The following is a 135,983-nucleotide window of genomic DNA, read 5'->3' on the forward strand; positions in this document are numbered from 1 at the left end:
TCTCAAGGCCTCCCCATCTAGAAGTAGGCAGACTGGGTGAGAATTCATTGTGTGTTGGTGTGAAGTAACCTCCTGTGGCTGTGGAGGAGGCAGCTTGAAAATACAGGCACAAAGAGCTGGATGTAGTTAACATTCAAACTACATGACCAACTCAGTGGCAAAACAGCATCACAGTTTTAACCATCTAGCTCCTGCAAAGGCTTCTGAACAGGAGTTATGAGCTACTGCATCAAAGGCCCCACACTTGACGTTTATTGGCTTTTTGATGAATGCTGGGGTAATTTTCCTGTCAACAGTCTCTCATTAGGAGCCTGGCAATGTTCTTTCTGACCATTATCTTGCTCAGTATCACATTGGGTTGCTACAAAGAGCAGAGATGTTCTGTACATCCCATCTATCTCTGTAGCTGCAAAACCTTCCAATCATTCTGCATTGAAATAATCCCATGGAAATGTGGCTGTCTTCTCGAAGCAATCAGGGGAATGAACACATGGTTAAATGTCCATGCGGGCCTAAAGCTGTAGGACAAATCTCATACTGCAATGAGCAGGACTCATTTGTCTTGATTTCATTGGCACTGCACCTCAATTATACTGTTCCTGAATGTAGCCACCAAATAACACATCCCCATCCTGTAAGCTCTCAAAGGAGAGAAAACCCATCAGAGCTGTACCTTTCACTGTAGGATGTACCATCTCCTGGCTGCTTGCTGTCAATATTACAAGTTACTTTTTCTCAAACCCATAGCTTTTATAAAAACCAAATAACAGAAATATCCCCTTAATACCTCTGTGGATTTGGAAAAGCTAAAATCATTCATTAAACTTTGATGTGGCCAATGGTATTTTCATGATATGACCTTAAAGGAGTTCATACTTATTTCAGTATTAGTATCCTGGATCATGGGAACATCCCAGGGGTATGGTATATTTTATTGATTATGTTCATAATAGAAACAAAATCAAAACCAAAGCCAGATGATAAAATAACAGGTTGAATTTGTACTGCTAAAATCTCAGCCAGATTCCTGGGTTGGATCCATGGCTGTTGTTCATGGCTACTTAATACAAGAGACTTTCATTTTCCCTCCTTAGGTAGGACAGTGTTTTCAGCCTGCTGAAACCAAAACTTGTCATGTGAAGTTAACTGAGAATAAGAAACATTCCCATAGCCTAGATTAAAACAGAACCAACTCTTTACACTTTAACTGCAGCACAAGCTCACCTGCTCATACGAAGTTCAATCCTGATTTTCCAAGAGGTTGCACTTGGTGAAAACCATTGGCTTGAGGAGCTTTGCATGCGCAGGATCTGGGCACTGGGGCACAAAGGAATGAACAACTGTTTGTAGCACCCCAGGCCTGGGTGAGGGTGTGTGATACTTCCTGTTCCCATGGGTTCTAGTACCTGTAGTAAAAGCTGAGGAGCTCTCAGGCTTTGCTCTCAGCTGTTCGTGGAGCTGAAGCTCGTTAGCTGGGGGAGATGTGAGTTTCCAGTAGCAGCTGAGGCAGATCCCTGCAGAGCATTCACATGGGTGCAGGATGAGCACATCCTACCCCCTGTGCAGGCTCATCCCTCCTGGGCTTCCAGCAGAAGCTGGGAACTCCCCCAGAGGCAGCTGGAAGCCAAAGCTCATTTTCCAAAGTCCCTTGTCTAGAACAATGTGTGTACATAGAGGAGAGGTCCCCAAAGGCCTTCTTCAAGCCAGGCACAATACTGTCATCACAGCTTCCCATGACTACCTTCCCTTCTAACTGTACATGTGTTTCCCAGTGGTGAGGCAGTGCATGTGTCCATGTGTGTGCCCAGTTTGCACAGGCACCAGAGACTTTGACCAGAAGTGTATAGCTTTTGAATCATGGAATGGTTTAGGTTGGAAGGGACCTTAAAGCCCATCCAGCTCCAACCCCTGCCACAGGCAGGGACCCCTTCCACTGGAGCAGCTGCTCCAAGCCCCTGTGTCCAACCTGGCCTTGAGCACTGCCAGGGATGGAAGTTTATGCAAACTGTGTTGGAACCTCCCGGCAGTGAAGATGGTTGGGCCCAGTAATACCGGTCATATCTCCTGGTCTGATAAAGCTGAAGAGTTTGGACATTCATCTCATGCACTAGGGGTGGTTTGATAGCTCCGAAAGCATTGCAGTGTTGTGGAATGAGAGGAGTCTCTGTTTTGAGTGACCTCCAATATTTACAAACTTGGTGGTTACGTCGCCAAATTTGTCTATGACATTGAATTTCGTGAGCACAAAGGAAGATTGTCCTGGCTGTTGTGTTGGGAAGCCCCAGTGGGCACAGCTGTGGGTGGCATTCACAAGTTGTTTGTGCTGGGTGCTTGTCCATTGTGAGAAGAGACGTTTCTGGACCAGCATTCACTTGCTGTTGGAAAATGTGTTCAAGTGGCTTTGAATCAGAGCTGGAAAACTCCTGATTCCTTCTGGAGTGGGAAGTATTAGAGATATTAGAGGAAGAACTCCCCTATAAAGGAGGTGAGGTGCTGGCACAGGGTGCCCAGAGAAGCTGTGGCTGCCCCATCCCTGGCAGTGTTCAAGGCCAGGTTGGACACAGGGGCTTGGAGCAAGGGGGAGGTGTCCCTGCCTGTGGCAGGGGCTGGAAGTGGTTGAGCTTTAAGGTCCTTCACCACTCAAACCATTCCATGTGTCTATGATCTGCTTGCAGAGCTTGAGACTACGCCAGACAGGCTCGGGCATCCCATTTTGCCCCCATTTGGGGGTACACGCTGTGCAAGGGGTTGGAATCTGAGAGACATGCCTAAATAACATATCCAAAGGAAAAAAAACAGGATCTGGTGTCCAGAAATCAGCCATTGGGCTGTACTTGAATCATGATTTATCAGTGGCATCACTCTGAGCAGCTCTCAGTGCCATCACTAGAGGTTTACACCATACTCAGCTCCCTACTCAGCCTCAGTGCCTTGGTTTCCCTCCTGCCCCATTGGAGCTGTGCCTGCATGTGGAGCCCAGGACTTTGCAGCTTACTGTGGGTCTTTGGAGTTTTATATCTCTTCCTTTGCTTTTCTATTTTCCAGCCTTACCCATCTTCTGTCTTATTTTTGTCAGCATTTACTAGGAAGGTTTCTTTTCTTAGACCTTCCATTGTGCTGAGCTCTGTCTTACTGCAGGAAGACCCTTGATTTCCTCAATTCTTTGCTATATCTGCTGCAGGAAACAGCTGCCCCATGACAGAGTCCCTCATTTCTGCCAACATTTAAGGCTAAAGTAAGTTGGCTGTCACAGGGGAAGAGTCACAACAAGCTCTTGCATCTACTCAGACCATGCAACGAGGTGTCCCCATGGAGAGGAAGGTCCTGGATGCCAGATTAATGATACTTGATAAATAAGACCATTTGATACTTTTGCAGTGTAATATTGGGCTTTTTGATGCCAGACAGCAGCTCATCCTGCTCTTTTTGGTCCTTTCAAGAACAGGATTTATTTCCCTCTTTCTCTTCCCAAACAGCGATCTCGCCCTGAATCATGCTCAGAAATGACAAGTGATTGTGTTGTCACAAGAGGTTTTGGTGTCATTAAACAGGAGACAAAGTGAAAGCTGTTGTTACAACAACATGTTGGTGTCCTTTGGTTTGTTGGGGTTTCTTTAGCATCAGTTCTCTCTGAAATCCTCCCTGCCAGTTCTCTCTTTCCTAAAGCATCTTCAGCCTCGAGCTCTCACAAGGCAGGTGGATGCACCATGTGCTCCTGCCGACCCCAGCCTGAAAACAGAACATGTCGATGCTTCTCCCTGAAATTCAGTTCCCTAATCCTACCCCATCCCCTTGGTGTTAGGGGAGAGCATTCCATAGGGGAAAGCACTGAGGGGGGTGTGCAGTACAATGTGGGTTCGTGATTCGGGAATGTGGCTCTTGGCTTCTCTGGTTTGGACACCACAAGCAGCCAAACAGCTGCTTGTGAGGAGCTCTTATTCTGTTCTGTTGTGTGGGATGGGGGCTTGACCTCAGAAAGAGCTGCAGGAGCTGCTTGATCTCATAGCAGCTTCCAGTGTCTGAAGGGGCCTGCAGGGATGCTTGAGCCTTTGAACAGACCTTTCTTTCCTTCCTAAAATGAATTGGCCAAAGCACAGGATGGGAGAGTTCAAAGGACTGGGGACTCCTTTGTTTGCGTTCACAGAGTTCCTTCATGTGACACGTGTGCTGTTAATCTTTGATTCATTTCCATCCCTTGCATCACATCCCTCTCTGCCCTTTTAAAGCTCAGGGTATCTGCTGGAACATGACCAAGGAAAGGCATCTGTGCTCACGTAGCTCCCACCAGCTCCTGCCTGGGGTTTTATCTTCAGTTTGGCTCATTTCTCACACTTTCATACTTTACCTTTTATGGTGTGAATCCACAAGAGCATCCTTCCCTGCCTGCCTCCCCAGAAGCTTTGTCACGAGATCAAGGCAGAATTGCACCATCATCCAAGTACGTGCGCTGTCTTTCTTGCTCCGAGGTGCATTGGCAGCATCCACCATCACTGCTCTGATTGAATCCTCCTGTGGGGTTGGGGATGCCCTGGCTGGGTCATGGTTGTCACCCCATTCCCCTCTGGGGCCCCATCCTGCTCCAGCATGGAGCTCACCCTCCTGGTGTTCCAGCTGATGACTGAGTGCCCTGGAAGAACTCAACAGCCTCTAGGGCAAGCCAATGATCAGCAGTAAGAATTCCAGCTCTAAAAGCACTGGGTGCCTTTGGTTTAGTTCAGAGTCATTTCTTCTCATTCCAGCTTTGCAGCCAAGTCATGTTTCATCTCCAGACAGGCAGGAAGTAGGGAAGGAGAACATGATGCACCAAAGGACCCCAGTGATCATTTTCCAGTACCCCACTGTTGTTCTGAGTGTCTTATATCCATCCAGATCCCAGCAAAAGGTGTTTGTGTTCCTCATGTTCTTCTTTCTCTTCATCCTTCCCAGCTTGTACCACTTGGTGCATCCCTTATATGCCCCTCCAAGCATCCCAGCTGAGCCCCAAGGTTGTCTTCATCAGGGGCTGCACTGGGGACTCTTCCCTTCTTCCATGGGCTTTTGCATGGAGCCAGACCATGGACTTGAGGAGCATTAGAGAAAGAGCTTGGGAGCTGGGTGATGATGCAGCATCATCCTCACCAACCAGCGTGCTGGTATTTCACAACAGAGGAGGAAAGGAATGGCTTGGGAGTCAATACCTTCAAGCAGAAGGTCCATGGGCTGCCCTTGAGGATGGGCCTGTGCGAGGAGAGCAAGTTCCTTCCCATTAAGGATGATGGAGATTATGAGATGAAGGCTCCTTAAGGATGATGGAGATAACATCATGAGGCTCCTCTCCCTACGGGATGATGGAGATCACACGATGTGGGATAGCTCAGCAGAGCATCTAGCGTGGAGCACTAACAGTGAATTTGATGTGTGTCCCCCGTCCATCCAGAATGTTTCGTTGGTGTCCACCTGAAGACTGTACATTGAGTTTCTGCTTCAGGCCTTGGGGAAATTGTGCTGAGACTCACCTAGGAACTGATGATACATGATTTTGTGTTGAAATGGAACTAGTTAATATGAAATATTTTATTATTTAACGTGTAATTTAAATGAAATCCTCATTTTGCATGTAAATATTTTCCCTTCTGAACTATAAATATCCCTCCTCTGAATTCTGCTTTTTCAAATAGGTTACTGGGATAGAGAAGAACTTGGGTATTCACTGAAGCTGTTCTGTCGCGTTGGTGGCTTGCAGGTCTCACTGGGTGCACATCACTGGTGTGACATCCCTCATCCTTGGATATTCACCGGTCCAGCCTGGGAGCATCCCTATGAGAGGCCTCTGCTGGTCTGTAATGACCCTGTTGTTAGCGCAGAGCTCAGGCTGTGATGAAGCACTAAAACCATGTCTTGGTCTTGTGTCTTTGGCAGTGGATGAGAAGCCACCTCCCCACCTTTGACTGCGGCCAGAGGGAGCTGAGGGGCTCCCCTGGCTTGGGATGTGCTGGTGCTTGGCCAGGCTGGAGGTTCCTACTGAGCCTCAGGGAGTCCAGCAAGGAGCCATGGGATGGGTCTGCTCTGGAGCACAGGGTGAAGGAGCAGCCACCACACGGGCAGAGCATCCATTGGGAAGGCTCCGGGAGCAGGGGCTTAGGGTAGGTCTGTAACCCCCCCTAAACAAGAGCTTAAGTTGGGCTTTCCTGGCTGGGGTGAAGGTGGGTGCCCTGCGGTGCATTTGAAGCTAAGGCAGCACAATGCTTGTGTTGGAGCAGCCTGGAGACCGCTCGGTCCTCAATGCTGATGGACTCATGGCCAGTTTGCAAACGCTTGGTCACCCCATGGATCTTATCCCAGCATCCATGGAAGTGTTACCTTGTCCCACTGCTTCTGTTTGCCTAAGGACATGAGCAACCCAAGACTTGTGTGCTTGAGCCATGACACAGCAGAGAACAGAAGAGACTTTGTGATTAATGGGATTATTGGGCTTTGAGTCCTAGGATCATGGACTGGTTTGGGTTGGGAAGGACCTTACAGGCATCCAGTTCCAACCCAATTGGAGCAGCTGCTCCAAGCCCCTGTGTCCAACCTGGATCTGTAGCACATCCCCAGCCATGGTGCTGGGAAGATGAAATCCTGGCTCATTCTGGTTTATTCTGGTTTATTCTGGTTTATTCTGGTTGCTGCTTCCCCTGAGGAGTGCTCTCAGCCCTGCAATGGATGTGCTCACAATGTCCCCGTTCAGTGTCTCCCCAGAGAGGCTCATGGTGAAGGAGGCTGCTGGGTGTAACTTGTGCTGCATCCCCTTCTGTCTCTCCTCTTGCAGCCGCCCAGGCAGGGCCGTGGTTGTGGCTGAGCAGCTCCAGCTCAGATGTGGGCTTTTACTGGGAGCTGGGGTTTTCTAAACCTCCTTCACCACAACCCCCTGTCCTGGCCCCAGATCCCGTCCGCACTGCATCCCTCTGGTCCCCAGATGCTTCTTTAAACTCAAACGGAACCAACCTGGTTGTCTCTGTTACAGAACTGGTTATCTGCAGGAGGGCTGGGGGGCTGTGGGCTACAGTGGGGCTGGCTGGAGCCTGGGGACAGGCTGCTGCATCCAGCAGCTCCATTGGGAGCAGAGCTCTGGCTGCAGGGCCCTGCTCTGGGGCTCTGCTCTGTGCTGCAGCCTCTCATGTGGGGATCAGACCATGGGGACCCTGCAGCCCCTGTGTCACAGCAGGGCAGGGCTCAAGGCTGGGCCATGGGGATGTGAGGTGAAACCTTCCTGAGGCCTGGAGCAGGAGACCCCTTGGATCCAGCGGTGCAGGATGGGGAAGGTGCTGCAGTGCAATGGGGGTTGATGCACTGGGATGAGCTGGGTTGTGCAGTGCTGGGTGCCTGACATGATCCCAGCACATGCTCCTTGGCTGCTGTGTCCTGAGGGCCGTTTCCCTGGAAATCTGCCTGTTGGGAACCAGCCAGAGCTTCCCAATGGATCCACTCTGGAGGGGCAGGAACAGCAGCATCAGGTGCTCAGTTGATGCCTTTGCCCAAGCCCAGCACATGTGCAGGTGGCCATGGGGGTGATGACTCTATAGCAGTAAGCACCAGTGACTGTGGCAGTGGCCCTGGGTGGCACTGGGGCTGCTGTGGGGTGGGAAGGGGGCCCTGGGTCCTCCATGGATCCCACTCTGGCCTCATGCAGCCTCTCCTCTGAGCTGGGAAGGGCAGGAGATGGAGTTGGTGATGGAGTGCAATGACATGAGGGGACCTTTACTCTCATGATGCCGACTGCCCCTAACTGCTGAGCTGGGTCCTCATGAGCTCCATCCCTGTGTGTAAATACAAGGGACAGATTTGAGATTACTGCTTTTCCCCCCTTGGTTTTGGTGTAATTCCAGATGTACTCTTAGCCTCTCTCAACTGTTGGAACTTTTCTATTGTCAGTTTGATACTGGTGCCTTTTGGTTATTTTTGGTTTCGTTTTTTTTGTAAAACAGAGGGAAAACAGAAAAGAAAGAAGAAAACCCCAAACTCTGCATCTCGGTGTTGTCAGTTTTAGGCTGTAAATCCCACCTATCAATAAAAGCTCAAAACTCACATGATGGTGATGGAGTCTTCCATAGAGCCACAGCATCAACCACAGGGGAAGAGCCCTTTAAGCTCATCCAGTCCAACCGCTCCCCAGCACTGCCAAGGCCACCGCTGCCCCATGGCACTGAGGCCTCCTCTGCATGGGGTTAGAACACTTCCACCCTGCAGGACACACTCAGCCCTGCCCGTGCCATGCATTGCAATGGCCTCATCCAGCAGCGGGTGCGGGCAGAGCACATCAGTGCTGTGAGCCCCATGGCTGCGGTGCTGCTGTGGGGTTGCTGGTGCTGGATGCACCCCCAGTGCCTGCAGCTGATGGGTGAGGGGCTGCAGGGCTCATTCTCCCCCCACCTTCAAGGGGCTGTCACTGACCCCATTGGGTCAGCAGCAGCTTTGGCACTTGCTGGCTCTGCACATCCCAGTCCCTTGTGCTGGCTCCACTGAAGCAGAGCAGTCCCAGGAGCCTTGTGCCCAAAGCCCCACTCTTCACCCCACAGAGGGGCTGGCTGAGGCCACAAGAGCAGAGCAGGGCTGGCCCCAGGCACTCATCCCCTTGGCTCAGGCCTGGGCATCTTTCCTTTGTGGTGGCAATGAGTCCTCCTCTTGTGCCCATCCTGGGGGCTGTAGCCAGCAGCAGGTTTGCCATTAGAGCTCCTGGAGCCACTGGGCTGCATTTACTGAAGCAGTTGGGGTGATTGGTCAAGGGAAAGCAAATGGTGCCTCCTGTGCTGGACTCACAGAGCCCAATGTCATCCATCCCCCCCCAGTACCAGTGATAAGGGGAGCATCAACTGGTACCAGGGTTTGGGCTCCTTTCCAGCTTTCCTTCCACATCAATTCCCATCCCCTGCTCTGCAGTGAGGTGATTTCCAGTGTCCCAGCCCCATGTTCCCTGTGTCCTGGTGGTGCTCCTGGTCCCTGGGACCAGCACTTTGCTCAGCAGGGACACACTGGCTCTCAGGATCACCCCCCATGGCACAGCCTGAGCTGTAACCCCCCTTTTACCACAGAAGAGGTTGTGCTGTACACCCTGACACTGGGCAAACCAGCCCAGCTGAGCCTGGGTGGCACTGGGTAAAACTGGGTGGGCACTGGGTAACACTGGGTAACACTGGGTAACACTGGGTGGCACTGGGTGGGCACTGGGTAACAATAGGTGGGCACTGGGTGGGCACTGGGTGACATTAGGTGGCACTGGATGGACACTGTGTGGGCACTGGGTAACACTGGGTTTGCCCTGGGTGGGCACTGGGTAACCCTGGGTGGCAGTGGGCAGGACACAGGTCCCTGGCACAGCGGTGCAGGACAGACCCATCCATCCCCAGTGCAGTGCAGCCTCCCGGTGTCACCGGGCAGCCCCATCCTCCCCATGCCCCCCCATGCAGTGGGGCCGCTCACTCTGTGCCTTTTTTTATTAAACGGTTATTTGCTCTGTGGGGCAGGCGCCGGGGCCAGGCCCCATGGACACAAACCTCAATCATGTACACCTGCTGCGGCTCCGGCTCCGGCCCCGGCGCGGCCGCGACTGTACAAGGGGGGGGTAGGACTGTACAAAGAGCTCTGCACTGAAATAAAACATTGTACTCCATAAAAACAGACAAGAACGAGCTGGGGGGACACACACAACATGAGCCCCCTCCAGCGGTCACAGCGGTGCTGGGGGGAGAGATGCTGCAGGAGCCGCTTGTACCGATTCCCCTTTGCACCGGCATGGGGCACGCAGGGAGGGGGGGTGAGACCTGCAGCCACCCCCGGGGCACCCCCGCTCTGCTCAGAGCCCCCCAACAGCACAAACAGGGGGGACAAGAGGAAGGGCCCTGAGGTGGTGGTGGGGACATGGGGCAGCACTGAGTGGTGCCACCCGGGGTGGGGGGGGGTTTGACCTGTGCAAAGAGCCTGGGTGGCACCAGCCGGTGGCAAAGGGACTGGAGTGATCGTCCCAGCACAGGGACCCCAGGGCCAGGGCTGATCCCCCTCTTCCATGGGGAATGTGCCCCCCCCACGACAGCAAACCTGACCGTGGAGGTAGAGCCTGTGCCCAGCAGGGACACGGAGCCACAGCCACATCCCTGAGCCCAGTGCCCAGAGCTCCAACCACCACCAGCCATGGGCAGCGGCTCCTGTGCAAGACTGGGACCCTCTGCCCGCAGCACCCAGAGGACACCGGATGGGCACAACGCGTCACCCCCACCAACACCAGCACCTGAGCCGCAGGTCCCTGGGTCCAGCAAGGTGGGAGCGGGGTGGGTGCTGCACTATGAGACATGGGGAGCAGGGCTGGTCCCCTGGGTGCTCGGTGGACATGCAAGCCATGGGGAGGGTGAGGAGGGCAGCTCCTGCCTCCTCCAGCAGTGCAGGGGCTGCAGTGGGGTGCGCAGGGGACACAATAATTACAGGGCTCAGACAGGCCTGGGGGGACAGAGCAGGAGCAGCTCCTGATCATCCCAGCTCGTCCCAACGCATCCTGGGCCCGCTTCAACGCGACGGGATCCTCCACCAGCGCCTCCCAGCGCGGAGCCACAGCTCCAGCCCCGCGGCCACCCGAGGCCAGGGCCTCACCCGCAGCCGATCCCGGCCCCGGCTCCAGCGCTGCCGCTGCTCCGCGGGCCCGGACCCTGCACCCGGACAGGGGCTCACGCGTCCGACAAACAGCTCTGGATGCGGTCGATCCATTGCTGTGCCCCCGGCACGTCCTGGGCACAGAAGTTGTAAACGCGCTTCGTGGTCTTCAGCTGCAAAGGAGGAGGAGGGAGGTGAGGGGAGATGGGGCACCGCACGCTGCAGCCCAGCACAGCCCAGCACCACACTCACATCGAAGAAGGCTTTCTCATCCACCGTCTTGGGAGCCCCCATGGTGGGGGTCCCTGGGGTGATGGACTCCACCTCGGCCAGGTCAATGACTCCTTTGCACTCCGTGTCCATCCGGCTGTCGTAGTACCGCAGCTGCAGGGAGATGGTCCGAGGGGTCAGAGCACACGGGAGGGATGGAAGGAGGGACAGGATGGATGGATGGATGGATGGACGGGTGGGTGGATGGGTAGATGGATGGATGGGTGGATGGATGGATGGATGGGTGGGTGGATGGATGGGTGGGTGGATGGGTGGATGGATGGATGGATGGATGGATGGATGGATGGATGGATGGGTGGATGGATGGATGGATGGACAGGTGGATGGATGGATGGACGGGTGGATGGGTGGGTGGATGGATGGATGGATGGGTGGATGGATGGACAGGTGGATGGATGGATGGACGGAGGGACAGAGAGAGGGAGGGAGGAATGAAGAGAGGGAGGGAAGAATGAGTGGACAGATGGAGGACTGGAGAGATGGATGGATGGATGGATGGATGGATGGAAGGAGGGGTGTAGAGGGATAGATGGAGGAGGGAAGAATGGAGGGAGGAAGGGATGTGTGGATGGATGGATGGAGGGAGGGAGGGATGGAAGGATGGAAGGAACAATGGAATGATGGAAGGATGGAAGGACAGAGGGATGGAGGGATAGAGGAATGGAAGCACAGACAGACCCCAGGCCTCCCCACTCCTCCGTACCTGATGTTTGGTTTTATCCAGCACAAACCAACGAGGCTTCCAGGGTTTCATGAAGGCTCCTTTCTTGTACAGAGACCCCTCATAGGACCTGCAGGGAGGGGGCAGCATCTTAGGGTGGGAGGGAGAGGAGGGATGGAGCACAGCTCGGCCTGTGGCATCACTGGGGACAGGAGGTGACCATGGTCCCACAGAGCACCCACAGAGCATCCCCCAACACCCCGGGCCCTGCTCCTGCCTGTTCTCGCTCTCGGACGTGTGGAACTGGCTGTAGAGGGTGCTGGTGCTCCTGCGCCCACCCGGCTTCCCACTGGACGGGGTGGACGTGCTGCTGGTGTCACTGTCCAGGCTGAGGTTGAGTGTGGAGCCCACACCGCTCTCCTGCAGGTACACCCCGAGCGAGCGGCGGTGGTGGGACAGCCCCGAGGACATCAGCAGGGAGCTGGGGGTCTGCGGGAGCAGAGACCACAGCGTGAGGACAGTGCCCAAACACCAGCACCGGTGCGTGGGGCACAGCTGCCCCTTCAGCCCCTCCATGCACCTACCCTGCTGCCCTCCTGCCGCGCCTCGGTGCGCTGGGAAGCTTTCACCTTGTCCCATGTGTCCTTCCAGCGCTCTGGAATCTGCCCCAGCTCCATCTCCAGGTTGTGCAGCTCCTGAGGGAGGGTTCAGGCTCAGACCAGGAGGGGACAAGACCCCTGGGACCCCCATCAGTGTCCTGGGGCTCAACCAACACCAACCCCACCACAACCCCACTGCTGGGACACCAATGGTGCTACCCCAGGGGCTGTGCTCACCTCCAGCAGTTTGGAGATGGCATCGGGCTCCACGCGGCTCCGGTTGTCGTAGCAGGGCCAGATGATCTTGCGCTTGGTCTGTGGGGCTCCAGTGTCCTGTCGATCCGCGTCCTCCACCGGCTCCGGCTGCCCCTGTGCCAGCTCCCAGTCATAGGAGGGGCCCTCGGAAAGCGTCTCCTCCGTGTAGTAATCCCACACTTTGAGGTTGGAGATGTTGCTGTACGGCCTCAGCACCTGCAGGAGCACAGGGTGATGCTCAGGGAGGGCAGGACATGGCACTGGCCATGCTGCTGGGACACAGCCTGGAGAAGGCTCCTGAAGGGGAGACCTGAGAGCAGCTCCAGTGCCTAAAGGGGCTGCAGGAAAGCTGGAGAGGGGCTTGGGACAAGGACCTGTAGGGACAGGCCAAGGGGAATGGTTTGAACCTGCCCAAGAGAGGGGAGACTGAGCTGAGCTCTGAGGCAGAAGCTGTTCCCTGTGAGGGTGCTGAGGCGCTGGCACAGGGTGCCCAGAGAAGCTGTGGCTGCCCCATCCCTGGCAGTGCTCAAGGCCAGGTTGGACACAGGGGCTTGGAGCAGCTGCTCCAGTGGAAGGGGTCCCTGCCCGTGGCAGGGGTTGGAGCTGGAGGAGCTTTAAGGTCCCTTCAATCCAAACCATTTTACGACTCTCAGTGGCCTGATTCTGCTCATGCTTCCCAGGGTGGCAGACAGCCCCTTGATGGGCAAACACCTTGGTCCATCCAACAGGGGACTGCTCCCTCAGCTCCATGTAGGTGCTGGGGTGTACAGAGCAGGACTGAGTTCTCACCTCCCCATCCTCGGGAGCATACATGTAGTTGAAGAAGATGGGGGCCTTCTTGTTCAGGCGGTCGATGTAGTCCCAGATGGACTTGTAGACCTGCTGGCTCTTCCTCTCCCCCTTCTCCTCATACAGGAGGCCTGAGGGGAGCAGAGAGGGGATGAGGTGTTCTGTGAGGACACGGCTCTGTGCTGCCATCCCTGTGTGCCCACACACTGCCCTCACCCAGCTCGATGCGCTCGTAGTCCGAGTCCAGCAGGAATGTCCGGAAGCGGTTGGAAATGTAGTGGTAGCTCAGGAACTTCAGGTAGTACTGGCTGAACTCGAACTCCATGGGGAACTGCAGGTGGATCTGCAAGGAGAACATGGGTGAGACCCCCAGGACACAGGATGCTCTAGGACCATTTCCTGCTGCAGGAGGAGCTCCTGCCCCCAGTGCTCCCAAGATCCCAGTGCTCGGAGCTCACCTGGTGCACACAGTCCAGGAACTGCAGGAAGATGGGAGCAAAGCCACTGCTCTGCCCGGCCAGGGTCTGAGCCCCGCGGTGGCTGAAGCGGTGCCCGAAGCTCAACCACTCCTTCTCCACCAGCAGGCGGAAGCCTTCCAGCGTCCGGTAGTAGGGGTCGGACAGGAGCTGCACCAAGGACACGACCTGCAGGGACAGGAGGGGCTTGAGATGCTCCATGGAGGGGTGATGGCCACATACTGTGTTCAGCATCTGGAGGGCTCCTACCTGCGTGGTGATGTCCCAGCCGTCCTCCAGGCTGACCAGCACTGAGGAGCCCGTGTCCAGGAGCTCCACCACCAGCACCGAAATCTGCAGGATCTTGTGGATCTGCAACATGAGGGACAAGAGTCACCAGAGTGCAGGAAGTTCCTCTGCTGGTCCCTGTGCAAATGGAATGTTCCTCCTAGAAGGGACTGAGCCAAACGGAGCAGAGCCCAGGGGTTATACAGGGCTGTGACACAGAACCTGATAGAGCGAGGCCAGAGGAGGCCATGGAGCTGCTGCGAGGGCTGGAGCAGCTCTGCTCTGGAGCCAGGCTGAGAGAGCTGGGCTGGGGCAGCCTGGACAAGAGAAGGCTCCTGAAGGGGAGACCCCAGAGCAGCTCCAGTGCCAAAAGGGGCTGCAGGAAAGCTGGAGAGGGGCTTGGGACAAGGGATGTAGGGACAGGCCAAGGGGAATGGCTTGAACCTGCCCAAGAGAGGGGAGACTGAGCTGAGCTCTTAGGCAGAAGTTGTTCCCTGTGAGGGTGCTGAGGCGCTGGCACAGGGTGCCCAGAGAAGCTGTGGCTGCCCCATCCCTGGCAGTGCTCAAGGCCAGGTTGGACACAGGGGCTTGGAGCAGCTGCTCCAGTGGAAGGGGTCCCTGCCTGTGGCAGGGGTTGGAGCTGGAGGAGCTTTAAGGTCCCTTCAACCCAAATCATTCCATGATCCTATGATTCTGTGACAACTGACCTGTGACAGCCACTCGGACTCCTCCAGGGAGCGCAGGTAGGCGATGCTGGGGTCCGTGGAGGGGCAGCCGGGCACACAGGCCTTCATCAGCTTCTTGAAGCTGGCCTTGACCTGCCGCACGTCGAACACCTCAATGGGAACCACCTCCCAGTGCTGCAGTGGGTCCGGCTTCACGCCCTGAACAAGGAGACAATCCGTGCTGTCCTGATACCACAGCAGACCCAGCACCCCAAATACAACACTAGAGCAGTGTGCTCAGTTGTGGGCCCCTCACTACAAGAGAGATCTTGAGGGGCTGGATGGGGCCAAAGAAGGGCAATGGAGCTGGTACAGGGCCTGGAGCACAAGAGAGATGGGGAACGGCTGAGGGTCCTGGGAGGTTCAGATGGAGAAGAGAAGGCTCAGGGGGGACCTGATGGCTCCCTCCAAGTGCCTGCAGGAGGATGGAGCCAGGAGGGGCTGGGCTCTGCTCCCAAGGAACAAGGGATGGGACAAGAGGAAACGGCCTCAAGCTGCACCAGGGCAGGTTTAGATGGAGCTGAGGAACAATTCCTGCCCCACAGGGTGCTCAGGCATTGGAACAGGCTGCCCAGGGCAGGGCTGCAGGCACCGGCCCTGCAAGTGTTCACACAGCGTGGAGACGAGGCCTCAGTGCCATGGGTTAGGGGTGGCCTTGGCAGGGCTGGGAATGGTTGGACTGGATGAGCTTAAAGGGCTTTTCCACCCTGACTGGTTCCATGCTCCTATCAACCGGTGCTGCCGCTGGGGTCACCTTGAGCTGGGACTTGTCCCCAATGATGTAGAGCGAGGCTCGGTGCGGGCGCAGGAACCCAGTCTCAGCAGTGCCGTTGTGGTGTGTTCCCAGCAGCTCCTTCCCCGCCAGCCGTGAGCCGATCTCCACGTTCAGCCCATAGCTGCTCATGCGCCCGCTGGCGCGGATGCTGCCCCACTTGCCTGCGGGACAGCAGCATCAGGAGGGGTTCTGGGGGTCCTGGCAGTGTTGGTGTCCGTGTCCCCCCCCCGGGCTGGCGCGGGGGGCAGCAGCCTGTGGCACCACAGCATCCAGCTGTGGCCAAGCCGCTGCCCCCCTGCCACCCGCAGCACATGCAGGAGGCGCTGGAGCCAGGTTTGCTTTGCTCCTGTGTCCTTGCTGGGTGCTGTGGGTGTCCTGCCTGGTGCAACCCAACCCAACCCAGCCCTGGCACCCATGGCCCAGCCCCACCACCACCACCCGGCACCAGCAGCGTGCAAGGAGCCCAAAGCAAACCTGAGCAGAGCAGTGGGACGGGCTGGGATGGGCTCAGTACTTACCCCAGCGCCGGGAGCCAGCGGCATGCTCAGTGAGGTGTTAGCGGCCCAAGGGGGGGACTGGGGTGTTAGTGGGTGGGGGTCAGTGATGGGATCAATGTGGTTAGCACTGGTGTGCAGTGTGGAGGGGGTCAGCATTGTGGTCAGCCCCAGTGAGGGGGGTGTGTATGGGGTGAGTATTGTGGTTAGCACCGTGAGGGGTGTTTATGGGGGTCAGTGACTGGGTCAGTGTCATGGTTAGCACTGGTGAGGGGTGACAGGGGGTGCATGGGGGTCAGTGTTGTGGTTAGCACTGGTGAGGGGTGTGCATGAGGGTCAGTGTCATGGGTAGCACTGGTGACGAGTGACAAGGGGTGCATGGAGGTCAGTGATACGGTCAGCACCAGTGTGGGGTCTGTGGATGTCAGTGGTGCGGTCAGTGTCACGGTTAGAACCAGTGAGGGGCAACAGGGGATGCATGGGTGTCAGTGCTGTGGTTAGCACCAGTGAGGGCTGCATGGGGGTCAGTGCTGTGGTTAGCACCAGTGTTGGGTGCATGGGGGTCAGTGCTGTGGTTAGCACCAGTGAGGGGTGCATGGGGGTCAGTGCTGTGGTTAGCACCAGTGAGATGCGCATGGGGGTCAGTGCTGTGGTTAGCACCAGTAAGGGGTGCATGGGTGTCAGTGTTGTGGTTAGCACCAGTGAGGGGTGTATGGGGGTCAGTGCTGTGGTTAGCACCGGTGAGGGGTGTATGGGGGTCAGTGCTGTGGTTAGCACCAGTGAGGGGTGCATGGAGGTCAGTGCTGTGGTTAGCACCGGTGAGACATGCATGGGGGTCAGTGCTGTGGTTATCACCGGTGAGACGTGCATGGGGGTCAGTGCTGTGGTTAGCACCAGTGCAGGGGTGCATGGGGGTCAGTGCTGTGGTTATCACCGGTGAGACGTGCATGGGGGTCAGTGCTGTGGTTAGCACCAGTGAGGGGTGCATGGGGGTCAGTGCTGTGGTTAGCACCAGTGAGACGTGCATGGGGGTCAGTGCTGTGGTTAGCACCGGTGCAGGGGCTGTCGGTTCCGTACCTCGAGGGGTGTCGCGGCCCTTCGCCGACGCGCACTTTGGGGTGGACAGGGTGATGACTTTAGCTCGGTGACCGAGCCCTGGCAGCACAGACAAAGCGATTCAGCGAGGGGACCCACACTGCCCGGATATGGGGCAGCCGGGGCCCCAGGCACAGCGGCTGCAGCGGTGATGGGGATGAAGGAGATGGTGGCTCCGGGTGCTCAGAGGGTCCCTCCCTCCCTCCCTGCAGCTCAGAGCTGGGGTGAAGGAAGCAGCTACTCTACACCATTGCCCCGAGGCAATGTGTGAGGCCCTAGAGGCAGTTCCCTCACACATCCTCACCTCCACGGCTAATAGAACCAGGCCCTTCGTCCTTCCCTCCCATCACCTGCTTCATGAGCGATCCCAGCTTAGGCTGCCTCTTGTCGGCGTGATCTGTAGCACCAACAGAACGTCAGCTCTCGTCTCACTGGGCTGCTCTGGGGTCCTCCCACCTCACCCCCCAGCACTGCTCAGGATGGAGGACAAGGGACCAGGGGAAGCAGCACAAGCAGGAGCGCTGGGGTTGGGACCCAGCATGCAGGGACACCTTCCAGTGGGAGCCACACCACGGCACCCACTGCAGCAGCACAAAGGGGGGCTCAACCCTCCTGCAGCTCTGCTTCAGCATTGGGATCACCCAGGCACTGCCACAGCGCTGCAGCCCCTGCTCAGCTCCACCACCACCATGTCAGGTCTGCCACCCCAATGCTGGCCCCACAACCCCTCCTTTAGCCACAGCTCTGGGTATGTCCCCAGCATGTGCCAGAAGGGGCTTTTGGCACATCCTCTCCTCCCCGGGCTGCAATGAGCACCTAGCTGGGTCTCCACAGTCCCTCTGGCCCCCAGTGAGCTCTGCAGCAGTGATGGAGTGGAATGGTTGGGACAGAGGATGAATGACAGTGGAGTGGGACAGTGATGGCAGCTCTGCCATAGCTGGAATGGGCAGGATGCTCACAGAGCAAAGGAGACACAGACTTACCGAGGCTTCCCATGACAGCACCGGGTGCCAACGGTGCTGAGAGCTCAGCTGGCAGGGCCTGTCCCACCAGGTCCTCAGCAAGCACCCAGATCCAGTGCTCACAGATCCCAGGCCATTGGGGTTCCCAAAACCAATCCCAACCTCATCCACGGAGGCCCAGGTGGAGTTGGGAGCTGTGGAGCAGCCTCTGCTGCTCCTCTGAGGTGAGCCATGGGGACCAGCAGCTCACCCACTGCCCAGGGCGTGGGATGGACACCGTGACCCATGGCTGCAGCCCTCCTGTATCCCTGTCCCCAGGCTCCTCACCTGAGCTGCTCATGTGAGCCGAGGTGAAGCCACTGAGCGTGTTGCGCCCGCTGGCATCAGCATAGTGCGGCATGGAGTTAATGACAGCCTGCAGGTACTTCTCCTGCTCCAGGCTTGTGGAGTCTGCCTGCGAGGGGCCTGGTGGAGAGCACCAAAACCACCGTGAGACATGGGGAGAGCTCTGCAGCACGGCCCCGGCACAGGCAATGCCCTGGAGATGGAGGGGATGGACAGAGGGAACGGAGGGCACAGAGGGGATGGAAGGCACAGAGGATACAGGCACCTGCAGTGGGAGCATTCTGGGACTTGAAGAGGCCCACGACGCCCTTGCCATGCAGCCCCCCTGAGCGCAGCAGCACGGCTTTGGTGCGGGAGTTCCTCCAGCACACCACGGGGAAGCGGTTCTGGCGGTAGCAGCGGGAGATGCGCTGGATCGTGTTGTCCTGGATGCTCTGCGGCACGATGAGCAGCCCGGGGTAGCTGCAGGGGAGAGCAGAGGTGCTGTGGAGCTCGGTGGGGTGCAGGATGAGCCCCCCCAGCGCCCACAGCCCAGCTCTGAGCCCGCTGCCCTCCCTGCCCTGCACTCACCTCCGGCATATGGCGTACATGCGGTTGACGGTGGAGATGCGGAAGGGCTCGCTCTTGGAGCGGGTGAGGCTGCTGCTGAGGGTGCCCAGCCCCAGGCGCTGGTAGTCCCGGCAGCAGGCCCGCTCCACCAGGTGGTTGATGGTCATCTTGTCCGAAGGTTTCATGGTGGTGGTGGGGGTCAAAGTGCTTCTGTCCATCTCTTCAGACACTGCGGAGACAAAGGGGTCAGGGTCCAGCACTGGCAGTGTCCCATGTGCTGCTGGTGGAGGTGAATGGGCTGGAGGCACCTCCCAACCCACCACAGACAGGGCAGGGCAGGAGCTCCATCCCACCACCTCCACCTGAAGTGGTGAAGCTCAGCTGCCCCAGAGGGCTGGGCATTGGACTCTGGGGCAAGAGCCTTCACTTGTGAGGTTAAAAGCACAGAGAAAAGTCAGCTGCTGCCTGGGGGCTGGTGTTAGAGCAGGTTTCTTTGGTATCAGTGAGAGATGAGGAACAGCCCAACACTGACCGGCCAGAGCTGCCCCACCAATGGGTCTCATCTCCTCCCTTAGAGGGGAGCAGCTCCAGAGAAGCTGTGGCTGCCCCATCCCTGGCAGTGCTCAAGGCCAGGTTGGACACAGGGGCTTGGAGCAGCTGCTCCAGTGGAAGGGGTCCCTGCCCATGGCAGGGGTTGGAACTGGAGGAGCTTTAAGGTTCCTTCCAACCCAATCCAACCATTGTAGAATTCTATGATCTCCACGGCATACAAACTATCTCCATGAACAGAAGGGAAGATCCCAAATCAGCCGTGTCCAGTCTGCTGGACAAGCCCCACAGCGGCAGGAGGGACAGGTCCCTGCAGGCACCATTCCCAACTGAACCCCTAAATCCCATCCACCACATCTCTGACCAGCCTTTCCCCCCAGGAAGGTTGTCACCTTCCACAGAGGACTCCTTCCTGCCCCTTCTCAAACCAATCACACTCTTCTCATGTCTAACCTAACCTGACTGCAGCTGAAAGCTGGGAATTCTCATCTGAAGAGCTGGGACCAAAGAACTCCCTCCTCTCCACAGGGCTTGCTGGGTACTGGAAGAGTGTCCCACAGCAGATGAGAGCTGGTGGACCATTGACAACTGGGAGAGGTGACCACGGTGGCACCGCAGGGCAGCACCTGTGCCTGCTGCCCTGCGGAGTGAGGGCCATGGCCTGGGAGAAGCTCCTGCCCCATTCACCAGCCAGGTCCCAACCTGAGATCTCATCCTCGTTGTCCTCGGGGAAGTGCTGGCTGCCCCTCTGCTCCCACATGGGGGGGGTGTACTTCTTCCGTGTCACGTACTGCCGTCCGATGGTCTTCTTGGCGTTTTTCACCAGGTTTTTGGAGAGCGTCCTGGGAGCAGAGAACAGGCTGAGACCCCAACACCACCTCCATGGCCACAGCCCCGGCACGAGTGGCCCCCAAGGGTTGAAGACACCAAACCTCGGTCACACCGAGAGCGAAGCAGCAGAGACAGGAGCATCCCACACCACTGCCTGCAGGCACCCCAGGAGGGGAGATGTCACCCCACGGCTCCCTGGCAGGAGGAGCCGGTGCCTTGGATGGGGGGCACAGAGCAGGGGCAGAGCTCCAAGGTTTGCCTGTTCATTGATGGAGCTGCGAGGCTGGGCAGGAGCCCCAGGCTCCCATCCCAAGGGAAGCCTTGTCCTGGCTCTAACCCTCACCTCCACACTGGAGCTCCGGCAGACACCAATCCAGCTTGTCCCTGGAGGCTCTAGCTTATGGCAAAGGCCAGAGCCACCACAGGGAGGTTTCCAGCCCATCCTGGACATGGGGTGGCTTGTGGAAGGTGACTTGTTCCACACCAGGTAGGACAGGGAGAGCATGGCTGGGTTCAGCCATTTCTTAGGGCATCCCATGGAAAGCAGGAAGGGAGACCTTCCAAAACCCTCGGAGATAAGGCTGCATGGTCAGAATAGACTCCACTGCTGATGTGGGACTATTCATTAGGGACTGTAGTGATAGGACAAGGGGTAATGGGTTAAAACTGAAACAGGAGAGGTTTAGATTGGATATAAGGAAGAAATTCTTTACTGTGAGGGTGCTGAGGCACTGGAATGGGTTGCCCAGGGAGGTTGTGAATGCTCCATCCCTGGCAGTGTTCAAGGCCAGGTTGGATGAAGCCTTGGGTGCCATGGTTTAGTGTGAGGTGTCCCTGCCCATGGCAGGAGGTTGGAACTGGATGATCTTAAGGTCCTTTCCAACCCTAACTATTATATGATTCTATGATGGAGCTCCAGAAGGCAGGAATTCCTGAACACAGGAATGTGTCCTGCCCACACACAGGACCTCATGCTCATCACCTCTTCACTGAGCTTATGGGCTCAAAGGGGAACAAATGAAGGAGACATGGGATATACATCCCATAGGGAATGGCCACAGCCAACCCAGGACAAAGCTACACTGATGAATGATTTCTCAACATCCACCTGATCAAGACAGGGCTCAAACTGAGACCTTCAGGTGCCTTGTTTGGCTTTGTAAAGTGGGTGGTGAAGGGCTCCAACTGCTCCCTGCACGGACCAAGGGAGGGAGAGCCTCAGGACAGAGGAAAAACGTTGTCCTGGGAATGAATGCTTAAAACATGGAGACTCGGAACAGAGAACCAAGGTTTGTAGATAATGTGGGGCACTGGAAGCAGCCTTGGGGAGAGGTGACAAAGCCCATCTCTCAAGTTCAGACACTGGACACTGTGCCCAGGCCTGGCAGCTCTAGAGGTCTCTAGAGGTAGAGGCACAGCTCCATGTCGTGGGGCCACCACAATGGCATGGAGCACAAGGGAGGCTGCTCAATGGATCAGCCACCTCTGAGCATGGTGCTGCTGTGGGGAGAGCACACCCTCAGACCTGGAAAAGGGCATTCCCAAGAGACAAGCCCCAGGCCACCACATGCAGAGCAGTGAGAGGAAACCCTGGGAGCAGCCAGAGCCAATGCCACCTCGCAAGCTCCCACCCAAGCTGAAGGCATCTTACGTGCTGGAATGGCCAAGGTGCCCGAGGGACATGACCCCCACTGCCAGGCCCTGGAACATATCGGTGACCTGCTGGGAGCTGAGTCACAAACACACGGGAGAGGGGCTTAGAGCAGGGCACAGCAAGCGAGCAGAGCAGCACCGAGCCCAGCCGGGCCTGCCCCTGCCACCGAGCGCAGGGTAGGGGCTGGCTGTAGGGCAGCACCTCCAGAGCTCCACCACCCCCAGTGCTCCTGTCCTGCAGCACAGCACAGCCTGGGCCCTCACACCCCTGCAGCCTCTCCCTTGGACACCTCCTCAGGGCTTGTGGGCTGGGAATGGGGCAGGGATGACCGGGTCTCTGCTGGGTGTGCAGCACGTCCCCCCCACAGGGACAAGGGGAGACCCTGCGCCAGGAGAGGCCCAAAGCAGAGGTCCCAGGGACCTTCACCCCCAGCCTGGGGGTTGTGCCCCTCTCCCGAGCGAGCCCCACTCAGCAGCTCCCTGCAGGTGTACAGAGGAGGGAGAGGAGGAGCCCTGCAGCTGTGCCCACCATGGTACCTGAGTGAGGGGTTCTTCTCCTTGGCCTTGGGCTGCATGGCCTGCTTGGGGGACTGGCCCACGGTGAAGGCGAAGGTGCCACGCACGTGCTGGGGGTAGCGCAGCTTGTGCAGGTGCTTCCGGAAGATCTCGGCGCTGTCTGAAGCCACCTCCTCGTCGAAGGCGATCTTCAGCAGCTGCAGGACACAGGCACTGCGTCAGCCTGGGACAGGGCTCTGGAGAGGGCTCGTCCCACAGTGCAGGGCACAGCTCAGGTCCCAGCTGGGAACAGATGTGAGGCTGCTCTGCTGTCCCCCTGCGCCAGTTCCTCTGTCCCATGCTCCTTCCTGCTGGAGACAACTCCAGAGCCAGCACTGCTGCTCCTCAGCATCCCCAGTGTCAGTCACTGGCTGACAGCACAGAAGATGGGCAGGAAGGAACAGGCAGTGTGGTTTAGGTGCTTCCCTCCAAGCACAAGTCCCTCCTCGTGTTGTTACACCTCTCCCTGGTGTATTTCTCTCCCCCCATAACCTGCTGCAAGGGTTGCAGAACCACCTCCTAGAGCACTGTGCTGGGGATGTCTCAGCCCTTCTCAGAGCTCCAGCAGACACTGGAGCAGTTGGAAAGAAGTTTACAAGCAAGAAGTTGCTCCTTCTTACAAGAGGATTGTGACTGGAGCAGCTCTGGAGCCAGGCTGAGAGAGCTGGGCTGGGGCAGCCTGGACAAGAGAAGGCTCCTCAAGGGGAGACCCCAGAGCAGCTCCAGTGCCTAAAGGGGCTGCAGGAAACCTGGAGAGGGGCTTGGGACAAGGGATGTAGGGACAGGCCAAGGGGAATGGCTTGAACCTGCCCAAGAGAGGGGAGACTGAGCTGAGCTCTTAGGCAGAAGCTGTTCCCTGTGAGGGTGCTGAGGCGCTGGCACAGGGTGCCCAGAGAAGCTGTGGCTGCCCCATCCCTGGCAGTGCTCAAGGCCAGGTTGGACACAGGGGCTTGGAGCAGCTGCTCCAGTGGAAGGGGTCTCTGCCTGTGGCAGGGGTTGGAACTGGAGGAGCTTTAAGGTCCCTTCAACCCAACCCATTCCATGATTCCATGGTGCTAGGGAACAACCACAGCTGGGTAGTGCCTTGTCCCAGTGATGGTGGAGTCATGGCCACACACCAGTTCCATGCACAGGAGCACCCAGAGCCCCTCATGGCCTCACCTGGAATGTGCACGAGCGCAGCTGCAAACCCTCCTGGATGAACTGATCCACCTGGGCCTGGACATTGATCTTCTTCTCTTTGGTCAGCGAGGCGATGGGGAAGGACCTGATCACCACCTGCTCCCCCACTGGGCACAAGCATGGAACAGGTTAGACACAGCCTCAGCCCTGTGCAAGCCCAGACTACACCAGACCCTTGGTGCCATCGCCCCAGGGAGGATGAAGTGGCCAGAAGCAGGCTGGACGTTCAACAGCCAGCCCACGGTGACTTGTACATGATGCCTTGGATGGGCATGAGCAATCATCATCTACCACACGTGGAGAGCTACAGCAACCACCTCCTTTGTAGCAGTGGGGCACAACCATCAAGCCTGTGGTGGTTGCAGAAGCCCCCAGCAAGGCCAGTGTTGGCTGGGAACCCACTCCAGGGAACCACTGCAGTCCTGAGCTGCAGCCCTGCTCCAGGACTGCTCCAGCCACCTCCTCCCCAGGCACCACCAAGCCCAGGAGGCAGAGGACACAGGACCTTACCCAGGGGGTCGGTGGGAGTGCCTTTGAAGATGATGCGGTACGTGGTGAGGAAGATGGCTCCTTCTGCAGGGAGCAGAGGGGGGCCACCAATACTGCCTCCAGCAGCCTCCTCCCGCCCATCAGGCATGAGGTACACGCGGAGCCCTTCCATCACACACTCCTCTCCCACCAGCAGGTTGGGGCGCAGCAGCTTTGGCTACAAGGATGTACAACAGTAAGTTCAGGTCCATGTGTACTGTGAAAGGGGACTTGAAGGTTCCCACAGCACCAGAACCTTACACAGCAGCAGGCTGGGTCCATACCTTCTGTATGGGAGGAAGCCTCTTGCTCTCCCTGTGCACGGCATCCAGTGTCTCTATGTGCATCTGCACGATGTCTGTGGACAAACGTGATGTTAAGAGATGGAGAGCGAAGTCCTGTCCTACACAGCACTCAAGCACGCTGCCAATCCACCCTGTAGCACCTTCTCTTGCCCTTCCTACTGCTTGTTGCAGAACCATCTCCTACGCAGCCCCCTGGGGTGATGTGGAAGGATTCCCAGTGCTACCACGGAGTTACCCATCCCCAGCACTGCTGCAGAGTGTATTACCAGGGATCATGACGTGCAGCCCCTTGAGGTGCTCGTTGGTGACTCCACTCTCGGTGCAGACTTTGTCCACGAAGCGGTTGATGAACCTCACCACATAGTTGGCCACATCCGAACTCTCTGCATCCTCAAAGCCACTTTCTGTGTCATAGCTCTCGGCCACGCTGCCAGCAATGCTGCCATTCAGAGCAGGGAAGAGTCAACCCTCAACATCTCCTCTGCTGTGTCCTCACACCACACAGAGCCCAGGAGAGCTCCTGCTCTTGGTACGAACCCAGGAGAGCTTCCATCATTGACATGAAGCCAGGAGAGCTTCCAGTCTTGATATGAACCCAAGAGAGCTCCGACTCTTGATACAAACCCAAGAGAGCTTCCACTCTTGATATGAACCCAAGAGAGCTCCAACTCTTGATATGAACCCAAGAGAGCTTCCACCCTTGATATCAACCTAGGAGAGCTTTCACCCGATATGAACCCAGGAGACTTCCCACCCCTGATATGAACCTGTTACAAACCCAGGTGAGCTCCCACCCTTGATATGAACCCAGGAGAGCTCCCACCCCTGATATGAACCTGTTATGAACCCAGGAGAGCTTCCACCCTTGATATGAACCCAGGAGGGCTCCCACTCCTGATATCAACACAGGAGAGCTTCCACCCTTGATATGAACACAGGACAACTCCTACTCTTGACGTGAAACACCCTTGGGCTCTGCAAGCTGCTTGCATCCTGCTAGCCACTGAATGATCCCAATGCCCTGAGTGCTGTGTCCCAACCCACTTCCCAGCCCTGCTGACCTGTTGGTGACGAAGCTGTTGCTGACGCTCTCCATGTCTCCCAGGCCAGAGCTGCGGAGCAGGCGGTTCTTGCTGGTGTCCAGGGGCAGCAGCAGGTAGCTCATGCGGTTGGCATAGTGGATGGCCTGGCTGAAGACAGTGCTCTCCTCCTTCTGGATCAGCTCCTGCTGCTTCTCTCTGCTCATGGTGGGCCAGAGCCTCAGCTGCTCTGATGCTATCTCCAAGGCAGACTTGGCTTCCTGTGGCTCCTCTGGGCTCTCCTGAAGGAGATGGAAGAAGATCAGTCACCTTCATGGACAGAGCTATCAGCCTTCCCCCAGTGTTCCATAGAAACCTCGCAGAACCTCAAGCCTGTTCACCCTCCTCAGCCCATGGACCACAGTGACCCTGTGTCAATGCTGTCACCTCCTCACCTCATCCGTGTGGTTCTCCTCACTGTTGTCCAGGTACAAGGCTCGGATGTGGTTCTGCACATCACAGTAGAACATGGCCTCCCAGAACTGGATGTTGGTCCACACCACGTGCTCCTGCACACAGCTGTAGGCGAACTGTGTGATACCCGGGCTCAGCTTCTGAGGAAGCACAAGGTGGAACAGAACCTCAGTACAACCTGCCCTCAGTCCCCACTCCTGCAGCCTTCAGGGACCCCAGAGCCTGTGGGGGCTGTGCAGGGTCAGGACATGAGGACACTGCAGATACTCACTCGGCAGAAAGCAGTGACCAGTGGCAGGAGAGCAGCTGCAATCCCATGTTCATCCATGGCAGTGCAGTCCTGGAGTGAAGAGAGCAGAGCTTACAAAGGCTTCACCACAAGACCCCCAGACCCCTGTGATCCCTGTGCTGTGCTGTCCCATAGAATCATGGAATGGGTTGGGTGGAAAGGAGCCCTAAAGCCAGTTCCAACCCCTGCCACGGGCAGGGACCCCTTCCACTGAAGCAGCTGCTCCAAGCCCGTGTCCAACCTGGCCTTGAGCACTGCCAGGGATGGGGCAGCCACAGCTTCTCACGTGGCTGGTGTAGAGTGCAGAGGGAAAAATCACTTTTTAATGCCATTTCCCTTGTCCTGTCCCTACATCCCTTGTCCCAAGCCCCTCTCCAGTTTTCCTGCAGCCCCTTTAGGCACTGGAGCTGCTCTCAGGTCTCCCCTTCAGGAGCCTTCTCTTGTCCAGGCTGCCCCAGCCCAGCTCTCACCCTGTCTGCACGGGCAGACAAGCTCTCCCCGCCCTGCCCTACCTGCAGGCAGCAGTTCATCATGCGGATGATGAAGTCAAACTGCTGGTGGTCCAGCACTGCCCTGTTCTGCTGCACGTGCAGGTTCAGCTCCTGGGTCAGGCAGTGTCGTGCTGCTCGGCCCTTCATGGCACGCAGCACTGCGGGGAAGAGCTGCAGAGAAAGAAGTCATGGAGGAGAAAGAGGGGTTCAGTGGAGCTCTGGTCACAGAGTGAGCTCAAGGACAGCCCACAGTGAGGGGGCTTCACATTCTGGCTGTTGGCTGGCACCAGGGTGCTGCAGGCAGCTCACTGCACTTGCATGGGGAGGCAAAGCCACAAACCCACACAGAGCAAGGTGAGGAGGACCCAGCCTGTTATTTCCCCAGGTCAGACCCTGCAGAGCAACCTCTGTCTCTCCTCTCCTCCCCCACCAGCTCCTCAGGACCCCCCTCACCTTTTTGGCTTCCAACATCTTGTTCTCAAAGACGTAGGAGATGCAGTTCCTGACCACCTCCAGGCGCCGGGCGCTGTTGGCCAGGGCATTGCCATTGCGTTCCATGATGGCAGCTGGGGGGAGAATCACCCATTAGTGCAAGCAGGGGAGGACCTTCACCCATGGTGGGGAGAGAACATGGAATTGTGGAATGGTTTCGGTCCAACCTGGCCTTGAGCACTGCCAGGGATGGGGCAGCCACAGCTTCTCTGGGCACCCTGTGCCAGCGCCTCAGCACCCTCACAGGGAAGCACTGCCTTATGTCCAAAGTTAACCTCTCCTCTTTCAGTTTAAACCCATTCTCTCTCATTTTATCACAACTTGCCCTTGTTGAAAGCCCCTCTCCAGCTTCTTCCCCTGTTCCGCACAGGCAGGAACTCATCCTGAAAGAATACTATGGGGTCTTCAACCATCCCCTCATGCTGGCTTATAGAGCCCAGGGAGCTCTAAGCACCCCAAGGGGGCAGAAGCAAATGTGGACAGTGCTGCTGCTTCTTCAAAGCACATTTTACCCCTCACATGGGACCCTCAGACACACCACAGTGTGCCAAGGAGCTGGTACACCCCAGCAAAGCTCCTGCTGGGCAGGGAGGTCCCTCTGCACACACGCACCGATGGGGGGCCCCGATGGCACCATGCATTTCTTCTCCGCCTTCACAGCAGGAGGAGCTGTCTGCAGCTTGGCGGTGGCCTGGTCGATGATCCACTGCACTGTGCCCTCATCCAGCCGGGGGAACGGCTTCTGGTGCAGGCGCAAGTGACAGCCCTCCGTGGGCTTCTGTACCTTGTGCATGGTCACTGCGGGGTACGGGTTCTCCTGGAACACCAAACACAGCCTCTGGTCAGGTCTGTGGACACCACGGGTCCTGTTGCAGGGCAGGAGCCCCAGGAGATGCCCCCATCCTTCCGCAACCTCCAGCGCTCCCCCAGCTGGTATCTACAGTCCCTGGACACCCCCCAGGCCTGAGGGCAGGTGCCCGGGCAGTGATGTTGGAAAGGAGCCTCAAGGACAGGTCACTTTGATCCTGAACACAGCAGGGAGCTAAGTACTGTTCAGAAGCTCCATCAGGAGATGGCTAAAGGCCCCACAGGTGCTGCTCTGCTTTCAGAAGACCTTTACTGGCCAGCCCTGGATCAGACAACAAGGAAATGGCTGCTCCAGAGCAAAGGCATGGAGTGCTGGATGCCCATGTAATCCAAAAGTGAGGAATCCTGCTCCTGGGAGTAGCTCACACCAGGCCAGACACTGCTGGGTACATCACAGAACAACAGAATGTGTGGGGTTGGAAGGGACCTTAAAGCTCCTCCAGTCCCAACCTCCTGCCATGGGCAGGGACACCTTCCTCTAGAGCAGCTCTGTCCAACCTGGCCTTGAGCACTGCCAGGGATGGGGCAGCCACAGCTTCTCTGGGCACCCTGTGCCAGCGCCTCAGCACCCTCACAGGGAACAGCTCTCTTATCTCCAGCCTGAACTTCCCCTGTTTCAGTTTGAACCCATCACCCCTTGTTCTATCACTACAGTCCCTAATGAACAGTCCCTCCCCAGCATCCCTGTAGGCCCCCTTCAGATACTGGAAGGCTGCTATGAGGTCTCCACGCAGCCTTCTCTTCTCCAGGCTGCACAGCCCCAATGTTCTCAGCCTGTCTTTGTGTGGGAGATGCTCAAGCCCCTGATCATCCTCGTGGTCTCCTCATGACAGGTCCCTCCCTCCACAGCATCACACACTGTGAGCATCACTTCCAGCAAGACCTTATGGAGGAAGCACAGAGCAATGGGGCTCAGGCCTGAGCAGCTCCCCCTGCACTGGGACCTCCAGGACTCACGTTCTTGTAAAGCTTCTCTGCCAGCTCCTTGATGTGCCTCAGGATCTTCTGCTTGTTCCCCTCCTCTGCACGCATGCGCTTCACTTCGTAAGCCACGAGCTGGGGGAGGAGGACACAGGTGAGAGGAGCAGCTCCCGCAGGATCCGGACACCATTCCCACATCCCAGTGCAATGCTGCAGCCGGAGCACCACGGCACATGCCCAGCTCAGGCCACTGGGACAGGGAGAGCAGAGCAAGCCCAGGCAGGGCAGGCAGGAGGCAGCTCCCGAGCTGCCCCTCTCACCTCATCAAACAGGTCGATGGAGCGGTATGGAGCTCCTCGCTCCGTGACGAAGCCGGCGAAGGCCATTCCCTCCAGCACCTTGGTGAGGAAGTCATCCTCCGTCAGCCCCCTCTGCCCAAGGAATGCTGCCTGCAACAGGGGAGAGCACTGTCAGCAGCGTGTCTGAGCAATGGGTGCCCATCCCACATCATCCCCAGCATGGCTCTGAAGGAGCCTCTGGCCGGCACCACTAAGGGAGAAGTACCAGGTCTGCTGTGTCTGTTGAATGCTACTTGGACCCTTGGCAGCTGAATGGGGGACCTCATCCCACCCCAGAACCACCCACTACAGCTCACCACATGCCTTCAAGCCACACGGAGGGCTCCAGAACATTTGCCCTCCTCACCTCTATGGAGCAGCCCCTTGCCATGGGATGGAGCTGAGAGGTGCAGGACTTGGTGCCAGAGCCAGAGCACTGCACCACGGTGGGTGCCGAGTCCTGTGGTCCTGAACCCGCAGTGGGCAGCACAGATGTTGCAGTGAGCAAAGCAGCTAAATGAGAACTACAGAATCCCAGACTGGTTTGGATTGGAAGGGACCTTACAACTCCAGCTCCAACCCCTGCCATGGGCAGGGACCCCTTCCACTGGAGCAGCTGCTCCAAGCCCCTGTGTCCAACCTGGCCTTGAGCACTGCCAGGGATGGGGCAGCCACAGCTTCTCTGGGCACCCTGTGCCAGCGCCTCAGCACCCTCCCAGGGAACAGCTTCTGCCGCAGAGCTCAGCTCAGTCTCCCCTCTCTTGGGCAGGTTCAAGCCATTCCCCTTGGCCTGTCCCTACAGGCCCTTGTCCCAAGCCCCTCTCCAGCTTTCCTGCAGCCCCTTTAGGCACTGGAGCTGCTCTCAGGTCTCCCCTTCAGGAGCCTTCTCTTGTCCAGGCTGCCCCAGCCCAGCTCTCTCAGCCTGGCTCCAGAGCAGAGCTGCTCCAGCCCTCGCAGCAGCTCCATGGACTCCTCTGGACCCACTCCAACAGCTCCAGGTCCCTCTGGTGCTGCTGCCCCAGAGCTGGATCAGGGCTGCAGGGGGGGTCTCACAGAGCACAGCAGAGAACACAACCCCCTCCCTGACCTGCCTGTTATGACCTGGAAGTTCATCATTATCTTTCACTCACTTTATGGCATTTTATGACAGGCATTTTCAGTTTATTGCAGGTTTATGATTTCATGGAACCAGTGAATCTTTGCTGGGCACCTGCTGGGAAAAGTACAGCTCACAGCCCTTATGAATGTGCTGGCAGGGACCAGGAGATGTTTTGAAGCTATTTCCTGCTCTCCCTGCCCTGCCAGCCCTTCTGGTAGAGCTGCCACAAGAGAAGCAATAGGGAAGGCAGCTCCTTCCTCCTTCCTCTCCCCAGATGTAGGGAAAATCCTCAGCCAGGACATGAGGGACACATTCCAGGAGGCTGTAATGCATCAATATGCTGGCAGCAGTGCACTGACCACACATGGGTATAAACCAGGAAGCGCCACCTGATCCTCAAGACCTTGGGATGGCCAAGGACAAACAAGGGATGCAGGTGGAGCTGGGAGTGATGCAGAGGTCACTGTGCAAACACAGCACTGTTTCTAGATAGAGCTGTATTTGTGCAAAACTCCTCCCCAATGTACCTGGAAAGGTGTTATTCCAGAGGACAGTTTGGAACAATAATTCTGTGGACAGGTTGGATGGGGCTTGGAGCAAGCTGCTCTAGTGAAAGGTGTCCGTGCCCATGGCAGGGGTTTGGGACTGGATGAGCTTTAAGGTCCCTTCCAACACAAACCATTCCATAATTCCATGGTTCTATGGTAGGAGACCACAGAGGAGATGGAGCTGAATTACGCCCAAACCAGGCTCCCTGATGGGCTCCAAAGGATTCCTCCCTTTCCCATCCCAATGCTCCCAGCTCAGCCCGGATCCAGTTGCAACACCCAGAGTGCCAGTGCTCACCTTATGGAACCTGATGACGGGCTCGGGATGGATGCGGATGATGTGCAGGCACCAGCGGTAGCCCTGCAGCAGCTGTGCAAACAGGCGGAGGAAGACAGCACGGATCTCCTTGTCCTGTGAACAGGGAAGGACAGCATGGTCACAGCGCGGTCACAGCACAGTCACAGTGCGGTCACAGCGTGGTCAGGCTGAGGGTGCACATGATCCAGCTCATAGGGGTGGGAGTTTACAGCAGCACAGAGGTGAAGGGATCAAACCTCGTGTTAGGGTCAGTGTCTGCTGAGCAGGGCAGGAAGCTCAGCAGATTACAGGGAAAAATGGACCCAGCAGGACGGGTTCACTGCTCTTTTGACTCCCTATGGAGCCAGGCTGAGAGAGCTGGGCTGGGGCAGCCTGGACAAGAGAAGGCTCCTGAAGGGGAGACCCCAGAGCAGCTCCAGTGCCTAAAGGGGCTGCAGGAAAGCTGGAGAGGGGCTTGGGACAAGGGCCTGTAGGGACAGGCCAAGGGGAATGGCTTGAACCTGCCCAAGAGAGGGGAGACTGAGCTGAGCTCTTAGGCAGAAGCTGTTCCCTGGGAGGGTGCTGAGGCGCTGGCACAGGGTGCCCAGAGAAGCTGTGGCTGCCCCATCCCTGGCAGTGCTCAAGGCCAGGTTGGACACAGGGGCTTGGAGCAGCTGCTCCAGTGGAAGGGGTCCCTGCCTGTGGCAGGGGTTGGAGCTGGATCAGCTTTAAAGGTCCCGTCAACACAAACCAGTCTGGTATCCCATGATTGTGTCCTCTTCCCAGCCCCCCTGACACTGTACAGAGAGCCCAGGGTTTGCTGAAACACCCAAATATTCAGTGTCTGTCTCCAGTAAACCCAGCAGCTACTGAAATGGCACCACTAGTTCCAGGCTCAGAGCTGTGGCCTCAGTGCCCTGCAGTCCTGTGCTCTCTTTGCCTCTTAACCTCAACAGCACTGAGATGGAGCAGGCTGAACTGCCTGCCCACTCCATGCCCAGAAACGAGGTGTCCCTCAGGAATGACAGCCCTGCCAGCTCCACTCACCTGCATTTTGAGAGAAGAGACAGAAATTGTTGAAGGGGGGAATGCAAGATCTGCCACCTCCAGCTCCGGGTCCAGGACCTGCACAGACAAGGCACAAACCACCCTCAGGGACCTTTACCTTCACAGCTGGAAAAAGCAAAGCAGCATTGGGGAGACCTTCTAAGAGTCTTCTAGTACATAAAGCGTCCTACAGGAAAGCTGGAGAGGGGCTTTGGACAAGGGCCTGTAGGGACAGGCCAAGGGGAATGGCTTGAACCTGCCCAAGAGAGGGGAGACTGAGATGAGCTCTTAGGCAGAAGCTCTTCCCAGTGAGTCTAGTGAAAGGTGTCCCTGCCTGTGCAGGGGTTAGAGCTGGATGAGCTTTAAGATCCCTTCCACCCAAACCAGTCTGGGATTCTGTGATTCCTCAGGGACCCAAGAGCACTCACAGGACAGGTCTGTGGGTGTGGAAATGACCAGGGCTGGAAGCAGCAGACAGCAGCACCACTGGTGCTCTGCTTTTGGGGGCAGTGGGAAGGGGGCACCTCTCCAGCTCTGGGATGATCCCTGTGGAGGGCTGGGGCTGGAGCTGAGCAGCAGGAGCTGCGGATGCAGCACGTGTGTGGTGCAGCTGCCCTGGGCACGCTCCGATGGCCACAGGGCTCTGGGAACACAGCAGCAGCAGGAAAGCTCCAGGGCTGCAGCTGCTTCCTCCCATCCATGGGCTGGGAGCCAGCACCCCATTCCCAGAAACCTTTGGCAGCAGAACCTTCCTCCGGCACTGCCACGCAGCAGAGGCTGTCAGCACGGGGACAGGTCTGCTGTGAGATGCTCACTGGGACCCCGAGGTGCGGAATTATGCTGTCAAAGGAGTTCCTGCTGCTCCATTCCCAGCTCCTCCTGGAAATACGTGTCATTCCCAAGGTCTGGCACCCTGCCGATGGGACAAAGGGACACACTCACCATGGAAAGGGCTTCCCGGGTCTGCTGGAGCAGAGGCTCAGGGAGCAGGGAGATGTGCACACACTCGGGGACATTCACTGTCCCACCATCCAGGTCCGCAATGACAACATCCAGCTGGAAGAGGCAGGACAAGGCATGAGACAAGGCCAGGCTTCACTGCACCCTCCGCACCACCTCCAGTGGGCTATGGAGAGCTGGGGGGGGAGCCCCATTGAGGAGGAGGGCTTGGGAATGCTGTGTGTCCCCTCTCCATCTCCTGTGGGCACTCTAAGCCTTCAGTAGTTATGTTCTTTATCCACTGCCACCAAACCCAAGCGTTTGCCACCACACACCCTAGAGATCACCACCTCCTGGGGTAGTGACGGGGAGGAGAACCTGGCCGGGGAGGGGACACAGCTCTGCTCAGCAGGCACCAGACTGTGGCTCGGTGCCTGTTATCAGCCCCTGCCCTGCTCCATCACAGCAGCCCTGGGATGGGGGTGCTCCGGAGGCTGCACAGAAGCTGCTCCCGTTGGGACTGGCCCCGGTACATTTTGGTTTCACTCAGCTCCTGCAGCCTCAAGTGCCAGCACAGCCTCTTGGAGCAGCGCTCAGCTCCCAAAGCAATTCCCTGGCTGATCCCAAGCTTGGCACAGCCCAGCTGGAGCACAGCCCGGGATCAGCAAGGCAGGCCTGAGCAAGCTCAGCCTAAGGACAGTGCCTGCTGCCAGCTGAGAGCTGGAGCTCGACCCCTGCTCCTCCCTCCCAATCCCGATCCTGGTGCAAGGAACGGGGGTCCTGGCGTCTCACCAGCTCCTGTGTCTCTGACTGGAAGATGGAGTGCACTCCGATAATGAAGGGTGTTGGTGTGCTCAGCACCTCCAGGAGCTGCGCGGGCAGGATGGGCACGTACGTGAAGCTGCAACCAAAGGAGAGCATCACTGCAGGCAGTGAAACCCTGCTCTGAACCCATCCTCAGCATTGCTAAGCCCCCCTCTGGAGGTGGGGGTGACCGCAGGCCTTCCCCCAGCACGCTCAGCCATGGAACCCCAGACTGGTTTGTGTTAGAAGGGACCTTAAGGCTCATCCAGTTCCAACCTCCTGCCACGGGCAGGGACCCCTTCCACTGGAGCAGCTGCTCCAAGCCCCTGTGTCCAACCTGGCCTTGAGCACTGCCAGGGATGGGGCAGCCACAGCTTCTCTGGGCACCCTGTGCCAGCGCCTCAGCACCCTCACAGGGAACAGCTTCTGCCTCAGAGCTCAGCTCAGTCTCCCCTCTCTTGGGCAGGTTCAAGCCATTCCCCTTGGCCTGTCCCTGAGCACCTCCAGAGCAGAGCTGCTCCAGCTCTCGCAGCAGCTCCGTGGCCTTAATGATGGGTAAATAACTGTGTTTTGGGCCCTGCTGGCAAAGGGGCAAGGAGGTGAGTGCCCACAGGTCCTGGCTGTGCTGACATCTCCTTTCCTGACACCTCTGGTGTGCAGAGCAGTGTAATTCCAGTGTCCACAGCACTGAAGAGGTGTGAACCCTCCACCCCTTCCTCCCTATGGCAAGCTGGAGCTCTGTTAGTGGAAGCAGGGACCAGAGCATCACCAGCAGCGTCTGTAGCTCCAGGACCTGCTGCCACGTGCTTTCCCAGGCTGTGGCAATCGCTGACAGAGAGAAGCAGCCCACCAGGCTCTTGAACTGGTCCAGCAGTGTGTTATCACCCCATGGAGCTTACCTCCCCAGAATCCATCCCATTCCCCTTCTCTGAGCTGCATTACAGAGCACGGAGCCCCAGTGCATCACTTCCACTGGCACCCATCCATCCCAGCCCTGGGCATGACACTGGGAAACTTCCAGAAAGCCTGGTGCAACCTCTGCCCACCCTAGATGGGGCCAGGCACATAACAGGGCTCTTGTTAAGGTGGTGGCAGTGGTGGCCAAGCCACTGTGGTGGCTCCTGTGGACACTGGCACCCCACTCACTAGGCCATGGACTGGCCACTACCGGGGCTGTCTGCACGTCCCCCAGGTAGGACAGCTGAGATAGATGGGCCATTGTGCTGCAGCTCCTGCTGTGCTGTATCCATGCTGGCCTGCAGTACCCCCACCTGCAGAAAGGCTGATTGTATCCCAAAGAAAGCTTCCTTTGGGAGTTCCACTGCTCTGCTGGAAACCTTTCCCTTGGTTGGACTGAGATTATAACTCCAGGGCCAGAGAATGACCATGGTCAGCGTCTATGAGCTTTCAGGAACCTTGTGAGGCTGTAGAACATGTTCTGCCTGAAGGGCTCAGAGAGCTGGGCTGGGGCAGCCTGGACAAGAGAAGGCCCCTGAAGGGGAGACCCCAGAGCAGCTCCAGTGCCTAAAGGGGCTGCAGGAAAGCTGGAGAGGGGCTTGGGACAAGGGCCTGTAGGGACAGGCCAAGGGGAATGGCTTGAACCTGCCCAAGAGAGGGGAGACTGAGCTGAGCTCTTAGGCAGAAGCTGTTCCCTGTGAGGGTGCTGAGGCGCTGGCACAGGGTGCCCAGAGAAGCTGTGGCTGCCCCATCCCTGGCAGGGCTCAAGGCCAGGTTGGACACAGGGGCTTGGAGCAGCTGTTCCAGTGGAAGGGGTCCCTGCCTGTGGCAGGGGCTGGAAATGGATGAGCTTTAAGGTCCCTTCCAACACAAACCTGCCTGGGATTCATCCCATGATGCTGTGACTATGGCCTGGCAGCAGCTCTTGGTGGCTGTGGAGGGCTGAGGGCTCGGGGTGCTCTGGGTGCCCTCACCTGTACTTGAGGGGGAACATGAGTGCGAGCAGAGCCCGGCAGGCGTCCGTCAGCCGCTGGTAACTGCTGGACAGAAACAGGATCTTGTGCTCGGTCAGCGCAGCGCAGAACAGGTACAGCACATTGGTGATGCCTGGCAGAAAGCAGAGGAGAGCTCAGAAATGAGGGTCACCTCCTGCACCCACCAGAGAGCAATGACCCCACACGGATCCCACCCCTCATCTCCACCTCTGCAGCATAGAGGAGCTCAGCATCACCCAAAGAGCCACTTCTGGGATGTGCTTCCAATGAAAGCCCCTGTCCTGGGAGAGAGGTGTCTTCCTGAGGTGCTGGTGTCATCAATCACAGGCATAAGGCCAATGGCAGCACACTCTGGGCACCCCTTTTTGCCACCCAGCCCAGTTCCCATGGGATCTGGGCACACATCTTTATGTGGAGCATTCTGTGCAGTTCTGGTGTCCTCAACATAAAAAGGACATGGAACTGCTGGAACAAGTCCAGAGGAGGCCACGAGGATGATCAGGGACTGGAGCAGCTCCTGTATGGAGACAGGCTGAGAAAGTTGGGGCTGTTCAGCCTGGAGAAGAGAAGGCTGCGTGGAGACCTCAGAGCAGCTTCCAGTACCTGAAGGGGGCTACAAGGATGCTTGAGAGGGGCTCTTCATCAGGGACTGCAGTGATAGGACAAGGGGTGATGGGTTCAAACTGAAACAGGGGAAGTTCAGGTTGAAGATAAGAAAGTTCCTCCCTGTGAGGGTGCTGAGGCGCTGGCACAGGGTGCCCAGAGAAGCTGTGGCTGCCCCATCCCTGGCAGTGTTCAAGGCCAGGTTGGACACAGGGGCTTGGAGCAGCTGCTCCAGTGGAAGGGGTCCCTGCCCATGGCAGGGGTTGAGGCTGGATGAGCTTTAAGGTCCCTTCCCACCAAAACCATTCCATTGTTCCATGATCCAGTCCCTGCCCTGCTGGGGAAGGGGAGAAAAAGCAGGATCAATAGGGCTCCACCTGTGGCTGGAGGAGCCCAGTGTGACACACGGAGCTGGGCAGCAGGGCGGCATCTCCAGCCAGGCTGATGCAGGCAGCTCTGTCCCAGCCTGGGCAATAGGGCACCCAGTGGAAGGGGCCCTACAGGCACTGGTGCAGGGGTGCGGGGTGTGCTGGTGTGGGGGCTCCGGGGTACATGAGTCTCACCGAGCTGGCGGAAGAGCAGTGCCACGCTGCAGCTGCTGACAGGGAGCGAGTCACTGATGGGTGTCTGGATCACCTGCCGGTCCCCAGCGCCCAGCGAGATGGTTCTCTGCAAGGGAGCACACGCACGTCACCGGGCACAGCCACGCTCCGAGGGCAGAGCCACAGCCTGAGTGCCCCCCAGAGCAGGGCTGACACCACTGCGCCCTCAGCACCATCCTGACGGGGTGCAGCATGTCCCACCACAGCACCATGGCTGCTGCAGGAAGAGGGAGGAGAGCCCCACAACACCACACGCTGTGTTTGACTGGGGACATGGGCTACAGGGGGGAATGGGAGCTCCCGAAACAGCCGGCACTCCTGGACAGCACGAGCAACACTGTGATGGCAGCAAGCCCTGGAACTGCACAGTGACAGCACATGAGGACCTTCAGTAGATCTTGGAGCAACCTGCTCCCAGGGAACGTGTCCCTGCTTGTGGCAGGGGAATGGAAGTGGGTGAGCTTCAAGGTCCCTTCCCACACACACCACTCTGGGATTCCATGAGAAGCAGATGGGAAGAGCTCACCTGTGCCATGGCCACCAGTGCTGCCTGGCAAGGGAGCAGCACTGGCCTCTCCAACCAGCCAGGGTGCTGATGGCTCCTGGGCTGGGGACGGACACCGGACACACTGGACACACTGGACACACTCTCACTGCTTCTCCCCCAGTACAACTTTTTCCCCAGTGGCACAGGGAAGCCTTCATGTGCCCCAGGCTGCAGCTCACTGCCCTCTCCTCCTCTTTCTACATCTCTCCAGGGAGGACACGCCTGCAAGAGCAGCTTTCACCACACAACCCACTGCGACAGCCACGGATCTGCTTTCCACATCCCTGGCAGTGTCCAAGGCCAGGCTGGACAGGGCTCGGAGCAAGCTGCTCCAGTGGAAGGTGTCCCTGCCTGTGGAACTGGATCTTTAAGGTCCTTCAACCCAAACACCTCAATGACTCCATGATTCCGAAGCTGCAGCCCTGGAAGAGCTGATCAAACACCCCTGACCTCATCCTCCAGAGCAGCTGAGGGTGTCTACACCACCCCAGCTCACAGGGTGGCTGCTGCAGAGCAGGACTGAACCGCCCAGAGCCCACTCACAGCAGTGCTGCACCAGTGCAACACACACAGACACATACACCAGAGGCACTAGCAGTGCCCAGGCCTCCAGCTCTGCCCCAGCCACAGAGTGGGTCACCCTCACAGACAGTTAGAGAGGTTGTTAAGCAGGAGACAGACCCCAGGAAGGAAAAGGTGTGCGTACCGCTGCTTCGTCCTCCGCGTCAGGCTGGGACAGAGACAGAGATGGCACAGTCAGTTAGAGACAGCACAGGAGATGGGAGGAAGGGAGGACACAGGCAGGGCTGACAGCAAGCTGGGAATGATCCCGGAGTGAGGAGAGGCACAAACACACACATGGAGCCAAAGCAACAGGGACCACAGAGGGATGGAGCACTGGGATGAAGCAGGAGAACAGGAAAGTGCCCCACGAGCTTGTTCCCACAGCACAGAGACCTGCAGGAACTGGTGGTGGCAGTAACTGTGCCAAGGAATGCCACACAGCGAGGCACAGCAGCTCCAGTGCTGCTGCTGGTGCACTGGGAGGAACCAGACAGAGTCAGACGGAGCTGGGCAGATCCCGCAGGAACGCCACAGTGCAGAGCCTATGGTGCCTGGCACACAGCCTGCGACAGGCAGCACCCTGCTCCTTCTGCAGAGGCACCCATCCTCTCCTGAGACACCTGCACCAGGGTCCAGCTCCAGGCAGCAGCACAAGAGGGACATGGAGCTGTTGGAGCGAGTGCACAGGAGGCCATGGAGCTGCTGCGAGGGCTGGAGCAGCTCTGCTCTGGAGCCAGGCTGAGAGAGCTGGGCTGGGGCAGCCTGGACAAGAGAAGGCTCCTGAAGGGGAGACCCCAGAGCAGCTCCAGTGCCTAAAGGGGCTACAAGGACGCTGGAGAGGGGCTCTTCATCAGGGACTGTAGTGACAGAACAAGGGGTGATGGGGTCAAACTGAAACAGGGCAAGTTCAGGTTGGATCTCAGGCAGAAGCTGTTCCCTGTGAGGGTGCTGAGGCGCTGGCACAGGGTGCCCAGAGAAGCTGTGGCTGCCCCATCCCTGGCAGTGCTCAAGGCCAGGTTGGACACAGGGGCTTGGAGCAGCTGCTCCAGTGGAAGGGGTCCCTGCCTGTGGCAGGGGTTGGAGCTTTAAGGTCCCTTCCAACCCAAACCAGGCTGTGGTTCATTAAGCACCAGGACCACTGGTGTTCTCCCAGTTGCTCTGGATGATTAGAGGGACCTCCAAGCCTGTGCCAGGCAGTTACAGCAGCTCAAGGGGCATCAACCCTGCCCAGCAGAAAGCACCAACCCAAGAAGCCTTCACAGATACCAGGGTCCAAGAGAGCAGCTTCTCCCCAGGGTCACGGGCTGCAGCAAGGGAAGAAAGCTCTGTCTGTGGGCCCCAGGGAGCTGAGGTGCTGCCCCAGCCCTGTGAAGGCTCCTCCATGGGGTAGGGGGGAATTTAATGGTGGTTTTTTGCTGGGGGAAGTGGAGCTCAGCTGGAAGTGAAGCCACCACAGCAAACAACACGTCTATGGCTACGTCTGAGGTGCTGGCATGGCACAAGAGCCGCAGGGCATTAGGCTGCTGCTTCCAAACACCTCCTGCCAGAGGGCCCAGCTGGGCTCTCTCCATTCCTGCCACCTCCATCCTCCTCCTCACCCATCTGCTGAGCAAGGCTGAGCCCATCTGGCCCTGCCCCAGCAGGAGGGGGACACATGGCTTGGAGGGGACAACAGGAGGTTGTCTGTGATGGCCTCACCTCTGGGCACAAGCAAAGCTGCTGCTTCCCAAGCCCTGTCCATCAGAGCTGCTGCCTGCACAGGCACAGGCCAGTGGGTTAAGGAGAGAGCCCCAAGCTGCTCATTTGGCCAATGCTGGCCTTGCTTGGCCCGTCCCCCTGCTCTCACAGATGGCCCGTGACCACTTGGCTCTGAAGCAGCTCTCCAGGCACTCAGATGGGGCTGAGTGGAGCAGCAGGACCTCCCCGGTGCAGGAATGAGCATGGACCATGGCAACTGCGTGCACAGACCCATCAGTGACTATGCAAGTGGAGAGAGCAAGGAGCCAGGGCCAAGCTGCCCAGCCATGGCAAGCTAAAAGGCAGCAAAGCAGCAGGATCTCAGCTGCTGGAGGAGCTGAGCTCGGAACCACAGAGCTCTGTTGTTTCTGCTCTCAAGAGCTTGGGAAAGCATCAGCCAAGCACTTCAGCAGCTCCTGGTTGCCAGCACACGTCAGCCTCGCTCAGCTCCCCCAGCACAGCACCAGATAGAGCTGAGGAATCCCTCTGCCTCTCCCAGAGCTGCTCAGGGGGCAGAGGCATGAAGAGCATGAGGAAGGGGCTGAGCACCCACCTGAGCTCCACCAGTGATGGGGATGGTGCAGGTCAGCAGGTTCCCAATGACATTCTCCAGGGACACGCTCAGTCCGTCCACATAGATGGTGTAGATCAAGCCCAGGCTGTTCTGCAGAGGGAAGCACAGCACACTTGAGCAGCACAGCACCACGGAGCATGGATCCCAGCGGGGGGAGACCTCAGGGATCATCTGCTCCAACTCTTCCAGGCAAAGCATCATCTAAACCAGATGTTTGAATACCCTATCCAGCACAATATTAACAGTGTCCAGTGCTGGGGAGTCACCACTTCCCCAGGGAGATAATTCCAATGGCTGGTGGTCCTCAGTGGGAACATTTTTTGTCATATCTATCTAGTCAGAACTGGGACATGGGACTCCTGGTACAATGGGAGTCTCCATCTTCTTTGTAGCCACCCTCAAGTAGTGCGACATGGAGATAAGGTCTCCCCGGAGCCATCTTTTATCCAGGCTGAACATTCCCAATTTTCAGCCTTTCCTCATAGGCTGCCCAGCCCTCTGGTCTTCAAACCTCAACTGGAAGCAGTTCTTCCCTGTGAGGGTGCTGAGGCACTGGCACAGGGTGCCCAGAGAAGCTGTGGCTGCCCCATCCCTGGCAGTGCTCAAGGCCAGGTTGGACACAGGGGCTTGGAGCAGCTGCTCCAGTGGAAGGGGTCCCTGCCTGTGGCAGGGGTTGGAACTGGAGGAGCTTTAAGGTCCATCCCAACACAAACCATTCCATGGCTCTATGACCCCCTGGACAACCTGCTCCAGCCAACCCTGCTCAAGCAGGAGTTGGACCAGGGACCTCCAGAGGTGCCTCCAGCCTCGGCTGTGTGTGTTTTCAGGGCTGTGAGTCTGCAGAGCTCAGGTTTTGTGCTCTCTGCAGCAGCTGCAGCCAGAGCTGGGAGTGATTCTTTACCCCTGTCAGTAATTAATGCCCTGAGCACTGCGTGTCCCACGGGAACAGCTTGTGCTCCATTCACAGAGCTGGTGTGAACAAGATGTGCAGGAACAGGGCAGAGCCCAGCGCTGGGATCCCACAGCGGGAGGGGAGAGCAGGCCTGGAGCACACTGCCCTCCTCTGAGCCACCATCAGTCCTGGGTGGGCTCCTCCTCTGCAGCATGAGGAGGGCTCAGTGTGAGGGCTCTGGGGAGGTGACCACCCCCTGTCCAGCCATGGAGCTGACACAACACAGAGCCCAGCCTGCACCCATTCTCACACCCCTTCCCCAAGCACAGAAAGCAGCAGGGCTGGGGAACATTCCCATGGAAGGAGCGATGTTCCCACAGGAATGGGCTGCCAGTTATGCTGCTTCTGCTGACAAACCAGGTCAAGGCTGCCAGCTGCCTGGTGAGGCCGAGTCCTTGGGTTGATGTTCAGGTGCGGCTGCTGGACCAGGATGCAAGGGGCAGGTTGGGAACAGGCTGCTCTCCCATAGGCACTGTGCCAGGATGCTCCATCACCTCCTGCTCCAGCAGCGACCACATGGCTCCAGGTTGCTCCCAGAGCCAGAAACCCTTCACCACCATTGTTCTCCTCTCCACACCCTTCTCCCCCTGCCCAGAGCACTTCAGACTTACCCTGAACACCTCCGCATGGTCCAGCCGTGACACCAGCACCAAGCTTTTGGGAGCAAAGAGCTGCGCAGGTTGAATGGGAGATGATGGCTCTTCCTCCTCCCCCCCATCACCATTCCTGGGGTGACTCTGAGGCTACGAGACAAGGACCCAGGTGAGGAAAAGGAGCTCTTCCCTCTCCCAGGATCTACCACCGGGGCCTGGCTTCCCCTGGCACAGGCACAGCCGAAGCCAGAGGCTGCCTTCATCCCTTCCCACCCGCAGTACCTGGGCGCTGTCGATGGGCTCCCAGAAGGTGAAGCAGGCGCAGTAGTGCCGCTCTGAGTTGATGTCTGTCAGCACAGCCACGAAGAAGGTCGGGGGGTTCCTCTCTGTGAAGAGCTGCCAACCACTGGGCTGGCAGAACTGCAAGAGAGGGCAGGGGCTGTGTCAGGAAGAGGTCAAACAATAGGATCCTGCCCCTCTGCTCTGCTCTGCCAGACCCCACTTGCAGCACTGTGTGCAGTGCTCGTGTCCCCATCATAAGGACGTGGAGCTGTTGGAGCAAGGCCAGAGGAGAGCACGAGGATGATCAGGGGCTGGAGCACCTCCCATATGAAGACAGGCTGAGAAGATTGGGGCTGTTCATCCTGGAGAAGAGAAGGCTGTGTGGAGACCTCAGAGCAGCCTTCCAGTATCTGAAGGGGGCTATAGGGATGCTGGTGAGGGACTCTTCATTAGGGACTGTAGTGACAGGACAAGGGGTAACGGGTTGAAACTTAAACAGCAGAGGTTTAGACTTGATATAAGGAAGAAATTCTTTACTGTGAGGGTGGTGAGGCACTGGAATGGGTTGCCCAGGGAGGCTGTGAATGCTCCATCCCTGGCAGTGTCCAAGGCCAGGTTGGATGAAGCCTTGGGTGCCATGGTTTAGTGTGAGGTGTCCCTGCCCATGGCAGGGGGGTTGGAACTGGATGATCTTAAGGTCCTTTCCAACCCTAACTATTCTATGATTCTATGAAACAGGGGAAGCTCAGGTTAGATATAAGGCAGAAGCTGTTCCCTGTGAGGGTGCTGAGGCGCTGGCACAGGGTGCCCAGAGAAGCTGTGGCTGCCCCATCCCTGGCAGTGCTCAAGGCCAGGTTGGACACAGGGGCTTGGAGCAGCTGTTCCAGTGGAAGGGGTCCCTGCCTGTGGCAGGGGTTGGAGCTGGAGGAGCTTTAAGCTCCCTTCCCACCAAAACCATTCCATTGTTCCATGCCCCACTGGCCGAGATGAGCACCCCCCACACCTGCAGCCTTCATAAAGCCTCAGGAGCTCCCAGCACAGGGCTGGGATGGGCTGGGCTCTGCTCTGCCCTTGCAGCCATGGAGGTGCTGGTGGTCACACCCAGACGCTGGAATAGCACCAGGAATGATGGAGGGTGACCCCCATGCAGCCAGGGCTGTGTCCCAGCCCCATGTCTGCTCCAAGAGGTGGCACCGCTCCCTTGGGAGCAGCAGCTGGAGAACACCTGCACCAGCTCCACAGTTCAAGCAGCTCCAGACACAGCTCTGTGGCACTTTCCACACACCAGGGCTGGGGGGGGGGGCTAATTCCAGCATCAGCCCAGGACTCCTTGGGGGGGTTCAAGGTCTCAAGGGGTTTTCCTCTGTTTCCTCAGCATTTGGCTGCTGAGGACTGTGGAAAATTCCCATCACTGGAGGAGTCGCCAAGAGTGGGACAGCCCCAGGACAGAGCTGCTCCTTCTGATGGATGTGTCCTCAGGACATGGAGACCTGGGCAGCACTGAGGACGGGAATAAGGTGGTGATGAGGCTAGAAAGGGCTGACAGGAGCTGAAGGCATCACTGCAGAACCTGAACCATTGTGAATCACGGAACCTCACACTGATGAGGGTTGGAAGGGACCTTAAAGCTCCTCCAGCTCCAACCCCTGCCACAAGCAGGGACCCCTTCCACTGGAGCAGCTGCTCCAAGCCCCTGTGTCCAACCTGGCCTTGAGCACTGCCAGGGATGGGGCAGCCACAGCTTCTCTGGGCACCCTGTGCCAGCGCCTCACGAAATCCCCCCAGTTTTAGCAGGATTCCCTGTCCCCATCCTGCTCACCCGCTCAGCACCACCCCTGGGGGCTGTCAACACCCCATGGCCTGGCTCCTGCTCTCCCAGTGATCCAGCACCCGCCCTGGGCTCAGGGCTGCCAGTGGAGGGGAGGACACTGCACGGGGACACGGTCACATCCTGTGTCTGTCTCCAGAGCAACTTCCACCCGTTGCAATGGGACAGCTCTGGTTGGAGCTGCTGTCAGAGCGACGCCAGGGCAAGAGCTCTGGGGTCAAGCTCCCTCCATGCACCAGAGAACCTTCACCCCACACAGCGCTGGCTGCACCACAAGGATGTGGTTATGGTACCAAACACCACAGTGGGCTCCATCCGGCTCTGGGGAGCTGCTCTGTCGCATCCCTACATCCCGCTCCCCCAACCACCTTCCAATGCTGCGGAAGCCTCAGAGCCCTCCAGGCTCCCAACAGGACCGGGCTCCAATTGTTTAAATTCCAGGGATGTTTTGGCTGGACAGTCTGACCCTTGGGGTGGGGGGAGCAGCTTTCCTCTTGCTTGGGACGGTTCCCAAGTGCCCTGCAGACAGCCGGGAAACACAGCCCAGAACATGAATACAGAGTCTGCCTCGGGACAGAACAGTACAGAAAGTCCAAGACTGTGATGGAATTCTGGCAACAGGATGAGGAGATAACAAGGGTGATGATCCCCGTGGCTGCAGCGGGAACTGCCAGAGCCAAGAGCCCAGGACAGGGCAGAGGAATGAGGATGAGGATCGGAGCCACGCTCTCACGGCTGATCCCAAAGGCACCACTCACGTGGAAGTTCTCCAGCACCAGCACAAAGATGGAGATGACCACCAAGTCTGGATGGGGGGGCAGCCAAAACTGGCTCCCAAGGGCAAGGGCATTCCCTCAGTGAGGCCCAGGAGAAGCACAGGGAGCTGGAGTGGAAAGCCGGCAGGTCACCCTTCACCACACCATGGAATCATGGAACCCCAGGGTTGGGTTGGGTTGGAAGGGACCAAAGAGCTCATCCAGTGCCACCAGCCCAAAGAGGAGATCAGCTTGCAAGGCAAAGCACTTGGGAGAGGCTTAACTGTGGCAGAATTATGCTATCTGTGATGAGGCTGTTCATACTGGTACTGCATCCATTCAGCTCCTCTAGGATGCTCTGGATGTTCAGGATGTTCCAGCATCCCAGCCAGCTGATCCCAGAGCAGGATGGGGAGCACAGCAGCCAGGACAGAGCCAGCCCCAGGCAGGGCATACAGCATCCTCTGCATGGCTCAGCACACTGGATCTGTGGCTTTCCAGAGCTGGAGCTGTGTCATGGGGCAGGAGGGACCCCAGTGTGGTGGCTGCCCTGCTCAGACCCTGCAGTGCCCATTGAGGGGGGTGCACACAGTGCCACGTGTCCCCCGCCCCACACTTCCCAGTGTCCGGATCCCGAAGGATGACACATCACCAGCTGTGATGGATGGCACTCACCAGCTCGATGCCCTGGGGAAAGGGGTTGTCCTCCCAGTCCTTCTCCGGGAAGCGCTGCAGTATCTGTCCCTGCCCATCCCTGCTGCCTGCGGAGACAAGGGCAGGGTTAGAGCGCAGGTTCCCAACAGCTTCAGTGCCTGGGAGCAGCACAGGGAGCTCCAGCACTGTGCCAGCCCCCCATGGACATGGGAAGCACAGAGTAGACCCCAGTCCCTCCACAAACCCACTGCACAGCCCCTGCCACAGGGAAAAGCAGCGATTTCCATAGATGTGGAAGCAAACAGCAAAAAACCTCATCATCTAATGGTGTGCAACAGGCAAAGCACAAGTGCAGCACATCTCTGGACAAGTTCACGTTACAGTTCCCTTCCTTGGGTCACTAACACAAGATCAGACACACAGATCACACATACAGCTCTGTGGAGAAGGACCTGGAGTGCTGGTCCATGAGAAGCTCCCCGTTACCCAGCTTCAGTGTGTGCCTGAGCCCAGAACCCCCCCGTGTGCTGGGGGCACCCCCAGAGCATGAGCAGCAGTGCAGGGAGGGGATCCTGCCCCTCTGCTGCTTGAAGGGGAGACCTGAGAGCAGCTCCAGTGCCTAAAGGGGCTGCAGGAAAGCTGGAGAGGGGCTTGGGACAAGGGCCTGTAGGGACAGGCCAAGGGGAATGGCATTAAACAATGATTTTCCCTCTACACCAGCCACGTGTAATGTGCTGCTTCAGTGGATGACGCTGGAATTGGGGACATGGAAACCCTGAGGAGCACTTTGCTCCTACCCCCGGCTGGGCACAGGTAGAGACAACACACGGAAAGGGGGATGCCCCATCCCCATATGGAACTACTGTGTGGTTACTGCAGCCACAGCATCATCCCAGGGGATGACTGTGTCTGCCCCTACAGCAATGCCACATTGGTTTGGGAGCTGGGTTTGGCTCCAGTCCTGCTGTTGGGGCCAGGTAGCAGGAGGAGCCTCCCCAGGGGATGTGCACCACAAAGCACTATTCTGAGCACCCAACCTGTCTCCACCACCCCTCACCACAGCTGCATTTAGCTGAACACGGCATCAGGAACACCACCAACAGTCTGGGGACCAGAATGGAAAGGTCAGGGGAGGAAACAGCATCAGTGTCCCGTTGACCAGATGTGCCTGTGCTCAGACACCTCCTCACACAGCCAGGTCCTGGCATCACCAGCAGCACCAGTGCTGGCTGCATCAGGTCCTGCCCCCTCTGAGCACCATCGGCCTGGCTCCCGCTGCTCCAGGCAGGATTCCCAGGCACACACGTGTCCCTCTGCTCCCCTCTTCCTTCCTGCTGCTCCTGCACTGTGGAGGGACCACAACACAGGCTGACCCGAGGCAGCGGTGATGGCCCCAGCAGCACCAGGATATATTTGGAAGCTGAGGAGATGTTATCAGGAGACAGGAAATTCTGAATAAGCCAGAAGTTAAACACTCACTGACACGACACAAGAGCTGAGTTGGGCACTGGGGCAGCGGGAATGCCGGGAACGCTCACCGGGAACAGCCGGGTCCCAGTGTCATGGACAATGGAGAGGATCCCCATCATGGCCCTCACATTGCTGTCTCTGACCTGGTGCCTTGCCCAGAGAAGCTGTGGCTGCCCCATCCCTGGCAGTGCTCAAGGCCAGGTTGGACACAGGGGCTTGGAGCAGCTGCTCCAGTGGAAGGGGTCCCTGCCTGTGGCAGGGGTTGGAACTGGAGGAGCTTTAAGGTCCCTTCAATCCAAACCATTCCATGTCCTGTGACAACTCAGCCACCACCTCACAGGGAAACAGGCCAATGAGGAACCCAAGCATGCAGCAGCTCCTCCAGCCTCATGGACCTTCTCCATGGCTCCTGCTGTGCTGTCACAGTGAGGGGAGATGCAGAAGGGAGTTTTCCTGAGGTTTGCAGGGAAAAGGTCTTGTTTGGAGCAAGCCCTTCTCCACCACTCACTCCCAGAGCCTCTGCTCATGGGTTGCTGAGAGCACGGGACCATGTTTCACCTTGGTACAACCAGTCCAGGCAGTCCCAGGGGATCAGACCTTCTGCAGGCCCAGACACGGCTCCCACACCCCCAGACCTCAAACATTCCATGGGATATGGCACAGGAAACACAGAGCTCACAGCTCCCAAAGCCAGGATGGACACAGGGGCTTGGAGCAGCTGCTCCAGTGGAAGGGGTCCCTGCCTGTGACAGGGGTTGGAGCTGGAGGAGCTTTAAGGACCCTTCAACCCAACCCATTCTATAATGCCCTGATTCTGTTCCAAGTGCTGAGCCCATGAGGAAGCACTGCTCCAGCATTCCCCCTCTCCCAGCGTCTCCCTCTGCCAGGACAGAGCAGGGCTCACTGCAAGCCCTGAGTGTTTCACCAGCTCCCCCAGTACAGGAGCTGGAAGCTCCGAGGTGTCACTGGAGGCTTCCAGGAGCTGCTGGAGGTCTCAGAGCCAGGATCCCGTCAGGAGCTGTTGTAAATCACAAACCACTGCGTGCTCCCGAGCACCGACTGTAGCTGTGGCGGTGCCTGCAGAGCAGAGCAGCACCAACCCCAGGGCACCAAGCCACGAGGCCCTGGTGCTGCTGCCAAGAGCTCTCAGTGCCGGGCTCTGCGGTGAGGCAGTGATGCAAGGAGCCCAGACCGTGCCGAGAGCCTCATCCCTGTGCCGCACACCATTCCCAGGCCAGCGAGCAGGTCAGGGCTGGAAGGAGCAGGGATCCACGTCACCCTCATGGATCACCTCCAGCCCCGCAACAGGTAGGAGCTGTTGCATCAACCAGAGCTGTGGCACAACCAAGCTGGCAGCAGGGCCTGGAGCAGTGCAGTGCCCATCAGGGCAAGGAGCTGGCTCCTGGCAGAGACACAGTGGGGCACAGGGAACATGGCATGGGGCTGGGGGGAGAACAAGGGCTCTCCAGAGACACCCCATGCATGGGAAAAGCAGGAAGGGATGGGGAGGAAGGGTTCCCAAGAAGCTGTGGCTGCCCCATCCCTGGCAGTGCTCAAGGCCAGGTTGGACACAGGGGCTTGGAGCAGCTGCTCCAGTGGAAGGGGTCCCTGCCTGTGGCAGGAGCTTTAAGGTCTTTTCAACACAAAGCTCCTGGATTCTCCCTGGGTGTGAGACCCTCACATCCAGGCTGCTGCCTTCATCCCACTGCTCTCAACGTTTCCTACAACAAGACTCATCCATCAGACTGTGCTGATGAGAAAGGCAGGACCACCACATACACTGCTGGTACCCAGAGTCAGCACTCACAGGAGTGGGATGTTGTAGCCCATGGACATCAGCTCCTCCTTCCCGGGGAGCAGGAAAAACCTTTGGGTGATTTATAACAACAGAGAGGGAGAATCAGGCAGAAACAGGGATTGAGACAGAGCCCAACCCCATCCATGAGACTCACGTCCTTCCCCGTCCCACCAACTGCAGCGCACCGGCGGGCACAGCGGCCCCGGACAACAGAGTTGTGTCTGCGGGGGGACAATGACAGCTCTGTTCCTCCTTGTGTCCCTCTGCAAGCAGCACAAAGAATGGCCTTTCTATGGAGGAGAACAAAAGGGCTGTGTGTGGGGCTGGGATGCCCCCCCCTCCCTGGTCACTGCACAGCCCATCCCTGAGCCCACCCTGGCCCAGTGTGAGCAGCAGCTCAGGGAGGGGATCCTGCCCCTCTGCTGTGCTCTGAGACCCCCCCTGCAGCCCTGATCCAGCTCTGGGGCAGCAGCACAAGAGGGACCTGGAGCTGTTGGAGTGCAGAGGAGGCCATGGAGCTGCTGCGAGGGCTGGAGCAGCTCTGCTCTGGAGCCAGGCTGAGAGAGCTGGGCTGGGGCAGCCTGGACAAGAGAAGGGGAGACCTGAGAGCAGCTCCAGTGCCTAAAGGGGCTGCAGGAAAGCTGGAGAGGGACTTGGGACAAGGGATGTAGGGACAGGCCAAGGGGAATGGCTTGAACCTGGCACAGGACATGCAGCCGGATGCTGCAGGACCAGAGCAGGACACAGACACCCTGGGATCTTACAAAGGTCTTTTCACAGAATCATGGAATGGTTTGGATTGGAAGGGACCAATCCCAACCCCTGGCCCAGGCAGGGACACCTTCCACTAGAGCAGAGATTTAAGGCAAAAGCCTCTCCTATGAGGCACAGCCGCACCCAAGCACAACTCCTGTCCTGCGTGCACGTAAGAACAGAACTTAGGGGAAGATGACCTCAGTGTGTGCTTAGTGATGGCTGGGAGATGTCTGAGGACGTGGCTGCTCTCTGTCAACACGGGACGATAGTGATCAGAGGGACACACACTTGGGATGGACCCAAGGCAGGAGTGGGTGGTGAAGGAAATCGTCTACATGTGACTCCCATCAAAACCTGACCAGCTCATAGCTGGGAAAGCTCCATCCAGCAATGGAACATCTCCCAAAGGCAGGCGAAAGCCTCCACTTCAGGATCCCTCATGCCCATCCCTGAGCAGATCCTGCAGGAATGCAGCTGCCAGCGGGACCAGCTCGTGTTTCCCAGCACAGAACCTCACTGACTCCTGGGGGCACCTCTGGATGAGCCTCTTAGGGATGAGCTGTTCACAGGAGAGCTAAAATTAACGCTCCTGGATGGAAGTGGATGGTGGTGATCCTCACCTGCTATTTTCACACCATCCCTTCCCCGGGCCCTGCTCCCAGCCCTGAGCTCTCATTACCCTCCTTAAATCTGCTCCTATTCGCTCTCAAATTAAGGCTGACAAGTGCTGGTGAGATCCCATAGTGAGATCCCATCCCTCCGGCCAGTGGGTACATGGCACCAGGCAGTAGGTGAGCAGAGCTCCTCAGCAGCACCTCACTGCAGGCAGCAGCAGGACCTGTGAGCTGCAAACCAACAGGGTTGGATGTGCTGCAGGGCAAGGGCTTGGGGCTGGAAAACACCAGGAGCCCCCATGGACCTGCAGGGATGTGGAGCTGGTTCCTCTCTCACTCCCCTGGATCCCCATGAAGAGGTCCACTTGGATCTCCCTCTAAGGCAGAAACTGCCGTGCTTCCCAAGCATGATGCTTCCAGGATGACCCTCGGCTGCCTTGCTGCATGTCCAGGGCAAACATGTGAATGGGTCAGGAGGGATCAGAGTCATGGAATGGTTTTTGTGGAAGGGGCCTTAAAGCTCCTCCAGCTCCAACCCCTGCCACAAGCAGGGACCCCTTCCACTGGAGCAGCTGCTCCAAGCCCCTGTGTCCAACCTGGCCTTGAGCACTGCCAGGGATGGGGCAGCCACAGCTTCTCTGGGCACCCTGTGCCAGCGCCTCAGCACCCTCACAGGGAACAGCTTCTGCCTAAGAGCTCAGCTCAGTCTCCCCTCTCTTGGGCAGGTTCAAGCCATTCCCCTTGGCCTGTCCCTGCAGGAATCCCCTCCTGTACCAGCTGCTCCCACTCTGGAGTGCAGCCCAGGATGGTTCCTGGGGGTCCAGCTGGTCCCGCTCAGCACCTCCCATTCAGCCTGGAAGAGCCCATGCAGGTCAGGAGCTGCAGGGAGAGGTTCACCCCTGTCTCTGCAGGCATCCCCAGAGCCGGAGCCCAGGCTGGACCAGGGCCAGGCTCTGCTGTCCTGGCACGGCCGCAGGAGCCTGTTTATCTTTAGAAACACAAGAGGAAGTCATTAAATGAAAAACTCCTCCTGCTTCCGAGAGCTGCTCCCGGGAAGCACAGCCCGGCCCGGGGGGCAGGAACTGGGGCAGGAGCAGGAGCAAGGGTACGAGCAGGGGTAGGAGCAGGGACAGGGGCAGGAGCAGGGGTAGGAGCAAGGGCAGGGATCACAGGGAGTTCACAGCTCCTGCCCTTGCCCTGCCATGGCCGTGCTGGGAACCTGCTCCCTGCCAGCGCCCAATGGCCCTTCCCAAACCCCTCCCATCATAAATACCTGGGGCCTGACACAGCATCCGAGCCACAGCCACCCAGAGCATCACAGGCACCATGCCATGGAGAGCTCCGGATGCTCCAGCCCGCACTGGGGCTGCATCCCTTTGGATCAGCCTCCAAACACCAGCCCCAAATGCCAACAGCACAGGAACTGCATCAGACTGAGTGTAAGTCACTGGAGAATCCCGTTTGCCACAAAGCAGAACAAAACTCTCTCGGGGCTGCAGAGGGAATCTCCCCACAATGGGAACTCCTCAACCCCAAGTGTCTGCAAATGTTGCTTGAGAAGGTCCCAGAGCAGCAGCAAAGCATCAAACCTCACCCAGGGACCTGCAGAGGACTCATGGTCCCCAACTGCCCCACTCCAGCACTCTCCATCCACTGTGCCCTTCCTGAGGTGACAACAGTGCTGCAAAGGATGAGACCACCCCACACAGGACACCTACACATTCACATTCACACAGCCCTGGTTCTCAGTGACCCACAGCTGTCATGGGAAGACTGCACAAATGACACTTCTATAACAGCATCCTCAGATGGGCTCAGGGGGGACCTGATGGCTCCCTCCAAGTGCCTGCCAGGAGGATGGAGCCAGGAGGGGCTGGGCTCTGCTCCCAAGGAACAAGGGATGGGACAAGAGGAAACAGCCTCAAGCTGCACCAGGGCAGGTTTAGATGGAGCTGAGGAACAATTCCTGCCCCACAGGGTGCTCAGGCATTGGAACAGGCTGCCCAGGGCAGGGCTGCAGGCACCGTCACTGCAAGTGTTCACACAGCGTGGAGACGAGGCCTCAGTGCCATGGGTTAGGGGTGGCCTTGGCAGGGCTGGGGAATGGTTGGACTGGATGAGCTTAAAGGGCTTTTCCAACCTCTTTGGTTCTATGATTCCATGACTCCGTCTCCTCCCAACTGGAGGGGGCTGGTGCCTTTACCAGACCAGGCTCAAGCCAGGAGTTAATACCACTGAGCACACCAGAGCTGGGCCAGGCTGAGGCTGAGGTACCGGACACTGGGAGCAGCTGAGGGACAGGGCAGGGCAGCTCCATGCTGCTGATGTCTGACAGACACAAACCTCATCATTTGTGTTAAGGAGATTAAAAAGGACGTGGAGCTGTTGGAGTGAGGCCAGAGGAGGCCATGGAGCTGCTGTGAGGGCTGGAGCAGCTCTGCTCTGGAGCCAGGCTCAGAGAGCTGGGCTGGGGCAGCCTGGACAAGGGAAGGCTCCTGAAGGGGAGACCCCAGAGCAGCTCCAGTGCCTACAGGGGCTGCAGGAAAGCTGGAGAGGGGCTTGGGACAAGGGCCTGTAGGGACAGGCCAAGGGGAATGGCTTGAACCTGCCCAAGAGAGGGGAGACTGAGCTGAGCTCTTAGGCAGAAGTACATAAATATGCTCAGGAAGAACATGTAACTTCAGTCCTTCACCTCCACAGTGACACTCAGTGCATGAAGCCCCATGAAGTGCCACCATATTCCATAACCTCCCAGAGGATTCCCTGAGGAGCTGCACGGATGCCAGGACACAGCTGGGTCTCATCCCGCACCAGCAGCACCCCAAGATGCTCCCAGCTCCCGGCTCATCCAGGCCAGGCTCAGGGCTCAGGATGTGCCCATCTGCAGCCTCACAGCCCGGATATGTTCCCCCAGCACAAACCACCCTGGAGAGCTGGATGGGAGGGGATGGCAGTGAGAACCACAGCCGGTGCAGCCATGGGGCAGGAACGCTGCCCATAGCCCTGGGGAGCGACCCGGCTCCCATTGGGAGCACTGGAGAGCCGCGTGTCTGGGTGCAGGGATGGAGCTGGATTATCCTGCTCCCATTTCATCCCACTCCGTGCCACGGCAGGGCCAGGAGGAGGCTCCCACCATCGGCACTGTCACAGTGCCCATGTCCCTATGGCACAGCGCACACGGCACAGCTCACACACGCATGGCGGGTGTGTGGCGAGGGCTATAAGCGGTACTGGGAGGAACCGGCTCTATTTTTACCCACTGCCACATTCCAGCAGCTGCCCTGGGAGCCGGCACCGGCCCCACTGCCCCCGGGCCTGTAATTACAGAGCCAGGGCACTAAAAACAGCACGAGGAGCCCCACGGGGCTGCCGCAGCCCCACCATGCACGGGGCATTAGGGAGCATGGAGAGAGGCACACACACCTCGGGTGCTGTGAGCATCCCAGTATGAGGGGATGGAGCCAGGAGGGGCTGGGCTCTGCTCCCAAGGAACAAGGGATGGGACAAGAGGAAACGGCCTCAAGCTGCACCAGGGCAGCTTTAGATGGAGCTGAGGAACAATTCCTGCCCCACAGGGTGCTCAGGCATTGGAACAGGCTGCCCAGGGCAGGGCTGCAGGCACCGGCCCTGCAAGTGTTCACACAGCGTGGAGACGAGGCCTCAGTGCCATGGGTTAGGGGTGGCCTTGGCAGGGCTGGGAATGGTTGGACTGGATGAGCTTAAAGGGCTTTTCCAGCGTGGTTGGTTCCACATTTCTGAGTGTGGAAACAGGAGGAAACATTCTCTCAAACACACTGCTAACCCTGCAGGGAAGCTCTGCTGTTATCATACTCACTCTGCTGGCCCCATGTGTGCCCAAGTGCTGCTCATCAGCCATCAGTCACGGCACAAGCTGCCATCAGCAGGCAGAGCTCCACAGGGCACTGGAAGGTTCTTCCAGAGACCACCATGCTCAGCCCAACCATCAGCATTCCATCCACCCTGGAGCCACAGTGCAAAGCGGCCGTGGATGCGGTGCCAGGCTCCAGCTGCAGCACCAGCACCAGTGGAGGTCACTCACAGGACTCAAACAGGAAGCTCAGGTTAGATATAAGGCAGAAGCTGTTCCCTGTGAGGGTGCTGAGGCGCTGGCACAGGGTGCCCAGAGAAGCTGTGGCTGCCCCATCCCTGGCAGTGCTCAAGGCCAGGTTGGACACAGGGGCTTGGAGCAGCTGCTCCAGTGGAAGGGGTCCCTGCCTGTGGCAGGGGTTGGAGCTGGAGAAGCTTTGAGCTCAGTTCCAGCACAAACCAGTCTGGACTGTGTGATTCTAAGGGTGGTAACTCTGGTGGAGGGGGGGCAGGTGGAGGGCTAAGGAGAAGCGAAGCAGCTCGGTTCCTGCAGGAACCTCTCCATATGAGGAATACAGCCAGCCCCGAGCAGGAAGCGCCTGATGCTGAACAGAACTGAGAACACCCCCGTTCCAGACTGCTCTGGGATGCAGAACCAACACCCGCCCTCGAGCTTCAGCTCTGCACCCACAGCTCCTCACTGGACTGGGCTTTCTGCTGTGGGTCCGGCGCTCACAGGGCTCATGTCCCACAGAGCCACAGCAGCCCCAGCCCTGGAGCTGACACAGGGACCCCGGGAAAGGAACCAGCTCCTGCTTGGTGCTAAGGATCAACCAGGCTGGAAAACACCTTCAGGATCATCTCGTCGAGCCGTTCCCCAGCACTTAGAAGAAGCCTGCTCTAGTGGGAGGTGTCCCTGTCCATGGCAGGGGCTGGAGCTGGATGAGCTTTAAGGCCCCTTCCAATCCAACCCATTCCATGACTCTGATTCACACACATGGGTATCCATGTTCCAGGCGCTGGCTGCAGGCACCAGCTGGGCTGTGAGGGTACTCCAGCTCTGGAGGATGCACAGAGGGGTCATGAGCAGGCAGCACGCAGGGATGCTCCTCCTGCTCCTCCAGACCCTCTCCTTGCCCTGGGCACTGCAATCACCATCAGTAAGTGCATGGTTGTGGCTATATAAGGTAAAAAGGAGATGTGCTGCCCGTCAAACCCAGCTTCCTGTGGGGCACCTCCAGCCCTCAACAATGAACACCCTTTGTCTTCAGAGTGACAAGAGCACCAGGAGCAGAACTTGAGGCAGCAGAGCACCGAGATGGGCAAGGAGCAGTGTGTGCGCTCACCAGGACCCAACAGTGGGTACAGGAGCAGGCACAGGCTCCTCTGCACAGCCAGCACCCAGAGAACCTGCTCCTGTGGCACCTTCCCACTTCCTGACACTTCACCACCACACCCAGGAGTGGCGAGGGCCATAAATCCATAGGAACACTCCAGCGAGGTGGTGGCACCGCTGCTCAAAAGCTGTTGTTGGATAGCACAAGGGAAGGAGCTGCTCTGACTGACACAAGTTCCTGGGGAGATTTCAGCTGGAGCCAAGAGGAAAATCAGTCCCAATGAGAACCACCAGCCATTGGAATGATGTCCTCAGGGAAGTGCCAACTCTCCAGCATCAGACACTGTTAAGACTGGGCTTGACAGAGCGCCAGGACATCTACTCTAGGTCATGCTGTGCCTGCAGAGGTTGGAGCAGATGATCTTTGAGGTCCCTCCCAACCTGGGATTCATGATTCCACGATGGACATTCACATCCTGCCAATAAAGGATCCCCTCAAGCAGGTTCAAGCCATTCCCCTTGGCCTGTCCCTACAGGCCCTTGTCCCAAGCCCCTCTCCAGCTTTCCTGCAGCCCCTTTCTGTGAACACGATGACTCCGCGGTGGCAGCAGGCCAGGGGGATAACCATGGGCTGTCATGGGGCTCAGGCTGCAGTGAGACAGCTCTGCTCAGTGGCTGCGGGTCTGCTGCGAGGTGCAGTCACGGGATGAGTGTTCCATGGAAGCTCAGGGCTTTGGTCTGTGAATCATCAGCTGTGGGATGCAGCAGGACACGTGCACAGAGCCAGGGCTGTTCAGTCTCTGAGCAGCAAAGAGGGTGAATCCCTGCACGCCACACAGGGAGGGATGATGCTGCCTGGCTCCAACCAGGAGCATCCGTTACAGCCTTCACCAGAACATGGCTCATGGTTCATTGTTTGTGAGTCTACATCCAGGGGAAGGTGAGAAGTTCCCTGTTGCCCAGAGAAGCTGTGGCTGCCCCATCCCTGGCAGTGCTCAAGGCCAGGTTGGACACAGGGGCTTGGAGCAGCTGCTCCAGTGGAAGGGGTCCCTGCCCGTGGCAGGGGTTGGAGCTGGAGGAGCTCTGAGGTACCTTCAACACAAACCAGTCTGGGGTTCCATGATTCCAGTGGGGCGGCAGCACCTCACCAGGCCTTCCCAACATCACCACAGGTTTTCTCATCCACATAAAGACCTAACACATCACTAGAGGTAATGTCTGAGCCCTTTGCTTCACTGATAACCCACAGGAGTCACTCCTGCAGGTAACTACTGCACACACCAGCACAGGCCTCCTTCTTCTCCGTAGGAAGCTGAGCTGGAGCAGGCTCTCCCTGGTACACCACACTCCCCACACCCAGTCTGACCTCTTTCCTAAACAGGTCTGCTAAGGTCACATCCATGTCACCCGCAGCTTGGCTCTCATTTCATATCACCACCTTCCCAAAGGAACCCCAGTCGTCCCAGTCCAAATCCAAAGTGCTACCCAAGGTGCTGCTTCTCCACCAGCAACACTCACCCATGTGTCTTGGGTGGTGCTCCTGTCTAAACCCACCCCACGACACATCCCTGGGGTCCTCCCACTGCCACCACAGCCAGCAGCATCCTCCAGCCTCAGCAGGGCAGAACTGAATGGAGCAGACATGGTCCCACTCTGTGCTCACCAGGCAGGGATGTCCCAGCCAACGCTCCCACCGCAGAGACATGGCACAGCACCCCTTGGACAGACCCATTTCCAGTTCTCAAGCCTCAGACCACCCCAACCCATGTGCAGGACCTTGCCCTTGGTGTGTTGCACAACATGAGGTTCACACAGTCCCACCTCTCCAGCCTGGCCAGGTCCCTCTGGATCCCATCCCTTCCCACCAGTGTGTCACTCCACCACACAGCTCCATGTCATCACAAACGTGCTGAGAGTGCTTGATCCCAGTGTCCATGTCACCAACAAAGATGCTGAACAGGATCGGTCCCAACACCAATGCCTGAGGGACATCACTGGTCTCACTTGGGCATTGAACCATTGACCACAACTCTCTGAGTGCAACCATCCAACCAATTCCTTATCCAGCAAGTAGTCCATCCATCAAATCCATGCCTCTCCACCCTAGAGACAAGGATATTGTGCAGGACAGTACCGAACACCTTCCACAAGGCCAGGCAGATGACATCAGTTGTTCTTCCCTTATCCACCAACACGATGGCCCCAGCACAGAGGGGGTGACCAGGTACGATCTGTCCCTGGTGAAGCTGTGCTGGTGTCCCCACTTTGCTGTCCCTGTGCCTCAGCAGATACCTGTGTAATCAGCAGGGAGGCCCCAGCCTGGGGAGGAAGATGCGTGCAGAGCACAGGCAGTGGGACCAGGTTTCTGCTGCGCTTCCCCCAGCTGCCCACAAGACAGGAACAGGGCCAGGGAGCTCAGACACAGACAGACCTGGGGGTTTCCTCCTCACAGAGCTTCCTGCTGCTCACAAACACACAGTGAACATGCAGGGACCTGAACGGCAGCTGTGGGGCAGCAGCTGCCCAAGAGGTTGGGCTGCTCCTGCAAACCCACCTCGGCACTTGAGAGCCACAGCAGAACACCCACTGCAACCAAAGGCCTTTGCTCTGGGAGAGGAGAGGTTGGACAGGGCATGGAGCAGCTGCTTGAGTGTGAGGTGTCCCTGCCCATGGCAGGGGACTGGAACTGCAGGAGCTTTAAGGGCCCTTCCAACACAAACCCAATCCATTCCAGATGGCCTGCATCGCCTGCCCTTCTGCTCACTAACTGCTACCACCACTGCCAAACCCTCCGTGCCTCCTGTTACCAGTTGCTGAACTGGAAGAGGGAGAAACAGGACTGCAACACGGCATAGGCACATTCCCAGGAGCAGGAGGATCCTGCCGCAAGGTGCCTGCAGGCTCTGCTTTGACATCACCAGAGCATTTAGTGGTCAAGAAGAGCTGTAGCCACATAGAGGAAAGCCAAGCACCCAGTGCCGGAGGGCTCCACACCACAACCATGGTGAGAGGTGGAGGAGAAGCTCTCAGGGTAAGGAACCAAAGGGGTTTGAGGGTTAACTCCTCCTGCCTGGAGCACAGGGAACTCCAGGGCATGCTCCTACCTGGGGTTCTGTTTGTGGTTCTGGATCCCTAAAACCGCTGCTGCTTTTCCAGCCTGGCACATGCCAGCACTGGGAATAGGAAAAGGGAATGTGGTGCAGTCAAACCTCAGGATTCCGTCTCCCATGGAAGGAAAAGAGGGAGAAATGTGACAGATCCCAACTGGCAGCCGAGTGACAGTAAGAGCTGAGGAACGTGGTTACAGCATCTCTGCAGACAGGAGCTGCCTCCTCCTGCTCCCCACAGCCCCACACTGTGACCAATGTGTCTCACACACACCAACACCACCCACAACAGCCACACCAACACCAGTTCCTGCTGAAGCCAGCCCGGGGGGGGACACCCTGCTCACAATGGGGGGGGAACAACTCAACCAGAGCATTCAACCATTGCAGGCTGTTCATCCAGCACAGGTAATGCTGCAGTGACCCAGCCCACATGGACACCAAACACAGCTGTGGTGCATTACCCAACATGGGGCAGAGAGAACTATCCATTTGTCTGAAGCAACGTCATCGAATCAGGGAACTGTTCAGGTCGAAGCGACCTTAAAGCTCCTCCAGCTCCAACCCCTGCCACAGGCAGGGACCCCTTCCACTGGAGCAGCTGCTCCAAGCCCCTGTGTCCAACCTGGCCTCGAGCACTGCCAGGGATGGGGCAGCCACAGCTTCTCTGGGCACCCTGTGCCAGCGCCTCAGCACCCTCCCAGGGAACAGCTTCTGCCTAAGAGCTCAGCTCAGTCTCCCCTCTCTTGGGCAGGTTCAAGCCATTCCCCTTGGCCTGTCCCTACATCCCTTGTCCCAAGCCCCTCTCCAGCTTTCCTGCAGCCCCTTTAGGCACTGGAGCTGCTCTCAGCTCTCCCCTTCAGGAGCCTTCTCTTGTCCAGGCTGCCCCAGCCCAGCTCTCTCAGCCTGGCTCCAGAGCAGAGCTGCTCCAGCCCCTGCAGCAGCTCCATGGCCTCCTCTGCACTCACTCCAACAGCTCCAGGTCCCTCTTGTGTTGCTGGCCCAGACCCGGGGCTGCAGCTGCTCTGGGGACTGCCCCAGCCCATGCCCAGGACACTGCAGATTCACCACTTGCAGCAATGAGCCCATGGAAACCTTTACACCAAGGTGCTCCTGGTGCCTTCTTCAGAGCGTTTCAAAGCCTCAGCCCCCTCAGTGACCTTTGGGAAGGGACCTGCCGGTGCACAACCCCCACAGCGAGCACAGGAAGCGGGCGCAGGAGGAGACCCATGGGAGGAGATGTGGGGAGGGGAGAGCAGACACCCCAGTGCTCCTGTGCACACCACAGCCCATCCGTGGTGGCAGGTGCACAACAGGGAGATGATCCCTGCTGTGTGCACACAGCACCAACTGTGCCTTTCAGGAGTGGTTGTCTCATACAGGGACCCCAGGATTGATCCCTGCTGATGTCCCTCAAGGAAACTGGCAGTGATGGGACCTGTCAACCAGGCCCTGCAGGACCAACCCCAGCTCCCAGTCCATCCAGCAGGATCTAATCCCATCTGCAATGTCACCCTGAGTCTGGCTCTGCAGCACATAGAGCTGCTCCTGAGCAGGAGTTCAGGAGAGTAAGACAAGCATTGAGTTGTCAGAGAAGCTGTGGCTGCCCCATCCCTGGCAGTGCTCAAGGCCAGGTTGGACACAGGGGCTTGGAGCAGCTGCTCCAGTGGAAGGGGTCCCTGCCCGTGGCAGGGGTTGGAGCTGGAGGAGCTTTAAGGTCCCTTCCAACCCAAACCATTCCATGGTTCTATGATTAACAGAGGATGTGGGACCAGACCTGCAGTTCCCAGATGAGCCAGCACCACTGGGATGCTGTGCTGTGGGGTGACCCCCTTTGACAGGATCCACACTGATTGCTCTAACACCCTCATGTTCCACACCACCAGTAACTGCCACGCGCAGTGCTGCACATGGGATGCACAGGGATTCATCCCCTTTTCCCAACGTCCCCCCACAAGTACTTATCCAGCAAACAGAGCTCCCCAGCAGCAACCGCTCCAGACACCTCAGCGTGGGGTCTGGGTTTATGTGCTGGATGTGAGCATCACAAGAACCGGTTTGAGTCAAAGCCATGAGTCACTTGCTCAGGCCACACATGACAGAGCGATGGGTATTTTTACTACCAGTTGGAAACGCCTCCCACCAGCGCGAGCAGCACAGACACCCGGAGCAGCACAGCCAGGGCTGCAGCACAGGGACTGGCACCAGGGCAGAGCAGGATGGGACCGAGAGCTCTGCTCCACCTGGGGTTAGTGCAGCACCGGCCCCAGCCATGGAGGTGCAGGAGCTGGGAGCACCTCAGGGAGCGCAGGATGGATCCTGCTGAACCTGTGCACCCAGACGGAGGGAGCACAGGGACAGAACCTGCATCACACACATCTCAGGACCAGACACCGAGCACGGGGCTGGCTTCCTATGAGCAGCAGCCCCCACGTCCACCCCAGCTCAGGAGCAGAGCCCACGTGCCCAGAGCACAGCCCCAGCGTGGGAACAGCACTGAGCTCTGCAGGAGCCACTGAGGGCAGAGGATGCAGAATGCGCTGGATGCTCCGGGATGCACAACTGCAGCGGGACACGGGACACTGCAGCCACTCTGCTGAGCTCCATGGGCAGCCAGAGCAGCCCCAAACCCCCCCAGCTCTCTCTGCCTGGCTCCAGAGCAGAGCTGCTCCAGCCCTCGCAGCAGCTCCATGGCCTCTTCTGGCCTTGCTCCAGCAGCTCCACGTCCCTCCTGCGCTGGGAGCAGCAGAACCGCACGTCTCCAAATCCACACATTTGATTTCCCTGTGTTTGTAATTCCCCACAGGAGGGGGCTGAGCCTCATCCTGCTCCATAAACCCCTCCCAGATGAGCCCTCCATCCACACTGAACGTGTTTGAGGTTGAGCTGTTTGGGGCTCTCAGGCCATGGGGGACACACACAGAGGCAAAGAGCAGGCACAGGCCCTGGCTTTGCAAAGCATCATTTGTGTGCAGCTGGATGAGAGCCAGGAGATGGAACCCATCCATTTACACAGAATATGTGGGCAATCATCACACAACACAGCCAACCCTCACCTGTGAAATACCCACTGCGGGGCACACTCAGCTCCACACATGTACCCAGAAGCAGCCCCTCTCATCAGACACATGGATGTAGATGCAGGAGCTGATCGAGGTGCAGTGACACCAAGCAGAACACAGGGACAGCGCGGTCACATCCTGCAGCATCTCTACTTTCGGTTTTGGATTCATAAAACTGCACTGAGCAACATTAACACCTCCTGAGGGCACAGAGAGAGCTGGGCTGGGGCAGCCTGGACAAGAGAAGGCTCCTGAAGGGGAGACCCCAGAGCAGCTCCAGTGCCTAAAGGGGCTGCAGGAAAGCTGGAGAGGGGCTTGGGACAAGGGTCTGTAGGGACAGGCCAAGGGGAATGGCTTGAACCTGCCCAAGGGGAGACTGAGCTGAGCTCTGAGGCAGAAGCTGTTCCCTGTGAGGGTGCTGAGGCGCTGGCACAGGGTGCCCAGAGAAGCTGTGGCTGCCCCATCCCTGGCAGTGCTCAAGGGCAGGTTGGACACAGGGGCTTGGAGCAGCTGCTCCAGTGGAAGGGGTCCCTGCCTGTGGCAGGGGTTGGAGCTGGAGGAGCTTTAAGGTCCCTTCCAATGCAAACCATCCCATGATTCTCTCTCTGAAAACAACACAGAGCTACCTCAGATCCCACCCCCTGCAGACCCTCCCCACTCCCCATCCCCAGCTCCAACCCTATGCCTCCCAGGCCATTAACCCTATTGACACAGGAACTCCACAGCACCTCATCACATGCAAACCCATCACTGCTGCTGCACACATCCAGCTGTGGGCAGAACTGAGCCCCTTCCCCACTGCTGCAGAGGGTCCCATCCAGCCCTCACACAGCTGACACCCCCAGTGTCATGTGGGACCCCACAGCCCTGGTGTGTTTACAGCCAGCAGAGCACAGCACAGCCTGTGCCCAAGCTCCAGCTCTAAGGGACCAACCCAACCTGTACAGCAGTTAGTCACTGCCAGAGGAGCAGCCTGTCCTTCCTGCAAATACCATCTGAGCTGCAGCAGGGAGGAGATGTGACAGCAGGAGCGCAGAGCAAGATATACATAGACTCATGGGGTGGTTTGGGTTGGAAGGAGCTTAAAGCTCCTCCAGCTCCAACCCCTGCCACAGGCAGGGACCCCTTCCACTGGAGCAGCTGCTCCAAGCCCCTGTGTCCAACCTGGCCTTGAGCACTGCCAGGGATGGGGCAGCCACAGCTTCTCTGGGCACCCTGTGCCAGCACCTCAGCACCCTCACAGGGCAGAACTGCCTGAGATCTAACCTGAACTTCCCCTGTTTGAACCCATCACCCCTTGTCCTATCACTGCAGTCCCTGATGAAGAGCCCCTCTCCAGCATCCTTGTAGCCCCCTTTAGGCACTGGAGCTGCTCTGGGGTCTCCCCTTCAGGAGCCTTCTCTTGTCCAGGCTGCCCCAGCCCAGCTCTCTCAGCCTGGCTCCAGAGCAGAGCTGCTCCAGCCCTCGCAGCAGCTCCATGGCCTCCTCTGGCCTCTCTCCAACAGCTCCACGTCCCTCTTGTTTTAGGCAAACACAAGATGCAATCCAAAATATCCCCAAAAGCAATAACCAGTATCAGTGTTCACATCACCGCAGGCAGATCGGGGCGGGAGGTGTCAGAGCATCACTCTGACACACAACTTGATCCACAGCACCCCTCACACAGCTCAGACACCTGCAGATGGGGATGGGAAAGGGTCTGGCTTTAGCTGTCAGTGCCCAGAACATGCACTGGTGGTTCTCTGGAGGGGATGCCCCAGTCATGGGTTCCTCACTCCATGACAGTGCCTCAGGCTCTGCAGCAGAAGCTCCCCACAGTTTACAGGACACCTCTCCTCACCTCAAGGCTTTCCTGCCTGTATTCTGCTGCCAGCCATGGCAGAGCTGCCCTGTTCTCTGCTGTGCAGCAGCACGGGCAAAGCACCCACTCAAGACGTATCAGAGCAGCTCTGACCATGGGCAGACACCTCTGGCTGCAGGTAACCCCCGAGGCTGTGCCCATGTCTCCATCCATGGCACCAGGAAGCCCCACAGACCTCACTGCTCAGTCAGAGCAGCCTGGGGAAAGGCTCAGAGCCCTGGTTCCAACAGGGCTCATGAGATGAGATCGATGAGCAACCTGCTCCAGTGGAGGTGTCCGTGGCAGGGGCTGGAGGAGCTTTAAGGTCCCTTCCAACACAAACCATCCCATGGTCCCATGACTCCCTCTCAGCCGGTGCCTGCACTGAGCTCAGTTCAAACCCACACACATACTAGCTTTACTGGGACAGGCATCACCAGACACGTGCTGTGGTTTTCCACTCCCAATGCCTGGATATGGGCTCCCAGCTGAGGCTGATGTCCTGCCAGGTCTGTGACCAGCACCAGCCCAGCCCCTGTTCTGTATGTGACAGGCGAGATCTGAAGTCAGAAAATGAATACTCAGTCAGAGGAACACAATTCATTACGGGTCAGCTCTTCCCTTCCTCATGTCCCGTTCAATGAACCACATCACCGAGGAGCAACATTCTTCTGCCCCAAACCACTCCTAGACAGCACTGGGAGGATGTGGGCAGTGACTGATGCCTCCTCAGCCCCAGGAGCCTCAGGACAAGGAACACAGGTGAAGTGTTCACCTTGTGAAGGCCAGCACAGCCTCAGGCAGCCCATGTCCTGCAGCAGCCCCAGGCTGGATCCGAGCGAGGGCAGCGGGAATGCGGCTCCTTCCCACCCCGGTGCTGTGGGATGCTGTGACACAGGGAAAACACCTGCAATAGTAACAGCATCACACCCACCACAGGACCAGAGAGTGCAGGGTGCACCAAACCTCTGAGCTGGCTGCCTGGGCCTTGGCCTGCCTGCTGTGGGCCTGCAGAGGAGCTGCACTGTGCTTCCCAGAGCTCCCGGCCCCATGCAAGAGCCCCCGGAGCTGGGATCTGCACCCACACAACGGTGCAGCCGCTCCGGGTGGGAACTGAGCTCCCAGCCACAACTCCTGTCACCACCGACCCACGGGTGGGTGGGGAAGGATTCCCCATCCCTGGCTCCAGCGCAGGCTCAGAACCACCCAGGCACCAGCATCTGTGAATGAGCATGTTGGGAACCGAGTCCAGCTCTGGGGCAGCAGCACAACAGGGATGTGGAGGTGATGGAACGAGTGCAGAGGAGGCCATGGAGCTGCTGCGAGGGCTGGAGCAGCTCTGCTCTGGAGCCAGGCTGAGAGAGCTGGGCTGGGGCAGCCTGGACAAGAGAAGGCTCCTGAAGGGGAGACCCCAGAGCAGCTCCAGTGCCTAAAGGGGCTGCAGGAAAGCTGGAGAGGGGCTTGGGACAAGGGCCTGGAGGGACAGGCCAAGGGGAATGGCTTGAACCTGCCCAAGAGAGGGGAGACTGAGCTGAGCTCTTAGGCAGAAGCTGTTCCCTGTGAGGGTGCTGAGGCGCTGGCACAGGGTGCCCAGAGAAGCTGTGGCTGCCCCATCCCTGGCAGTGCTCAAGGCCAGGTTGGACACAGGGGCTTGGAGCAGCTGCTCCAGTGGAAGGGGTCCCTGCCTGTGACAGGGGTTGGAGCTGGAGGAGCTTTAAGGTCCCTTCAACCCAAACCCCTCTGCGGTTCCAGCCTGGATGCTCCCGGTGGGATCCATCAGGATACCCCTGCTCCAGGCGCACTCCCCCTCTCTCACTGACACCACCGCTGTGCCCCAACCGCGGGGCAGGGGAAACATCACGGACACAGCCCCGAGACCCACACAAACCCGGTCCCACACAACCGAACCGAGGCCTGCAGGACCCGTGCGGCGCTTCCCGGTGAGGGGGGGGCCGGTGCCGCGGCCTGCGCCCTGCCCGGTGCCTGCCGAGCCGCGTTCGGGGCAGGCCGCGGGGCCAGCTCGGCCGCTGCCGGTCTCCATCCCCCTCGCTGCCGCCGCCGGTCCCGGCTGCGGTCCCTGCTCCGGAGCGCGGCCCCCGGGCTGTGCCGTGCCCGGTGCGGGTGCCCATGCTCCGTACCCCATGCTCCGTACCCCATGCTCCGTACCCCATCCCGGCCCCATCCCGGCCCCATCCCGGCCCCATCCCGGGCTCACCGCGCTTGCCGGGGTCGTATCCCACGAGGACGAAGTAGTCGGCCAGGCGGGCCATGACGGGATCACCTTCGGGGTCAGCGGGGGTCACCGCGGGGTCACCCGGGAGGGGGTCACCGGGGGTCACGGCCCCGCCGCCACCGCCCCGCGCCCCGCCCGCCCGTGTACCCCGCCGACCGCCGCCATCTTGGCCCCTCTCACGGCCGGGCCCGGCCCGATCCGCCGCGCATGCGTCAGCGCCGCGGGGAGGGGCGGGGCGAGGCTGCTGATTGGGCGAGAGGGGAAGGGGCGGGGCCACGGCGGCACCGGTGCCCGGGACCCCATCGGTGTGCGGGGACCCCCTCCGGGAGCACAACCGGATGTGAGCGGGACCCGCACCGGGGGGGGGGGGGAACCCCCGTGCTCAGCCCGAGCCTGTTTGTGACCCCCCCTTTGCACACGGCCCCACCCGCGGGGGGAGCACTCACCGGGGCCGTGGGCACCCGTCCCGTTCGGTGCCCGGTCACGTGGGGTGCCCGGTCACATGCACCCCACTGGTGGTGGGAGATGCTGTGGGGTTGGGGGGCCCCATGAGGAAATGGTGTCAATCCCACATAGATCACTTGCAGTGGGATCACCCCATCCCGTGCCATCCCTATCCCAACACCATCCCATCCCATCCCTGTCCCAACACCATCCTATCCCATCCCTATCCCAACACCATCCTATCCCATCCCTATCCCAACACCATCCTATCCCATCCCTGTACCCATCCCCATCCCATCCTCATCCCTATCCCAACACCATCCTATCCCATCCCTATCCCAACACCATCCCATCCTCATCCCTATCCCAACACCGTCCTATCCCATCCCTATCCCAACACCATCCCATCCCTGTCCCTATCCCATCCCTGTTCCCATCCCCATCCTCATCCCTATCCCCATCCCAATCCCATCCCTACCCCATCCCACGCTGCCTTTCCCCACCTCATCCCGCACCTCACACCAGAGCACCGCGGTCCATGGCGTGCCCATGCCTGGTCCCGGTGCAGGCCCAGCAGCCATTGGCACCCATTCCATGTTGGCTCAGCTAGAGCCAGGAATGGTTCATGACAGGAACTCCTTGTTCACACTCCCACATGGGACTGGGACTTGGAGCAGGGGGAGAGGTGGGAGCACCTCAAGTCACCGGACAAGGCCCCTGATGCGTAAACCGGGATCTACACTGGTTTATGGTGGGGGCTCCCATGGGCACCCTTGCCTCTCTTTCCCAGTGTCACCAGTTCACGCCTGTGTCTGCACTGGGGACACTGGTCCCACGGAGCTGGGGCAGTGGGTGCCCAGTGTCCTGTTCCCCATCCCCAGGTGTCAGTGCTGTGTCCTTGTGTCCGTGTATCCCTGCATCCCTGCTTCTCTGTGTCCCCCTATCCCTGCATCCTTGTGTCCCTGCAACCCTGCATTCCTGAGTCTTTGAATCCCTGTTTCCCTGAATCCCTGTGTCCCTTCCTCCCTGCATCCCTGGGGCTCCAGGTCCATCCTTGACACTGGGGACCCTGGGGATACTGGGGCCATGAGGACAGTGCAGATGCTGGGGACACTGGGCGTACTGGAGACGCTGGAGATACTGGGGATACTGGAAACACAGGGAATGCTGCAGATTTTGGGAACACGGGGGACCCTGTGGATGTTGAGAACACTGGGAAGCCTGAGTCCACTGGGGATGCTGGAAACTGTGGGATATCTGGGAACACTGGGGACCCTGAGGACACTGTGCCCCTCTCCTCCCCCTGTGCTTGCAGGGATGGAGGACACATCCCTCCCATCTCCCTGCTGTTCCCTGCTGTTTTCCATGCCAATGGCACAGTGCAGAGTGTAACCCAACGGCTCCACCACCGTGTTCCTATGGGCTGGGAGCTGATGACCCCGAGTGTCCCCATGGGTGCCACAGCAGAAGGGAGAGCTCTGGGAGTGCTGCAGGGACACAGCGATGGGCACAGGGATGGACACCCTGGGGGTGAAAGCACCTACACCTGGGTGGGAGCAATCCCAGGCACAGCTACAGGTTGGGCAGAGAAGAGATTCAGAGCAGCCCAAGGAGAAGAACTTGGGGGTGTTGGTCAATGAGAAAATGAACATGAGCCGGCTGCAGTGTGAGCTTACAGCCCAGAAAGCAACCGTATCCTGGGCTGCATCAAAAGGAGCGTGACCAGCAGGTCAAAGGAGGTGATCCTGCCCCTCTACTCTGCTCTCGTGAGACCTCACCTGGAGCATTGTGTGCAGTTCTGGTGTCCTCAACATAAAAAGGACATGGAACTGTTGGAACAAGTCCAGAGGAGGCCACGAGGATGATCAGGGACTGGAGCATCTCCTGTATGGAGACAGGCTGAGAAAGTTGGGGCTGTTCAGCCTGGAGAAGAGAAGCTGCGTGGAGACCTCATAGCAGCCTTCTAGTATCTGAAGGGGGCCTACAGGGATGCTGGGGAGGGACTCTTCCTTAGGGACTGTAGTGATAGGACAAGGGGTAATGGGTTGAAACTTAAACAGGAGAGGTTTAGACTGGTTATAAGGAAGAAATTCTTTCCCATTAGGGTGGTGAGGCACTGGAATGGGTTGCCCAGGGAGGTTGTGAATGCTCCATCCCTGGCAGTGTTCAAGGCCAGGTTGGATGAAGCCTTGGGTGCCATGGTTTAGTGTGAGGTGTCCCTGCCCATGGCAGGGGGTTGGAACTAGATGATCTTAAGGTCCTTTCCAACCCTAACTATTCTATGATTCTATGGCAGCTCCCAGTGCTGCTCCTCTTCCTGCTCCTGCAACTATTCCTGCTCCTGCTCCTGCTCCTGTTCTTGCTCCTATTCCTGCTCAGCCCGTTGGGTTTGTGCCGGTTTCTCTCTCTCTTTGGGAATAATCCAGCAACAACCAAGCGGAAGCACCGGGAATGCCGCAGAAATTCCCTCTGGGAAGAGGTCGGAAGAGCCAGAACCCGCGTCCCACACAGGGGTCAGTGCCCCCGACCCCATCAGGGGCTGCCCCAAACCCGTGCCCGCAGCTTTCGTGTCGGGATCAAGCGGAAGATCCCGGCGATTCCAAGAGCCGGAGCCCGGAGGGGGCGGGCGCCTTCCCGGGCACCCTGCGGTGCTGGGGGGGCCTCGTCCCGTCCTTGCGGCGCAGGCATCACCCGGATAGCTCCCTCCTCCCATCCCTGCTCCATCCCAGCTCCCCAGGACGTGTCCCGGCCCCATCCCAACCCATTCCGCCTCCCCGACCACTCCCCATCCCCATTCCATCCCAGCTCCACCCCATTTAAGCCCCCGGACATGCTCCAGCTCATCCCAGTCCTCCCCAGGACGTGTCCCAAACACATCCCAGCTCCCCCAGGACATGTCCCTGTCCTGTTCTATCCCGCTCTAGACCTCCAGGACAGTTCCCCCATCCCATCCCAGTTCCATCCTATTCAACCTCCCAGGGCCTGTCCCAGTCCAATCCTATCCCATTTCCCCCTCCCAGAACAGCACCGCCAGTCCCATCCCAATCCCCTTTCCCAGGATATGTCCAGACCATATCCCATCTCCTCCCGGACATGTCCCGGCTCCATCCCATCCCCATCCCATCCGTCCCTCCTAGGACAGCTCCCCCAGTCCCGTCCCACCCCAGCGCCCGATGCCATGTCCCGGTCCCTTCCATCCTATCCCAGCCCCATCCCATCCCGTTCCTGCCGGGCCGGGGCCGGTGCCGGGTTCCGGTGCGGGTCTCTGGGGCTGCCCCCGCCCGTGGCTCCTCCCGCGCCGGCGGCTCCTCCTCGCCCGTGGCCCGGTGATATTTAACCTGGGCCGGGGAGCGCCGGCCCCAGCGCCGGCCTCGGACCCCGGCACCCCCCGGACCCACCGGAGCCCCTCGGAGCCCCCAGAGCCTCCGGTCCCCAGCGCCGGGACCCGCACAGGTACGGACGGAACCCCCCGGAGCCCTCCGGGAGCCCGCATCGCCCCACGGGCTGCGGGACCGCACGGGACGGGACGGGCGGAGAACAGCGGAGGGCACCGGGAGGCGACGGGCGGGTACCGGGAAGCATCGGGAAGCAGCAGGGAGACACCAGGAGACACCGGGGAGCAAGCGGGGCCAGCGGGGGGTGCCGGAGCCGGGTCCAGCCGCTCACCGCTCTCCTCTTCCCGCAGCCCCGGAGCCGCCGCCGGGCCGGCCCCGCCATGAGAGCCCCGGTGCCGGTGGCGCTGGGTTGCATCAGCTTAGTGCTGTGTGTGCTGGAGCTGCCCGCCGGCCTGCCCCGGCCCCACGGCAGAGCGCACAGGCGCAGGTGAGACCGGACCCCCCCACCCCGCATCCCCTCCCCATACAGTGGCTCTGTGCCCCCTGCCCGTCCCCTGTGTGGGGCGGCTCTGGGACCCCCCTGCTCATACCGCTGCCTGCCCCCATGCACAGGTATGAGCATGGGGCAGCTCTGAGCCCCCCTGCCTGCCCCCCCCCCAGGTAGGTGTAGCGAGGATCCCCCTGTGTGGAGCATCCCTGTAGCCCCTGTTCACCCCCTCCCACACGGGGTGTTTCTGTGTCCCCTCTACCCACCCTCCTGCCTGCCCCCTGTATGGGGCATCTCTGTATCCTCCTGCTCACCCTCCCTGCCCTCTCCCTTATGCAGGTATGAGCAGGGGCCCTTGGCTTGGGGCAGCCCCGTGCCCCCCTGTCTGGGATGCCTCTGTGCCCCCCTCTCGATCCCCAAGAGCCCAGCTCCTGCCCCAGCCCATGTCTGCCTGTCCTGCCAGCCACGGGGCTTGGGCAGGGCCCAGTCTGCCCATTGTCTGCGTGTCCCGTGTCTGTGTGTCCTGTGTCTGCGTGTCCCATGTCTGCATGTCCCGTGCCTGTGTCCCGCTGCCCATCACCCCCAGAGAGATGGACACTGGGGGGTCCCCGGACCCCAACCTGCTGTTACTACCTGCCCCATGCCTGTCCCTATGGGGACACGGGGCTGACAGGAGTGGGGAGGGGGGGTACCATGAGCTAGGGGGGTCCCTGAGACTGTGTGTGCACGGGGCATGCAGGGAACACGCATGTGCGGGGTGATGAGGACCGTGTGTGTGGGTATGTATGTGTGTGTATGTGTATGTATGTGTGAGGCATGTGGGGTGATGAGGACCGTGTGTGTGTGTGTATGTGTATGTATGTATGTGTGTGTATATGCATATGTGCGAGGCATGTGCCAGGCAGAGCCTGGGCTCCAGCCGCAGGAGGTACATGCATGTACATGTGTGTGTGGGGTGATGAGGACCATGTGTGTGTGTATGTGTGTGTGTGCATGTGTATGTGTGTGGGTATGTATGTGTGTATGTATGTGTGTGTGCGTGTGTATGTGTGTGTGCGTGTGTATGTATGTATGTGCGTGTGTATGTATGTATGTGTGTATATGTGTACGTGCCAGGCAGGGTCTGGTCTCCGTCCGCAGGAGGTACATGTGTGTACACGCGTGTTCCGGGCTGCGTGCGTGTGTGCGTGCACGGCTGCGTGTCGCTGCCTGAGGAGCAGGCTGGGGTTGGGATGCGCCTGCTCCATGCCCAGATCTGCAGGGATCGGCCCAGCCGATGCGGGGGGGGGGCGGAGGGGGACCCATTCCAGTGCCGCAGCATCCGGGGGTGCGGGGCGGACCCATCCCACAGTGGGGATGGATGGGGGGACCACGGGCACCCCAAATCCTGGGCATGGGCTGGGAGGTCAGGGTGGTGTGGGCACAGCTCCATGTGCTGGGGATGGGGGTCCCCAAGACAAGGGTGCCTGAGACATTGGGTGCCTGAGGACATGGGAGTCTGAGAGACACAGGGACACTGTTTAGGGGACACGGGGACCCTGTTGTGGGGACCCCAGCAGCAGGTACCAGCAGTGGGGATCGTGAGTCCAGCTCTGTGCTGGTGCTGAGCCCATGGGAATGCTGCGAGCAGCAGTGGGAATGGGGCAGGAGCCACATGTGGGAGCTGTGGGGTCCCGGGGTTGCTAGGTGCCCCACAGTGTGTCCAGTGACACCCATGAAGTGCTGGGATGTGGCCCGGGAAAGGGAGCAGGAGCAATCCCATGTGCCAGGGCAGATCCCGTGTGCTGGGGCAGGAGGGGAACCCCGCAGCCAGCGGCGATCCCATGGGATGCTGGCACTGATCCCATGGGATGCTGGCACTGATCCCATGAGATGCTGGCAATGGGGCTTGGCTCCAGGACACGGGGAGGCTGCTGGAGCTTCCAGAATGGGAGCGGGACGGGAATAGAACTGGAATGGGCAGCAGGAGCTGGGAATGACCTCGGGAGTTTCCTGAGCTGCAGCACCAAAGGAATGTGGCCTCTGGCCCTACGGAAGGCGGCGTCCGGCCCTGACATGTGTGTGCTGCGTGTGCGCTGGGGTCATGGGATGTGTGTGTGTGTGTGTGTGCTGGGACATGTGTGTGTGTGCTGGGACATGTGTGTACTGTGTGTGTAGGGGCCCACAGAACGGGTGTGTGGAGGGAGGAGCAGCTCCTGCCATGCTGCTGTGACATGGGGCATGGACACGTGTGTTGGTGCCTGCAGCAGCTCCTGTGCCCCGGTGCTGCTCCGTCCTCTCCTCCTGCTCCTGCCCAGGGCAAGGGGGGGATCTGGGCCTATGGCCCCATAGATCATGGGATCAGCCCAGTGGGAAAAGCCCTTTAAGCTCAGGCAGCCCAACCATTCCCAGCCCTGCCAAGGCCACCACCTAACCCATGGCACTGAGGCCTCATCTCCACGCTGTGTGAACACTTGCAGGGACGGTGCCTGCAGCCCTGCCCTGGGCAGCCTGTTCCAATACCTGAGCACCCTGTGGGGCAGGAATTGTTCCTCAGCTCCATCTAAACCTGCCCTGGTGCAGCTTGAGGCCGTTTCCTCTTGTCCCATCCCTTGTTCCTTGGGAGCAGAGCCCAGCCCCTCCTGGCTCCATCCTCCTGGCAGGCACTTGGAGGGAGCCATCAGGTCCCCCCTGAGCCTCCTCTTCTCCATCTGAACCCCCCAGGTCCCTCAGCCATTCCCCATCTCTCTTGTGCTCCAGGCCCTGCACCAGCTCCATTGCCCTTCTCTGGCCCCATCCAGCCCCTCAAGGTCTCTCTTGTAGTGAGGGGCCCAGACCTGAGCACAGGATTCAGGTGCAGCCTCCCCAGTGCCCAGGGCAGAGGCACAGTCCCTGCCCTGGCCCTGCTGCTGCACTGGTGCTGATCCAGCCCAGGATGCTGGAGGCTGCCTGGGCACGAGCCGCTCACCTCCCCCCATTGACCACCCCTGTCCTCAGTCCCCTCTCCATGAGCATCTTCCCCCCCCATCACCCCCTCCATGCCCCCCCCACCTCACTGACGCTGTCTCTCTCTTGCAGGGACCCCCCGGACCACATCCCATCCCTGCTGCCCCCCTTTATGGACCCTGCATTGCCGCACGCTGCGGGCACTGCCCGGCACCGGCTGCCTGCACCATGGCTCCCGCAGGCACATGTACCACAGCACCGGCTGCCTGCACCATGGCTCCCGCAGGCACATGTACCACAGCACCGGTACAGGCACACACGTGGCCGGCGGCACACGCAGCTCCTGCGCGTGGGCTGTGTGCTCGGCACCTGCCAGGTGCAGAACCTGAGCCACCGGCTGTGGCAGCTGCGGGGGCAGCTGGGGCGCCAGGACTCGTCCCCCATGAACCCCCACAGCCCCCACAGCTACGGGTGATGGGGACCCCCAGCCCTCGCCCGCAGCCCCCCCGCGTCCCCACTAAAGCACTTCCAGAGTCAAGTGTGGCTGAGCTGCCTCTGCACACCTGTGGGGCCATGGAGCATCCCCATGCGGGCTCCCACCCCATAGCCAACAGCGACCCCATGGAGCGGACATGACATGAAGTTGGTGGCCCATGGTGACAGCAATGGCCCATGGTGGCCCATCTGGGGCTGGCGACATCCGGTCCAAGGGGCACCAAGGATCCTGCTGACCACAGCAGCCTTGTGCAAGAGCAGCAGCTGCTGACTCAGCACCTCAGCACCCTGCCATGGGGGGGACACAGCCTGCTGCAGCACCCCATGGCACTCCTATGGCACCCTATGGAATCCCTATGGCACCCCATGACATCCCTATGGCACCCCATGGCACTTCTATGGCACCCTATGGAATCCCTATGGTACCCTATGGAATCCCTATGGCACCCCATGACATCCCTATGGCACCCCACAGCACCCCCTTCACCCAGACCTGAGCACAGCACATGGGTCCTGCACGGGGGACCTCATCCTCAGGGATGGTGCCAGTCCAGGCTCAGCACCATGCAGGTCCCTTCCTGTGTTGGGTGCTGTGAGGAGCAGCAGTGGGTCCTGTCCTTGGAAAGGTGCTGTCCCCTTCCCCAGCACCCTGTGCCCCACACGGTGACACTGGGGCCAGGTGCTGTGGGTGTCACCCCATCTCCATCCCCATCCCTGGTGCCATGGTGTGGACATGGGATATGGTCCCAGCCCCACTGCTGACACATTGGGCCCCCACGGGCTCAGTGGTGTCCCTGTCACCCCATGCTGTGACACCCCATGAGCACCCCACTCCCACTGAGCATCCCCCCCCCCCCAGCCCTCAGCACCCACCCATGGGTGCCTCTGATGCTGTGCAGAATAAAGGGTGTGAGGAGGGGTCCTGGCTTGGGAATCCCATGGGAATGGGGCATGGAGAGGGGTGGGGGACACGACTGTTCCCAGGCAGTGGGACAGCCAACAGCGTGCGTCAACCCATGCATATGGTGTGTGTGTCACCCCATGCACACAGCATGTCACCCCATGTATATGGTGTGTGTCACCCCATGCACCACCCACATGCCCATGGCCTGGCACGTCCGTGTGTCCCCAGAGGGGCCGTGTCCCCCACACCACCCCCAGCCCCATTGGCAGCTCCCTGCTGGGTCCTGCCTCCACCCTGCTGCGTGCAGCCCCCCCAGCACCCCCTGCCTGCTGCCCCCCCCCCGAGCCCCTCACTGCACCCCAAGTCCTGCTCCCACATCCCCATCAGGGTCACACCGCAGCCCATTTGCTCCCCATAGGCAGCCCCAGGGTCACCCACTGCAGGGGGTTCCTAACCTGGGGGTCAGGGGTTGGGGCTTGGGGTCTCCGCTCGGGGCTGCCCAGCCCAGGCCCGGCCCCTGCCCCAGTTGAACCATTAACACGGGTTAACCGGTGACCCATTGTCCTGTGGGGATAAAGCTGGGGGAGGTCGGGCAGGGCCAGAGCCCAGCACCCACAGCCCCGCCGCCATGAGCAGCCAACGGGTGGTGAGTACGGACCCACATCACCCCATGCATGGGGGGCAGACCCCCCCCGCACTGCCCCACACATGGGGGACAGAACTCCCCCTGCACTGCCCCACACATGGGCGACAGAGCCCCCCCGCACTGCCCCACACGTGGGGGACAGAGCCCCCCCGCACTGCCCCACACGTGGGCGACAGAACACCCCCTGCACTGCCCCACACGTGGGAGACAGAGCCCCCCTTCACTGCCCCACACACGGGGGACAGAGCCCCCCCCTGCACTGCCCCACACGTGGGCGACAGAGCGCCCCCTTCACTGCTCCACACATGGGGGACAGAGCCCCCCCTGCACTGCCCGACACACCGGGGCAGACCCCCCTGCACTCCCCCTCTCGGAGGCTCAGCCCCACAAGTGTCACCCCCATGGGACCCGTGCCACAGGCAGCAGCCCCAGGGACCCCCACCCCAGGGCTGGTGCCTTTTGGGGGGTGGAGGAGCCGCCGGGACCCACGGCTGTATCCTGCCTGCCATGGGGTGAGAACCCCCAAGTGGGTTCCAGCCAAGTGACTTGTCGGGGGGAATGGGGGTCCCACAGTCCTGGGGGGTGCAGCACATGGGGGGTGCTGGGCAGCACCCTGGGGTTCAGCTGTACCTTGCAATGCTGTGACACACGGGGCAGGGCTGCACAGCCCCATGGGTCCTCCTGCTCCCACCATGTCACCGGCAGCACAGGAAGGGCCCCCCCACACTGAGCAGCCCTTTCCCCCCCCCCCAGGAATCCAACTGCCCCACGGAGCTGCCCCACGGCACAGCCGAGCCCCAGCACCAGTACCGCAACTACACGGTGAGGGGGGGGCTGAACTGGGGAGGGGGGGGGGGGGGTGTTCTCCTGCACCAGTTGGGCTGTTTGGGGGGTCCCTGCACCAGGTCTGTCATTATGGGGGTCCCTGCACAAGCAGGGGGGGTCCAGCAGCACCCAAGCATCCAAGCTGGAGGGGGGGGGGGTCCCATCCAGTGCTGTGGGGGTCGAGGGGTGCTCTGCCGTGTGGGGGGTGTCCCTACACCCTACCCCCCCCCATCGCACACAGGAGGGGAAGCTGCTGGAGCGGGTGTACCACACGTACCGGCTCATGCACACACACCAGACCGTGGACTTCGTGCGCAAGAAGGTGCGACCCCCCCCCAGCCCCAGTACCCCCAGTCCAGCCCATGCACTGGGGCACCCACTCCCTGCACACTGCAATGGAGGCCGGGGCTGAAGGTCCCCCCCAAACCCCATTGCATCCCCCCCACACCAGTGTGCCCAGTACGGGCCGTGCTCCCAGCGCCGCATGACGGTGATGGAGGCCCTGGAGCTGCTGGATGAGCTGGTGGACGAGTCCGACCCGGACGTGGACTTCCCCAACTCCTTCCATGCCTACCAGACAGCCGAGGGCATCCGCAGGGCCCACCCCGATAAAGGTAATGCTGGGGGGGGTCCTGCACCCCCAAACCCCCCCCCGGGTCACATCCATTGGGGGTGACGGCCCCGCTCACCCCCAGACTGGTTCCACCTCGTGGGGCTGCTGCACGACCTGGGCAAGGTGCTGGCGCTGTTTGGGGAGCCCCAGGTGAGTGGGGGGACGCTGGGGGGCAGGAGGGGATGCAGGGGGTCCCGGTGGTCAGTGACCCCCATGCACCCCCACAGTGGGCTGTGGTGGGGGACACCTTCCCCGTGGGCTGCAAAGTGCAGAAGTCAGTGGTGTTTGGAGACTCGACCTTCCATGACAACCCCGACACCAAGGACCCCCGGTACAGGTGAGGGGCTGCACCCCACGTTACAGCCCTCATTGCACCCCACATCACCCCCGGGGTGGGGGGGTGCAGGCACCAACCCTGAGCCCCCCAACCCGGCTCCATCCCCAGCACTGAGTATGGGATGTACCAGCCCCGCTGCGGCCTGGAGAATGTCCTCATGTCCTGGGGGCACGATGGTAAGGGATGAGGAGGGAATGAGGGGGGTCCCTGACCCACAAACAGGGCACACGGACCCCCCTCTTTCCCAGAGATTCAGGCCTGGAGCACCTTTGTTGGGGGGTGCAGCTCTTGGGGTGCTCGGCCCCATTGCTGCACCCCACTGCTCCCCAGAGTACATGTACCGGGTCATGAAGTTCAACAACTTCGCCCTGCCCAAGGAGGTGAGGGATGCGGCTGCAGGGATGGGGATGGGGGGGCAGTAATGGGGTGACACATGGGCCCCCCCCATGCCCATCCCCGTGCCCTCAGGCCTTCTACATGGTGCGGTTCCACTCCTTCTACCCCTGGCATGCACACGGGGACTATGAGCACCTGTGCAGTGAGGAGGACCTGCGCATGCTGCCCTGGGTGCGCGAGCTCAAGTGCGTGAGCGGGGGGGACACATGGGGCTCCAGGGGGGGCTCAGCCCCAGGTGACCCCCGGGTACCAATCACACTGACTCCTCCACAGCAAGTTTGACCTGTACACGAAGCAGGAGGAGCTGCCTGACGTGCAGCAGCTCCGGGGCTACTACCAGTCACTCATTGACAAGTACTGCCCTGGGGAGCTGTGCTGGTGAAGGGGGGGCACTCGGACCCCCCCCAACCCTGGGACAGCGCTGGGATCACACCAGGAGACCCACAGCACCGGAACTGTCACTGCACCAAAATGGGACCTCCAGTACCACACTGCATCGGGATGCCCACCACCATACCCCACCGAGACCCCCAGGGCAAGGCACCGGGACCCCTACCACAAGATACAACCCACTGGGACCCCCAATGTAGTACACCAGAACTACCACTGGGACCCACGGTACCACACTGGGACCCCACTGCACCACCCTGACTCTCAGCACACCCCAGCCCCTTCGCCATGGGGGACACTGGGGCCATACAATAAACCTGCTTGTCGCACACACCCAGTGGCACCTGCACTATAGGGGGGACATGGAGCAGCCCCCCCCAGGCAGGACCCCCATGGGGGCACACGGGGGACTCCTCCCCAGGCAGGAATCCCAGCAAGAGCCATGGGGCTGGAATGTCAAAGGCTTTATTTAGAAAACATAGCAACCTGCTGAGCAAACTGGTGGAGCATGGGGCAGCCCAGTGACGGGGGGCAGCACCCAAACTGGTCTGGTGGTGGCTAAGGGCTGTAAATGATAACTGGACAGGCTGGCGCTGCCCAAAGCTGCTCCCACCAGCACTGAGCATGACCCCACCAGTGCCAATACCCACCCCACCAGTGCCAGCATCACCCCACAGCTGCAGCACAGGGGTCAGAGGCAATGGAACCACCCGGGGTTGCTGGCACGAGTGCAGCACCCTGGGGTGCCTTCAGTCCAGCGGTGGAAGACGAGACCCAGGCCAGCGGCTCCGGGTGCTACTTCTTCCTCTTGGTGCCATGGCGGCCACCCCCGCCGGGCTCGGGGCCGCTGCAGGCCTGGCTCTCAGCCCTCTCCTGGGGCTCCCTCCTCCGCATGTGCCCGTTCTTCTCTGCACCCCCCCTGTCTGCAGGGTCCCCGCGCCGAGGCCCTTTGGGGCAGGTGGGGGGAGCCCCCGGCCGGCACCGGCGGCGCAGGGCTCGCAGGAGGCAGGCGGTGGCCACCACCAGGTAGAGGGACCAGAGGATGGTGGGGCCGGGCACCGGGCGGCAGAGCTGGCGCAGCCACCGGAGCGCCTGCGGCAGCACCGTGGTCAATGGGCGCCTTGCCGGGGTCGTGTCCTGCTGGGGTGAGGAGGGGGTCAGGGGAGCACTGGGTGATTGTAGGGTGACCATGGGGTGACTGTGGGGTAGGGTCCTACCTTCAGCCCATGCTGGTTGAGCAGGTTCTCCAGCACGGGATCACCCAGGGACACGGTGGGGAAGAACTCCTGCACCCACTGCCGCCGCCACCATGACTGGCTGTGGGGTGGGAGAGCTCAGCACCTTGCCTGGCCCCCCCCACAGCCGTGGGCAGCTCCTGACACCCCCAGGCAGAGCCCAGGGTGCTGAGGAGCTACAGGGCAAGTTAATGATCCCAAATCCAGCCTGTGCCACCCCCTGGGCACTCACGTAACTGTACCATCTGCAAGCAGATGTGGTGTCACATCAGATCTGGGGTGCACAGGGGTGCAGAGGGGTCCAGTGCCACTCACCTGCCCTCGGCGCTGTGGGTAAACCAGTACTTGTAGAGCTGAGCACGGATGTAGACAGGGGGCCGGCCGCTGAAGGGATACTGGGACTCATGGACCTGCACCAGGCGGATCACTGTGGGAGACGTGGTGTTAGCTGCGGCTGGGAGCCTGCACCCATGGGTGCAGGGGCACCCCGAGGCACTGCCATAGCCCCACTCACCGTCCTCCTGGCCCTGCAGCAGGCGGTGCACGAAGCTGCTGAACCAGGGGCTGCTGCTGTGGTGTCCCAGGGCCGCAAACCACATCTGCCAGTCAAGCCGGGGCTGGTGCGGGGCCACCACGGGGGGGGCCCTGCTCACGTTCCCTGGCTTGTACATGAACTCGATCTCCTGGGGGGCAAAGAGAGGGATTGGGGATGTCAGCGGGGGTGAGGAGGTGGCCCTGGAGCTCCCCCAGCTCTGCTGGCATGAGGCTGAGTGCACCCAGAGTCACTTCTGGGGTTACCATGTGCTTCCAGAGGGACAACCCCCCCCCCCCATGGGACAGGCCAGTGAGACACAGATGCTTGGATCCAGTGGAGTTGATTCCTCAGCCATCCCCCACCTGCCTGTGGCACTAAACACAAGTGTGAGACACCCAAGCTCAGTGCGTTCAGCTCACAACAAACACAGCAGCACTCCAGGCGTGGGGAGGGCCTGGAAAGCTGCCCAGGAGAAAGGACCTGGGCAGGGGTGGTTGACAGTGGCTGAATGAGCCAACAGCAGGCCCGGGTGGCCAAGGAGGAACAGCACAGCAGTATGTGCCACCACCAGTGCAGCAGCAGGGCCAGGGCAGGGACTGTGCCCCTGCACTGGGCACTGGTGAGGCTGCACCTGAATCCTGTGCTCAGGTCTGGGCCCCTCACTACAGGAGAGACCTTGAGGGGCTGGAGCGGGGCCAGAGAAGGGCAATGGAGCTGGAGCAGGGCCTGGAGCACAAGAGAGATGGGGAACGGCTGAGGGAGCTGGGGGGTTCAGATGGAGAAGGGAAGGCTCAGGGGGACCTGATGGCTCCCTCCAAATGCCTGCAGGAGGATGGAGCCAGGAGGGGCTGGGCTCTGCTCCCAAGGAACAAGGGATGGGACAAGAGGAACCAGCCTCAAGCTGCACCAGGGCAGGTTTAGATGGAGCTGAGGAACAATTCCTGCCCCACAGGGTGCTCAGGCATTGGAACAGGCTGCCCAGGGCAGGGCTGCAGGCACCGGCCCTGCAAGTGTTCACACAGCCTGGAGACGAGGCCTCAGTGCCATGGGTTAGGGATGGCCTTGGCAGGGCTGGGAATGGTTGCACTGGACGATCCTGAAAATCCTTTCCCACCCAAGGGCCCTGTGACTGGGGACCAGTGCTCACCGTCCAGTTCTTCCCATTATAGCTGCCTTCCAGCACCACCTCGGGCCGTCCCCCGACGCCTGTCATCCTGCGGAACAGCCCATAGGAGTTCACAAGCTGGAGACGCTGCACCGCACCAAACGCCTCGTGGATGCCAGGCCACAGCTTCCTATGGGACTCAGACTCTATGTAGGTGAAGGGCACCTGGGGAGGGGCAGAGAAAGGCTCCAGCACCACAGCATAGGGGGCCCAGACCATGTCCTTCTCCCCAAACCCCATCCCTGCACTTACCAGGCTGATGGCAAATAACCCCACGGCCGCAGTGGTGAAGATGACCCATTGCAGCGTGGCCCACAGCTTCCAGAAGCAGCCACGGACACAGGCACAGCTACAGAGGGCAAGAGATGTGTCAGACTCATTTGGGTTGGAAGGGTCCCTAAAGCTCAGGTCCCTCTCCTCAGGCTGCTCCATCCAGTCTCCCCCCAGCCTGTAGTTGTGCTTGGGTTTAGTCCCCCTCTAATGCTCCCAGCACCCATGACAAGGCTCCCACTCCACACAGCCCCAGGGTCCAGCCTTCCCACCCAGCTCCACCAGACCCCAGTGTCCCTCCCTGCAGCAATCCCATCCCCAAGGACCCCAGAGCAGCCCCAAGTGTCCCCCGTCACACACCGGTACATGGCAGCCAGGATCTCCCAGGACAGCGACAGGAAGGCCAGTCCCACCAGTGGCAGCGTCACTGCCTGCAGCCACGTCGTGAACTCGTGGAAGGTGAAGTCTGGAGCGAAGGAAAACCCATGGAGGGTCAGGGAAGAGCCTCTTCCACCGTGGGGACACTGGGACCCTGCAGCCCCTGCTGCAACGTACCCACTTGGGACTCCAGCAGCCTATTCTCCCAGTTGATCTCCAGGCCGAAGTACTGAATGCTCCAGTAGAGCAGGAGGCTGTAGGTGCTCAGCTCCAGCAGCATGGACAGGAAGGACCCGAGGCTGGGGGGCCAGGCTGTGGCATGACACAGTAGCTCAGTGCCACAGCAGCCAGAGGCAAAACACATCCCTGCAGCAGCAGCCAAGCCACCACCCCTCGCGGTCACAGCGGGGCAGGGCAGACATGGGAGCCCACCCCACACTCACAGCGTGTGTTCCTCCTCTTGCTGCACCCTGCTGAGCGCCCCACATGCTCCTCATCCAGCAGGGAGAAGGCCAGGACGATGGTGAGCATGTTGAAGAAGTTGTAGTTGCCCGTGAGGATAATGAGGACCTGCAGCAGGACCTGGTGAGAAGGGAAGGGTTGGGGTGTCGCAGTGGTAGGGGGCAGAGGGCATCAGGCACCCCATCACCACCATGGCCACCCCAGCTCCCACAGGGGCCCTGTTCTGCCCACGGCCTGAGCTGGGCTCCCCATCCTGCGGAGCCCCATGGCACATGGGGTTACAAGGAGCAGGATTGGACCCGTCCCTGTCCCCCACCCCCCAACCTGGCTGTAGAAGGCGAAGAGCCGGAGCCGGCGGATGGGAGCGAAGAAGAGGACGGGGACAGCGATCTCGATGATGTAGGTGGCCACCACACTGAGCTTCTGGAACCACACTGGGAGCTGGTGCGCGAACCACGCGGCTGGTGTGGGGATGCACTGGGTCTCGTAGTGGTGGGTGAGAGCTGGGGGGGGACATGGGGGCCACACGGATGCAGCATGGAGCGGGCAGAGCCAGCACACAGCTATGCCAACACAGGAGAGGGGCCCATAGCGGCTCCCTATGGGCATGGGGAGCCCCAGAGCCACAGCCCCCCCTCACCTGTGAGCCCCCACCATGTGGGGCAGCGGCTGGTGAGCTTCACCACCCCCGAGGCGAACATGAGGCGGAAGAGCAGCCAGCGCACGAGCCAGAAGGTGATGCTGTCGTGGGGGTGCCAGGCCGGGCCCCCCCACGAGAGGAGGCGCAGGGGGGCCACCAGCACGGCCAGGAACCCCGCTTCCAGCAGCAGACTGTCCCTGGGGGAGCATCAGCACTGTGGCCCCCCTTGCCACCCAGGCAGGCTGGGCCCCCCAAAGGGAGGGATGAGGTGGGGGTGACTTACCACTGGAAGTAGAGGAAGACCTGTCCCACCTGCAGGAGAGAGGGAGGCTGGTGAGCAGGGAATGGGGGCAGGATTGGGCCTTAGTTTATCCCCCATGGCCCTGGGGTGGCCACAGACCCCCACATGGACCCCAGTGGTGCTGGGAGAGAAGAGTCCATGGTGTGTGCAGGAACACAGCCAAGCCCTGTTCAGCTCCAGCACAGCAGCATCACTCATGGAATCATGGAATAGTTTGTGTTGGAAGGGACCTTAAAGCTTCTCAGCTCCAACCCCTGCCACAGGCAGGGACTTCTTCCACTGGAGCAGCTGCTCCAAGCCCCTGTGTCCAACCTGGCCTTGAGCACTGCCAGGGATGGGGCAGCCACAGCTTCTCTGGGCACCCTGTGCCAGCGCCTCAGCACCCTCACAGGGAACAGCTTCTGCCTAAGAGCTCAGCTCAGTCTCTCCTCGGGCAGGTTCAAGCCATGAGGAGCAGCAGGAGGAGGAGTAGGGCAGTGGTCGGGAGCAGCTCTCACAGCAGCCCAGGCTCGGGGCTGAGCCTGCTCCAAGCAGGAACAGGGACTTTCTCTCCAGCATACCCTTAAAAGGGAGTGAGAAGAAGGAATTCTGGCGCACATGGGCTGGAGGAGGCAGAGCCACACACGGCACAGGAGCCACGCAGGGACAGAGCCCCCATGGGTGGGGGTCCCCCAGAGCCCCCTCCCACCCCAGAGGTGCTGCTCCCTCCCTTGCCAGGGCACTGAGCTGCTCCGAGCCCCAGCTCCCACCGTGGCTCTCCTGGGACACACGGATACAGCTCAACAGCACTGCCTGTGCCATGCAACAGCTCCCCATGGGGTGCAACTGGGTGCCGGGGAGACTGTGGGGTGACAGCACTGCAGGGGAGCCCCCCCCACACAGAGGAGCCCCCTTCCTACAGCCAGCTCTTCACCTTCCCAGCTTCCCAACGGCATTCCTTGCAGTGCCAGACACAGCCCATACCCCAGCAGGAGGGAGCAGTGAGGGCTGGGGGGGTCTGTAAACAGAGGTGGGATTTCCTCCATTCATTCCCTGGTGTCAGAGGAAAGAGGATCCTTCAATCCCTCCTATTGCTGCCTGCACAGCGGGATCTGACTCACCAGCAGGAAGCGGCTCAGGAGGGTGCATTCATGGCTGGGGGACACAGATCTTGTGGGATAAAGGGATAGGGCCTGGAGCTTGGGATAAAGGCCCTGGCAAAGCTTGCAGGGAATCAGCTCTGCAGGCAAGTCCAGGGGGGTTTATCCTAAGAAAGCACCAAGAACTGGCACAAGGATGGGGCTGTATCCACCAACATGAGCCAAGGAGGTATCAGCACCTTCCCCACAGCAACAAGGGGGAGGCTGAGAATGCCAGGAGTTCATGGGATGGCATTAATGGAACAATGTCACCTCCCTGCCCTCCTAGATCCCATTCCAACCCCTCCAGGGCTCCACAAACCCCTTCCCATTGGATCTCATACCTGGTAGAGCGAGAAATAAAGCACCCAGAGGAAGGCAAAGACCAGGCTGTCCCTCAGGGGCTCCAGCAGCAAGGCACCGAAGGAGCAGAGCACTCCAAGGAGGCAGAGCAGCTCCATTCCCAGCTCTGTATCCAAACCCAGCTTGGGCCCGAGCCACAGTAGGGTGGGAAAATCCCGGAATTGCTCCCATAGACTTTGTCCACTGAGGCGCAGCACTCTGCGAGCAGGCAGGATTCCATCTCTTCCATAGAGACCTAGAAAAGGGATGGTGGGAAGTGGGATAAAGGCACTTTGAGGCTGGTAAAAGCGGGGCAGAACATTGGGATCCCACCGTGTCAGTACCTGGAAGAGCTGAGGGCTGCTTGACCCCATTCAACACTGGCTTCCCAGTTTCATAGGCTCATTGAATGGGTTGTGTTGGAAGGGACCTTAAAGCTCCTCCAGCTCCAACCCCTGCCACAGGCAGGGACCCCTTCCACTGGAGCAGCTGCTCCAAGCCCCTGTGTCCAACCTGACCTTGAACACTGCCAGAAGAGCTTCAGCCTTATCTCCAACCTGAACTCCCCCTGTTTCAGTCCGAACCCATCACCCCTTGTCCCATCACTACAGTCCCTGATGCGGCTCCCTCCCCAGCACCCATCCTCAGCATCCTCCCGGTGTCCCCTCCACCTCATCACACCCGGTGTCACCAGCACACCCGCTCACAGCACACACTGCCGCACTCTCCACAGCTTTAACACCAAGCATTAAAGATCGCTGCCCGCAGCACAGAGCCCCGAGGGCCGCCGCTGGTGTCCCTCAGACACGGAGCCGTTATTCCCTCTTGGAAAACCCATTTCCTCTCGGGCTGGGCACGGAACAGCCCTGGGATGAACCCAAACAGCGGCCGGACCAGGGTGAGCCACGTCGGAGGCCGGAGGGGCCGCGGCCACCACAGCGTGCAGCGGGCCCGGAGCCCGACGGGGATCCCGGGACAGGGCTGCGGGAGGGGAGAGAGCCCCGCACCCCCCACCCGAGCCGCGCCGTACCGGGGACCTGCACGTAGAGCGAGGTGAAGGCGGCGAGGAAAGCGGCGGCCAGGCCGGTCAGAAACAGCTCCCGCACTCGCCGCGGAGGCTCCGCCATCAGCGGCAACAGCGCTACCAGAGCCCCCCCGCGCACTGCGCCTGCGCGCACTGACGTCAGCACGCTCCTCCCCACGCCGCTTAGGGCGGGAAGTGCAAAATGGCGGCAGGGAGGAGAGGAGGAGACGAGCGGCGGTGAGCGGCGGAGCGGGAGAGGGAATGGGAATGGGAATGGGAATGGGGATTGGGATTGGGATTGGGAATGGGAATGGGAATGCCGGGATCAGAGGCTCCCGGGGAGCTGGGCTGGGATCGGCATGACCGTGACTGGATACTGGAGGTTGCTGGGAGCCGGGTCCCCTGCGCTGCTGCTGCTGCTGCCCCGGGGGCAGTTGGAGATCATTGTCCCGTCGGGGCCTGAGGGCTGCTCCGCGTGTGCGTCTCCTGTGGGGCTGAGGAGAGCTCAAAGCTCAGCCCCGGGCCTCACGGTGCAAGTAACGGGGTGTCCGGAGGGGCTGTGGCTGCCCCATCCCTGGCAGTGCTCAAGGCCAGGTTGGACACAGGGGCTTGGAGCAGCTGCTCCAGTGGAAGGTGTCCCTGACCGTGGCAGGGGTTGGAGCTGGAGGAGCTTTAAGGTCCTTGCCAACACAAACCTGCCTGGGATTTTATGAAACGAGATCTTGAGGGGCTGGATGGGGCCAGAGAAGGGCAATGGAGCTGGTGCAGGGCCTGGAGCACAAGAGAGATGGGGAACGGCTGAGGGAGCTGGGGGGTTCAGATGGAGAAGAGAAGGCTCAGGGGGGACCTGATGGCTCCCTCCAAGTGCCTGCCAGGAGGATGGAGCCAGGAGGGGCTGGGCTCTGCTCCCAAGGAACAAGGGATGGGACAAGAGGAAACGGCCTCAAGCTGCACCAGGGCAGCTTTAGATGGAGCTGAGGAACAATTCCTGCCCCACAGGGTGCTCAGGCATTGGAACAGGCTGCCCAGGGCAGGGCTGCAGGCACCGGCCCTGCAAGTGTTCACACAGCGTGGAGACGAGGCCTCAGTGCCATGGGTTAGGGGTGGCCTTGGCAGGGCTGGGAATGGTTGCACTGGCATCTGAAGCTCATTCTCAACCCCGCTGATTCCATGATGTGTGCTCACTGCAGGGCTCTGTTCAACTCCAGGTTTCCATCAGCTGCTCTCTGTGACCTGCCCTGCTCCGATGCCCCCTGTGGGATCAGCGGCTGGTAACCGGGGGGGGGTTTAACCCCATTCAGAGCTCAAGATGCCCCTCAGCAGGGGGGAGCTGGAGTCCCGCTTCATGCAGCTCCTGCAGCCCATCCGCGACCTCACCAAGAACTGGGAGGTGGATGTGGCCGCGCAGCTCGGCGAGTACCTGGAGGAGGTGAGGTGACGGGGGGGTCCCAGCAGGGTCCATCCCAACCCCGCTCCCCCCTCACCATTCCCATCACTCCTGTTCCCGGCAGCTGCAGCACGTCTGCATTTCCTTCGACAATGGGAAAACCACCATGAACTTCATGGAGGCAGCGCTGCTCATCCAGGGATCCGCCTGTGTCTACAGCAGGAAGGTGAGGAGCTGCTGGTGACGGGGGCTCCGAGAGTCTGCTGGGGGTGTGAGCACTGAGAAGTGTGGGATTGAATGGGATTTCACTGCCAGGTCCACTCCATGATGTACAAAAGAGATGAGGTCAGAATTGGTGATGTTTTGTATCTGGTTGAAGTGACTTATACAGCACTGGACTGGAATGCTGTGTATAGACACCAAAAATCCAAAGGGATAAGGGAGACCCTCCTGTTGAGGATTACAGATGTCATAAAATCACAAATCCCAGACTGGTTTGGGTTGGAGGGACCCATTAAGCTCATGCAGCTCCAACCCCCTGCCATGGGCAGGGACACCAGGTCCCAGCTTGCCCAAACCTGGCCTCAGAAGGGCAGAAACAGGGAAAAGAAGAACAAGATGAGCCAGAATCTGACCCCCAAGCACTGGGATCAGAGGAGGGTGGTAGTTCCCCTCATATCAGCTCTTCTGGGAGCTGCTTCCTCCCTCTCCTGAGCCTGGTTGTTTTCCTCCCCAGGTGGAGTATCTCTACTCCCTGGTGTTCCAGACCCTTGACTACATCTCCAACAAGAAGTAAGTAGAGCTGCAGCACCTGCTGCTCCTGCACTGCTGCCACTCAGCAATCGTTGTGTTACAAACCCAAACATGCCTCTTGCAGCGCTGGTCTTGAGCCCATGCAAAGCACTTTGGGGGGCTGCAGGAAATGTCCCCGGTGGGATGGATTTCAGAGGCTGGGGCCATGGTTGTCCCCATGTGCTCTTCCAGTGGCACCATCCTGTGGTTCTCCTGCCTGCTCTCAGTGCAGGCCAAGGGGAATGGTTTGAACCTGCCAGAGAGGAGACTGAGCTGAGCTCTCAGGCAGAAGCTGTTCTCTGTGAGGGTGCTGAGGCGCTGGCACAGGGTGCCCAGAGAAGCTGTGGCTGCCCCATCCCTGGCAGTATTCAAGGCCAGGTTGGACACAGGGGCTTGGAGCAGCTGCTCCAGTGGAAGGGGTCCCTGGAACTGGAGGAGCTTTAAGGTCTCTTCCAACCCAACGCATTCCAGGATTCCCTGATGCTGATCCTGTTTTCTGCTCCCTGATGCAGGCAGGACAAGCTGCCCAGCTCTCTGGATCCGGATGGGAGAGATGCTGACGCCACTTTTGGGGAGGGGGACATTGATGAGAAGGTGAGAGCTGCAGCTCCAGTGCCTCTGGTGCTGGGTCCATCCCACCCGTGTCCTCATGGCCCCATAGATTGAGCTGGGTGACCACATGTGGGTCTCTCTCTGCAGTTCCTCTCCCTGGATGACATCAAGGACACCAGCCAGGCCAGCGTGGACATGAAGGATCACCAGTCCAGCGTAGGAGCCATTTCCCTCCTTTGCTCTCCCTCCCTCTGCTGGGGTTTCCTGGGATGAATCCCAAGGTGCCCCCATCCCACCTGTTTTTCTCTGCAGCCCGTGCACATCGTTCCCTCGACCCCCATGTCCTTGGTCCCACCAGAAGATGATGAGAAGAGAGAAAACCCCCTGCTCAGGTGAGACCCCTCAGCCACTCCTATGGCTTTCCATATGCCTCAACCAGGGAACTGCTGCCCTCCTGGTTAAACTGGAGGGATGATCCCGGAGGCTGGGAGCTGCCTGTGGTGCAGGCAGGGTACAGGGGGATGGGATGAGCAGGAGTGGGCTGGGAATGACTGTTGGGAATGCCGGGGCTGTCCCCCCCCCCCGCAGCAATGGGGCCATCCCCTCCCGCAGGCTGCTTTGGGGTCCCTGATGGGGCTCTCCTGGCAGCTGCAAGGGGGAGGTCCTGGCAAGCCGCAAAGATTTCCGGATGAACGTGTGCACCCCCCACAAATCCGGAGCGTTCCTGCTGGAGCTGGCAGGGCAGTCCCCAGCCTGGCCCCAGAGCCCCGGCCCTGTCCCAGGTACGGCAATGGGTACAGGGCACGGAGCAGGATGCTCCTGCCCAGGGCAACCCTGTGCTGGTGGCTCTGGTGCCAGGGCCACTGCCGGTGACCTGTGGCTACTGTCACCCACAGCAGCTCCAGCTGGTGTCCCTGGCAGCAGCAGTGACCACAGCAGCAGCCGTGCAGAGGCTCCTGTCCGGGCACTGAGCTTCTCTGAGGAGGGAGGTGAGATCCTGGGGCCCTGTGTCCTGTCCATGTGTCTGTCCCTGTGTCCTGCTGCTGTGTGTGTCCTGCTCACTGTGTCCATGTGCTGTGGTTTAACCATGCTGGTAACTCAGAGCCATACAGTTGCTCACTCACTCCCTCCCACTTCTTCCCCCTCCGTGCTCCTGGAGGCATGGGGAGGAGAATGGAGAGAATGTAACTCCTATGGGTTGAGATAAGAACAGTCCAGTAACTAAGGTATAACACAAACCACTGCTGCCACCAGTAATAATAATGATAAATAACAAGGGAAGAGAATACAACCACTCAGCGCCCTCCAACTGATACCCAGCCTGACCTGAGCAGTGATCTGGGCCTCCCAGGTGATTCCCCCCAGTTTCCATGCCAAGCATGATGTGCTGTGGTATGGAATAGCCCTCTGGCTAGTGTGGGTCAGGTGTCCTGCCCCTGCTTCCTCCCGGCTTCCCATACCCCTCCTCGGTGCAGAGCATGAGAATGAAAAGTCAGGGTAGGTGCTACTGAGCAGCAGCTAAACCCATGGTTGTGTTTTATCAGTGCTGTTCTCAGGCGAAAGCCCAAACCCAGCCCTGCACCAGGTACAGGCTGTCCCTGGGGTTTGCTGGTGTCTGCCTGTCCTGCCCATACATCCATGTGTCACATCTTGTGTGTCTTGTGCACACGTCCGTGTGTCCTGCCTGCGTGTCCATCTGTGCCACAGCTGCTGTGTCTCTGTGAAGCCCCTGGGATGCTCCTTGGGAAACAGGGAATCCCAGAGGCTCTACCCGGCTCATTCCCATGCAGGACTGGAGGATGATGGTGCTGGTGGGGATGATCCCATGCAGGAGGACGCTGCAGTGCTGGCTCCAGGGGATGCCAAACACACGGAATCACAGCGGGTAGGTGAGCACTGAGACAGCGCCTGGCTCCTCACCGGAGCCTTGGCTCATCCGGCTCATCCTGCCCCTCCAGAGCACCCCGAGATATGCGCTGCGGGAGCGAGCCCCTGCCCAGCACCCCCACACCCATGTCAAGGTAGGGGGGACCTGGAGCATCCCAGGGCTGTGGGATACCAGGAAGCTCTGGGATGGCCCAGCCCAGCCCTGTCCCTGGGAGCTGTGGCTGCATCAGCACCTGCTCCCTGCAGGAGCTGCTGGATCCATGGCAAAGTCTTGACCCCTTCGCGGACTCCGAGGACAAACCCCTCAGGAAAGGTACATGATGGGAGCTGGGGATGGGGCTGCTGCCCTGGCTCTGTCTGTGCAGCACCAGCTCATCCTGGTTCCATTCCCCATCCTCTTGTCCTTTGGCATCTCTGGAGCCACAGTGGGTTTATCCTGGCTCCTTTTCCCACCCGCTTGTCCCTTCCCGGCTCCTCGACGGGTCTCTTCTGGCCCCATGGTGCCCAGAGGGGCTGTGCCAAAGGCCGAGGCTGGAGCCACCCTCCGGTCTGACACTTCCTGCTCCCAGGGAGACCGTTCCTGGTGCCGCTGGGCCTGGAGGACATGGTGGGGGGGAAGCGCAAGAGGAAATCCCCCCGGAAGCTCCAGAGCTTCATTAAGTGGTTCGCCATGTCCTGTGAGTACCGCAGCATATCCCATGGGATCCGGCTGGGATCCAACGGGAGGGGTTAGCTGAGCCCCATGGGGGGACCTCAACAAGACACCTCAGAGGTGGCTCTGGAGGTGACAGCCCCGTGTGGGGTGTGTGGTGGTGGCTGAGGGGTGGGTGCTGCTGTCCTGGGGGGTTCTTCCTCTGGGATCCCAGTTCCCTGGTGGGAATGGGCACCTCTGAGAGCTTCAGCCCTCTGGTTCCCCCAGATGACAAAGTCTCGGACGGCAGGAGAGCCAAGAGGAACGGCCTGACCTTCGCTGGTGAGTGGTGGGGCTGGGGGAGACGCTCTGTGCCCTGCCTGCGGCTCCCGGCCCCCCCTGCCCCTGTACTGTCCCCCTGGGGGGGCAAAGCCAGGGCAGAGGGGACCCTGCACCCCAAAACCATGAGTGGAGCCTGGGATGGCACCAACGGCCACCCTGTGGGGTGAGCTGGAGGGGCTGGACCCCCCCGTGGTGCAGGGCCCCCCCTCAGGGTGCAGAGGTGCTGCCCTGCACCCATCCTGCTGCAGACCTCGAGATACTCTACTGGAAGCAGATGAAGGAGCGGGTGGCGGCGCAAAAGAAGCTGCAGCCCAGGGTGAGTGGGGCTGGAGGGGGGGGCACTGGGCTGGGGGGACCCCCCCTTGTACCCCCAGGGTGGGGGCTCAGGCCTGTTCCTTGCAGGAGCCACTGCAGCTCGATGAGGAGCCGGAGCTGATGGAGGCAGAGCGAGGGGCTGAGGACGATGAAGCAGAAGGTGCTGCAGCCCCAGTCCTCATCCCACCCCTATTGGGGGCCCCGTCCCACTGTGACAGGGCCTGGGGAGGTCACTGAGCACATTCCCTCCCCATAGGTGACTTTGGGGAGCATGAGGACATTGAAGTCCTGGAGGAGCAGGAGGAAGGAGCCCCCAGTGAGTGCATGGCCCTGCCGGGAGGGTTTGCACCCCATGTCCCTCTGTCTGTCCATCGTTGGCCATGTCCCTGTCCCTGTGCGTGTCCCCATGTGCCCTCACTGCTGCTGTTCCCCCTGCAGGTCCCCGTCCCTCCAACTCCCTGTGCTACGAGGAGCTGGTGCGCAGGAACGTGGTAGGTGTTGTGTGGAAGGGCCTGGGTGCAGGTGTTGGAGGCTATGGGGTGCCCCCACGCCGGAAGCTGTACCCATGTACCCCAACCCTCCCTGTGCCCCCCAGGAGCTGTTCATGGTGGAGTCGCAGCGCTATGTGCAGGAGACGGAGCTGTCGCAGCGCGTGCGGTGCTGGGAGGAGCGGATGGTGCCACTGCTGCAGGAGCAGGCATGGATACGGGAAGGGCTGGGACCCCTCTTTCCTACCTCCTTTTCTCTCCCCCCTTTCCTAACCTCCTTCTTGTCCCCTTGTTGCTTTTCCTCCCCTGCTATTCCTTCCCCCTTCCCACTCTTTTCCCTTCCTCTCCTTCTCACCTCGCCTTTTTCCCCCCTTATTTCCCCCTTCATTTTCTCTCCCTTCTCCCCCTTTTGCTGTTTCCCTCTCCCCCCCCACTGACCGCCCCCCGCAGGAGTCCCGCCAGGCTCTGGATGTCCGTGGCTATGGGCAGGCACTGGTGCAGGGCTGCAGCAGCGTCGGGCACTGGTGCTCCTTCGCGCGGCTTGTGGCAGGGCAGCCCCCGGCCGAGGTGAGCCGGTACCTGATGGCAACGCTGCAGCTGGTGAGTGATGGGGGGGCTGTGCCATGGGGGGCTGTCAGTGCCCCCCAACCTGCAGTTCCTCAGTGCCAGGGGGGCTGCAGGTGTTCTGGGGCTCTCTGTGCTCCCCAGACCCCAGCGTTCCCTTGTCCCCTGCAGGCCAATGACTACGTGGTGGAGCTGGCACAGGAGCCGGGGCTGGAGGAGGCTCTGGACACGCTGCGGCTCCGGCTGCTCACACACCAGCAGGCACATGAGCGCTTCCAGGCCTTCCGCCTGCCCTCGGCATGCCCGTGAAGGGGGGGACACCTCCCGGGCACCCCAACCCCACCTCCAAGCCCCTTTTGTACCCCCTAAAACCCCCAATGCCCATTTCGTAGCCCCAACATTCCTTTGCACCCCTCTTCATACCCCAGCCCTCCCCCTTCTGTACAATCTTCAGAGCCCCAAGCAGCCCCTTTTGTATCCCTAAAGCCCCTCCTATGTCCTCAACCCCTTCTTACTCACACTCAGTGCCCCTTTTGTACTTCCAAACCCACCCTGTGTATCCCCAACCCCCCCTTCTGTACTCCCCCCCCCCCCCCATGACCTCAGCTCCCTCCATGGGCTCCCAAACCCCCCTTTGTCCCCTCCCCCCGGCAATAAACCCTCTTTTGGTATAATGAACAGCTCTGCTGCTGTGCAGGGACAGACCCCAACCCCTGGGGATGCACTTGGAGGGTTTGGGGGGTATCAGGAGGTGTTGGGGTTCCTACTGCCCATACCCAATGCCAAAGGAAGCATCAAAGGGAGTTGGGGTCCCCCTCACCCCAGGATCTACTGCTTTTGGGGGTTCCCACTACCATGGGAGCCACTGGGGGGGTCGGGGTCCCCCCACCCTGGTCTCTGCCACTGCTGCTGTGGGGGGTGCTGGGGTCACCATGGGGGATGTTGGGTCCCCCTTACCCTGGTTCCCACCACCCCAGAAGCCATTGGGGATGTTGGTGTCCCCCATCCCTATACCTGCCATTGCAGGTGTCAGGCTCTGGGTCTCCATCACTCCCCACTGCCATACGGGTAGTGGGGCTGTTCTGGTCCCCATCCCATAGTTCCTGCCACACTGTGAGGGCTGTCGCGTACTGTGTCCGGTACCCACCACGACAGAAACCATATGGGGTTGTCAGAGTCCATGTTTCCCCCATAACCACCCCCTCGGGGGGTGTCAGCCCCCATGCCCCAGCACTCACACGTGTGCCGCCGGTGCTTTATTCCAGGGGCTGGTACGTGCGCATGTGTTCCCGCACGCTGCGCTCCAGCTCCTCCGCGCTCTTGCCGCTGCCGTAGCAGTCGAGCAGGAGCCCGTCGGGCCCCAGCAGGTAGATGAGCACGCTGTGATCCACGATATAGTCCCCGTCGGCGTCGCGGGGTCCGGCGCTCGCGTACACGCGGAAGGCGGCGGCGGCGGCGCGCACGTCCTCGGCGGAGCCCGTGAGGCCCAGCAGGCGCGGGTGGAAGTCGCGCAGGTAGCGGCGCAGCGCGGCCTCGTCGTCGCGCTCCGGGTCCACGGTGACGAAGAGCGGCTGCAGCGGCGGCAGCGCCGGGTCCCGTTCCAGGGCGGCCGCGGCCCGGCCCATGCGCTCCAGCGCGGCGGGACACACGTCCGGGCAGTGCGTGAATCCGAAGTACAGCAGCACCCACTGCCCCCGGAAGTCGCTCTTGGCCCGGGGCGCCCCCGTCTGGTCCCGCAGCCGGAAGTCGGCGTGCGTCAGGGCCAGGCCCCGCAGCGCCTCCCGGCGCCGCCGCTGCCGCTCCTGCTCCCGGCGCTGCCGCAGCCACAGCCACGCACCCGCCGCGGCCCCCGCCGCCCCCCCCGCCACCAGCGCGCGCTGCCACAGCGGCAGCGGGGCCTGGCGCCGGGGGGGGGGCACCGGGGGGCGGCGGCGCAGGAAGGAGAACAGCGAGCGGAGCATGGCGGGGCTGGGGGGGAACACACACCGGTGACCTCTGACCCACGGGTGACCTCTGACAACATCCCGGCCTCCCTTCACCCCCCTCCCTTACCCTTCTCCCCGCCCCCTCTGACTCCGCTGACCTTTGCCCTCTGTCCCCGCCAAGCCGCTCCCCTCCCGCACCGCTCGCTGCGGGCCGCACCCGGAACCGGAACTCTCGGGGCGGGGCTTGTACGGAGGGCGCGTCCGCCGAGGCCGGTGTCACGCGCGGCAGCGCCCCCTGGCGGCGGGCGGACCCACAGAGCGCCCCCTGCTGCACCGGGTGACACGGGGGGGGGGGGATGGGGGTCACGAGGTCATCCGGGGTCATGGGGACAGGGCAGCTGTGGAGGTCATGGAGGGTCATCGAGGTCATGGGGTCATTGGGGTCATAGGTATGATAGGGTCATGGGTGATTTGGGGTCATCATTGGGGGTCATAGAGGATGGGGCTCATTGGGGCCATGGGGTTATGGGGCTATGGAACCTTGGGCTGTGGGGTTATAGAGCCATGGGGCTGTGGAGCTATGGGGTTATGGGGCTATGGAGTTATGGTGCTGTGGGGCTATGAGGTTATGGGGCCATAACCCTGAGCCAGAGCTCAGCCCCACTTCCCGTGGCCTCTCCAGTTCCTCCTCCTGCAGAGCAGGGCACAGGCTGGGTATGGGAACGGGGCACCCACAGCGTGCGGGAGGCTCTGTCCAGCACAGGGCACGGGCGGCGCAAGGACACAGCTGGAGCCGGGGGTGCCTCTGAACACATCCTGTTCTGTTTGCGACCGGAGCCCCCTCCTGCCTGGAGCCCGTTCCCAGCTCCGGCCCTGCCGCAGGCTCTAGTCGGGCACGTCCACGATGAGCGGCGCCAGGTACTCAGAGTGGCGGATACCAAAGGTCACTCCCTGGGGCCGGCTCTGTGGGGTGGGCACACAGTGAGGGGGGGTTCTGGTCTGTGACCCCCATGGCTCCCCCCGGGGGTCCCTGCTGACCTGTTGGGGGCTGTAGGCGGCGGGGCCTGGTTTGGCGGTTTTGTCCCCCGGCGGCACGTTCCGCGCCACCATGGAGAACCGCGGTGCCCGGTGCTTGTACACGTCTGTGTCCACTGTGCGGTACCGGCCTGGGCCTGGATTCTGCAGGCATGGCAGGGGAGCATGAGGTGGGTATCAGCACCGGCACTGCACCCAGAGCCTGCACCCAGAGCCTGCACCCAGCACCCTGACACCCAGCACCCTGACCCCTGGTACCCAGCCCCCTCACCCTCCAGCCCCACAGCATCCTGACCCCTTGGTTCCCTGACTCCCTTTGACCCCCAGGCCCCCATCCACCTTGCACAGGTCCTCATAGAAGCTGCCGACAGTGCTGCGCCCCGTCATGGAGTAGCTGGGGGCTGAGGTCTTGCTCACAAGATGTGGGCCCAGCATGGGGGGCAGGTGATAGGCAGAGGGGCCTGCGGACGGGGGTCAGTGGGTGACACCGCTCAGGAGGGAGGGACCAGCCCATCCCAGCCTGTGGGGAATATGGGGGGGGGGGGGTCCATCCCATCCTGGGGGGATTATGGGGTCCAGTTCAGGGATGAGGGGGCTCCCATCCCATGGGTGATGGTGGGGGAATCATAAGGGTCCCATCCCATGGGGGATTGTATCCCATCCAATCTTGCCCTAGCCCATCCCATCCCATCCCATGGGGATCATGGGAGTCCAATCTTATCCCATCCCATAGGGAATCCCACCCCATCCATCCCATGGGGGATCATAGGAGCCCTATCCCATCCCATGGGGGATCATATCCCATCCAATCCAATCTTGCCCTAGCCCATCCCATCCCATGGGGATCATGGGGGTCCAATCTTATCCCATAGGGAATCCCACCCCATCCATCCCATGGGGGATCATAGGAGTCCCATCCCATCCGGGATCATGGGGGCCCCATCTCATCCTATGGGGGATTAGGGGGACCCTGTCCCATCCCATCCCATCCCATGGGGGATCATGGGGCCCCCATCCCATCCCAGGGGTAAGGACTGGCTCCCCCCGCTGCGGGTCCCGCTCTCACCCGGTGTGTGCTGCACGGCCTCGTGCCGGGTGCGGGGGCTCAGGGAGCAGGCGGGGGCCGTGGGGAACACGATCCTGGCTGCGCGCTCCACCGAGTACCGGCCTGCGGGGGGCGGTTGGGGGGGGGGGGGCTCAGCGCGGGGCCTCGGCACTGCCCGGCCCGGGGGGGGGGGGGGGTGCGGGGTCGGGGGGGGGGCTCACCTGGCCCGGGGGTGCTGAAGGGCAGCAGGTCCCGGGGCCGGCCGCAGATGGAGAACGCGGGGGCCCCGCCGAGGCCGCGGGCGGTGCTGCCCCAAGGCAGCAGGTACACGGGGCCCGGGCTCCGGTGCTGCGGCAGCTCCGCCGCCCGCAGCCCGAAGCTGAACGCGGGAGCGCGGGTCCGGCACGGGTCGTGCTCGAAGAAGCCTGAGGGGAGGGCACGGGGAGGTGGGACCCGAACACCGCAAACACACAGACCCCAGACCCGGACAGCACAGACCCCAAACCCGGACAGCACAGACCCCCCACAGCCCCCCCCGGACAGCACAGACCCCCCACAGCCCCCCCTGGACAGCACAGACCCCCCACAGCACCCCACATCCCGTTCAGGCCCCACACCGCACTCACCGACGCTGGAGGGGAGCCCATACTTGGGCCCGGGGCTGGTGTAGAGGGCGGCGATGGGGGCCCGAGGGCGGTGGGGCCTCCAGCTGCCCACCCAGGGGCCGTCCGACATGGGGGACACTGCTCAGTGAGCGCCTGCCTCAGCCGCACCTGAGCCTGCGGGACTGGGGGTGTGGGACACGGCACCGGATCCTCCGGGACACGGGACACAGTACCAGACCCTGCAGGACACAGGCGGCTCTCACAGGGAGGTGGCACCAGCACCGTGTCAACTGTTTCACCAGGGAGGAGTTCTAGAATTCTGCAGCCCCTGGAATCCCCCTGCTCAGCACACCCATGGGGTGTGGTGTGCTGGGTGTGCTGGGCACACCCAGCACCCCATGGATACAGGCCCCAGGACACTATGGATACAGGCCCCAGCACCCCATAGATACAGGCCCCAGGACACTATGGATACAGGCCCCAGCACCCCATGGTTACAGGCCCCAGGACACTATGGATACAGGCCCCAGCACCCCATGGTTACAGGCCCCAGGACACTATGGGTACAGCCCCCAGCACCCCATGGACACAGGCCCCAGCACCCCATGGATACAGCCCCCAGCACCCCATGGTTACAGGCCCCAGGACACTATGGATACAGGCCCCAGCACCCCATGGTTACAGGCCCCAGGACCCCATAGTTACAGGCCCCAGGACACTATGGATACAGGCCCCAGCACCCCATAGATACAGGCCCCAGGACACTATAGATACAGGCCCCAGCACCCCATGGTTACAGGCCCCAGGACACTATGGATACAGCCCCCAGCACCCCATGGTTACAGGCCCCAGGACACTATGGATACAGCCCCCAGCACCCCATGGATGCACCCCAATAGCGTCCCCCATCCCGGGTGCAGGTCCCTGTGCAGCCCCTCACCCTGCACAGTGCAGCTCCAGCCTCTCTCCTCCCTCGGTTACCGGGACACCGGCACAACAAAACACTGGGCAGCACGGGGCAGGGTGAGGGGGTACAAGGACATGGGAGCATAGATGGGGACATACAAGGGTGTAGGATCTGGGAATGTACGTGGGGATGAGGAAAAATTCAGGCTGAGAACACTGGGGCTGTTCAGCCTGGAGAAGAGAAGCTGCCTGGAGACCTGAGAGCAGCTTCCAGTGTCTGAAGGGGGCTACAGGGATGCTGGAAAGGGGCTCTTCATTAGGGGTTGCAGTGATAGGACAAGGGGTGATGGGTTCAAACTGAAACAGGGGAAGCTCAGGTTAGATATAAGGCAGAAGCTGTCCCCTGTGAGGGTGCTGAGGCGCTGGCACAGGGTGCCCAGAGAAGCTGTGGCTGCCCCATCCCTGGCAGTGTTCAAGGCCAGGTTGGACACAGGGGCTTGGAGCAGCTGCTCCAGTGGAAGGGGTCCCTGCCTGTGGCAGGGATTGGAGCTGGATGAGCTCTAAGGTCCCTTCCAACACAAACCGTTCCATGATTACCAGCTCCTCCTCCAGCCCATCCTGCTCCATGGCCAGCACCCCCTCCCTCGGGCACCCGACTGGGTGGCACTGGGTGTCTCTCAGCCCTGGCACGTGCCACCGGTGACACAAACGTTACCGCAAGAGTCAGGAACAGTTTGACTGGGCTGGAACCATCCGCAGGGCAGAGCCCTGCTGCTCCAGCCGGGCCTGACACTGCATCCCCCTGCCCAGCATGTCCCTTCCTGCAGTGGGGAATCACAGCATCATGGAATGGCTTGGACTAGAAGTGACCAGAAAGCTCATCGATCCCGATATTGATACTGATATTGATATTGATCCCGATCCCAGTCGCAGCCCCTGTGGCTCAGGGGGCTGGAGCACCTCTGCTATGGAGACAGGTGGAGAGAGTTTGGGTTGTTCAGCCTGGAAAAGAGAAGGCTCCAGTGAGACCTTGTGACAGTCTTCCAGTACCTAAAGGTGCCAGCACTAAGTCTGGAGAGAACAGCAAAGCGGTCCTAATGAGGTAGGCACCAGAAGAAAGCCTCAGCCAGCACAGCAGGACAACTCGAGACGATATAGTAATGCAGCTGCTAATCAGAATTCTAATGCTGCTTCAAATACTAGAAGGGAATTTGTACCTAAGTGGAATAAGCCATCTGATATCAGAATAATTGAAAAGACAATGAAACTTTCTGCAGAAGTGAAAGACAGGCCAGTAAACCAGTCGGTTTCAGGCCCACCACCAAGTCCTGTAGACACACAGCCTTTGAATGTAAAGCAAAAGACGAGGGGTTTGGCTGCTGATGAAGGTAAGCGAGGGTCGAATGCGTCTCAGTATGACAACGTTCTGGAAGCTGAGAATGAGAATCTTGTTGAAGAGGTGCTTGAGAGAGCTCAACCCCAGAGCCTGAGGCATGTAGCATATTCTAATAGTCCAGGAAAGCAAGCTGACAGAAACCCAGCCCCATTAAAAATACCCAATTACACCTTCACTTCACAACCCAGATCTCCAAAATACTCCTTGCAATCCGATGGACCACCTCATAGACTGAATGCAGAACAGCCACTGCCCTGTTACAGGAATCCACCTTCTTACCATGGAAATTCTCGAACACACGTTTCCAGTATAGGCAATATGAGTTCTGTTCCTCTACATTATCATGGGAATCAAAGCAGCCCTTCTGGGAGGCCATATGGTTCTTTTATTTCAGTAGATTATTCTCCAGATAAACTACCAATGAATTCCTATCCTGCCAGTCGCCAAAATCCTCTTCCGACAACCCCTGGGCAGACAGAAGTAGCCCCTGTTGATGCTTATAGCAGCAACTCGAGATCCCCCCCAGGGGTCAGATTCATAACCCCTCCAGTGGATTATTTCCCAGAAGATAGAAAGTGGCCAGATGCTGTTTATATTTACAGACACGAACCCTACAGGCAGCCCTGGAGCCAAGATGTTAACAAAGGCCACTTGGAAGATTTCCAGGTATATCAGCATTTTCAGTCAATGGATTTTCAAGACCATAGTGTTCATCCTGTGTCGGTGGATAGTCCACTAAGATACAGGACTTCCCCAGCCTTTGAAGACCATGGCTCACCATAGGACCAATATTCAAGCCCATCTGCACAAGCCCAACACTCTCAAAATAGAACTGATGGATTGTCTGTGCATGAATCTGTGCCTCTCTGAGAACCTTAACTGTACTCAATAAACCCACAAAGCCCAAGCGCAATCAAACATTACTGTGTTAGCAGTCAGTTCTGTGAAATCCAGACAGTTCACGTGCATCTCAAAAATGACACTATTTCAGAGATGTTTCAGACTTTCACTGAAGGTTAGTTGAGTTCTTAGGCTTGCATTGAAGCTATTGAAGGTGTTAAGATGCACATAGACATAGCAATAAGATTGTATGTGCAGTGCGGCTAATAGTCATTGTTCTTTATGTTTAAATAACTCGTGTAACAATCCTGCCCAAAACCTGTAACACATTGACAAGTTTTATGTTGACCGACAGACATGGTTAATGCACTGTATAATGTGTGTGTGCGTGTGCGAGTGTGCACTTACAACACATCGACATGTAGGGGAAGAGCTAAAGAGTTTAAATGTAGATGCATTTAACTTTGTGCAAAGCTTGTGAAGTACTTTTATTTCATATTAATTTTTCTTTGTAATTTATTCTAGAAGCTGTTCGTTTTGAATGGGATTTTCTGTCATTTATAACACAGCTGCCTCAGCATCCCAGTATCTGTTCTGGGCAGGAGAGATGCTTTGGGATTAGAATCATAGAATAGTTAGGGTTGGAAAGGACCTTAAGATCATCCAGTTCCAACCCCCCTGCCATGGGCAGGGACACCTCACACTAAACCATGGCACCCAAGGCTTCATCCAACCTGTCCTTGAACACTGCCAGGGATGGAGCATTCACAACCTCCCTGGGCAACCCATTCCAGTGCCTCACCACCCTCACAGTAAAGAATTCCTTCCTTATATCCAAACTTCCACTGTTTGAGTTTTAACGCGTTACCCCTTGTCCTATCACTACATAGTCCCTCCCCAGCATCCCTGTAGGCCCCCTTCAGATACTGGAAGGCTGCTATGAGGTCTCCATGCAGCTGTTCTCCCTTTAACCCTGACCCACAAACTCTCTGTTGACTGCTCAGCTGTCCCCAGACAGAGTTCCACTCTCCAGCCTGTCCCTAACATAAAGAGCAACTCCCCCTCCCCTCCTACCAGGCCTGTCTTTCCTAAAAAGCCTGCATCCTTCCATTCCAACACTCCAGTCACAGGAGCCATCCCACCATGTTTCTGTGATGCCCATTATATCATAGCCCCGGAGATGTGCCCCCATCTCCAATTCCTCTTGTTTATTCCCCATGCTACGGGCGTTTGTACAGAGGCGTCTGAGCCGAGCTCCAAATGAAGCCGGCTCAGTGGCTGGAGCGGCTGGAATATCACTACATTGCTCAGAGTATTTATTACAGGTGCTGGCAAGTGCCTGGGTGTGTTGGGATGGAATGATGCTCCCCTCCCCCAACACATCTAGTTTAAAGCATCCTTGACCAGCCTGGCAAGCCTCCCAGCAAAACCACTCTTCCCTTTCTTTATCAGAGCAGTTCCACCAGACCCCAGTAGGCCTGGCCTACAAATGTGGGCCCTATGTCCAAGACACCCAAACCCTTGACTATGACACCACTTTAACCATTTATTGACCTGTCCAATCCTCCTTGCCTTTGGAAGGTCCTCCCCTGTGTCAGGGACAGCCTGAGCTCCACAACCCCTGACCACCTCTGCCAGAGCTCTGTAGTCCTTTATGTTCTCTAGGCCACTACTATCTATATCCCTAGCACCCACATGTATCACTAGAAGTGGGTAATAGTCCGTGGGGCTTACTAGAGCAGGCAGCCTCTCCACAACATCCCTGATCCGTGCCCCAGGTAGGCAACACACCTCCCTTGCGACCGGGTCAGGCCGACACATGAGCGCTTCTGATCCTTTCAAGGCAGAGTCCCCTACTACTACAACCTGCCGCTTTTTCCTGGCGGCACCAGTAGAGATCTTCTGTACCAGTGCCCCAGCCGGGTGTTCTGGTGTGAGTGCGTTTCCTCATCAGCCCCCTGCAGGACAGCAAAGCGGCTCTGGGTGGGTACAGCACACTCAGGAGGAAACCCCTTGCTTTTAACTGCCCTCTTCCTCCTGTTTGTGTTGGTTTTGTTGTTACTAGTTCCCAGCTTCCCTCGTTAACGGCCTCCTTCTTTCCTCCATGAGCTTCAGGGGATGCTTGAAGCCCCTGCACAGCCTGGGCCTGCAGCAAGCAGTCCTGCTCCCTCTCAGCTCCCCTGACACCCTGCAGTCCGTTAATGGCGTCCGCAGCTCAGCCCTGCAGCAGCAGGACCTGCACCAGGGAGCACCGAGTGCAGCCCTGCCCATCGGGCCCCGTTCCCTGCCCAGCCCAGCGCAGGCGCTCTCTACACCCCGAGCTCTGCCCTGCAGCCTCCCCTCTCCTCGGCTCTGTCCGGGTGCCTGCGCTGGGCACCGCCGGGGCCATGAGGGGAGAGCTCCCAGAGCAGGCTGCGGCCATGAGGGGAGAGCTCCCAGAGCAGGCTGCGGCCATGAGGGGAGAGCTCCCAGAGCAGGCTGCGGCCATGAGGGGAGAGCTCCCAGAGCAGGCTGCGGCCATGAGGGGAGAGCTCCCAGAGCAGGCTGCGGCCATGAGGGGAGAGCTCCCAGAGCAGGCTGCGGCCATGAGGGGAGAGCTCCCAGAGCAGGCTGCGGCCATGAGGGGAGAGCTCCCAGAGCAGGCTGCGGCCATGAGGGGAGAGCTCCCAGAGCAGGCTGCGGCCATGAGGGGAGAGCTCCCAGAGCAGGCTGCGGCCATGAGGGGAGAGCTCCCAGAGCAGGCTGCGGCCATGAGGGGAGAGCTCCCAGAGCAGGCTGCGGCCATGAGGGGAGAGCTCCCAGAGCAGGCTGCGGCCATGAGGGGAGAGCTCCCAGAGCAGGCTGCGGCCATGAGGGGAGAGCTCCCAGAGCAGGCTGCGGCCATGAGGGGAGAGCTCCCAGAGCAGGCTGCGGCCATGAGGGGAGAGCTCCCAGAGCAGGCTGCGGCCATGAGGGGAGAGCTCCCAGAGCAGGCTGCGGCCATGAGGGGAGAGCTCCCAGAGCAGGCTGCGGCCATGAGGGGAGAGCTCCCAGAGCAGGCTGCGGCCATGAGGGGAGAGCTCCCAGAGCAGGCTGCGGCCATGAGGGGAGAGCTCCCAGAGCAGGCTGCGGCCATGAGGGGAGAGCTCCCAGAGCAGGCTGCGGCCATGAGGGGAGAGCTCCCAGAGCAGGCTGCGGCCATGAGGGGAGAGCTCCCAGAGCAGGCTGCGGCCATGAGGGGAGAGCTCCCAGAGCAGGCTGCGGCCATGAGGGGAGAGCTCCCAGAGCAGGCTGCGGCCATGAGGGGAGAGCTCCCAGAGCAGGCTGCGGCCATGAGGGGAGAGCTCCCAGAGCAGGCTGCGGCCATGAGGGGAGAGCTCCCAGAGCGGCTGCGGCCATGAGGGGAGAGCTCCCAGAGCGGTTGTGGCCATGAGGGGAGAGCTCCCAGAGTGGCTGCGGCCATGAGGGGAGTGCTGCCCATCCCGCTCGCCTACAAACTGCCTCAACCCTCCCCGTTTGCCCCCCCAGTCTCTCGCTCTCCCTGCGCCGGTTTTCATGCCCTCAGGGCCAGAGCTGCCCCTTCTGGCTCTCCCCCCGTGGGTCCCTGCTCGCCCCAGCGGAGGTGCCGGCTCCTGGGCGAGGCCCGGGGAGGACTTGAGGCTCCCTGGGTGGGTGCTGCCGCTCTGAGCTGAGGCTCCTGGGCGCTGAGCTCCGGTGCTGAAGGCCTCTCTCGAGCTGCTCACCTCAGCAATAGGATGAAAAGCCGGTTCAATCCCTTCTATCCTGGTTAAAGGGACAAGGGCTGACTGCACATTCTGCTATGGCCTTCCAATTATGCATTTGGGAACAAGGAAAGGAAAAACTATGGGATGCTGCTTCTCGAGGGGATAGCAGAGCGGTGCCGTTAATGACAGCTTGGCGTTTAATATATGAGGCGTTGAAGCAGGTGCATTGTCATACCGATGACCCTAATGGAGCGACAGCAGCTCCAGCCACTGCGGGTGCGCTGGCTTCCACTAAAGCCTCTAGGCCTGACCCTCCCATGGAGCCTGTAGAGTCTGCACCGACCGCCAGCACTGCCTCTGTCCTTCCTGCATGGCAAAAGTTCTTGACAGAGACAGGGGACTATGATCCTGCTGCTCGCTGGGGCCTCTTCAATGCCAGTCACAGCTGAAGGGGAGCTGTTGAATTTAACGTTCCCTGTAGTTGTTTGCAGTCAGGCACCTAACACATGGGAGTCAATGTGCTGGGAACTGCTAAAGGAGCTTAGAAAAGCCACAATGCAATATGGCATAGCGTCATCTTTTACAAGAAGCTGATTATAAACAGCCACGAAAGGCAAACTCATGACTCCTTTTGATACATTGGCTCTGGCTGATTTAATGTTTACACTCATACAAAGTGCAATGCACTTCAAGGTGCATTGGCGAGGGGCTTGCAATGCCTCTGCCCTTGAACATTTGGCAGGAACAGGCCTTCCAGAGCTTATGGGGGAAGCACCCATAACAACCCCACAACTGCAAGCCTGTTTGGCTCTGGAAATTCTACGGCATCAGCCCACTTCGCTCTCCAAGCTATGCTGAAGGTCCCGGATACGGGAAAGATGTCAAAAGTGTTCACAAGTATCCGGCAAGGCAGGGAAGAGCCATAAATGCAGTTTGTTTCTTACCTCCAGCATGCAGTAGATAATGAGACAAGGGGGGGCACAAAATTACAAGATGGAATATATAAACCTTTAGAATCAGTTTTAAGTAATGTTAAATCTGATGGCTTTGTAACAGTAGCAATGGAAAATTACTGAGGTGCGTGGTACATAGAAAAAACCAACAGAGTACAGCTGGAGAACATCCTGAGGATTCTTGTACAAGAGACATCGGTAGAGGTGACATAGTTTTAAGAAAACCAGTCTAGAAGAACAGGATGCAGGGATAAGGAGTATCTGGGGATGGTAGGTGTCCAGGATGGGCTACAGTTAAACTAACTGAGAAGTAGGAGGACAGGAGGATTATGATGTCTCTGGTGCTAATGAACCAGTTAAACTGGTATAAGCACCTAGTGCACGTGCTTCAAAGGCTGCCAGAAGTGATGAAGATCGTTGGAAGAAGTAAACGCCCCTCAGAGACCACCACGTTTGTGTACGCATGCAGGGAGCTTTCTGAAAAATGATGTAATCCATACGTAGCCCATGAATATGTATGTGTGCCCAGGAACTAAACAACGATGGCTTGTGTAGCAATAGGGAGACACACGTTAGGAGGAGCTATCCCCCGTGTCTCCTGGAGTTGCAATAAAGAATACCTGCTTGTCAGCTTGAAAACCTTGTTAGTGAGTTTGTTCCTGCAGTTTTCTCTGAATCAAGAGACAAGGATGTCGTGTGGGACAGTGTCGAACGCTTTGCACAAGCCCAGGGAGATGACATCAACTGCTCCACATCCGTCAGTTCCATAGCCCATCATAGAAGGCCACCAGATAGGTCAGGCAGGATTTCCCCCTAGTGAAGCCCTGCTGGCTGTCAGCAAGCACCTGGTTGTTTTTCATGGGCCTTAGTGTGCCCTTCCAGGAGAAGCTGCTCCGAGATTTTGCCAGGCATGGAGGTGAGACTGAGTGCTCTGTAGTTCCCTGGGTCATGCAGGACACAGGACACTTTGGGGAGCAGGTCAGTGCCGTGCAGGGTGAGGCTCCTCTCCAGTCCCCCCCAGGTCTGGGTTTAGCCCTGGGCCGAGCCAAGGAGACTGGAAGAGGAGATGAAGCCCCTGAGGTCCTTACGGTGCCTCTCTGGTGCCTGAGGTGTGGACAGGGTTCCCATCTGTGGGCAGGAGTGGGGAAGGGAGGGATGGAGAGGATGCTGCGGCCAGAGCTCCAGGGCTCCTGTGGAGCCCCGGGGACTCGGGAGAGCCCCTACCTCAGAGCTGCTGCTCTCCATGGCTTCCAGATCCTCAAGCTGCCCCACACCGGCAGCCTCGGCGTCAATTTGGGAGCTGCTGGCGGTGCCTTGCAGCGGGGCTGTCCTGGGCTGCCGCTCGCCTGGCTCCGGGGGCTGCTGCCCCACATGCTGGGCCCAGACCCTGAGCCCCTGGCCAGGCTGTCCCCAGTCTGGGACAGGCAGGTCCCCAAGGCCCAAGAGCCCCAGCACAGCCCGCAGCAGGCTGTGCAGCTCTCTGATATTTACACGTCCTCCATCGGATGGGCTGACAGCAACGTCCAGCAGCTGAAATAGGCTGAGCGGTGCCATGGCTGCTGCGGCGTTTGCCAACGGGAGTCTGCCCTGTGGGCAGCAGAGACAGCGGGCAGCCGGCGGCCTTCCTCCTGCCCCAGCACCCCTCCTGCAGCACCACACCTGCGGCAGCCACTGATGTCAGCTTTTGGGTTCCTGATGGGGAACAGTTGGATGCAGTTGCTTTTCACAGCACTGCCAGGCAGGTGCGGTGTGAACCGGTCCCATCCATGCAGTTAATGGCCAGTGCCAGCAGTCAGAGCCAGGCCGGAGGAGCTGCTGCTCCAGGCTGACCTTTCAGTGCTGTGCCAGGGGCTGAGCCCTCAGCCCGGGGGTGGCAGAGACGCAGAGATCAAGCAGCCCTCGCGTGTTGCCGCTGGCCGGAGCGGTGCGTGCTGCCTGCGGGTGCCCGAGCAGTGCCTGTGCTCTCCGCTGCTCTCCCGTGCCTGTGCCGCCCGCTGCTCTACAGCGCCCATCGCTCACAGCCGCTTGAGGGGCTTCAGGGGGTTCCAAGGACCCCGCGGGGGGGGGGGCGCTGCACGCGCCGGGCTCGTGCCCCCACCTCAGGGGCGGGTGGGCGGGAAGAGGGGGCGCGTGAGGGGTTACCTCAGGAGTGTGAGGGGGGCGCCTGAGGCAGACGGGAGCGGGACCCGCCGGGGGATGGGAGGGAATCGGTGCCGCTGCCTTGGTGGGGAAGGGTCTGGAATTCCGTGAAGTACTTTCATTTCATATTAATTTTTCTTTGTACTTTATTCTAGAAGCTATTAATTTTGAATGGGATTTTCTGTCATTTATAACACAGCTGCCTCAGCATCCCAATATCTGCTCTGGGCAGGAGAGATGCTTTGGGATTAGAATCATAGAATAGTTAGGGTTGGAAAGGACCTTAAGATCATCCAGTTCCAACCCCCCTGCCATGGGCAGGGACACCTCACACTAAACCATGGCACCCAAGGCTTCATCCAACCTGGCCTTGAACACTGCCAGGGATGGAGCATTCACAACCTCCCTGGGCAACCCATTCCAGTGCCTCACCACCCTCACAGTAAAGAATTCCTTCCTTATATCCAAACTTCCACTGTTTGAGTTTTAACGCGTTACCCCTTGTCCTATCACTACATAGTCCCTCCCCAGCATCCCTGTAGGCCCCCTTCAGATACTGGAAGGCTGCTCTGAGGTCTCCATGCAGCTGTTCTCCCTTTAACCCTGACCCACAAACTCTCTGTTGACTGCTCAGCTGTCCCCAGACAGAGTTCCACTCTCCAGCCTGTCCCTAACATAAAGAGCAACTCCCCCTCCCCTCCTACCAGGCCTGTCTTTCCTAAAAAGCCTGTATCCTTCCATTCCAACACTCCAGTCACAGGAGCCATCCCACCATGTTTCTGTAATGCCCATAATATCATAGCTCCATACATGTGCCCACATCCGCCCGCTGCCTGAGGTGATCATAGGCGGTGTGAAGAGCCTCGAACTCAGCCTCCTCGGTATCCATGGACGAGGTAGAGGAACTGCTGGAGACTGAGGATTCCCCCCACCAGGACACCCCCACGGCGCCGGGATTCACACTGGAGCCCGGGGCTATCGGCTGTGTCCCTGCTCCCTGGGGGTCTGCCCAGGAAACCTTTCTTTTGGGACGCATCCATGGGCTCCTGGTCTGGCTGGGAACAGGCCAAGACTTTCTCCGTGGAGTCTCGGCCTTGGCGACAGCAGCTCCAGGCCATTCCTCTGTGCTGCCGGCCTGGGTGGCAGCGGGACAAGACATTCGCTGTACAGCCCTGTCCTCACGGTCAGCACCTCCAGCCCTTCTCTGAGAGATGTTGGCTTGAACATTGTGCCTTGCAGACCTCCTTGTGGAGCTGGAGCACTGAGTGGTAGGGGCTGCACGTTGTGTCCCTGGTTCCTTGAGACTCAGCGCTGAGCTTGCCCCGTGCAGGGTGTCCGTGTCCGAAGTGGAGAGCTCGGTGGAGGCAGAGTGGGCTCTGGTGTCCTCTTGGGAAGAGGCAGCAAAGGGGAGCAGGTTTGTGGACAGAGGTGCAGCAGCAAGGGCAGAGCCAGGGATCCCCGCACTGTCCCCAGCTCTGTCCTCAGCCGCCCCGAGCTGAGCTCTCACACTTCCTGCTTGGGACCCCCTTCCCACTCCTCCCTCGCTGGGCGGCACCCAGGGCCGCAGGGTGATGGACGCAGGGTTACGCAGGGAGGGGGCGAGGGCAGCAGGGACCCCAGCAGCAGCTCAGCAAGTCAAGCCCCTTCCCGACTGCCTCGCTCATGCTGCCGATCCCCTCCGGGAGAGCCTGGGACACAGCCACATCCTAGGAGAGGAGGGCGGTGGGGGTTGAGCCCCAGGGGATGGTCCCTGCACACCAGGTCCTGGGTCCCCAGCCCTGCCCCTTGGGACACCCGGGAAAAGCCTGCGCCTGAGCAGGTCAGTGCCGTGCAGGGTGAGGCTCCTCTCCAGTCCCCCCCAGGTCTGGGTTTAGCCCTGGGCCGAGCCAAGGAGACTGGAAGAGGAGATGAAGCCCCTGAGGTCCTTACGGTGCCTCTCTGGTGCCTGAGGTGTGGACAGGGTTCCCAGCCGCGGGCAGGAGTGAGGAAGGGAGGGATGGAGAGGATGCTGCAGCCAGAGCTCCAGGGCTCCTGTGGAGCCCCGGGGACTCGGAAGAGCCCCTACCTCAGAGCTGCTGCTCTCCATGGCTTCCAGCTCCTCAAGCTGCCCCACACCGGCAGCCTCAGCGTCAATTCGGGAGCTGCTGGCGGTGCCTTGCAGCGGGGCTGTCCTGGGCTGCCGCTCGCCTGGCTCCGGGGGCTGCTGCCCCACATGCTGGGCCCAGGCCCTGAGCCCCTGGCCAGGCTGTCCCCAGTCTGGGACAGGCAGGTCCCCAAGGCCCAAGAGCCCCAGCACAGCCCGCAGCAGGCTGTGCAGCTCTCTGATATTTACACGTCCTCCATCGGATGGGCTGACGGCAACGTCCAGCAGCTGAAATAGGCTGAGCGGTGCCATGGCTGCTGCGGCGTTTGCCAACGGGAGTCTGCCCTGTGGGCAGCAGAGACAGCGGGCAGCCGGCGGCCTTCCTCCTGCCCCAGCACCCCTCCTGCCGCACCACACCTGCGGCAGCCACTGATGTCAGCTTTTGGGTTCCTGATGGGGAACAGTTGGATGCAGTTGCTTTTCACAGCACTGCCAGGCAGGTGCGGTGTGAACCGGTCCCATCCATGCAGTTAATGGCCAGTGCCAGCAGTCAGAGCCAGGCCGGAGGAGCTGCTGCTCCAGGCTGACCTTTCAGTGCTGTGCCAGGGGCTGAGCCCTCAGCCCGGGGGTGGCAGAGACGCAGAGATCAAGCAGCCCTCGCGTGTTGCCGCTGGCCGGAGCGGTGCGTGCTGCCTGCGGGTGCCCGAGCAGTGCCTGTGCTCTCCGCTGCTCTCCCGTGCCTGTGCCGCCCGCTGCTCTACAGCGCCCATCGCTCACAGCCGCTAGAGGGGCTTCAGGGGGTTCCAAGGACCCCGCGGGGGGGGGGGGGGTGGGGGGGGCGCTGCACGCGCCGGGCTCGTGCCCCCACCTCAGGGGCGGGTGGGCGGGAAGAGGGGGCGCGTGAGGGGTTACCTCAGGAGTGTGAGGGGGGCGCCTGAGGCAGACGGGAGCGGGACCCGCCGGGGGATGGGAGGGAATCGGTGCCGCTGCCTTGGTGGGGAAGGGTCTGGAATTGCCTCAAGCCGGGGTGGGGGGGGGGGTCGGTGCCTTCGTTTTGGTGGGGAAGGGTCTGGAATTGCCTCAGGACGCATGGGAGTCGATGCCGTTATCTTGGTGGGGAAAGGTCTGTAATTGCCTCAAGCCGGAGGGGGGGGGGGGGTCGGTGCCGTCGTTTTGGTGGGGAAGGGTCTGGAATTCCGTGAAGTACTTTTATTTCATATTAATTTTTCTTTGTAATTTATTCTAGAAGCTATTAATTTTGAATGGGATTTTCTGTCATTTATAACACAGCTGCCTCAGCATCCCAGTATATGTTCCGGGCAGGGTTAGGGTTAGGGTCTCCATGCAGCTGTTCTCCCTTTAACCCTGACCCACAAACTCTCTGTTGACTGCTCAGCTGTCCCCAGACAGAGTTCCACTCTCCAGCCTGTCCCTAACATAAAGAGCAACTCCCCCTCCCCTCCTACCAGGCCTGTCTTTCCTAAAAAGCCTGTATCCTTCCATTCCAACAATCCAGTCACAGGAGCCATCCCACCATGTTTCTGTGATGCCCATTATATCATAGCCCCGGAGATGTGCCCCCATCTCCAATTCCTCTTGTTTATTCCCCATGCTACGGGCGTTTGTACAGAGGCGTCTGAGCCGAGCTCCAAATGAAGCCGGCTCAGTGGCTGGAGCGGCTGGAATATCACTACATTGCTCAGAGTATTTATTACAGGTGCTGGCAAGTGCCTGGGTGTGTTGGGATGGAATGATGCTCCCCTCCCCCAACACATCTAGTTTAAAGCATTCTTGACCAGCCTGGCAAGCCTCCCAGCAAAACCACTCTTCCCTTTCTTTATCAGAGCAGTTCCACCAGACCCCAGTAGGCCTGGCCTACAAATGTGGGCCCTAAGTCCAAGACACCCAAACCCTTGACTATGACACCACTTTAACCATTTATTGACCTGTCCAATCCTCCTTGCCTTTGGAAGGTCCTCACATGTGTCAGGGACAGCCTGAGCTCCAGAACCCCTGACCACCTCTGCCAGAGCTCTGTAGTCCTTTATGTTCTCTAGGCCACTACTATCTATATCCCTAGCACCCACATGTATCACTAGAAGTGGGTAATAGTCCGTGGGGCTTACTAGAGCAGGCAGCCTCTCCACAACATCCCTGATCCGTGCCCCAGGTAGGCAACACACCTCCCTTGCGACCGGGTCAGGCCGACACATGAGCGCTTCTGTCCCTTTCAAGGCAGAGTCCCCTACTACTACAACCTGCCGCTTTTTCCTGGCGGCACCAGTAGAGATCTTCTGTACCAGTGCCCCAGCCGGGTGTTCTGGTGTGAGTGCGTTTCCTCATCAGCCCCCTGCAGGACAGCAAAGCAGCTCTGGGTGGGTACAGCACACTCAGGAGGAAGCCCCTTGCTTTTAACTGCCCTCTTCCTCCTGTTTGTGTTGGTTTTGTTGTTACTAGTTCCCAGCTTCCCTCGTTAACGGCCTCCTTCTTTCCTCCATGAGCTTCAGGGGATGCTTGAAGCCCCTGCACAGCCTGGGCCTGCAGCAAGCAGTCCTGCTCCCTCTCAGCTCCCCTGACACCCTGCAGTCCGTTAATGGCGTCCGCAGCTCAGCCCTGCAGCAGCAGGACCTGCACCAGGGAGCACCGAGTGCAGCCCTGCCCATCGGGCCCCGTTCCCTGCCCAGCCCAGCGCAGGCGCTCTCTACACCCCGAGCTCTGCCCTGCAGCCTCCCCTCTCCTCGGCTCTGTCCGGGTGCCTGCGCTGGGCACCGCCGGGGCCATGAGGGGAGAGCTCCCAGAGCGGCTGCGGCCATGAGGGGAGAGCTCCCAGAGCGGCTGCGGCCATGAGGGGAGTGGTCCCAGAGCGGCTGCGGCCATGAGGGGAGAGCTCCCAGAGCAGGCTGCGGCCGTGAGGGGAGAGCTCCCAGAGCGGCTGCGGCCGTGAGGGGAGTGGTCCCAGAGCGGCTGCGGCCATGAGGGGAGTGGTCCCAGAGCGGCTGCGGCCATGAGGGGAGTGGTTCCAGAGCGGCTGCGGCCATGAGGGGAGTGGTCCCAGAGCGGCTGCGGCCATGAGGGGAGAGCTCCCAGAGCAGGCTGCGGCCATGAGGGGAGAGCTCCCAGAGCAGGCTGCGGCCATGAGGGGAGAGCTCCCAGAGCAGGCTGCGGCCATGAGGGGAGAGCTCCCAGAGCAGGCTGCGGCCATGAGGGGAGAGCTCCCAGAGCAGGCTGCGGCCATGAGGGGAGAGCTCCCAGAGCAGGCTGCGGCCATGAGGGGAGAGCTCCCAGAGCAGGCTGCGGCCATGAGGGGAGAGCTCCCAGAGCAGGCTGCGGCCATGAGGGGAGAGCTCCCAGAGCAGGCTGCGGCCATGAGGGGAGAGCTCCCAGAGCAGGCTGCGGCCATGAGGGGAGAGCTCCCAGAGCAGGCTGCGGCCATGAGGGGAGAGCTCCCAGAGCAGGCTGCGGCCATGAGGGGAGAGCTCCCAGAGCAGGCTGCGGCCATGAGGGGAGAGCTCCCAGAGCAGGCTGCGGCCATGAGGGGAGTGCTGCCCATCCCGCTTGCCTACAAACTGCCTCAACCCTCCCCGTTTGCCCCCCCAGTCTCTCGCTCTCCCTGCGCCGGTTTTCATGCCCTCAGGGCCAGAGCTGCCCCTTCTGGCTCTCCCCCCGTGGGTCCCTGCTCGCCCCAGCGGAGGTGCCGGCTCCTGGGCGAGGCCCGGGGAGGACTTGAGGCTCCCTGGGTGGGTGCTGCCGCTCTGAGCTGAGGCTCCTGGGCGCTGAGCTCCGGTGCTGAAGGCCTCTCTCGAGCTGCTCACCTCAGCAATAGGATGAAAAGCCGGTTCAATCCCTTCTATCCTGGTTAAAGGGACAAGGGCTGACTGCACATTCTGCTATGGCCTTCCAATTATGCATTTGGGAACAAGGAAAGGAAAAACTATGGGATGCTGCTTCTCGAGGGGATAGCAGAGCGGTGCCGTTAATGACAGCTTGGCATTTAATATATGAGGCGTTGAAGCAGGTGCATTGTCATACCGATGACCCTAATGGAGCGACAGCAGCTCCAGCCACTGCAGGTGCGCTGGCTTCCACTAAAGCCTCTAGGCCTGACCCTCCCATGGAGCCTGTAGAGTCTGCACCGACCGCCAGCACTGCCTCTGTCCTTCCTGCATGGCAAAAGTTCTTGACAGAGACAGGGGACTATGATCCTGCTGCTCGCTGGGGCCTCTTCAATGCCAGTCACAGCTGAAGGGGAGCTGTTGAATTTAACGTTCCCTGTAGTTGTTTGCAGTCAGGCACCTAACACATGGGAGTCAATGTGCTGGGAACTGCTAAAGGAGCTTAGAAAAGCCACAATGCAATATGGCATAGCCTCATCTTTTACAAGAAGCTGATTATAAACAGCCACGAAAGGCAAACTCATGACTCCTTTTGATACATTGGCTCTGGCTGATTTAATGTTTACACTCATACAAAGTGCAATGCACTTCAAGGTGCATTGGCGAGGGGCTTGCGATGCCTCTGCCCTTGAACATTTGGCAGGAACAGGCCTTCCAGAGCTTATGGGGGAAGCACCCATAACAACCCCACAACTGCAAGCCTGTTTGGCTCTGGAAATTCTACGGCATCAGCCCACTTCGCTCTCCAAGCTATGCTGAAGGTCCCGGATACGGGAAAGATGTCAAAAGTGTTCACAAGTATCCGGCAAGGCAGGGAAGAGCCATAAATGCAGTTTGTTTCTTACCTCCAGCATGCAGTAGATAATGAGACAAGGGGGGGCACAAAATTACAAGATGGAATATATAAACCTTTAGAATCAGTTTTAAGTAATGTTAAATCTGATGGCTTTGTAACAGTAGCAATGGAAAATTACTGAGGTGCGTGGTACATAGAAAAAACCAACAGAGTACAGCTGGAGAACATCCTGAGGATTCTTGTACAAGAGACATCGGTAGAGGTGACATAGTTTTAAGAAAACCAGTCTAGAAGAACAGGATGCAGGGATAAGGAGTATCTGGGGATGGTAGGTGTCCAGGATGGGCTACAGTTAAACTAACTGAGAAGTAGGAGGACAGGAGGATTATGATGTCTCTGGTGCTAATGAACCAGTTAAACTGGTATAAGCACCTAGTGCACGTGCTTCAAAGGCTGCCAGAAGTGATGAAGATCGTTGGAAGAAGTAAACGCCCCTCAGAGACCACCACGTTTGTGTACGCATGCAGGGAGCTTTCTGAAAAATGATGTAATCCATACGTAGCCCATGAATATGTATGTGTGCCCAGGGACTATACAACGATGGCTTGTGTAGCAATAGGGAGACACATGTTAGGAGGAGCTATCCCCCGTGTCTCCTGGAGTTGCAATAAAGAATACCTGCTTGTCAGCTTGAAAACCTTGTTAGTGAGTTTGTTCCTGCAGTTTTCTCTGAATCAAGAGACAAGGATGTCGTGTGGGACAGTGTCGAACGCTTTGCACAAGCCCAGGGAGATGACATCAACTGCTCCACATCCGTCAGTTCCATAGCCCATCATAGAAAGCCACCAGATAGGTCAGGCAGGATTTCCCCCTAGTGAAGCCCTGCTGGCTGTCAGCAAGCACCTGGTTGTTTTTCATGGGCCTTAGTGTGCCCTTCCAGGAGAAGCTGCTCCGAGATTTTGCCAGGCATGGAGGTGAGACTGAGTGCTCTGTAGTTCCCTGGGTCATGCAGGACACAGGACACTTTGGGGAGCAGGTCAGTGCCGTGCAGGGTGAGGCTCCTCTCCAGTCCCCCCCAGGTCTGGGTTTAGCCCTGGGCCGAGCCAAGGAGACTGGAAGAGGAGATGAAGCCCCTGAGGTCCTTACGGTGCCTCTCTGGTGCCTGAGGTGTGGACAGGGTTCCCATCTGTGGGCAGGAGTGGGGAAGGGAGGGATGGAGAGGATGCTGCGGCCAGAGCTCCAGGGCTCCTGTGGAGCCCCGGGGACTCGGGAGAGCCCCTACCTCAGAGCTGCTGCTCTCCATGGCTTCCAGATCCTCAAGCTGCCCCACACCGGCAGCCTCGGCGTCAATTTGGGAGCTGCTGGCGGTGCCTTGCAGCGGGGCTGTCCTGGGCTGCCGCTCGCCTGGCTCCGGGGGCTGCTGCCCCACATGCTGGGCCCAGACCCTGAGCCCCTGGCCAGGCTGTCCCCAGTCTGGGACAGGCAGGTCCCCAAGGCCCAAGAGCCCCAGCACAGCCCGCAGCAGGCTGTGCAGCTCTCTGATATTTACACGTCCTCCATCGGATGGGCTGACAGCAACGTCCAGCAGCTGAAATAGGCTGAGCGGTGCCATGGCTGCTGCGGCGTTTGCCAACGGGAGTCTGCCCTGTGGGCAGCAGAGACAGCGGGCAGCCGGCGGCCTTCCTCCTGCCCCAGCACCCCTCCTGCAGCACCACACCTGCGGCAGCCACTGATGTCAGCTTTTGGGTTCCTGATGGGGAACAGTTGGATGCAGTTGCTTTTCACAGCACTGCCAGGCAGGTGCGGTGTGAACCGGTCCCATCCATGCAGTTAATGGCCAGTGCCAGCAGTCAGAGCCAGGCCGGAGGAGCTGCTGCTCCAGGCTGACCTTTCAGTGCTGTGCCAGGGGCTGAGCCCTCAGCCCGGGGGTGGCAGAGACGCAGAGATCAAGCAGCCCTCGCGTGTTGCCGCTGGCCGGAGCGGTGCGTGCTGCCTGCGGGTGCCCGAGCAGTGCCTGTGCTCTCCGCTGCTCTCCCGTGCCTGTGCCGCCCGCTGCTCTACAGCGCCCATCGCTCACAGCCGCTTGAGGGGCTTCAGGGGGTTCCAAGGACCCCGCGGGGGGGGGGGCGCTGCACGCGCCGGGCTCGTGCCCCCACCTCAGGGGCGGGTGGGCGGGAAGAGGGGGCGCGTGAGGGGTTACCTCAGGAGTGTGAGGGGGGCGCCTGAGGCAGACGGGAGCGGGACCCGCCGGGGGATGGGAGGGAATCGGTGCCGCTGCCTTGGTGGGGAAGGGTCTGGAATTCCGTGAAGTACTTTCATTTCATATTAATTTTTCTTTGTACTTTATTCTAGAAGCTATTAATTTTGAATGGGATTTTCTGTCATTTATAACACAGCTGCCTCAGCATCCCAATATCTGCTCTGGGCAGGAGAGATGCTTTGGGATTAGAATCATAGAATAGTTAGGGTTGGAAAGGACCTTAAGATCATCCAGTTCCAACCCCCCTGCCATGGGCAGGGACACCTCACACTAAACCATGGCACCCAAGGCTTCATCCAACCTGGCCTTGAACACTGCCAGGGATGGAGCATTCACAACCTCCCTGGGCAACCCATTCCAGTGCCTCACCACCCTCACAGTAAAGAATTCCTTTCTTATATCCAAACTTCCACTGTTTGAGTTTTAACGCGTTACCCCTTGTCCTATCACTACATAGTCCCTCCCCAGCATCCCTGTAGGCCCCCTTCAGATACTGGAAGGCTGCTCTGAGGTCTCCATGCAGCTGTTCTCCCTTTAACCCTGACCCACAAACTCTCTGTTGACTGCTCAGCTGTCCCCAGACAGAGTTCCACTCTCCAGCCTGTCCCTAACATAAAGAGCAACTCCCCCTCCCCTCCTACCAGGCCTGTCTTTCCTAAAAAGCCTGTATCCTTCCATTCCAACACTCCAGTCACAGGAGCCATCCCACCATGTTTCTGTAATGCCCATAATATCATAGCTCCATACATGTGCCCACATCCGCCCGCTGCCTGAGGTGATCATAGGCGGTGTGAAGAGCCTCGAACTCAGCCTCCTCGGTATCCATGGACGAGGTAGAGGAACTGCTGGAGACTGAGGATTCCCCCCACCAGGACACCCCCACGGCGCCGGGATTCACACTGGAGCCCGGGGCTATCGGCTGTGTCCCTGCTCCCTGGGGGTCTGCCCAGGAAACCTTTCTTTTGGGACGCATCCATGGGCTCCTGGTCTGGCTGGGAACAGGCCAAGACTTTCTCCGTGGAGTCTCGGCCTTGGCGACAGCAGCTCCAGGCCATTCCTCTGTGCTGCCGGCCTGGGTGGCAGCGGGACAAGACATTCGCTGTACAGCCCTGTCCTCACGGTCAGCACCTCCAGCCCTTCTCTGAGAGATGTTGGCTTGAACATTGTGCCTTGCAGACCTCCTTGTGGAGCTGGAGCACTGAGTGGTAGGGGCTGCACGTTGTGTCCCTGGTTCCTTGAGACTCAGCGCTGAGCTTGCCCCGTGCAGGGTGTCCGTGTCCGAAGTGGAGAGCTCGGTGGAGGCAGAGTGGGCTCTGGTGTCCTCTTGGGAAGAGGCAGCAAAGGGGAGCAGGTTTGTGGACAGAGGTGCAGCAGCAAGGGCAGAGCCAGGGATCCCCGCACTGTCCCCAGCTCTGTCCTCAGCCGCCCCGAGCTGAGCTCTCACACTTCCTGCTTGGGACCCCCTTCCCACTCCTCCCTCGCTGGGCGGCACCCGGGGCCGCAGGGTGATGGACGCAGGGTTACGCAGGGAGGGGGCGAGGGCAGCAGGGACCCCAGCAGCAGCTCAGCAAGTCAAGCCCCTTCCCGACTGCCTCGCTCATGCTGCCGATCCCCTCCGGGAGAGCCTGGGACACAGCCACATCCTAGGAGAGGAGGGCGGTGGGGGTTGAGCCCCAGGGGATGGTCCCTGCACACCAGGTCCTGGGTCCCCAGCCCTGCCCCTTGGGACACCCGGGAAAAGCCTGCGCCTGAGCAGGTCAGTGCCGTGCAGGGTGAGGCTCCTCTCCAGTCCCCCCCAGGTCTGGGTTTAGCCCTGGGCCGAGCCAAGGAGACTGGAAGAGGAGATGAAGCCCCTGAGGTCCTTACGGTGCCTCTCTGGTGCCTGAGGTGTGGACAGGGTTCCCAGCCGCGGGCAGGAGTGAGGAAGGGAGGGATGGAGAGGATGCTGCGGCCAGAGCTCCAGGGCTCCTGTGGAGCCCCGGGGACTCGGAAGAGCCCCTACCTCAGAGCTGCTGCTCTCCATGGCTTCCAGCTCCTCAAGCTGCCCCACACCGGCAGCCTCAGCGTCAATTCGGGAGCTGCTGGCGGTGCCTTGCAGCGGGGCTGTCCTGGGCTGCCGCTCGCCTGGCTCCGGGGGCTGCTGCCCCACATGCTGGGCCCAGGCCCTGAGCCCCTGGCCAGGCTGTCCCCAGTCTGGGACAGGCAGGTCCCCAAGGCCCAAGAGCCCCAGCACAGCCCGCAGCAGGCTGTGCAGCTCTCTGATATTTACACGTCCTCCATCGGATGGGCTGACGGCAACGTCCAGCAGCTGAAATAGGCTGAGCGGTGCCATGGCTGCTGCGGCGTTTGCCAACGGGAGTCTGCCCTGTGGGCAGCAGAGACAGCGGGCAGCCGGCGGCCTTCCTCCTGCCCCAGCACCCCTCCTGCCGCACCACACCTGCGGCAGCCACTGATGTCAGCTTTTGGGTTCCTGATGGGGAACAGTTGGATGCAGTTGCTTTTCACAGCACTGCCAGGCAGGTGCGGTGTGAACCGGTCCCATCCATGCAGTTAATGGCCAGTGCCAGCAGTCAGAGCCAGGCCGGAGGAGCTGCTGCTCCAGGCTGACCTTTCAGTGCTGTGCCAGGGGCTGAGCCCTCAGCCCGGGGGTGGCAGAGACGCAGAGATCAAGCAGCCCTCGCGTGTTGCCGCTGGCCGGAGCGGTGCGTGCTGCCTGCGGGTGCCCGAGCAGTGCCTGTGCTCTCCGCTGCTCTACAGCGCCCATCGCTCACAGCCGCTTGAGGGGCTTCAGGGGGTTCCAAGGACCCCGCGGGGGGGGGGGGGGTGGGGGGGGGCGCTGCACGCGCCGGGCTCGTGCCCCCACCTCAGGGGCGGGTGGGCGGGAAGAGGGGGCGCGTGAGGGGTTACCTCAGGAGTGTGAGGGGGGCGCCTGAGGCAGACGGGAGCGGGACCCGCCGGGGGATGGGAGGGAATCGGTGCCGCTGCCTTGGTGGGGAAGGGTCTGGAATTGCCTCAAGCCGGGGTGGGGGGGGGGGTCGGTGCCTTCGTTTTGGTGGGGAAGGGTCTGGAATTGCCTCAGGACGCATGGGAGTCGATGCCGTTATCTTGGTGGGGAAAGGTCTGTAATTGCCTCAAGCCGAGGGGGGGGGGAGGTGTCGGTGCCGTCGTTTTGGTGGGGAAGGGTCTGGAATTCCGTGAAGTACTTTTATTTCATATTAATTTTTCTTTGTAATTTATTCTAGAAGCTATTAATTTTGAATGGGATTTTCTGTCATTTATAACACAGCTGCCTCAGCATCCCAGTATATGTTCCGGGCAGGGTTAGGGTTAGGGTCTCCATGCAGCTGTTCTCCCTTTAACCCTGACCCACAAACTCTCTGTTGACTGCTCAGCTGTCCCCAGACAGAGTTCCACTCTCCAGCCTGTCCCTAACATAAAGAGCAACTCCCCCTCCCCTCCTACCAGGCCTGTCTTTCCTAAAAAGCCTGTATCCTTCCATTCCAACAATCCAGTCACAGGAGCCATCCCACCATGTTTCTGTGATGCCCATTATATCATAGCCCCGGAGATGTGCCCCCATCTCCAATTCCTCTTGTTTATTCCCCATGCTACGGGCGTTTGTACAGAGGCGTCTGAGCCGAGCTCCAAATGAAGCCGGCTCAGTGGCTGGAGCGGCTGGAATATCACTACATTGCTCAGAGTATTTATTACAGGTGCTGGCAAGTGCCTGGGTGTGTTGGGATGGAATGATGCTCCCCTCCCCCAACACATCTAGTTTAAAGCATTCTTGACCAGCCTGGCAAGCCTCCCAGCAAAACCACTCTTCCCTTTCTTTATCAGAGCAGTTCCACCAGACCCCAGTAGGCCTGGCCTACAAATGTGGGCCCTAAGTCCAAGACACCCAAACCCTTGACTATGACACCACTTTAACCATTTATTGACCTGTCCAATCCTCCTTGCCTTTGGAAGGTCCTCACATGTGTCAGGGACAGCCTGAGCTCCAGAACCCCTGACCACCTCTGCCAGAGCTCTGTAGTCCTTTATGTTCTCTAGGCCACTACTATCTATATCCCTAGCACCCACATGTATCACTAGAAGTGGGTAATAGTCCGTGGGGCTTACTAGAGCAGGCAGCCTCTCCACAACATCCCTGATCCGTGCCCCAGGTAGGCAACACACCTCCCTTGCGACCGGGTCAGGCCGACACATGAGCGCTTCTGTCCCTTTCAAGGCAGAGTCCCCTACTACTACAACCTGCCGCTTTTTCCTGGCGGCACCAGTAGAGATCTTCTGTACCAGTGCCCCAGCCGGGTGTTCTGGTGTGAGTGCGTTTCCTCATCAGCCCCCTGCAGGACAGCAAAGCAGCTCTGGGTGGGTACAGCACACTCAGGAGGAAGCCCCTTGCTTTTAACTGCCCTCTTCCTCCTGTTTGTGTTGGTTTTGTTGTTACTAGTTCCCAGCTTCCCTCGTTAACGGCCTCCTTCTTTCCTCCATGAGCTTCAGGGGATGCTTGAAGCCCCTGCACAGCCTGGGCCTGCAGCAAGCAGTCCTGCTCCCTCTCAGCTCCCCTGACACCCTGCAGTCCGTTAATGGCGTCCGCAGCTCAGCCCTGCAGCAGCAGGACCTGCACCAGGGAGCACCGAGTGCAGCCCTGCCCATCGGGCCCCGTTCCCTGCCCAGCCCAGCGCAGGCGCTCTCTACACCCCGAGCTCTGCCCTGCAGCCTCCCCTCTCCTCGGCTCTGTCCGGGTGCCTGCGCTGGGCACCGCCGGGGCCATGAGGGGAGAGCTCCCAGAGCGGCTGCGGCCATGAGGGGAGAGCTCCCAGAGCGGCTGCGGCCATGAGGGGAGTGGTCCCAGAGCGGCTGCGGCCATGAGGGGAGAGCTCCCAGAGCAGGCTGCGGCCATGAGGGGAGAGCTCCCAGAGCGGCTGCGGCCATGAGGGGAGTGGTCCCAGAGCGGCTGCGGCCATGAGGGGAGAGCTCCCAGAGCGGCTGCGGCCATGAGGGGAGTGGTCCCAGAGCGGCTGCGGCCATGAGGGGAGAGCTCCCAGAGCAGGCTGCGGCCGTGAGGGGAGAGCTCCCAGAGCGGCTGCGGCCATGAGGGGAGTGGTCCCAGAGCGGCTGCGGCCATGAGGGGAGTGGTCCCAGAGCGGCTGCGGCCATGAGGGGAGTGGTCCCAGAGCGGCTGCGGCCATGAGGGGAGAGCTCCCAGAGCAGGCTGCGGCCATGAGGGGAGAGCTCCCAGAGCAGGCTGCGGCCATGAGGGGAGAGCTCCCAGAGCAGGCTGCGGCCATGAGGGGAGAGCTCCCAGAGCAGGCTGCGGCCATGAGGGGAGAGCTCCCAGAGCAGGCTGCGGCCATGAGGGGAGAGCTCCCAGAGCAGGCTGCGGCCATGAGGGGAGAGCTCCCAGAGCAGGCTGCGGCCATGAGGGGAGAGCTCCCAGAGCAGGCTGCGGCCATGAGGGGAGAGCTCCCAGAGCAGGCTGCGGCCATGAGGGGAGAGCTCCCAGAGCAGGCTGCGGCCATGAGGGGAGAGCTCCCAGAGCAGGCTGCGGCCATGAGGGGAGAGCTCCCAGAGCAGGCTGCGGCCATGAGGGGAGAGCTCCCAGAGCAGGCTGCGGCCATGAGGGGAGAGCTCCCAGAGCAGGCTGCGGCCATGAGGGGAGTGCTGCCCATCCCGCTTGCCTACAAACTGCCTCAACCCTCCCCGTTTGCCCCCCCAGTCTCTCGCTCTCCCTGCGCCGGTTTTCATGCCCTCAGGGCCAGAGCTGCCCCTTCTGGCTCTCCCCCCGTGGGTCCCTGCTCGCCCCAGCGGAGGTGCCGGCTCCTGGGCGAGGCCCGGGGAGGACTTGAGGCTCCCTGGGTGGGTGCTGCCGCTCTGAGCTGAGGCTCCTGGGCGCTGAGCTCCGGTGCTGAAGGCCTCTCTCGAGCTGCTCACCTCAGCAATAGGATGAAAAGCCGGTTCAATCCCTTCTATCCTGGTTAAAGGGACAAGGGCTGACTGCACATTCTGCTATGGCCTTCCAATTATGCATTTGGGAACAAGGAAAGGAAAAACTATGGGATGCTGCTTCTCGAGGGGATAGCAGAGCGGTGCCGTTAATGACAGCTTGGCATTTAATATATGAGGCGTTGAAGCAGGTGCATTGTCATACCGATGACCCTAATGGAGCGACAGCAGCTCCAGCCACTGCAGGTGCGCTGGCTTCCACTAAAGCCTCTAGGCCTGACCCTCCCATGGAGCCTGTAGAGTCTGCACCGACCGCCAGCACTGCCTCTGTCCTTCCTGCATGGCAAAAGTTCTTGACAGAGACAGGGGACTATGATCCTGCTGCTCGCTGGGGCCTCTTCAATGCCAGTCACAGCTGAAGGGGAGCTGTTGAATTTAACGTTCCCTGTAGTTGTTTGCAGTCAGGCACCTAACACATGGGAGTCAATGTGCTGGGAACTGCTAAAGGAGCTTAGAAAAGCCACAATGCAATATGGCATAGCCTCATCTTTTACAAGAAGCTGATTATAAACAGCCACGAAAGGCAAACTCATGACTCCTTTTGATACATTGGCTCTGGCTGATTTAATGTTTACACTCATACAAAGTGCAATGCACTTCAAGGTGCATTGGCGAGGGGCTTGCGATGCCTCTGCCCTTGAACATTTGGCAGGAACAGGCCTTCCAGAGCTTATGGGGGAAGCACCCATAACAACCCCACAACTGCAAGCCTGTTTGGCTCTGGAAATTCTACGGCATCAGCCCACTTCGCTCTCCAAGCTATGCTGAAGGTCCCGGATACGGGAAAGATGTCAAAAGTGTTCACAAGTATCCGGCAAGGCAGGGAAGAGCCATAAATGCAGTTTGTTTCTTACCTCCAGCATGCAGTAGATAATGAGACAAGGGGGGGCACAAAATTACAAGATGGAATATATAAACCTTTAGAATCAGTTTTAAGTAATGTTAAATCTGATGGCTTTGTAACAGTAGCAATGGAAAATTACTGAGGTGCGTGGTACATAGAAAAAACCAACAGAGTACAGCTGGAGAACATCCTGAGGATTCTTGTACAAGAGACATCGGTAGAGGTGACATAGTTTTAAGAAAACCAGTCTAGAAGAACAGGATGCAGGGATAAGGAGTATCTGGGGATGGTAGGTGTCCAGGATGGGCTACAGTTAAACTAACTGAGAAGTAGGAGGACAGGAGGATTATGATGTCTCTGGTGCTAATGAACCAGTTAAACTGGTATAAGCACCTAGTGCACGTGCTTCAAAGGCTGCCAGAAGTGATGAAGATCGTTGGAAGAAGTAAACGCCCCTCAGAGACCACCACGTTTGTGTACGCATGCAGGGAGCTTTCTGAAAAATGATGTAATCCATACGTAGCCCATGAATATGTATGTGTGCCCAGGGACTATACAACGATGGCTTGTGTAGCAATAGGGAGACACATGTTAGGAGGAGCTATCCCCCGTGTCTCCTGGAGTTGCAATAAAGAATACCTGCTTGTCAGCTTGAAAACCTTGTTAGTGAGTTTGTTCCTGCAGTTTTCTCTGAATCAAGAGACAAGGATGTCGTGTGGGACAGTGTCGAACGCTTTGCACAAGCCCAGGGAGATGACATCAACTGCTCCACATCCGTCAGTTCCATAGCCCATCATAGAAAGCCACCAGATAGGTCAGGCAGGATTTCCCCCTAGTGAAGCCCTGCTGGCTGTCAGCAAGCACCTGGTTGTTTTTCATGGGCCTTAGTGTGCCCTTCCAGGAGAAGCTGCTCCGAGATTTTGCCAGGCATGGAGGTGAGACTGAGTGCTCTGTAGTTCCCTGGGTCATGCAGGACACAGGACACTTTGGGGAGCAGGTCAGTGCCGTGCAGGGTGAGGCTCCTCTCCAGTCCCCCCCAGGTCTGGGTTTAGCCCTGGGCCGAGCCAAGGAGACTGGAAGAGGAGATGAAGCCCCTGAGGTCCTTACGGTGCCTCTCTGGTGCCTGAGGTGTGGACAGGGTTCCCATCTGTGGGCAGGAGTGGGGAAGGGAGGGATGGAGAGGATGCTGCGGCCAGAGCTCCAGGGCTCCTGTGGAGCCCCGGGGACTCGGGAGAGCCCCTACCTCAGAGCTGCTGCTCTCCATGGCTTCCAGATCCTCAAGCTGCCCCACACCGGCAGCCTCGGCGTCAATTTGGGAGCTGCTGGCGGTGCCTTGCAGCGGGGCTGTCCTGGGCTGCCGCTCGCCTGGCTCCGGGGGCTGCTGCCCCACATGCTGGGCCCAGACCCTGAGCCCCTGGCCAGGCTGTCCCCAGTCTGGGACAGGCAGGTCCCCAAGGCCCAAGAGCCCCAGCACAGCCCGCAGCAGGCTGTGCAGCTCTCTGATATTTACACGTCCTCCATCGGATGGGCTGACAGCAACGTCCAGCAGCTGAAATAGGCTGAGCGGTGCCATGGCTGCTGCGGCGTTTGCCAACGGGAGTCTGCCCTGTGGGCAGCAGAGACAGCGGGCAGCCGGCGGCCTTCCTCCTGCCCCAGCACCCCTCCTGCAGCACCACACCTGCGGCAGCCACTGATGTCAGCTTTTGGGTTCCTGATGGGGAACAGTTGGATGCAGTTGCTTTTCACAGCACTGCCAGGCAGGTGCGGTGTGAACCGGTCCCATCCATGCAGTTAATGGCCAGTGCCAGCAGTCAGAGCCAGGCCGGAGGAGCTGCTGCTCCAGGCTGACCTTTCAGTGCTGTGCCAGGGGCTGAGCCCTCAGCCCGGGGGTGGCAGAGACGCAGAGATCAAGCAGCCCTCGCGTGTTGCCGCTGGCCGGAGCGGTGCGTGCTGCCTGCGGGTGCCCGAGCAGTGCCTGTGCTCTCCGCTGCTCTCCCGTGCCTGTGCCGCCCGCTGCTCTACAGCGCCCATCGCTCACAGCCGCTTGAGGGGCTTCAGGGGGTTCCAAGGACCCCGCGGGGGGGGGGGCGCTGCACGCGCCGGGCTCGTGCCCCCACCTCAGGGGCGGGTGGGCGGGAAGAGGGGGCGCGTGAGGGGTTACCTCAGGAGTGTGAGGGGGGCGCCTGAGGCAGACGGGAGCGGGACCCGCCGGGGGATGGGAGGGAATCGGTGCCGCTGCCTTGGTGGGGAAGGGTCTGGAATTCCGTGAAGTACTTTCATTTCATATTAATTTTTCTTTGTACTTTATTCTAGAAGCTATTAATTTTGAATGGGATTTTCTGTCATTTATAACACAGCTGCCTCAGCATCCCAATATCTGCTCTGGGCAGGAGAGATGCTTTGGGATTAGAATCATAGAATAGTTAGGGTTGGAAAGGACCTTAAGATCATCCAGTTCCAACCCCCCTGCCATGGGCAGGGACACCTCACACTAAACCATGGCACCCAAGGCTTCATCCAACCTGGCCTTGAACACTGCCAGGGATGGAGCATTCACAACCTCCCTGGGCAACCCATTCCAGTGCCTCACCACCCTCACAGTAAAGAATTCCTTTCTTATATCCAAACTTCCACTGTTTGAGTTTTAACGCGTTACCCCTTGTCCTATCACTACATAGTCCCTCCCCAGCATCCCTGTAGGCCCCCTTCAGATACTGGAAGGCTGCTCTGAGGTCTCCATGCAGCTGTTCTCCCTTTAACCCTGACCCACAAACTCTCTGTTGACTGCTCAGCTGTCCCCAGACAGAGTTCCACTCTCCAGCCTGTCCCTAACATAAAGAGCAACTCCCCCTCCCCTCCTACCAGGCCTGTCTTTCCTAAAAAGCCTGTATCCTTCCATTCCAACACTCCAGTCACAGGAGCCATCCCACCATGTTTCTGTAATGCCCATAATATCATAGCTCCATACATGTGCCCACATCCGCCCGCTGCCTGAGGTGATCATAGGCGGTGTGAAGAGCCTCGAACTCAGCCTCCTCGGTATCCATGGACGAGGTAGAGGAACTGCTGGAGACTGAGGATTCCCCCCACCAGGACACCCCCACGGCGCCGGGATTCACACTGGAGCCCGGGGCTATCGGCTGTGTCCCTGCTCCCTGGGGGTCTGCCCAGGAAACCTTTCTTTTGGGACGCATCCATGGGCTCCTGGTCTGGCTGGGAACAGGCCAAGACTTTCTCCGTGGAGTCTCGGCCTTGGCGACAGCAGCTCCAGGCCATTCCTCTGTGCTGCCGGCCTGGGTGGCAGCGGGACAAGACATTCGCTGTACAGCCCTGTCCTCACGGTCAGCACCTCCAGCCCTTCTCTGAGAGATGTTGGCTTGAACATTGTGCCTTGCAGACCTCCTTGTGGAGCTGGAGCACTGAGTGGTAGGGGCTGCACGTTGTGTCCCTGGTTCCTTGAGACTCAGCGCTGAGCTTGCCCCGTGCAGGGTGTCCGTGTCCGAAGTGGAGAGCTCGGTGGAGGCAGAGTGGGCTCTGGTGTCCTCTTGGGAAGAGGCAGCAAAGGGGAGCAGGTTTGTGGACAGAGGTGCAGCAGCAAGGGCAGAGCCAGGGATCCCCGCACTGTCCCCAGCTCTGTCCTCAGCCGCCCCGAGCTGAGCTCTCACACTTCCTGCTTGGGACCCCCTTCCCACTCCTCCCTCGCTGGGCGGCACCCGGGGCCGCAGGGTGATGGACGCAGGGTTACGCAGGGAGGGGGCGAGGGCAGCAGGGACCCCAGCAGCAGCTCAGCAAGTCAAGCCCCTTCCCGACTGCCTCGCTCATGCTGCCGATCCCCTCCGGGAGAGCCTGGGACACAGCCACATCCTAGGAGAGGAGGGCGGTGGGGGTTGAGCCCCAGGGGATGGTCCCTGCACACCAGGTCCTGGGTCCCCAGCCCTGCCCCTTGGGACACCCGGGAAAAGCCTGCGCCTGAGCAGGTCAGTGCCGTGCAGGGTGAGGCTCCTCTCCAGTCCCCCCCAGGTCTGGGTTTAGCCCTGGGCCGAGCCAAGGAGACTGGAAGAGGAGATGAAGCCCCTGAGGTCCTTACGGTGCCTCTCTGGTGCCTGAGGTGTGGACAGGGTTCCCAGCCGCGGGCAGGAGTGAGGAAGGGAGGGATGGAGAGGATGCTGCGGCCAGAGCTCCAGGGCTCCTGTGGAGCCCCGGGGACTCGGAAGAGCCCCTACCTCAGAGCTGCTGCTCTCCATGGCTTCCAGCTCCTCAAGCTGCCCCACACCGGCAGCCTCAGCGTCAATTCGGGAGCTGCTGGCGGTGCCTTGCAGCGGGGCTGTCCTGGGCTGCCGCTCGCCTGGCTCCGGGGGCTGCTGCCCCACATGCTGGGCCCAGGCCCTGAGCCCCTGGCCAGGCTGTCCCCAGTCTGGGACAGGCAGGTCCCCAAGGCCCAAGAGCCCCAGCACAGCCCGCAGCAGGCTGTGCAGCTCTCTGATATTTACACGTCCTCCATCGGATGGGCTGACGGCAACGTCCAGCAGCTGAAATAGGCTGAGCGGTGCCATGGCTGCTGCGGCGTTTGCCAACGGGAGTCTGCCCTGTGGGCAGCAGAGACAGCGGGCAGCCGGCGGCCTTCCTCCTGCCCCAGCACCCCTCCTGCCGCACCACACCTGCGGCAGCCACTGATGTCAGCTTTTGGGTTCCTGATGGGGAACAGTTGGATGCAGTTGCTTTTCACAGCACTGCCAGGCAGGTGCGGTGTGAACCGGTCCCATCCATGCAGTTAATGGCCAGTGCCAGCAGTCAGAGCCAGGCCGGAGGAGCTGCTGCTCCAGGCTGACCTTTCAGTGCTGTGCCAGGGGCTGAGCCCTCAGCCCGGGGGTGGCAGAGACGCAGAGATCAAGCAGCCCTCGCGTGTTGCCGCTGGCCGGAGCGGTGCGTGCTGCCTGCGGGTGCCCGAGCAGTGCCTGTGCTCTCCGCTGCTCTACAGCGCCCATCGCTCACAGCCGCTTGAGGGGCTTCAGGGGGTTCCAAGGACCCCGCGGGGGGGGGGGGGTGGGGGGGGCGCTGCACGCGCCGGGCTCGTGCCCCCACCACAGGGGCGGGTGGGCGGGAAGAGGGGGCGCGTGAGGGGTTACCTCAGGAGTGTGAGGGGGGCGCCTGAGGCAGACGGGAGCGGGACCCGCCGGGGGATGGGAGGGAATCGGTGCCGCTGCCTTGGTGGGGAAGGGTCTGGAATTGCCTCAAGCCGGGGTGGGGGGGGGGTCGGTGCCTTCGTTTTGGTGGGGAAGGGTCTGGAATTGCCTCAGGACGCATGGGAGTCGATGCCGTTATCTTGGTGGGGAAAGGTCTGTAATTGCCTCAAGCCGAGGGGGGGGGGAGGTGTCGGTGCCGTCGTTTTGGTGGGGAAGGGTCTGGAATTCCGTGAAGTACTTTTATTTCATATTAATTTTTCTTTGTAATTTATTCTAGAAGCTATTAATTTTGAATGGGATTTTCTGTCATTTATAACACAGCTGCCTCAGCATCCCAGTATATGTTCCGGGCAGGGTTAGGGTTAGGGTCTCCATGCAGCTGTTCTCCCTTTAACCCTGACCCACAAACTCTCTGTTGACTGCTCAGCTGTCCCCAGACAGAGTTCCACTCTCCAGCCTGTCCCTAACATAAAGAGCAACTCCCCCTCCCCTCCTACCAGGCCTGTCTTTCCTAAAAAGCCTGTATCCTTCCATTCCAACAATCCAGTCACAGGAGCCATCCCACCATGTTTCTGTGATGCCCATTATATCATAGCCCCGGAGATGTGCCCCCATCTCCAATTCCTCTTGTTTATTCCCCATGCTACGGGCGTTTGTACAGAGGCGTCTGAGCCGAGCTCCAAATGAAGCCGGCTCAGTGGCTGGAGCGGCTGGAATATCACTACATTGCTCAGAGTATTTATTACAGGTGCTGGCAAGTGCCTGGGTGTGTTGGGATGGAATGATGCTCCCCTCCCCCAACACATCTAGTTTAAAGCATTCTTGACCAGCCTGGCAAGCCTCCCAGCAAAACCACTCTTCCCTTTCTTTATCAGAGCAGTTCCACCAGACCCCAGTAGGCCTGGCCTACAAATGTGGGCCCTAAGTCCAAGACACCCAAACCCTTGACTATGACACCACTTTAACCATTTATTGACCTGTCCAATCCTCCTTGCCTTTGGAAGGTCCTCACATGTGTCAGGGACAGCCTGAGCTCCAGAACCCCTGACCACCTCTGCCAGAGCTCTGTAGTCCTTTATGTTCTCTAGGCCACTACTATCTATATCCCTAGCACCCACATGTATCACTAGAAGTGGGTAATAGTCCGTGGGGCTTACTAGAGCAGGCAGCCTCTCCACAACATCCCTGATCCGTGCCCCAGGTAGGCAACACACCTCCCTTGCGACCGGGTCAGGCCGACACATGAGCGCTTCTGTCCCTTTCAAGGCAGAGTCCCCTACTACTACAACCTGCCGCTTTTTCCTGGCGGCACCAGTAGAGATCTTCTGTACCAGTGCCCCAGCCGGGTGTTCTGGTGTGAGTGCGTTTCCTCATCAGCCCCCTGCAGGACAGCAAAGCAGCTCTGGGTGGGTACAGCACACTCAGGAGGAAACCCCTTGCTTTTAACTGCCCTCTTCCTCCTGTTTGTGTTGGTTTTGTTGTTACTAGTTCCCAGCTTCCCTCGTTAACGGCCTCCTTCTTTCCTCCATGAGCTTCAGGGGATGCTTGAAGCCCCTGCACAGCCTGGGCCTGCAGCAAGCAGTCCTGCTCCCTCTCAGCTCCCCTGACACCCTGCAGTCCGTTAATGGCGTCCGCAGCTCAGCCCTGCAGCAGCAGGACCTGCACCAGGGAGCACCGAGTGCAGCCCTGCCCATCGGGCCCCGTTCCCTGCCCAGCCCAGCGCAGGCGCTCTCTACACCCCGAGCTCTGCCCTGCAGCCTCCCCTCTCCTCGGCTCTGTCCGGGTGCCTGCGCTGGGCACCGCCGGGGCCATGAGGGGAGAGCTCCCAGAGCGGCTGCGGCCATGAGGGGAGAGCTCCCAGAGCGGCTGCGGCCATGAGGGGAGTGGTCCCAGAGCGGCTGCGGCCATGAGGGGAGAGCTCCCAGAGCAGGCTGCGGCCATGAGGGGAGAGCTCCCAGAGCGGCTGCGGCCATGAGGGGAGTGGTCCCAGAGCGGCTGTGGCCATGAGGGGAGAGCTCCCAGAGCGGCTGCGGCCATGAGGGGAGTGGTCCCAGAGCGGCTGCGGCCATGAGGGGAGTGGTCCCAGAGCGGCTGCGGCCATGAGGGGAGTGGTCCCAGAGCGGCTGCGGCCATGAGGGGAGAGCTCCCAGAGCAGGCTGCGGCCGTGAGGGGAGAGCTCCCAGAGCGGCTGCGGCCATGAGGGGAGAGCTCCCAGAGCGGCTGCGGCCATGAGGGGAGTGGTCCCAGAGCGGCTGCGGCCATGAGGGGAGAGCTCCCAGAGCAGGCTGCGGCCATGAGGGGAGAGCTCCCAGAGCAGGCTGCGGCCATGAGGGGAGAGCTCCCAGAGCAGGCTGCGGCCATGAGGGGAGAGCTCCCAGAGCAGGCTGCGGCCATGAGGGGAGAGCTCCCAGAGCAGGCTGCGGCCATGAGGGGAGAGCTCCCAGAGCAGGCTGCGGCCATGAGGGGAGAGCTCCCAGAGCAGGCTGCGGCCATGAGGGGAGAGCTCCCAGAGCAGGCTGCGGCCATGAGGGGAGAGCTCCCAGAGCAGGCTGCGGCCATGAGGGGAGAGCTCCCAGAGCAGGCTGCGGCCATGAGGGGAGAGCTCCCAGAGCAGGCTGCGGCCATGAGGGGAGAGCTCCCAGAGCAGGCTGCGGCCATGAGGGGAGAGCTCCCAGAGCAGGCTGCGGCCATGAGGGGAGAGCTCCCAGAGCAGGCTGCGGCCATGAGGGGAGAGCTCCCAGAGCAGGCTGCGGCCATGAGGGGAGAGCTCCCAGAGCAGGCTGCGGCCATGAGGGGAGAGCTCCCAGAGCAGGCTGCGGCCATGAGGGGAGAGCTCCCAGAGCAGGCTGCGGCCATGAGGGGAGTGCTGCCCATCCCGCTTGCCTACAAACTGCCTCAACCCTCCCCGTTTGCCCCCCCAGTCTCTCGCTCTCCCTGCGCCGGTTTTCATGCCCTCAGGGCCAGAGCTGCCCCTTCTGGCTCTCCCCCCGTGGGTCCCTGCTCGCCCCAGCGGAGGTGCCGGCTCCTGGGCGAGGCCCGGGGAGGACTTGAGGCTCCCTGGGTGGGTGCTGCCGCTCTGAGCTGAGGCTCCTGGGCGCTGAGCTCCGGTGCTGAAGGCCTCTCTCGAGCTGCTCACCTCAGCAATAGGATGAAAAGCCGGTTCAATCCCTTCTATCCTGGTTAAAGGGACAAGGGCTGACTGCACATTCTGCTATGGCCTTCCAATTATGCATTTGGGAACAAGGAAAGGAAAAACTATGGGATGCTGCTTCTCGAGGGGATAGCAGAGCGGTGCCGTTAATGACAGCTTGGCATTTAATATATGAGGCGTTGAAGCAGGTGCATTGTCATACCGATGACCCTAATGGAGCGACAGCAGCTCCAGCCACTGCAGGTGCGCTGGCTTCCACTAAAGCCTCTAGGCCTGACCCTCCCATGGAGCCTGTAGAGTCTGCACCGACCGCCAGCACTGCCTCTGTCCTTCCTGCATGGCAAAAGTTCTTGACAGAGACAGGGGACTATGATCCTGCTGCTCGCTGGGGCCTCTTCAATGCCAGTCACAGCTGAAGGGGAGCTGTTGAATTTAACGTTCCCTGTAGTTGTTTGCAGTCAGGCACCTAACACATGGGAGTCAATGTGCTGGGAACTGCTAAAGGAGCTTAGAAAAGCCACAATGCAATATGGCATAGCGTCATCTTTTACAAGAAGCTGATTATAAACAGCCACGAAAGGCAAACTCATGACTCCTTTTGATACATTGGCTCTGGCTGATTTAATGTTTACACTCATACAAAGTGCAATGCACTTCAAGGTGCATTGGCGAGGGGCTTGCGATGCCTCTGCCCTTGAACATTTGGCAGGAACAGGCCTTCCAGAGCTTATGGGGGAAGCACCCATAACAACCCCACAACTGCAAGCCTGTTTGGCTCTGGAAATTCTACGGCATCAGCCCACTTCGCTCTCCAAGCTATGCTGAAGGTCCCGGATACGGGAAAGATGTCAAAAGTGTTCACAAGTATCCGGCAAGGCAGGGAAGAGCCATAAATGCAGTTTGTTTCTTACCTCCAGCATGCAGTAGATAATGAGACAAGGGGGGGCACAAAATTACAAGATGGAATATATAAACCTTTAGAATCAGTTTTAAGTAATGTTAAATCTGATGGCTTTGTAACAGTAGCAATGGAAAATTACTGAGGTGCGTGGTACATAGAAAAAACCAACAGAGTACAGCTGGAGAACATCCTGAGGATTCTTGTACAAGAGACATCGGTAGAGGTGACATAGTTTTAAGAAAACCAGTCTAGAAGAACAGGATGCAGGGATAAGGAGTATCTGGGGATGGTAGGTGTCCAGGATGGGCTACAGTTAAACTAACTGAGAAGTAGGAGGACAGGAGGATTATGATGTCTCTGGTGCTAATGAACCAGTTAAACTGGTATAAGCACCTAGTGCACGTGCTTCAAAGGCTGCCAGAAGTGATGAAGATCGTTGGAAGAAGTAAACGCCCCTCAGAGACCACCACGTTTGTGTACGCATGCAGGGAGCTTTCTGAAAAATGATGTAATCCATACGTAGCCCATGAATATGTATGTGTGCCCAGGAACTAAACAACGATGGCTTGTGTAGCAATAGGGAGACACACGTTAGGAGGAGCTATCCCCCGTGTCTCCTGGAGTTGCAATAAAGAATACCTGCTTGTCAGCTTGAAAACCTTGTTAGTGAGTTTGTTCCTGCAGTTTTCTCTGAATCAAGAGACAAGGATGTCGTGTGGGACAGTGTCGAACGCTTTGCACAAGCCCAGGGAGATGACATCAACTGCTCCACATCCGTCAGTTCCATAGCCCATCATAGAAGGCCACCAGATAGGTCAGGCAGGATTTCCCCCTAGTGAAGCCCTGCTGGCTGTCAGCAAGCACCTGGTTGTTTTTCATGGGCCTTAGTGTGCCCTTCCAGGAGAAGCTGCTCCGAGATTTTGCCAGGCATGGAGGTGAGACTGAGTGCTCTGTAGTTCCCTGGGTCATGCAGGACACAGGACACTTTGGGGAGCAGGTCAGTGCCGTGCAGGGTGAGGCTCCTCTCCAGTCCCCCCCAGGTCTGGGTTTAGCCCTGGGCCGAGCCAAGGAGACTGGAAGAGGAGATGAAGCCCCTGAGGTCCTTACGGTGCCTCTCTGGTGCCTGAGGTGTGGACAGGGTTCCCATCTGTGGGCAGGAGTGGGGAAGGGAGGGATGGAGAGGATGCTGCGGCCAGAGCTCCAGGGCTCCTGTGGAGCCCCGGGGACTCGGGAGAGCCCCTACCTCAGAGCTGCTGCTCTCCATGGCTTCCAGATCCTCAAGCTGCCCCACACCGGCAGCCTCGGCGTCAATTTGGGAGCTGCTGGCGGTGCCTTGCAGCGGGGCTGTCCTGGGCTGCCGCTCGCCTGGCTCCGGGGGCTGCTGCCCCACATGCTGGGCCCAGACCCTGAGCCCCTGGCCAGGCTGTCCCCAGTCTGGGACAGGCAGGTCCCCAAGGCCCAAGAGCCCCAGCACAGCCCGCAGCAGGCTGTGCAGCTCTCTGATATTTACACGTCCTCCATCGGATGGGCTGACAGCAACGTCCAGCAGCTGAAATAGGCTGAGCGGTGCCATGGCTGCTGCGGCGTTTGCCAACGGGAGTCTGCCCTGTGGGCAGCAGAGACAGCGGGCAGCCGGCGGCCTTCCTCCTGCCCCAGCACCCCTCCTGCAGCACCACACCTGCGGCAGCCACTGATGTCAGCTTTTGGGTTCCTGATGGGGAACAGTTGGATGCAGTTGCTTTTCACAGCACTGCCAGGCAGGTGCGGTGTGAACCGGTCCCATCCATGCAGTTAATGGCCAGTGCCAGCAGTCAGAGCCAGGCCGGAGGAGCTGCTGCTCCAGGCTGACCTTTCAGTGCTGTGCCAGGGGCTGAGCCCTCAGCCCGGGGGTGGCAGAGACGCAGAGATCAAGCAGCCCTCGCGTGTTGCCGCTGGCCGGAGCGGTGCGTGCTGCCTGCGGGTGCCCGAGCAGTGCCTGTGCTCTCCGCTGCTCTCCCGTGCCTGTGCCGCCCGCTGCTCTACAGCGCCCATCGCTCACAGCCGCTTGAGGGGCTTCAGGGGGTTCCAAGGACCCCGCGGGGGGGGGGGCGCTGCACGCGCCGGGCTCGTGCCCCCACCTCAGGGGCGGGTGGGCGGGAAGAGGGGGCGCGTGAGGGGTTACCTCAGGAGTGTGAGGGGGGCGCCTGAGGCAGACGGGAGCGGGACCCGCCGGGGGATGGGAGGGAATCGGTGCCGCTGCCTTGGTGGGGAAGGGTCTGGAATTCCGTGAAGTACTTTCATTTCATATTAATTTTTCTTTGTACTTTATTCTAGAAGCTATTAATTTTGAATGGGATTTTCTGTCATTTATAACACAGCTGCCTCAGCATCCCAATATCTGCTCTGGGCAGGAGAGATGCTTTGGGATTAGAATCATAGAATAGTTAGGGTTGGAAAGGACCTTAAGATCATCCAGTTCCAACCCCCCTGCCATGGGCAGGGACACCTCACACTAAACCATGGCACCCAAGGCTTCATCCAACCTGGCCTTGAACACTGCCAGGGATGGAGCATTCACAACCTCCCTGGGCAACCCATTCCAGTGCCTCACCACCCTCACAGTAAAGAATTCCTTTCTTATATCCAAACTTCCACTGTTTGAGTTTTAACGCGTTACCCCTTGTCCTATCACTACATAGTCCCTCCCCAGCATCCCTGTAGGCCCCCTTCAGATACTGGAAGGCTGCTCTGAGGTCTCCATGCAGCTGTTCTCCCTTTAACCCTGACCCACAAACTCTCTGTTGACTGCTCAGCTGTCCCCAGACAGAGTTCCACTCTCCAGCCTGTCCCTAACATAAAGAGCAACTCCCCCTCCCCTCCTACCAGGCCTGTCTTTCCTAAAAAGCCTGTATCCTTCCATTCCAACACTCCAGTCACAGGAGCCATCCCACCATGTTTCTGTAATGCCCATAATATCATAGCTCCATACATGTGCCCACATCCGCCCGCTGCCTGAGGTGATCATAGGCGGTGTGAAGAGCCTCGAACTCAGCCTCCTCGGTATCCATGGACGAGGTAGAGGAACTGCTGGAGACTGAGGATTCCCCCCACCAGGACACCCCCACGGCGCCGGGATTCACACTGGAGCCCGGGGCTATCGGCTGTGTCCCTGCTCCCTGGGGGTCTGCCCAGGAAACCTTTCTTTTGGGACGCATCCATGGGCTCCTGGTCTGGCTGGGAACAGGCCAAGACTTTCTCCGTGGAGTCTCGGCCTTGGCGACAGCAGCTCCAGGCCATTCCTCTGTGCTGCCGGCCTGGGTGGCAGCGGGACAAGACATTCGCTGTACAGCCCTGTCCTCACGGTCAGCACCTCCAGCCCTTCTCTGAGAGATGTTGGCTTGAACATTGTGCCTTGCAGACCTCCTTGTGGAGCTGGAGCACTGAGTGGTAGGGGCTGCACGTTGTGTCCCTGGTTCCTTGAGACTCAGCGCTGAGCTTGCCCCGTGCAGGGTGTCCGTGTCCGAAGTGGAGAGCTCGGTGGAGGCAGAGTGGGCTCTGGTGTCCTCTTGGGAAGAGGCAGCAAAGGGGAGCAGGTTTGTGGACAGAGGTGCAGCAGCAAGGGCAGAGCCAGGGATCCCCGCACTGTCCCCAGCTCTGTCCTCAGCCGCCCCGAGCTGAGCTCTCACACTTCCTGCTTGGGACCCCCTTCCCACTCCTCCCTCGCTGGGCGGCACCCGGGGCCGCAGGGTGATGGACGCAGGGTTACGCAGGGAGGGGGCGAGGGCAGCAGGGACCCCAGCAGCAGCTCAGCAAGTCAAGCCCCTTCCCGACTGCCTCGCTCATGCTGCCGATCCCCTCCGGGAGAGCCTGGGACACAGCCACATCCTAGGAGAGGAGGGCGGTGGGGGTTGAGCCCCAGGGGATGGTCCCTGCACACCAGGTCCTGGGTCCCCAGCCCTGCCCCTTGGGACACCCGGGAAAAGCCTGCGCCTGAGCAGGTCAGTGCCGTGCAGGGTGAGGCTCCTCTCCAGTCCCCCCCAGGTCTGGGTTTAGCCCTGGGCCGAGCCAAGGAGACTGGAAGAGGAGATGAAGCCCCTGAGGTCCTTACGGTGCCTCTCTGGTGCCTGAGGTGTGGACAGGGTTCCCAGCCGCGGGCAGGAGTGAGGAAGGGAGGGATGGAGAGGATGCTGCGGCCAGAGCTCCAGGGCTCCTGTGGAGCCCCGGGGACTCGGAAGAGCCCCTACCTCAGAGCTGCTGCTCTCCATGGCTTCCAGCTCCTCAAGCTGCCCCACACCGGCAGCCTCAGCGTCAAT

General features: G+C 59.6%; 8 protein-coding genes across 11 annotated transcripts; 4 read left to right on the plus strand and 4 right to left on the minus strand.

The window, feature by feature from the left end:
* Positions 1-9,437: 9,437 nt before the first annotated feature.
* On the minus strand, positions 9,438-65,900 carry SBF1 (SET binding factor 1). 4 transcript variants are annotated; one of them, XM_034062812.1, is made up of 42 exons: positions 65,781-65,900; positions 45,776-45,861; positions 42,518-42,655; positions 42,254-42,385; positions 40,670-40,780; positions 37,230-37,335; positions 36,043-36,175; positions 34,100-34,208; positions 33,311-33,424; positions 32,369-32,446; positions 31,322-31,435; positions 29,359-29,487; positions 29,075-29,173; positions 27,863-28,067; positions 27,212-27,324; positions 26,780-26,929; positions 26,250-26,318; positions 25,960-26,118; positions 25,547-25,806; positions 24,752-24,924; positions 24,465-24,538; positions 24,163-24,358; positions 23,632-23,759; positions 22,453-22,628; positions 21,914-21,991; positions 20,134-20,273; positions 18,904-19,111; positions 18,599-18,795; positions 18,316-18,453; positions 17,009-17,086; positions 15,417-15,598; positions 14,645-14,821; positions 13,920-14,021; positions 13,653-13,838; positions 13,411-13,537; positions 13,195-13,325; positions 12,388-12,621; positions 12,136-12,246; positions 11,829-12,040; positions 11,594-11,681; positions 10,852-10,983; positions 9,438-10,772 (listed from the first exon to the last, which is right to left on the minus strand). In XM_034062812.1, the coding sequence occupies exons 1-42, from the start codon at positions 65,833-65,835 to the stop codon at positions 10,674-10,676; spliced, it is 5,727 nt and encodes a 1,908-aa protein (XP_033918703.1). In that variant the 5' UTR covers positions 65,836-65,900; the 3' UTR covers positions 9,438-10,673. The 4 variants fall into 4 exon arrangements, with proteins under 4 accessions (XP_033918703.1, XP_033918704.1, XP_033918705.1 ...); XM_034062813.1 differs by lacking the exon at positions 21,914-21,991; XM_034062814.1 differs by lacking the exon at positions 17,009-17,086.
* A 3,728-nt stretch (positions 65,901-69,628) lies between these two features.
* ADM2 (adrenomedullin 2) lies at positions 69,629-73,906 on the plus strand. Its single transcript, XM_034063124.1, has 3 exons — positions 69,629-69,695; positions 69,928-70,064; positions 73,122-73,906. Exons 2-3 carry the CDS (start codon positions 69,958-69,960, stop codon positions 73,462-73,464), a joined length of 450 nt encoding a protein of 149 aa, XP_033919015.1. The 5' UTR covers positions 69,629-69,695; positions 69,928-69,957; the 3' UTR covers positions 73,465-73,906.
* A 1,110-nt stretch (positions 73,907-75,016) lies between these two features.
* MIOX (myo-inositol oxygenase) lies at positions 75,017-77,587 on the plus strand. Its single transcript, XM_034062886.1, has 10 exons — positions 75,017-75,034; positions 75,788-75,856; positions 76,101-76,181; positions 76,311-76,473; positions 76,555-76,622; positions 76,700-76,809; positions 76,918-76,985; positions 77,140-77,189; positions 77,278-77,390; positions 77,479-77,587. The coding sequence occupies exons 1-10, from the start codon at positions 75,017-75,019 to the stop codon at positions 77,585-77,587; spliced, it is 849 nt and encodes a 282-aa protein (XP_033918777.1).
* A 457-nt stretch (positions 77,588-78,044) lies between these two features.
* On the minus strand, positions 78,045-85,185 carry LMF2 (lipase maturation factor 2). Its single transcript, XM_034062941.1, has 14 exons — positions 85,072-85,185; positions 84,044-84,297; positions 82,564-82,592; positions 82,281-82,477; positions 81,965-82,143; positions 81,622-81,760; positions 81,356-81,490; positions 81,161-81,266; positions 80,783-80,879; positions 80,513-80,695; positions 79,345-79,513; positions 79,146-79,257; positions 78,813-78,912; positions 78,045-78,732 (listed from the first exon to the last, which is right to left on the minus strand). Exons 1-14 carry the CDS (start codon positions 85,166-85,168, stop codon positions 78,391-78,393), a joined length of 2,139 nt encoding a protein of 712 aa, XP_033918832.1. The 5' UTR covers positions 85,169-85,185; the 3' UTR covers positions 78,045-78,390.
* Positions 85,186-86,260: 1,075 nt separating this feature from the next.
* Positions 86,261-92,602, plus strand: NCAPH2 (non-SMC condensin II complex subunit H2). Its single transcript, XM_034062887.1, has 20 exons — positions 86,261-86,494; positions 86,577-86,678; positions 87,189-87,244; positions 87,757-87,838; positions 87,944-88,012; positions 88,109-88,188; positions 88,445-88,578; positions 88,693-88,785; positions 89,587-89,681; positions 89,755-89,817; positions 89,930-89,996; positions 90,253-90,360; positions 90,603-90,656; positions 90,905-90,972; positions 91,059-91,131; positions 91,228-91,287; positions 91,410-91,462; positions 91,567-91,668; positions 91,910-92,059; positions 92,195-92,602. The coding sequence occupies exons 1-20, from the start codon at positions 86,375-86,377 to the stop codon at positions 92,330-92,332; spliced, it is 1,767 nt and encodes a 588-aa protein (XP_033918778.1). The 5' UTR covers positions 86,261-86,374; the 3' UTR covers positions 92,333-92,602.
* A 584-nt stretch (positions 92,603-93,186) lies between these two features.
* SCO2 (synthesis of cytochrome C oxidase 2) lies at positions 93,187-94,369 on the minus strand. The gene is made up of 2 exons (XM_034062888.1): positions 94,107-94,369; positions 93,187-93,991 (listed from the first exon to the last, which is right to left on the minus strand). The coding sequence occupies exons 1-2, from the start codon at positions 94,367-94,369 to the stop codon at positions 93,280-93,282; spliced, it is 975 nt and encodes a 324-aa protein (XP_033918779.1). The 3' UTR covers positions 93,187-93,279.
* Positions 94,370-94,833: 464 nt separating this feature from the next.
* Positions 94,834-96,798, minus strand: CIMAP1B (ciliary microtubule associated protein 1B). The gene is made up of 6 exons (XM_034062889.1): positions 96,655-96,798; positions 96,250-96,453; positions 96,050-96,151; positions 95,323-95,444; positions 94,987-95,127; positions 94,834-94,911 (listed from the first exon to the last, which is right to left on the minus strand). Exons 1-6 carry the CDS (start codon positions 96,761-96,763, stop codon positions 94,834-94,836), a joined length of 756 nt encoding a protein of 251 aa, XP_033918780.1. The 5' UTR covers positions 96,764-96,798.
* Positions 96,799-98,475: 1,677 nt separating this feature from the next.
* On the plus strand, positions 98,476-100,425 carry LOC117436203 (USP6 N-terminal-like protein). The gene has a single exon (XM_034063025.1). The coding sequence runs from the start codon at positions 98,801-98,803 to the stop codon at positions 99,716-99,718; it is 918 nt and encodes a 305-aa protein (XP_033918916.1). The 5' UTR covers positions 98,476-98,800; the 3' UTR covers positions 99,719-100,425.
* Positions 100,426-135,983: the final 35,558 nt, after the last annotated feature.

Source organism: Melopsittacus undulatus, chromosome 5 (assembly GCF_012275295.1).
Source record: "Melopsittacus undulatus isolate bMelUnd1 chromosome 5, bMelUnd1.mat.Z, whole genome shotgun sequence".
Classification (NCBI taxonomy): domain Eukaryota; kingdom Metazoa; phylum Chordata; class Aves; order Psittaciformes; family Psittaculidae; genus Melopsittacus; species Melopsittacus undulatus.

What these genes read in the sequence shown, in the direction of transcription:
- SBF1 (XM_034062812.1), bottom strand. Translation starts at nt 65,835, where the DNA reads ATGGCCCGCCTGGCCGACTACTTCGTCCTCGTGGGATACGACCCCGGC. An exon ending in CCATCACTGGTGGAGCTCAG is followed by an intron (nt 37,336 to 40,669) that starts GTGGGTGCTCAG and finishes GCTCCCTTGCAG; the next exon opens with AGAACCATCTCGCTGGGCGC. An exon ending in CGCGGCAGGAGGGCAGCAGG is followed by an intron (nt 12,041 to 12,135) that starts GTAGGTGCATGG and finishes CTGCTCCCGCAG; the next exon opens with ACCCCCAGCTCCCTGCTGAT.
- MIOX (XM_034062886.1), top strand. An exon ending in TGGACTTCGTGCGCAAGAAG is followed by an intron (nt 76,182 to 76,310) that starts GTGCGACCCCCC and finishes CCCCCACACCAG; the next exon opens with TGTGCCCAGTACGGGCCGTG. An exon ending in CGCTGTTTGGGGAGCCCCAG is followed by an intron (nt 76,623 to 76,699) that starts GTGAGTGGGGGG and finishes GCACCCCCACAG; the next exon opens with TGGGCTGTGGTGGGGGACAC.
- ADM2 (XM_034063124.1), top strand. Translation starts at nt 69,958, where the DNA reads ATGAGAGCCCCGGTGCCGGTGGCGCTGGGTTGCATCAGCTTAGTGCTG. An exon ending in GGCAGAGCGCACAGGCGCAG is followed by an intron (nt 70,065 to 73,121) that starts GTGAGACCGGAC and finishes TCTCTCTTGCAG; the next exon opens with GGACCCCCCGGACCACATCC.
- SCO2 (XM_034062888.1), bottom strand. Translation starts at nt 94,369, where the DNA reads ATGACCCTCCATGACCTCCACAGCTGCCCTGTCCCCATGACCCCGGAT. An exon ending in GGCGGGGACAGAGGGCAAAG is followed by an intron (nt 93,992 to 94,106) that starts GTCAGCGGAGTC and finishes GTTCCCCCCCAG; the next exon opens with CCCCGCCATGCTCCGCTCGC.
- LMF2 (XM_034062941.1), bottom strand. Translation starts at nt 85,168, where the DNA reads ATGGCGGAGCCTCCGCGGCGAGTGCGGGAGCTGTTTCTGACCGGCCTG. An exon ending in ATAATGGGAAGAACTGGACG is followed by an intron (nt 79,514 to 80,512) that starts GTGAGCACTGGT and finishes TTTGCCCCCCAG; the next exon opens with GAGATCGAGTTCATGTACAA. An exon ending in TCAACCAGCATGGGCTGAAG is followed by an intron (nt 78,733 to 78,812) that starts GTAGGACCCTAC and finishes TCACCCCAGCAG; the next exon opens with GACACGACCCCGGCAAGGCG.
- LOC117436203 (XM_034063025.1), top strand. Translation starts at nt 98,801, where the DNA reads ATGAAACTTTCTGCAGAAGTGAAAGACAGGCCAGTAAACCAGTCGGTT.
- CIMAP1B (XM_034062889.1), bottom strand. Translation starts at nt 96,763, where the DNA reads ATGTCGGACGGCCCCTGGGTGGGCAGCTGGAGGCCCCACCGCCCTCGG. An exon ending in CTTCAGCACCCCCGGGCCAG is followed by an intron (nt 96,152 to 96,249) that starts GTGAGCCCCCCC and finishes CGCCCCCCGCAG; the next exon opens with GCCGGTACTCGGTGGAGCGC. An exon ending in GGCCGTGCAGCACACACCGG is followed by an intron (nt 95,445 to 96,049) that starts GTGAGAGCGGGA and finishes CCCCGTCCGCAG; the next exon opens with GCCCCTCTGCCTATCACCTG.
- NCAPH2 (XM_034062887.1), top strand. Translation starts at nt 86,375, where the DNA reads ATGCCCCTCAGCAGGGGGGAGCTGGAGTCCCGCTTCATGCAGCTCCTG. An exon ending in GAACGGCCTGACCTTCGCTG is followed by an intron (nt 90,657 to 90,904) that starts GTGAGTGGTGGG and finishes ATCCTGCTGCAG; the next exon opens with ACCTCGAGATACTCTACTGG. An exon ending in AAAAGAAGCTGCAGCCCAGG is followed by an intron (nt 90,973 to 91,058) that starts GTGAGTGGGGCT and finishes TGTTCCTTGCAG; the next exon opens with GAGCCACTGCAGCTCGATGA.